The sequence below is a fragment of the Impatiens glandulifera genome, chromosome 5, assembly GCF_907164915.1.
Source record: "Impatiens glandulifera chromosome 5, dImpGla2.1, whole genome shotgun sequence".
Taxonomy (NCBI): Eukaryota; Viridiplantae; Streptophyta; class Magnoliopsida; order Ericales; family Balsaminaceae; genus Impatiens; species Impatiens glandulifera.
The window spans coordinates 14,187,258-14,305,651 of NC_061866.1; the positions used below are offsets into that span (position 1 = coordinate 14,187,258).

A 118,394-nucleotide genomic window follows, 5' to 3' on the forward strand; every position below is an offset into this window, starting at 1 on the left:
AATACCATGTTTTGCCCTTGGTTCCAACTTTCCTTCATTAACATGATAGTAAGATGTGCACCCAAAGACTTTCAAATGAGAATAATCAACGACGTTACCAGACCATACCTCGTAAGGGATTCAGCAATCAATCCCAGTGTGTGGTGCACGATTTATCAGATAGCAAGTCGTTAAGACAACCTCGCTCCAATACTTTCTAGCCAATCCCGCATTAGAGAGCATACTTCTAACTCTCTCTAACAGTGTTTGATTGACTCTTTCTACTACACCATTCTCCTGTGGTGTACCTCGGACAGTGTGATGTCTTGCAATCCCCATATCCCTACAGAACTCATTAAACTCAGATGAACAGAATTCAAGTCCATTATCTGTTCGCAGCTTCTTAACCTTCTTTCCAGTTTGATTCTCCACCAGTGCCTTCCAATGTTTGAAGGTCTTAAATACCTCGCTCTTATGTCTTAGAAGATACAATCAGGTCATCCTTGAGTAATCATCTATGAATGTTACAAAATAGCTATAACCTCCTATACATTCAACTTGAGCAAGACCCCAACAATCAGAGTGGATATAATCTAGTGTGCCCTTAGTTTTGTGAACTCCCTTACTGAACTTACGGCGATGCTTTTTCCCGAAAATGAAGTGTTCACACAACTCAAGGTTGGTAACCTTGTGGCCATATAGAAGATCTCGTTTGGATAGAATTTGCATCCCCCTCTCCCCCATATGTCCAAGTCGCATATGCCACAACTTGGTTACATCAGGGTGTCGATTCACAGATTTGGATGCGACCGCAGAGGAACCTGTCAGCGTCTTACCTTGTAGTATATACAAGGTATTCTGTTTAATATCTTTTAGTATTATTTTTGAACCTTTACTGATTCACAATGTTCCTTCTTCACCGCTAAACTTGAAACCTTTAGCATCTAAAATGCCTAAAGATATTAAGTTCTTCTTCAGTTGAGGAACATGCCGAACGCCAGTTAGGGTCCGTATCTTACCATCATCAGTCATAATTTTGATAGTCCCAATACCCACCGTTTTACATATGGCATCATTTCCCATGACAACGTTTCCACCATCATAATCTTCATAGGTATCGAACCATTCTTTGTTCGGACTCATATGATATGAACACCCTGAATCCAACACCCACGTATCAATAAGGTGTAGAGAAGCGTTAGCTACAAGGGCAATGTCCTCCTCTAAGTCGGTGTCTCTGTCTTTATATGCTATCGCAGCCGTAGAATATTTGCCCATTTTCTTAGGACAATTATTCTTTCAATGACCAGGTTCTTTACGATAATTGCTGATGTCTTTAGCATTAGGGCCCTTAGCTTTGTATTTCTGATCCTTCTTCTTTCTAAACCCTTTGTAGTTGACTGTGCTGGCAATCAACCCAGATGCTTGACTGTCTACAATTTCACCGCTCGCCTTATGACGCAGATCTCTAGTATGAAGTGCTGACCGAACTTCCTCTAGAGTTACAGAGTCTTTACCCACAACGAACGATTGAACAAAATTTTCAAACGAGTTGGGTAAAGATACCAACAGAATTAATGCAGCATCTTCATCTTCGATCTTAACATCTATATTTCTCAATTCAAGTAATATAGTGTTTAACTTATCAAGATGTTCACGAAGAGACTTACCTTCAAGCATACGAAGACTGAACAGACGTTGCTTCAATAACAACTTGTTAGTTAGTGACTTTGTCATGTACAAAGCCTCTAACTTCGACCACAGACCGATTGCGGTATCTTCGTTTAATACCTCAGTAATCACTTCATCATCTAGACAGAGTAAAATCGTTGAGTGTGCCTTCTCTTCCAAGACCTCAAGCTCAACAGTGATTTTACCAAAGGTAGACTCCTTTGCAGGACCTGTAACTATCTTCGCCTTTTCCTTCGACAATGGTACCCAGACGCCTTGTTGTTTAAGCAAGGCTCGCATTTTGATCTTCCATAGACCAAAACTGTTTCGCCCTGTGAATTTTTCGATTTTCAGATTCATTGAAGACATTCTCTCGCTAGAAAACAAATAGTGATAATCTAATCGGATCTAACCCGCTCTGATACCAATTGTTGTGCGGAATGCAAGAAATTGATGAACAATGAAATGTGAAAAATAGATGAAGAGAGATATTTTATTGTCAAAGATAAAGATCAAACAGATTACAGCAAAAAAAATAAACTACGACTATAAAAATGCTGAAAACAAGAAACGTAAATACTAACTTAATTTTGCATAAATGTAGAATTAAATGTGATATTAATTCCTATACTAAAGGTAGATCGTTACACTAGCTATCTTGAAGAAGTTAGAGATTGATATTGTAGATGATCAAACTTGGCAAAAATACCCAAGAGGGGTGCACTATTATATGTGCATGCCTCCGTTTGCTTAAAATTACTTCTCTTGTCTCTAAATTGGTCGTGTGCGTCGGGCCCTCCTACGAGGGCTCCTACCAAAACATTAGGGTTAGGATTCCGACTTCCAAACCACTTATCATAGCCTTGAATACATCCAATGAAACCCTGATCCGGTTCTACGGATGAGCCCCTATGGTGCACCCTCATGGGATACTTGGAACCGTACCCTACCAAATAACTCATACCCTTAGGGTTGGATCCTAGGATGTAATCAACTTGGGATTTGGCAAATGAAAGCAGTTTCCTATGTCCAACGACACCGGTTGGGCAATGGATTGTCTGGTTGGATTGTTGGAGGTAGTCGGAGTAGACTGTTAGAAGAAACGCGGCCGTTGAGACGTACTGCATGTTATTCCATGGACGGATGTAGAGTAATCCTCCTGGGGTGCGTCGCACGTTGGTTGAGTTGTTCTTGTGGAGACACGAACATATGTAATGCTCTCCTTTTAATTTGTATTGCTCGAGAATTTGCTCCTCTTGTTTAGAAAACCGACCTTGGTTTAGCAACTGCATGCATGCATTAAAGGGTGTGTTATGTTAGAGATGTTCAAAATGATTCTTTTTTTTTATTAAATGAATATTAGGTTTACCATTGATGCAATAATCTGGATGCCGGCATACTTAACATCCCAGCTGAATTCAGTTATATCCCAAGTGATGCCACCGAAAGGAAGAGCATTATGAATGACATAATTTAGGTATTGTTCCTTGTGGGTAGCCTTGTAGAGCCATAAAGCAGACCAAAGCAACTCATCTTTGTACCCACTAAAAGAAGTGTAATACCCTTTGGCTGATCCAATGCTCTCATCGTATCTCCCTCGAAATTTATCAGCGAATTCAAACAGCTGCAATTTATGCATGTCAAGCCTTCATTCATAAATTTATTGGTGAATAGGATTCATCAATTACGTACCTGTTGTGCATGGTGCAAGAGAAGGTGAGAGTAATGTGGGTTTGTTTGTTGGAACACAATGGATGCTGCAGCCATTGCTGCTGCGGTCTCCCCAGCCACGTCTGAACCGGGGTGGTCCTGGTCAATCTTGTAGGCTCGCCTTGATGTGGTCATGTCTTCTGGTCTTTGCCAACAATAGTGATCCGTGTCCCCATCTCCCACCTAAAAATATTAATTATGGTTTGAGTATGAGTAACGATGGAAAGTGAGAATTTAGTGTTATGAATTGTGTGAAATAATGTGTCAACACGTGATTAGACTTTAATATAATAGAAAAGAGAAATTTCATTTTCCAAGTTTGCACATCATTCTCGACACCTTTAATGACACCAAATTTCATCTCTATCGTCATTTACTTACTGAGTATATAAAGTTGAAAAATAAGTGTTTTTACCTGAGCCCATAAAACATTGGGATGAGTGTGGGCTTTGATGAAATAGTCAGTCCCCCACTTAATAGAATCCAACATGTGACCATACTCTCCGGCGCCGGCGATCTGATTTCCATACTCAATTACCCCCCAAGAAAGCATTGTAATGGTAAAAGCCATCGGCAGACCAAATTTAACGTTGTCTCCGGCATCATAGTACCCTCCGACCAAGTCAACCTAAGACAAAACAAAAATATTAATAAATGATAAAATGATTAATTAATTATGCATGGTTGTGACTTGGGAGGTGCATGACTGTCCCACCCCTTGTTCTAAACCGTCGGTGAGGGCTGAGTGGTGGCGCCAGGTGACCCTCTGGTTGTACGGAAGGTGACCGGATCATTGGGCCTCAAAGTAGAGAAGACTCTTTCTAAGGGCATTTCCATAGTCGTCCAAGGCTTCACATGGAATTATAAGTACTAGAATTGAAATCAAGAAAATTGTGGTCATAGGAAAATGTTGTCGGAGCTCCGATGTTGGGATTTTGTTAATCACCATGTTAATAATAATAATAATAATTAGTTTTGTGGAATGTGTTGGGCAAAGGGCAGGAAATAAATAGGATTGTAAATTTGGAACAAAATATTGGAATAGGTCAGGGGAAGATTAGAAGTTGTTTGGTATGAGTTATTTGAATACCTTTTAATTTATCAAACAAATTATTAAATTAATTTTTTTATTATTATTTTTAGTTGTAGAACATAAATTTATACTTCTTCTATGAATGCCTTAGGGACTTGTCTATTTTAAAATTCAATTCAAATACGACACAACGCATGAAGGAAGCCATCGGTTGACTTAGTGTTACTAATTTTCTTTTCATAATAAATAATAATATAATCAAGTTGGTTTAACAAGAACCAAGAAATAACATTCAGGGTATTTATGTAATTTAGATTTACTATTTTAAAATACCAGAAATATATGTAATTTAGACTTACTATTTTAAAATACCAAAAACAAGTTTTGCTCTATTATAAGAACTGTTCTTTAGAATTAAATGTCACAATTTTATTTTCATTAAAAATATCTTAAATTGAAGAGAATGTCAGAATTATGGAAGAACCATACTAATTTCTTAAATAAGAAAATACAAATAAAAAAAATATTTTAAAATACTAAAATAGGTATTAAGATAATTATTTTGGTTAACATCTCAATTATTTTATATTGAACTATTTAAACGAAGAGAAATCATAAACTTGTTTAGTGTATTATTTATAAAACCCTTGTTGTTTGATAAAAATTATGAAAAAAATAGTTTTTAAAATTTTAAGACAGATTTACCTTTGAATTGAGAGGATATGATAAATGTGAGAGAATTATAGATTAGACTTTAGAGAGAGAAAAGATAAGGTGGTTGAGAGAAAGGAGTTAGTTTTGATATTTAAATGGATAAAATTTATAATTAATAATTAATTTATTAATAAGATATTTAAATTTTGAGATAAAATTTGAATTTTATCAAAAATAACCAAACATCAAACAAGCCCTAATAAAATAAAGTTCTTTCAATATAAATAATTATGTTGTCTTCTAAGACATGAAATGTTCAGTACTAACCTAGTCAAAGTTATGAGAATGGCAATATATATGAATATTATATTTCCAAGTTATGAATAGTCAAAAGTTATGAGAATGACAATTCAATCAATTCTCACTGCAGACGGCTCAAGAATTATGATATACGTTAGTAATAATTTAAAAAAACTAGAAAAGAAAAAAAAAACTTTTTTTAATTAAAATAATATAATAATAAACATTTCAAGAACTGAAGAATTTTTTTATTAATTCTTGTTATATAAAAGAACTTATTAATTAACCCAACCTTCTTCTTTATTTTTATTTTTCTCCAGTCAACTTTTCATCTGTATCAAAAATTCATTTTGTGCATAATTAACTAGTTTTGGAAGACTTTGCTATTTTGCTTCAAATTCTATTTTAAAGAACAACACACTTTCATATTTCCATATTTTATTGTTAAATATCATTTTGCTCAAAAAATAAATCTAGGCTTCCTTTCTTTTTTAATTTTCTTAAATGTTTTGTGAAAAAATTATAACTCTTTATTCATGTATTATTCTTGAGTTTTTTTCAATATATATATATATATATTATAATTTTGGTTTTAGAGCTAGTGTGACACATTTTGATATCTTAAATTGATTTTTTTTTTCTACTTTATTTAGTAGGATAGAAGGTGTGTTTTCTAAGTGGATAATTTTTTTTATTTATAATTTGTTCCAAGTGGATAATTGTTAATTTAAAATACAAAATATTATTTTGAATCTATTAATAAATAGTATTGTCTTTAATTGCGAGTTTCTCAAATAATTTCTAAACTTTATTTTTATTTTTTATTTTTATTATTAATGTATAAAATTAGAATGATATCCCAAAACTATTATTTTTATTTTTATTTAAAAAGTTTAAATTAAGAATCATTGGTTGGGTAGTGGGTTTTTAAATTATTATTATTTAAAAAATGTTTATTAATTGTGATTTTAAGAAATTGTATTTTTTTAATTAAAATTATTTAGAAGGTATTAATATGTAATAATAAATTTAAAAAATATATAAATAAAATGCATTTAGTATTTTTAATAAATGATTGAGTATTTTTTATAAAAAATTAATTCTCATTAATTTAAAAAAATGAGTTAATATAAAATATTAATTTACAAATAATACAAAATAATATCTTAAAAAAATTAAAACAATGAATAATGAGAATTTTGATATTAAATGAAAAATGATGATAAACAAAAAAATATTGACAAAAAAGTTACATGAAATGAATGATGGTTTATTTGTTGCATGAGAGAATATTAATATTTTCAATTCACCGAATTATTTCCTTTGTGTTCTCTATTATTTTTCATATTAAATAACATGATAAATTTATAAAAAAATATAATTTAATTGAACAAAATTCAACAATTTTGAAATTTTTGACTGTGACTCAAAATATAAATTTATTTGAGTTCCAAAACGGTGAGTGAAAAAATAGAGCAAGCCGAACAAACTAATAATGCAGTGTAAGAAAAAATTCTACAAAATATTTTGAGCGGTAATGAAATTTGTCATTGCCTATGAGTTGGTAAGCAACACAAGAAATTGTTATGACATGTGATAACTCATCATCTACATATATCATCTACCTATATTGTTCAAATCTCGCAACTTCATCTCATTTGTTGTTAAGAAAGAGATGTACACATATTCGATAAAGCATCACCAAGACAATTGATTAGTATGAGTAGAAACGATCCAAAAAAAACTGAGTATTATTCGGACAATAAAAATCCGAGTCAAAGAATTTAAGCCGACTATTGAACCGAAAAAATAAACATTAACACAAATCTAAGTATAAAAATGAAAACAATACACATTCGGTTGCTAAAAAAGATGCCAATAACAACTTTTAAATTTATTTAGAAGATATTTAGATATAAAAAAAACTTTATTTTTCATAATCTATGTGTGTATATTGATTAATACACTTCATTGTTTGATTATATTTGAAACTCAACCCAACAAACTCTAATTTAGATGCTTTGAACTACATAATTTATTATACTATGGGTAAACACAAAAATTTTACCTACCTAATTTATAAATTTAAAAATAATTATTTTAATTATTTTTAAATAAATAAAATCAAAGTAAATAAAACTAATATCAAAACATAATTAAATAATTAATTGAATTAATTATTATGATAATTAAACCTTAATTAATTGAAGATAATGGTCAGGAAAAATAAATAAAATAATTTAGGATAAATGTTATACTCATTTTATCTCAAATTAATTTTAGAAAGATCAAATGGAATTAAAATAAATAATTTAGGATAAATATTGTATTCATTTTTATCTCAAAGAAATTATTTATTAAACCAAAAAAAAATAAAAAAAATTGGCAAAATATGTGTCATATTTATTAAAAATATTTTGTATATTTTTAATATTAAAAATAAAGCCAAAAGAGTAAAAAAAAAATCAATTTCAATCAAATCTTTAAGTTTTAAATCGCTTGTGATCCTGTGTGGCTGAAATTCAGAAGAATCGCAGCAAGAACCACAACCTTGAGATAGGATCCAACGCCCATGAATGCACCACGTCGCCCGCTGCAACAGAGGGAGACGCGCTCGCGAAGCAGCGAACCACTAAACGACTGCTTCAATGTCGTCTCCTCCAACGCGGACAGAACGCCCATGAGTTAACGGAATGTGAACGAAACTCTCAGCGACCACGCGTGTGCCCCAAAACATCGTCGTTTTGGCCCTCCTTCGACGCTTAAACGTAGAAGCTCAAAAAAAACATTGTTTCGTTCTGTGTATTGGTCTTCCTCGCGACTACGAAGTAAGAACAACAACCATCTTTGATCATTCAAAGATGAAATTTTGTCATTTCTGCACATTTTGATTTTGTTTAAAAGGTAAAATTAATGATCACCCTACTCCGGTGATCATTTCCCTTACATATAGGCATATCATTGACACTTATACCGGCAATTGGTCGGAGAACGGTCAAAAGACCATCAATGGTATTTTGACTTAATAGAAGCCACTTGCTTCACAAACCGACCTCGAAAGGCTATAAATACCCTTCCTTGAGCAATCCGAAGGCAAGAGATTCACTCTCGAGTAGTGTTCATATTTTGGTTTCAATCAACCATATGAAGCATAATGAAGCTATTAAAAAGATCATTACGCTTCATCAAAACCCAAAAATCAAAAACCCGTTTTTGTTATGAAACTATTTTGATTGAATGGGACATCACCTCGGTTGAATGACACATCGAGATGATTTTTATAATGTTCCTAAAAACTTTGTGAAGCTTCCCATGCCATTGGATCAAAGAATTAGGCCTCAAACAAACTGTAAAACTTATAATTTTGATGTTCTTGAGGACTGGGAAACCTAACCCTAATTTAGCTAGGACCGAGGGAAACTAACCTCAGGTTAACCCACGATCGTGAATCCTCGGCATCCAGGACCGAGGAAAAGTTAGCTAGGACCTAGGGCTGAGTTTTCTTCACACTCAAGATCGAGAATTCTCACACCCAACCAAGAATCTCAAACCTCGACCGAGGGCTTCAATACCCCAACCGAGGACTTCAACTCCCCGACCGAGGGACATCCACATCTGACCACAAATTTTAGCACCCTGACCGAGAGTCCCTAGACCCCGACCGAGGGAGTTCCGCCCTAGGATCGAGGGTTTTTAGCCCCGATCGGTAAAATCGCACCTAGGACTAAGGACACAGTCGCAGGGTCTATTTAGTTTTATTTTAAAATTTTAAAATTATTTCGTAATTTTGGGATACAAAATCATTTTCTAAAAATCTCAAACAATAGAAAACGATTTCAAAATATTTATAAAATATTTTCACAAAAAATATTTTGATAAGGGCTCATTTAACATTTATTTTTAAACTTCAATGCCTTTAAAACTAAATGTTCTTTAGGTACATATCTCCATAGTCAATGTCACTAGCTACATGTATCAATATTTAAATATTGTTTTTACAATTTTAAATACATGAAAATTTGCGCATGACTAAGACCGGAAGAATAATTAGTTAAAATAAAATGTTATATAACCAATTTTCAAAAATCAAGATTTTATAAACTATAGACTATTTTTTACCGGGTACTGAGGACATAGTTTAAAAGTAATTTCTCGAGTATCACCAAACTAAGAACTAAAAAAAATTTAAGTTAAAATACGTTTCTACACATATATATTTTTATTGATTTTAAGTAAAAAATAATTGACGACTATTTATTAAATAAATAATTTTTAATTTAAAATACAAATTTTTATCCATTAAATTTTAATTTAATTATTCTAATATAAAAAGAATAATATTTTATTTTATCAATTAAATTTCTTTTTCTTTATTATTTTTTCTATAAATAATATTTTATTTTTGTCACATCAATTAGAAATTTAAATTAATATTTGTAAAATCTGGCTATAGTACAATAGGTTTGAAAAAATATATTAAAAATGAAAAGGAGAGTGAAGGAAAATATTCTAGGGTTAGGAAAATTCAAGCATTGGAGTCCAAAATTGATTTGTGGGGGAGAGTGAAGGAATAGAAATCGAGAAAGAAAAAAAGCAATAAAATAATAAAGAAAAAGCTTCAAAGGATTAAGAACTCTCTCTCTCTCTCTCTCTCTTACAGAAAAAATGGCGAAAAGAAACAAAAAATGAAATTGAGACAGAGAAAGTTTTCTTCTTCTTCTCCATGTCGTAAAGAAGAAGAAACCTTCGAAAGATTTAACATCTTCTGTCATACTATCTCATCTCTCTAAAACTCTCTCAAGTCATCATGACCAGAGTTAGACCAACCGCACTGGTCAAGGCATCGGAAAAGCCGCCGGCGCCGGCGATACCTATGGTGCAGGGAGGTGATGAAATTAATGGATCTGATGCAGGAGGTATCAGTAAAGATATTCGATTTCGGGGAGTTAGAAAGAGACCATGGGGGAGATTTGCAGCGGAGATCAGAGATCCTTGGAAAAAAACTAGGGTTTGGCTCGGCACCTTCGATTCAGCGGAAGATGCTGCTCGTGCTTATGATACTGCAGCTAGAAATCTCCGTGGTGCGAAAGCCAAGACTAATTTCCCTTTCCCACCTTACTCTGGATTTCATCTTCAAAACCCTAACGATCTGATAATGGAGAATCGTCTCTATCCTCTTCCTCCTCCTCATCATCATCCTCATCATCCTCATCAGCGTCAGATTATTATTGCTCAGAGGCCAGCGTCGAGTAGTATGAGCAGCACCGTCGAGTCTTTCAGTGGCCCTAAGCAGCAGAGGCTTACTGTTGCGCCGGTGCCGTCTTCCTCCCGTAGGTATCATCGGTCGCCGCCAATCTTGCCTGACGATTGCCGTAGTGATTGTGATTCGTCATCCTCTGTTGTTGACGATGGAGATAAGGATATTGCTTGTTCGAGTTTTAGGAAATCATTGCCTTTTGATCTTAACTTGCCTCCACCGGTGGATGATGATAATCTTTGCATTACAGCTCTCCGACTCTGATTGATTGATTGGTTATGAAAATGGTATTCAAATCTTCCTCCTTTTTGTTCTAATGATGATGAGATGTTCTAATTGCTTGAATGTTTCTTGCAAATTTCATATACCTTTGATATAATCTCTTTAATTGTTAGGAGACTGAAACTTTCCATTCCATTGCATTTGTAAGTCTGTTGTTCTTGTTGAAGATCTAGATAGAAATGTATAACCAGAGGAGGAGGATTCAGCTAGAATCCATTCAGAGATTTGCCTTAATCATCTTCCATTCATGATGATGGCCAAGAAACTTATGCTTGCTTTTTATGAATTCATGTAATGTCATCTTAGGAGGAACATCTTTTATTTATTTGCATCAGAGCTTGTTTCATGTAGTTTATAACCCAATTTTGTTTTTATAAAAAATATACCTTTAATTGAAGAAAATATGAATATTTTGAATTAGACTATTTAATACTTTAAAATGTTATGTTATGGTTCGATTTCCACCTAGAACCAATTGGAGGTTAATAATGCATATTTGAATGAGAATGTATGGTGGTATATTTGGGTGTGAATTTAAAAGATTGTATGGTGGGTGATATATATGGGTGCAAATTTAATAGAATGATATTCGAATTGAAATGACAACTATTTGGTTCTGAATTTGAAAATGATAAGCAGTATATGTGGTTCCGAAATTAAACATGATAACTAGTATATGTGGTAAGTAGCATATGTTGTTCTTAATTTGAAAATGAAAGAATTATATGTGAGAATTACATGTGAATGTGTGTTTGAGACCTATAGTGATTTAAATTTTAATTGACAAACATCTAATCTCTCCATCTTTATTCCTTAAAAACGGTGTTATCTTTTTTTATAATGAAATATAAACCTATGTTACCTGTAAAATAATTAAAACATAGATCAGGTAATAGTTCATTTAAGACCACCAATGTTTCATGTCTTAGTCTCGGGAATTTTGAACATCATTGGGGGATTTTCATGTATGATGAATTGGTGAAGTATAGTTTGAATCTCGAATAGAAACGTAAACAATCTAGATAATAAGTGGTGTATATTGAAGCCTTTGGTTAGGCTCGTGAACCATCTAGATAATAAGTGGTGTATATTGAAGCCTTCGGTTAGGCTCGATGATTCATAGTTGGTGCTGAGTGAGCGTTTTGAAATGTCTTGTGAAGGGATTATATGCTTTTGACTCAAACAATTAGAAGAACTGAGAATTGTAAATTTGAGATTATGATCGATTTTTATTACGATAATCGGAATGTTTTGCATTGTTGATTATCAGAAATGTTTAGTATTTTTGTTATGTTAAGCAGAAATTATGATGGACAAAAATGAGAAAAAATAAGAGGAAGAATGTGAGATTATAAAGAAAAATATCTTTATCTCTTTTTTCTTTTTTTTTTCTTTTTTTTTTTTTCAGTTTTGTCATGAAAGAAGAAGAGAAAGATAGTGAATAAGGAATAAAAATGAGTGATGATATGAATGAAGAAGATAATGAAATTATTATAATATTATTTTTTTATTTAAATTTAATTAATTGATAAATTTGTATTAAAAAAAACATTCACTCCGCCACCTTTTTGATGGTACATTTATATGAATTTTTAATAATTAATACGATTTAGTTGTACAACTAATTAGAGCTTATTTTTTATTTAAAATTTTAAAAATTATATTAAAACCAATAATATAATGGTTTTAGGAGAAGTTGATATTGCGTGGCATGTTTGATCAAGAGATCTTGCATCGCGGGTCCTTTTATTTATTTTATTTTATATTGCTTTTGTCTTTTCGGTTTTTTTGATTTTTTGGTTCAATTCATCAGATTAACAATGACTAGACAAAACATAACTAATCTCCTTAATCATAGACATACATGCACCAATGACTACATTCATAATTATCTCATGACTCAAAATCAACATCTTCTAATGTAATCCACATCAAGTTCTCTAATGAGATCCTCCTTTCACTACATTCTCCTCACCCGAAATCACGACCAAAACGTCGATGAGGCAATGAAAATAACAGACGACACCAATAGATAACCATTCTCTTCATCCGAAATCAGGGCGGAAGCATCGACGAAGAAAGGAGAATAACTTAAAAACAACTATAGAAGAGGAAGAAATAGTTGATCACCTCTCAAGATGGACTTATGTTTTCAATTTTAGGTCAAACCAGATCTGAGTTATTAAAAAAGAGGTTTTATGCAATTAAACAAAACTGGCTGAATTCACATGAAAAATAGAAAAAAACTGACTTAAAACTCTAGATAGTATGAATATTAGTCAATGATTTATGACTAATTTTTTTAATTTAATTCATTATTTATTTATTTGTCAAATTTTAAAAAAAAAATATCAAAATTTATCTTCATCTCCTCATTTTATTTTTTATTTTAAGGTCATCCAACTCATTCTTGAATCCTTATCTACATGTTTTGTTTAAGGCATGTTGATAATTTGGATAACCCTAAAATAAAATACTTTTAATTTGATTGATTGTTTAATTATTTATTTAAGAAATAAGAAAAACTATTGACCTTATCCGACAGTCGTCACTCGTCAGTCAGCTAGCCGCCACGTGGCGTCTTATGATTTGAGCACCACACGTATCTGTTTCGGCGCACCCATAGTCCAGCTGTTCCATGTTAGCCACTTCCTTACAAAATTTTGATTATTTGAAATTCTCTTTTTATATTATTATCATTAAAAATTATTCATTTTATCAATTAAAATATCAATATTTTACTTTTATAAATTAAATATTTTAAACACTTACTTATTTTTATTAAATAAAACCTCAAATAACTATTTGAGATGAAACAAACATATATTAGCTGTTGAACTATATAATCATTTTATTTTATTTTTTCACTTTTGAGGATAGAGAATGAGTTTTTTTTTACTAAAGAATGTCTTTTCAATAAATCTTTTATTTATTTTAAATTTAATTAATTATTTTTTTAAATTAATTAGTGTATTGCATATAATAAGTAGTTATTTGGTTTTTTTTATTGATATTTTAAATTTCTTTTTGATAGAAGTATCTTATTTGAGTTTTTAAAAAGTTTAATTATTATAATATTATTTTTTATTTAAATTTTAATGAAATAAATTAAGGGTATTTTAAAATTATATTGAGTGATTTTGTAGTTGAAAAAAATATAAGTTTTGTATAAAAGCTTAAAAAAATCAAACTAGATTAAAAGGTGTATGATAACATTGTTAAGACATTTGTACCAGTTTTCCTATTTTGTATTCCTAAAAATAATATAAAATAATAATATTTTTATTTTATAGAATCAAAATATAAATTATTCTACATCAGCTTCCTTCTCCTTATCCATATATAGAGATGGCAATAGGTACTCGTATACGCGATACCCGTGGGTACCCGATGATCGGGTTCGGAGTCAGGGTTGGGGATGGGGAGTAAAAAATGTTACCCGATCGGGTTCAGGGATGGGTAGTGTTGGAAACCCAAACCCGATACCCGAATATTAATATATATATATATATATATTGTTAAAATTTAAATAATTTTTCAAATTCCACCTCTTAACTATAATTATTTTAACCATCATTACAATACAATAAATATAATATTTATTTTCTCTTACCCAAAACCATGAGTCACGCCAATATCATTCTAATAATTATTTCTCTCTCATTAGTCATGAATTTTAATCTTCATTTTTTTATTTTTTTCAACTTTACTTCAACTTTTATCTTTAACATTCTCTCTAATTTTGTTCTTCAACTTCTATCTTCAACATTCTCTCTAGTTTTGTGTTCAACTTCTATCTTCAACATTCTTTCTAGTTTTTGTTTAACATCTACAACATAACTATGCAAGTAAGTAATATTTTCATTTGAGTTTTTCAAATTTCGATATTATTAGTTTAATGTTATTTATTATTTAATACAGTTGTGTTTTGTTCTTTAACTTTTATAATCCTATACTTATTTATTAACTTAATCTTTTATCTCTATTTTGTAATTTCTTCTTCCGTTTTAGCAGCAACAAATGTGACATTTCTATAACTTCTACAAGACTCGCTTCAAGAAGAATGTGTTTTTTTGGATATATCATTTAAATATTCATTAAAACAACCAACTTTTCAACCACCTCAACCACTTAATTACTTATTCATATATATTTAAATATTAATTAAAACAAACAACTTCTCAACCACTTCAACCACTTAATTTATTTATAACCCTTAAATATTTATTCATAACTTCTCAACCACCTTAAGAACCTAAAATATATATAAGAACACATTCCCATAAGGAAATGGCTACTTTCACCTTAAAAGAAAATTCTAATTTGTACCAAAAGTTTTCAAGGTGTGTGTTGGATTAATTTTTGTATTTATTTTAATTGTTCAAACTTTATTTTTTTACATGATTTGGTGGTAAAAATGAAACAATTGTACAACACAAATTATATGCCTTCATATCAATTGTAGAAACATTTGATTTTTAATGTCACTAATATATATTTTTTTTTATACTTTACAGGTAAATTCACACATAAAGACTATTAACAATGACGAGTTTTCTAAATGATTTTTTAAATGAAAGCGATGATGAAGATATAATTGAAATTCTAGCCTTGAGTCGTGAAAGGAAAAAGCAAAACACGCATGGTGAAAGTTCAAGGAAATCACGAAGATATATTGATCGGGACACACTAGAAGGGCATAATCGCTTATTCAAAGATTATTTTGCAACTCTACCGGTTTATTCATCTCAAATGTTTCGTAGGAGATTTCGAATGAGTCGTGAACTATTTATGAGGATTCAATCTAGAGTGGAAGCACACGAGCCTTACTTTCAACAAAAAAGAAATTATGCTGGCAAATTAGGTTTATCATCACTTCAGAAAATTACTGCAGCATTGCGAATGTTGTCTTATGGGGTAACAGCAGATTTCATGGATGAGTACATACGTATTGGAGAAACCACAGCTATAAAAAGTCTAAGGTATTTTGTTCAATCAGTCATTGATATTTTTGGTCTTGTCTATCTACGAAAACCAAACTCAGAGGATATTACGAGATTACTTAAAATTGGTGAAGTTCGTGGCTTTCCAGGAATGTTGGGTAGCATAGATTGTATACATTGGAGGTGGAAAAATTGTCTAACCGCATGGAAAGGAGGTGGCTTTCTCTTAGCTTCTTTTTTTGCTTTCTTTTGTCCCATGGGCCTCTCCAAATTAATATAATCAACACTAGTATTCTCTTCATCATTCAAATTAGTTGTGTCACTTGAAGATGTTTTTCTTTTTGTTGGTCCTTGACGCATGTATTCTATCAACTTAGCATTAAATCTCAATTTATTCCAGCAGTTTTCTAATCGAAACAGAGTTTTCTGAATCTCATGGTAGATCTTATTGGCATCCTCAAGTTGAAAAATAAATCTCAAACTTAGTTCATCAATTTGCATTATATAAACTAACCAAGATAAAGTTAAATAGAAAATAATATACCACGTCTATGCCTGTATCACCAGATTTAATAGCCGCAAAACTTGTTTACAACTTGCTGGATTGTGCTCCATCTATTTGTGAGAGATTTATCTATTCGTTGCCCATACTTATTCTTTTTTATGACTTTCTTGTAATATGCTCCTACCTTGCTCCAGTATTGACTATTGGTTTGATCCGTTCCATGAATTGGATCAATACTTGTGTTAAGCCAAGCAGAAACCAATAGAAGGTCCTCTTCTAGAGAGAAGTTCTTACTTCGAGCCTTTTTGTATTGATCTTGAGTTTGCAGCTCATTGAACTCATAATTTGACATAAACTGATCATAATCACCACCACTAGTTTGAGATTGAAATGTTTCATTATACACTTTATTATCTACTCCTCCCGCCATTCGTATAATTGGAGAAATATCCATGATAGAAATGGGAGAAAATAGATTATTGATCTAAGAAAAATGGGAGAGAAGGAAAAATAGCAACAAAAGAAAAAAAAATGGCGGAGAAAAACAATGACGGAATTGTTAGAAATGAATAGAGAAATGGCGGGATGGTTAACCATGAAAGAGAAATTATATTATTTTATTATTTAGGGATGCTACAGTAATCCCTAAATATAAAGATTCACTGTTCATCATCCTTAAAAAATTATAAGGATAGATAATTTGATAAAGCATTTTTTTTACAACTTTTATATTATTTATCTTCATAATATAGGGGTCACAATTTGAAACTGACCCGCTGAAACCGAGCCAAACTGAATCGATTGGTATGGTTTTTCCCCGCTTGGACTGGGGATCGGGGCAGATTGGAGAAAACCCAAAATATGTTGACCGGGGTTCGGGGTGGGGATGGTATTTACATGCAACGAACCGACCCCCGAACCGATAAAATATAATTATATTTATTTAATAAAAATATATTAATTAATGAAATCATTAATTAATGTCATCATTATTTTTCTCTTTTTCATTGAAAACCTTTTATCTTCCTTCCCTCTACGGATATCTCTAATTATCTTTTACTTTTTACCTCTCATCTTCCTCAATCCTCATTACCATCTCTCTTTAGGATTTATTTTAATTTTAGTTACATCTTCTTTCTTCTACATACATGATTCTCTTGAATCTGGAAGGTGTTTTCAGTTTGAAAGTTAGTTGAACTCTTTGTTAATATTATTTAATAATATGACATCACATCTTTTTTGTATGGTGTTTTCTATATTCGTCTTTGTCTTTCACAATCTTTGTTACATCTTCTCCGACTTGACGACGATATTTTCGATTTCAGGTCAGTTTAGTTATTTTATTTCTATTATAAACAATTAGTTTAGATCGCTATTATTTAATTTGTATAATAATTGTGTCCGATAATTTTCTTTTGCTATTATATTCATGTATAATATTTTTATGATGTTATTGATCGAGAAAATTGTTTTGTTTTTGTTATTTATTAATATTCTTTTTTATGAATGTAGAATATAATGTTATTAGTGCCAATTGAACATGGTACTAACCTACTAGGTCCTTTTGAATGTAGTAAGAGATAATGAAAATGAGAAGAAGAAGAAGTTAAATTTCTTTATTGAATATGTATAATTAAATATTTAATAGTACTTCCATTTTATTTATTAATATATTTTTTTTTATTTATACAGAATGTGATCCTAATCATTGAAGATGAAGAATGGAGATTTAATTCATTAGAGTTTATGTTATATTTTGAAACATTATTATTATTGGAAGTTTATTTGTTTTGGTATTTAATATTTTAAAATTATTATTATTGAATGTTGTTTTTGTTTGGTATTTAATATTTTGATAATTTATAACTCTAAATATATGAATTATTATATTTTATTTTATTATTTATATTTTAAATTTAAATTGTTATTCGGTTTCGGTGCACCGCGGGGAAACCCCGTCCCCGATCGGGGCGGGGATGGTTTATATTTAAAAATCAAGTTGGGAATCGGGGCGGGGATCGGGGCGGGTGGATAAATTCGGGGCGAGGATGGTATTGTCATTCACCAAACCGAACCGTCCTATTGCCATCCTTATCATAATAGAGATAAAACACATTTTAAGAATTCTGCTACCAATGCCCTTACCATACTGGTCGCATAAAACAACGACATTAAAATGTAAATAAGTACATGAGTGCGTAAAAAGAATCAAACTTAAATTTGATAAATTCCAGCTAGCTATTAAGTTAAACTCATTTTTGATAACATTGTCAAAATTGACTACTCTTTTTCAATGTATCATGAATAGATAGATTACTAATAATTGGGGTGTATTATTTCAATATTCGCCCTTTAAAATAATATGAAACTTGTTAATGAAGATCTAATGTTTATAAAATATTTTAACTAATTAATATTTCCAGCACACGTATACCCCCTCTTCCCTCGCCAAAATCCAATCAATCTTCGCCACGTTGCTTCACCGAAACATACGACGCGCTTTATAGAGCGTGGAATCAATCTCTTTCAAACCAGAAGAGATTCTTAAGTCCGCCATGGAAGGAAGGTAGACAACTCAGCCTATATTTCTCTCTCTATATATCATTTTCCATTTGTTATAATCATCCATTCATATCATCATCATCATCATCATCATCATCATCATGGCGGATGCGCCGTTGATGAACCGGAAGAAATCACTTGATCGGAGCGTATCTCACGTCCACGACGAGCTTCATTACTTCCGTTCATGGCTACGGTTAATGTGCGTCGATCAATCTACAATGGCCACAGCTTGCCTTTCATGGACCGTATTCGTCATTTTCGCAATCGCTGTTCCTTGTATCTCGCATTTCGTCCTCGCATGTTCTAATTGTGATAATAAACATAATCGTCCTTATAATTCCGTTGTCCAATTGTCTCTTAGCGGTATTGCCGCACTTTCCTTTGTCTGTTTGTCGTATTTCGTTAGAAAATACGGTCTTAGGAGGTTCCTGTTCTTCGATAAACTCTATAACGAGAGCGAGACCGTTCGAAGTGGATACACCATAGAGCTCCATGTAAGATATATCTCATTCATTCCATAATCTAATTATTATAATATCTTGATCCTTGGTTTTGAAATGCAGAGGTCATTCAAGATACTGTTTGTATTTGTTCTCCCCTGTTTCACTGCGGAGAGTGCGTACAAGATATGGTGGTACGCATCAGGTGCGAGCGGGATACCGTTTCTGGGAAATGTAATTGTAAGCGATACTGTGGCGTGCGTCGTGGAGTTATGTTCGTGGCTTTATCGGACGGTGGTGTTCTTCTTGGTTTGCATCCTGTTTCGTTTGGTGTGTTACCTTCAGATCCTTCGACTGCAGGATTTTGCCCAGGTGTTTCAGATGGATTCGGATGTGGAGTCTGTGCTGCGAGAACATCTCCGCATTAGACGGCATCTGAAGATCATCAGCCACAGGTATCGGGCGTTTATAGTTTGGGCTTTGGTCATCGTCACCGCCAGTCAGTTTGCTTCTCTACTTTTGACCACACGATCGGTATACGATGTCAACATCTATAAAGCTGGTGAACTCGCTGTAAGCCATCTTCATATCTTGATATGGGTTAATGTTGGTTATTTAAAAAGATGTTTGATGTTGGTTAATTTGTTACAGTTATGTTCTATCAGCCTTTTAGCAGGGCTGATGATCTTACTCAGAAGTGCTACAAGAATCACCCACAAAGCGCAGTCGGTGACTTGTTTGGCAGCCAAATGGCACGTGTGTTCGACTATAGATTCATTCGACAATGCAGAATCCGACACTCCACCAATAGGTAATGCTGGTTCTAATAATCACCCACTTTCAGAAGAATCGTCATCAGAAGGTGACGAGGAAATTGGAGATGAGGAAGATGACCTCGACAATACAAAGTTGCTCCCGTCGTATGCACGCAGCACAATCTCCTTCCAGAAGCGGCACGCATTAGGTATGCATGTGTCCGTTTAGCATTTCAAAAATCATGTTAGATCCGCTTATTAGATATGATGCTAAAATTATTGGCTTGCATGCTATAAGTTGATGATTGATTTTGGTGATAATACAGTGACGTATTTCGAGAACAACAGAGCAGGAATATCACTATACGGGTTTGTGCTGGACCGAGGATCTCTTCACACCATCTTTGGGGTTGAATTATCGCTCGTTCTTTGGTTGCTTGGGAAAACCATTGCTAGTGTTTGAGCTTTTTAAGAGGCATGATTCTACTCGGGCATTCAACATTCTTCATTTATTTGTTTGTACACATCATAAGAGAATATGGAGATCAAAGAGAGATACTTTTTCCTTCATTTCATTCGTTTCTTGTAAAAAGTGATAGGTTGAAGTTGAACATTGGTATTTACAGTCATGTTTTTGTGTTAAAAGTATATAATATAATTATATTATTACCAAATGAACTAATGAAGTAATACAAATCAGTCCAAAAACTAATCTCATGATTGACAAAAATCTTATAGGTTCAGAAATCATTTGCATACATATAGGAAGAACAACAAAGAAGCAATCAACCAACTATTTATTTACCTGGATGGCTTTGGTGGGTTCTTGGGAAAGTGAAGCTTGATTAAATAAGGAAGTTCCGCTAGCTCGATCTGATCCTTACCCAACATAACGCTCTTCAATTTTTCATCACAGTTTACTATATTTTTGTTGTTAGAATCCTGCAGCAGCATTAGAAAGGAATATGATACATTTCCCGAAGTAGATTAAAGCAAACAAAATAAACAGAATGGAGAGAAAAATAGAACCTGAAGATTGTTGGTCTTGATATATGACCAAACACCCATGAAGCAGCCCAAGTGAGAAATCTGGGATTTACCCAACAAATCTCTTAGTGTTGAAGGAATATTCACAATGTCAATCAAACTCGCAAGCTTCTTTGGGTTGTCTGTGATTGTCTGCTTTAAACGCTGTGGTAACATCTCTCTGTTTAGCTTTTCTAAAGAAGAAAACATCAAAATTATTTGTTGAAACGAAATCCACCAAGAAATGGGAAACCAACATCTATGAACCAACAATTTGTTAAGAATAAACCATTATGGCCTAATGCTCGATAAAAGATGAGAATTCTGAAAACTCGTAACCTTCTGTAATGACCCAATTATATTAAGGGTACATGGTAAAATTGATAGGTACAAAAGTAGAATAACTCAGGACAAGTGTTTAACTAATAGAAAATTCTAGAAGCTGGCTGGATTGAGGATATATAATCCACCCAATTCCTATTAGAAGATTATGTTGTATTGGTGTATACCTATCTATTTCTCCCTAAGGAATCAAATTCTATGCCTCTCATTCAATCTCTTCATAAACATTTTGCTGATTCTGAGTAATATTCAGATATCGTCAAGCTTGTGTCTCAATCTCAAGCCTCCAATAGTTGATAAATGATCAGATACGAATACGATAGATTTAGTGTAAATCCGTTGTGTCCCACATCATGTATCGGGGCACATTTGATCTTAGTTCTTTAGTTGTGTTTTATTACGATTTTATCATTGTTGTATGTAGACTATATAGCCTTAGACTAGTTTCATTACCGGTATTCTTTTCTATCTCCTTTTATCTATCTATTTCGATCCCTTATCTTATTTTATCTTATCTTATCCATCAATCCTGCCTTATCTTATTTCTTCTCTAGTTAAGTTTACATGTTACATTCTTAACTGGACACAACAAAATCACATGAAAAAACGAAGTGGGAATTGGTTATATAGGTCTAGAATAACAGGAAACCACATAATCATTCCATAGAGATCCAAAATCAAAGTAAAATCGAATGAATCCATTGCAGCAACAGGCGAGAAGGCCGAATCAGTCACATAATCGATATTATATCCTAACAATCGAACATTATGCATCATATGGCGTTACATAATCAGTAGAAAAACCTGTAGATTCGGCGGAACAAGAGCAGTAATTTGGAGAAGCTTTACGGCTGGTGAGCTTCCTTAACACAGAGAGGCAGTTCTGGAAATCTCGTGAAGATTTCTCACAAATCAAATAGTGTTGAGAACTCTTAGAACAAAGATAACAAAAACTGTAAGTGTTAGAATGACGAACAATAGGGTTTGATATACAAATATTAAATAGAGCCCTGAGCTATTTATATCATATAAAAATGACTATCTAACTTATTAAAATAAATACTATAAAATTATATTTACAAAATTAAAATAAATAATTAATAATCTAGATATAAATTTGAATAAACCATTTATAGAAATAAATAGTCGTTACTTATTGTCTATTGTTTCTTATACGCAACTTGGTTAACCTGGACTTGAACTTGTAGCTTGGCTTTGAAAGTAAATCATTGGACATTGGGTCCAACCAATTGTAAGGGCTTGTTGGGTCCAACCAATTGTAAGGGCTTGTTGGGTCCAACTTATTTAAATAATCTGGAAAGGGAGAAAAATGATTATTGGTAATGATTTGTAATAATTTTGATGAAATGATGATGTTTTTTGGTAAAAAGATTTAAAGGGTATTGATATATATAAATAAAATAAATAATTATAATTTAAAATAGAGGGTATTTTAGTATTTTGGTTAATGACTTGATTGATTTGAAGGATGAGAGGGAGAGTGAAATGACAATTGATTTGGTTGGGTTATTTTGAAAACCCAAATACGAACAAGGCCTAAGGTTTTAACAACCCATCATACGTCTTAATGATAATTAATCATCGTTGTCCATCAGTCTCAAACACAGATATTGACACCCCACTATCTTTTTTTTATGTGGAAAACCAATTTTATTTGGGACACATGTGAATTGTACTAAGGGGCTGGTCTCGATGTCGTTTGGCGATTGTTGAGTCAACATTTTGTGCTTGAGTTTACTGAGCCCTGTATAGGTCGGTTGAGTCTTTTCTCCTAGAGGTATGCTGACAATTTGTAAAGGGTCACTTCAAAGATAAACTCATTTGAATTTTGAACGTTGAATGTTGAAGTAGAGTAGTGAACGAACAAAATAAACGGTGTCAGAAAAAACTTTACTAAATATTAAAAGTGATAGTTAAAATTATCATAGCTGAGGATTGATAAATAATGTTAAAAAAATGTCATATCAAATGATAATTGATTATATATATATGATTGAATAGAGAAAAAATTATATAAATCATATAAGGGCTTTAATCCCCTCTTTTAGCTTAGCGACAATAAGAGGTGGATACTCATCCTAAGATCATGGGTTCGAGTCCGTCAAGCGACAAGTTTTATGCCGGGTTAAATGGTTAAATGTGTTTGCGGGCTACATACTTAATCCATTGTCTCATTTTAATCCCCTCTTCTAGCCTAGCGACAATAAGATGTTGATATTCTAACCCTAAGGTCATTGGTTTGAGCTTGTCAGACGACAAATTTTGTGCCTGATTAAACGGTTAAGTGTGTTTGTAGGCTACATTTTTAATCTGTTGTCCCATTTTTTTTATATAAGGGCTTTATTGAAAAGATAAATCAAAATCTGATTATTTTGTCTCATTTGTTGCTAAGAAAATGATGAACACGTATTCGAGAAAATTTAACAACACAATCGAAATGTAATGTATGAACAACAAATAACCCACCAACAGTTGAAATATTATTCGGATTAAAAAATTTAAAACAAGAAATCCGATCCAACTATACATGATGTCAAACTAAAGAAATATCCATAATGGTTGTCATCATCAGTATCACCATTATTATGTCCAGATGCATCTTTTCATGTTGTTATAGGAGGCTAGTAGTGACAATAGCACATTATTGGAGTTTTCACCCTTGTGTGGTCACTTATAATTATACTTAAAATTTTGTAATGAAACAAATATGAATAGACAGGTCTTTCATTTGGGCCCTCTGTGGGCCTTATCCAAATCTGCATCCCCATCTGAACCCGATGAGACTCTTTTTCTTTGTCACCATGAGACCTCGCCTTATTTGGTAGTGGCGGGGGTGGAACCTATGAACATTAGTGAAGCGGCTGGATGCATAAGGGAAGTGCACGTTTATGGAAGATCGGTGCCGCAACTGACATAAAATTTCCCCTTGTGTTTAAGTATGTCACCGTGCAGAACTTCTGCTTGCTCAGATATTCTTTCTTGGAACTGAGGTTTATTACTCAGTCATTTGCTTTCCTATAGTCAAGCTAAGGCTCTTACTAGATCTCTCTCCATTCATGGTGTTCCCTCTCAGGTCTTTTCGTACTTGTGAACTTGAAGACAGAAGCTTGATTGATTTGGATTCGAATAGAAAGTGACTCCAGATATTCATGAGGAACTGAGGTTTATTACTTTTTAAGTAAGTACGTAAGCGCTTCTTTCTCCAAAACCTCTCTTGTTGATTTTATTCTTGGCTTCGTTTGACTTTCAACTATGCACATGGCATTCGATGCAGCGGATTCGAGAGCAGATTAATGATAAATAGAGATTTATATAGAGATTTATCTTGTGACTCGGCACTAAGGGAAGGGCCGGGCCCGGAGAAAACTGCCTATCTATCCATTGCTTACTATTAGGAATAAATATATAATACTCTCTCTAAGTCAATAAACAAATAAACCCACTTGGCAGCAAATAAACAAACCACTTTGACACTTTAGTAAATCTCCACTACATCCACTTGCATGATTTACACCTCTTGCATGCCCTCCACCTAGAACCCCAGCTCCTTAGGCCCCATTACCATTTTTCATTAAGAATTAAGAAAATTCAATTCTCTCTATTAGCAAGGTTTAGCAACCTTGAGGAAAAGCAAGTATCTAGCATATAAGGAAGGATAGTCAACTATAACAAAGATCATTTTTTTTAACCAATTTCGAAATTAAGGCAAGGTCTTTTCTAAACTCACTTTTATAACCCAAATACAACCCAAATACAGTTATATACCATGATTTATAAAATATATACCGTCTTTATGAAACTCAAACCCTTATAAGTTATGCATATATAGTGGCCTTTTATGGATGAACATGAATTGACGAAAAAAGGGAGGAGGCTGGCCAAGGTGAGCTCTAGTCAGCTGAATTCAAAATATTGGCTGATTATTATGGGACCAGAGTTTCTAGCATGAACTCTAGTTACTGCTGCCCAAACTGAAAGATGGTCCAAACAGGTCAAGGGTGTTTTTAGGGATGAACTCCTAATTCTGCCTAACCAAATACGGCTCAAACAGATTCTTTGCCTTCAAGATCAACTCTGAATGGTTTAGGATCAAAATACGGCTTAAGATGTGACTGTACAGACCCCATGAAATCACTTTTTCAAACATGTCATTGATATTTATAAACTGATTATTTTCTCTTTAAATGATGAACAATTTTTATGCATATGCATCTCTTTTAAAAACAAAGTATTCCAACATGTTTTAAATACTTAATTGCTTGCTGAGTCACTATGTTTGTATGGTATAAGTACACAACCTTAACTTTTATGTACTGGAAGGATTGAGTCTTAGAGGGGAGCAAGCTGATGGAAATGAGTGTGGGAGGAGGGACCAAGACTGATGGGATTAACTCGTCTTTTTGTATAATCACTTAGCTTATATTTTTGGGTCTTACTTGATGTCTAATGATAATACTTGTATAGAATCATCACAGTTGTGATGGAGTATAGCTTATTTTGTTATAGTTTCTTTTGGAGGTATTGAGAAGCATGTATATATATGAATTATATGTTAAACATAATAGATGAGTAGAGATGTTTCAACCATCATAATCAAAATCTGTTGGAATTAAACTAACTAGGAAGATCCATGTGCGATGCACACGGATAAAAATATAATGTTACAACGTTCCACGTTCATCAAATTTGGTGTTGAATTAAAAATATAAAGTGTTATTAGCCTAGTTGGTTAAAGAGTTATATTTTTTTTTGTTAGGTTGCGAGTTCAAAACATACCTATAATATTTTTAATTTTATTTTTAACTGTTTTATGTTTATGGGCGGGTCAACCCAGAATCCGACACAAATATCCATTACTCTCACATATGTATCCAAATTAACCACAACTCTCGACCCGACAATCTGGACACTTTCAAAATTAAACATCATTATATATATATATATATATATATATATATATATATATATATATATATATATTTCATTAATTAAATGGAAATAAGAATTTGGACAAATTTAATTCAAATGAAATTCATACAAAATTCAAATATGAATTAAGATGAAATTTAATCTAAATAAAATAATACCAAATTCAAATGTGAATTAATAGTGAAATTTAATCCAAATGAAATTCACACCAAATTTAAATGTGAATTAAAGTGAAATTTAATTGAAATAAAAGTGAATTTGTTAATTATTTAATTAACGTTAATTCATTGAATGAGATAATTAACATGATTGAATACATTCAATATTGTTCATTGTAACAATTATGAGTTTATTGCTAGTAGCAGTTGAAACTATGTGAAGATGAAAAATGAACATATAAGAAATGTCAGCAATTGGATGATAAATTAGTGGCCGTTAGATTAAAGAATTGATGAATGATTTTAGAGTTTAATTTTTAACTATATATATCTCTTCACTTTAATTTCTATCAACATATCATTTTATCATTTTATCACTTCTCACTCAGAAATTCCAAATATTCTTTCATTATCTTTGTGAGTGTTTTCGAATTCTTCACTCGACATTTTTCTGCTAAAATCCAGTGATAGTTCAGGTACGTTGGTCAAGTTCGTTATTTAGTAATTTTAGTGTAGAAACACTACTAGATTCGTTATAACTTGGGAGACAGTCATCTGGGATAAGCTCCAACACAAACGGGAGACGATGAAATCATTTTAAATGAAACATGTCTAACACATGCCTCAAATCAATATTATATTCTGATGATTTCATTTTTTTTACATTGTACTTTAATTAATTTATTTGTAACATTTTTCTTTTATATATTTTCTGTTTATTTAAAGACAGTAATACTAACAAAATCGTCATCAATCAAATGTTTTCTCACAAAGTTGTGTAAATATATAATTGCTACAATTATACATGTTTGAAATTTTATAGAAATTCTACAATAATTCTCAAAAAATCCGTCATTTTTTTCATACTAACAAATGAAAGTTCGATTGTAATCCTTAAGTATGAGTGTAGATTCAATGTGATTCAAATAATTTTACAAATTCTGTCTTAGACATTCTTTTTATTTTTAGAAAAGTCCAATTTATTAAGATATTCAAGTGTAGGGATGACAATAGGACGGGGAATGCATTTATCATCTCCGCCCCGTTTTACTTTTGATATTTTTTTTTACTATCATCCCTGCCATGTTTGGTTTATACTATATTCTCTAAAAAATATATAAACAAATTTTTAATACAATATATATTATAATATATTGAAATTTTATATTATTATAAATAAACTCAAAACTTTTATAAAATATAATGAATAAATATATTGGTGTTTTTATATATTTAATTGTGTTTATGATGTTCAGATAATCGGGGCAGGCTGAAGACACAAATATCATCCTGCCTCATCCCTAGTCAACTACCAGTCAAATCGGAGAAAAACCGCCTAAACATGACAATTCGATTCGATTACTCATGGACGGTTTAGAATTGTCATCCTTATTTAAGGGAACAAATCTACTAATTCACAAACAATCTCCTGTGTGTAATTTTTCCCAATTTTGAAGTGTAGACACATAGGGGACGACTTATCTCAAAGAGATCTGCATTCAAGTGTGCTCATTCCTTTTTTTTAGATTTGTCTCAAGATGCAGTAGAATATTTGCACCAACTTTTAAGATTAACAAGACATTTTTTAATCTTTATTTTAATCTTTATTTGAAAGTGAATTTTGTTGGAATTAAACTAATTTTATTAATTAAATATAAATGATATTTGGACAAATAAAATTTACACCAAATTCAAATGTGAATTAGTGATGAAATTTAATCCAAATAAAATTCAACCAAATTCAAATGTGAATTAATTGTAAAATTAATTCAAATGAAATTTACATGAAATTCAAATGTGAATTAGAGTGAAATTAATCCAAATGAAATTCACATCAAATTCAAATGTGAATTAAGATGAAATTTAATCCAAATGAAATTCACATCAAATTGATTGTGAATTAAATTTGTTAATTGTTACAATTAACAAATGATGATAATTGCTACTATAACTACAAAATACTTATTGTTGGATGAACTTGCAAGGATGATGAAAAGGCAAACAATGATAACTGTTGGATGAATGTATGATGAATTAGTGGTTGTTGATTAAAAATTGATTATGAGTTTAATTTTCAACTATAAATATCCCTTCACGTATTCCTCAAACATATTATCTTATCACTTCTCACTCTAGAATTTAAAAGTCTTTCTTTATTCTTGTGTTCTTCGAGTATCTTGACTCGATCATTTATGTGCGAAACCAAGTGATTGTGATTTAAATACTTTTATCTAGTTCGTTGTTGTAGTGGTTTTTCTGTGCTAAATCATTGCAAGTTCCGTTGTACCTTGTGAAGTAGCCACCGATGAAACTATTTTAAGGGAACTGTGATTCCACATAGGGGTGAGCATAATTTGGGTTTACCCAAACCCAACCCTAACCCAAACCCAAAATATTAATTTGGGTTTGTTAATATGGGTTGGGTTGAGTATGAGTTGGGTTGAGTTTAATTTGGGTTGGGTTAGGGTTACATTTTCTATTATTAATCCAATATAAACTAATCATCTTCCAACTTTAAGTCGAACACATTTTTGACATGTTTAACACGTTTTTCACACATTTAACACGTTTTTAATATCTCTAACACGTTTCACACTAATAACACGTTTTTCACACATTTAACACGTTTTTCACACATTTAACACGTTTTTAATATCTTTAACACGTTTCACACCAATAACACGTTTTTCACACATTTAACACGTTTTTCATACATTTAACACGTTTTTCAAACGTTTAACACGTTTTCACATTTTTGACACGTTTAATACGTTTTTGACATGTTTAACACATTTTCACAATAATAACACGTTTTTCATGTTTTTGTCACGTTTAACACGTTTTTGACATATTTAATACGTTTAACGCGTTTTTGACAAGTTTAACACGTTTTTTTTACGTTTTTAGCACGTTTAACACGTTTTTAACATAATTAACACGTTAACACGTTTTTGATAAGTTTAACACGATTTTCACGTTTTTGGCACGTTTAACACGTTTTGACATTTTAACACATTTTTGACACGTTTAACATATTTTCACACGTTTAACATGTTTTTCACGTTTTTGGCATGTTTAACACGTTTTTGACATATTTGACATATTTTTCACATGTTAACACGTTTTTCACATTTTTGGCATGTTTAACATGTTTTCCCACATTTTTGGCACATTTTTACGTTTTTGGCACGTTTAACACATTTTTGACATTATAACATGTTTTTGCACATTTAACATATTTTTGACATGTTTAATATATTTTTTACACATTAACACGGTTTTGATAAGTTTTAACACATTTTGGTCACGTTTTTGGCATGTTTAACACGTTTTTGGCACGTTTAACACATTTTTCACGTTTTGACATGTCAAACGTGTGAAAAACGTATTAAATGTGTCAAAATGTGAGAAATATGTTAAACATGTCAAAAACGTGTCAAAATATGCCAAAAATATGGAAAACGTGTCAAAACGTGTTAAACGTGCCAAAAACGTGAAAAACATGTGAAAAACGTATTAAACATGTTAAAAACGTGTTAAACGTATTAAAAATGTGAAAAATGTGAAATACATGTTAAACGTGTCAAAACGTATTAAATGTGTCAAAAACGTGAAAAACGTATCAAAATGTGTTAAATGTGTCATAATCGTGAAAATGTGTCAAAAACATTTTAAACGTGTTAAACATGTTAAAACATGAAAACAATGTCCAGTGTGTCAAAATGTGTTAAATGTGCCAAAAACATGTTAAACGTGTCAAAAACGTGTTAAACATGTGAAAAACGTATTAAACGTATTAAACGCATTAAACGTGAAAAACGTGTCAAAAACTTGTCAGAACATGTCAAAAGCGTAGAAAACGTGTTAAACGTGTCGAAACATATTAAACGTGAAAAACGTGTGAAAATTTGTTATACGTGTCAAAAATGTGAAAAACATGTTAAACGTGAAAAATGTGTCAAAATGTGTTATATGAGTCGTAATCGTGAAAAACGTGTCTAACGTATCAAAAACGTGTTAAACATGCCAAAAATATGAAAAACGTGTTCAACGTATCAAAAATGTGTTAAACATGTCAAAAACGTGTTAAACGTGTCAAAAACGTGTTAAACGTATGAAAAACGTATTAAACATGTCAAAAACGTGAAAAACGTGTTAAACATTTCAAAACGTGTCAAAAACGTGAAAAATGTGAAAAACGTGTAAAACATGTTCAAAACGTGTTAAACGAATAAAAATGTGTTAAATGAGTCAAATACATGTTAAATGAAAAAATAAAAATAAAATAATTTGGGTTACCCAACTCATATTAGTAAATAATATGGGTTGAATTATGGGTTGTGTAAATTTAATTTGGGTTGAATATGGATTAGGTAATACGGGTTGGGTTTACCCGTTTGCTCACCCCTAATTCCACATGTCTCGAAGTAAACGAGAAGATTTTTCTTCATCTCTTAAATAATCTGTTGTATCTGTTCTATTATCATTGTATTGTATTCATATATTATTTACGTATAGTAGTTACGAGATAAGATTACCAATAAATTTATTCCACGATTTCTCAACTACAAGCTTAGAAGACGGTTCATAATTTAAAACGCTCAAATTTTGAGAATATGGAGGTGTAATAATTTTACCATATAACTTCGTGATAATGGATAAGTGATGAACCCACCTCGTCTATTACTCCAAGTTATGTGTTCCAAGATTAAAGAGTTTGTGGAAGTTAATTAAGTTTTGAATCCATAATCAATTGAGGGTTTAGTTTTGAAAATCTAATAAACAAAGAAATTCATAATAAACAATTCCTCTAGATAGGTTGATCACAAAATCACACTAGAAAATGAATAACCCAAAAGAAATAAAGTTTTATTTGCAGCTTGTCGGAGAAAACCCTACAAAAGCAATTCTTTATTTGAAATCACTTCTTCTTCTACTCTCTGTAAAACAGCTAGAGTTGCTGTAATGTGAAAATCACTCTCTTTTATCTATTCTAATGCCTTAAGAAGAAAAAGATGTTACCTTTCCATGAATTGAAAACCTGGGCATGAGTCAAAAGTAGCGCAAACCATATCCATAACCGTCCCTTCTTTATCTCTCTCAACCTTCCAACTAAATCATCGGCAGATACTTGCCGGAGTAAGAAAAAAATGGAGCTTTGCAGCTCTGCTACGATACCCGCGCTCCGACCACTCAAACCCACCAATTTCTCTCCTTCGTCCTCTCTCTTTCTCTCCGGTTCTCCACTCCCACCTAAATTTACATGTTTTGGAACCAAAAGAATATGCATATCACATACGTCGTCTTCTCTTTACCGACAATTCCCTGTTCAGCTGCTACAGCCTCTGAGAACTCGAATTCGCTCTATGGCTGCTGCATCGCCAGCTTCTTACAATACCATCGAAGACAAGCTTCCAGCTAGTCTTGGGGTTACGGAGAGAGAAGAACCCAATTCCAGAGTGAGTTAAATGAAGAATTGCTTCATTAGGGCTATTTATTAACGTATTTTGATTTGAATATCTTGCCAGATGAGATTGAACGTTGAGGTACCTCCTGCTGTGTGCGAGGATTGTTACAAAAGGGTCTTAAATGAGTTCATGAAGCAAGCAAAGGTATTCTTGTTCATGCATTACTTTTGTTCTGCATAATTAAGTTGGGTCTTTATGCATTTAAGTTGCTAATTTCTGGTATGATTTTGCTGGAAAATCAATTTGAATCTTCTGATATTTGAATTTGGCTTTTGTTGTGTTTGATATTCAATATTTTCATGTTATGCTACATCATTTTGTAAGATTTTTACCCTTTTTCATTATTGGTTTGCAGATACCAGGATTTCGTCCTGGGAAGAAAGTCCCGGAAAATGTATTAATAAGTTATATAGGACAGGATAATATCCGGAAGGCCACAATTGAATCTATTTTAAAGAGAACCCTTCCACATGCCGTTTCTTCTGTATGCTTTCTATTCTTTTCATTCTTTATGTCAGTCAATTCGTATTTTCCGCGATGAATGAAACTACCTTAATATTGAATAATTTGACTTCTTTCCATGTGTGTTGAGTATACTAGCATTCAAAGTGAAACCTGCCTTCACAAACTTATGCAGTTTATTGTCGCAAAAATATCTATTTTAAATGAAAAAGCGTCTCACTTTTAAAAAACAAAAGATAAACTATCAATTTCTATACATGTGGTATTAGTCCCAAAAAACTATGGGTTTATCTCATTTTACTTGTTTGCAATGTTCAATTTTCTTGATCTGATGTTGTTGTATTGCTTAGGTAACCGGAAAGGCCTTGAAAGACTCTATTCGAATAGCTTCTAATTTCTCTGACATGGAAGAAGCCTATTTAAATCAGAATTCTCTTAGGTATATTATCATTTATCTTCTCTCTGAATTTGAACTCTCTTGTGTTTCCAGTATCTCTGTTGTGGAAATTTACTCTCTAGTTGCTTATCATTGATCAAGTTTAAGAGGGAAAATTCCAAGTTTCTTCTGTTAACCTAGAAAACATAGAGAAGCTAGTTCCTTTACATGAATTCCATACAAACTACATATTTAATTGTACTATATGTAATTGGAGTCAAAAGGAGAAAAAATGTGAGTGAGACTTACAATTAACTTTTCTTTTTAGCATAGAGTCTAGTAGGAGAGTGTCACATGGTCACAGTGATTCAAGAAGTACATAGAGTTACCCTAGCCTTGCGTGTAGAGAATTATATCTCTTGGTAAATTAACGATAACAGCCTCAGAGCCAGCTGGTCACTAGATTACTTTAGAAGTTGTTATGTGACTTGGCATAAGTTATTATGACCTGCCTATTTAGGAGGAGCAACCCACTGCTCAGTCGTTATGAAATGAATGGAGTAGTCTGTATCCTCCTCCTATCAATCTAAGTCTCATCTCCTTCTCTTGGTCTCATCTTCTCGCTATATTTCATAATATATGAGCTACTACTGTTTTTATTACAAGGGCTACCAATCCAGCATGGCTTCTGTTAGTGTATATTATATAATAATAATAAGATAATAATATATTATATAATATAATGATACATTATATACACTAACAGTTTCATTGAACAACGTCCATGTTATGTGTTCAAGACTTGATATTGACATTGTTTGTATTATTAGAAGTCGAATTCAAAACAAATCTATTAATACAAACTTTAGCATATATATTTTTTATCTTATATATAGTTGTCAGTTCAGTCTCTCTTATCTTTCTTATTGTGCTGAGAGCTGAGAAAAATGTGCTTGACTAAAGGTCTGAATGTCAGCTTGGATCTCTTAAACAAACAGACGGAGGTTTATTGCGAATGCTTATGCTACTTCATGTCTTTAGGTGAATAATCCTTTGTGATATGACTTGTGATTTAGGTATGATGTCATTGTTGATGTGGCACCAGAAGTCAAATGGATCCCTGAGGATGGTTACAAGAATTTGAATATTGTAGTTGAGATAGACAGTGACATAGAAGCTGACAAAGCTGCAGAGAGAGAGTTAAGGCGGCGCTATAAATCTCTAGGTGTTCTAAGAATTGTAATTGACAGGGGCCTACAGGTAAATACATAGAAGTTTCTGTTATCAGATTTGTGCCAAATATCTCTCTCCTTCATTCTGCAGATAGATTTTAGATCTCACTGGAGTTCCTCCTTTAGATAGTAATTACAATATTTTTTTGTTTTTCTTTTCTATCCATGATATTAGTTGTATTCATTTGAGCTTCTAAATGTAACTGAAGTTTCGTTGGGACTCACGCTTTCGTAGCAGTCAAGTGTACACATTTCTCTGACCAGTATGCTCGATTCAAATGTGATGGTTTTGCAGATTGGTGATGTTGCTATCCTCAATATATCAGCAACAACAAGTGGTGAAGATGAATCAAAGATTGAAACTATTCCAGCTGCAGAAACTAAAGGTTTGTTCCTCTACAGTCTAAGCTGATGCTTTTGTGCTTCCATATCAGGAATGTGCTGCCATTATCATCTGATTTTCATGCTTTTAAAATGAGACTAAACATGTTGAACAAAATTATCCACATATTGTGGGAGGGAGGGAATAATAATAAATATTGTTATCCTCTTTTTAGTTCATTTAAGACTACGGAAAGAATTTGTAAACAATCTACTGAACACATCATTGCTAAATACAAATCCCTAAATGGCTGCTTGCTGGTACCAGAATAATTTGATACGTTTAGACATTAAGATATGTTCTTTTTCCATACTTTCTTCTTTTGAAGAAAATTGTTGCGATATTTGACAATATAATATAGATTAGAATATATTTTGCTATAATACTATTATGATATGATTGATTATAATTATAGTTGATTAAGATATTATTACCTTATGTTAGAGGTATTATAAGTAGATGATGTGTGTTGTAACTGAACAAAATTCTCAATAACACAACTTCCTCGTTTCTGTACATGGTATTACAATTTGAGTCTTTCACAGCCTCCACATTAGTCGGCATAGTTATCGGCGGGAGGGCCTCAACGGTCGAGTTAGTTTGCTTCTCATCTCATTGATTTTTTTCTCGATAAAAGAAAATGTCGACCTTTCATTAAATAAAGAAAATAAATCAATGGTATGAACACATGAAATAAAAGCTATTACTAGTTACATTTCTTAAAGAAAGAGAAGAAAATTGCTAAAAACACATTATAGTGCAATGGAGCTAGCCAATTATTATTGTTGAAGTGTCGATGTCCCATTCCATGCAAAGTAACAAATTCTAAATGGAGTTAGCAACTTTGTTCCAGATTCCACTTTGAGTAATAGCACATTCTTGAATCTCCTTTCAATTCTGTTTCTTGCATTTATGGTTGGAACAAAAACTTTATTCGTTTCTTTCATTCCAGATTTAGTAAACACAAGCTTCATTTGCAGGTTTCAATCTTGACACAGAGGATGGAGATAAACTTATTCCTGGATTTCTGGACTCAATAATCGGTATCAAGCAGGCTGAAAGTAGGACTTTCCCCCTCATTTTCCCTGAATCATGGGAAGAAGATAATCTCCGAGGTGTTTGTGCTCAATTCACGGTTTGTTTCTTTCATTCTTGAGAAGTCGTTAGTATTTTGAATATTATTGTTAGCACAAGATAATCCCTAAGTAATAAGTTGATGTATCTGCAAATGACAATTCTCTAAGCAATTTACCCATTATTCAAGTCTTACTGCTGTCAATAAATGACTATTTATTGGACATTTTAACATTAGAACATAAATATAGATGCATATTGTAGACTGGTCGAGCTGGTTCTTGGAAATCTAAACTTTGAGTGAGGGAGTGTTTGATGAAACAGGGAATTAAGTGTGGAATGTTAATACTGAATTTGAAGTATAAAAATAGTTAATAGTGTAAAAAATAAATGTTAGAATAAATTAAATAAAAGATATTTATTTTAATTATTTGATATTTAAGTTTATTTAATAAAACGTGGAACTAATCTCGAGAAAATACTTAAAAGACTATTTTATTTGTATAAAAACGTAATTTGATTAATTTACAGATGTTAAAAATGTCTTTTGTATGCTACTATTATATTACCGAGTCAATTCATTCATAGTTTATTGAATTAATTCAGATTTGTAAATTAATTTAGCTTAGTTTGAGCTAAATTTAATTAATAAAATGATTTTAGGTAATAATTATTAAATACATTTAATTTAATTAAGTACTTAATTATTTAGATTAAGTGATAGGCTGTTAACAATAATATTACACACTTCAGGAGACAATATAACCAAAATAGGGAGATTCATACTATTATCTTTATCCGCATCATTTTCCCCAGGTTGAGTGCAAGGAACTCTTTTACAGAGAACTACCAACTTTGGATGATTCAATTGCAGATAAACTTCTTCGTGGATGCACAACCCTTGGGCAGGTAGGAATTATAAATATAGACTTTTTCTTCAAACTACCATATTATTTCGATCTTAATATATGAAGAACATTTCATGACATGATGATATGCAGGTCAAGGAAGCGATACTACAAAAATGCCTTGAAGTTGAGCAAACTGCCAAGGAACAAATAACAGACAATGCCATTCTTGACCAGCTTTGCAAGGTGACATTTCTTGATTTTTTTTTGGCTTCCAATTCTTCTAGGATTAGATGAATTTAACATATATAGTTGGATGCTATATTTTTATAACTGCATAGCATTTCCAAAATAATTATTTTTTTTGCTGTCACTTGGGGATTAACAACTAGAGTAGTAACCTTAGCTAACAACGAATTTCATATAACCCTAGACTTGGATGAGCTCATCTAGAAACACCATTACACCTAGATTTCTCATCCATATTTGGATATGTGAATTCAGACGGGATCACGTTTGGAAACAATGTGTATCTAAATTTAGTCTGGCCTAGATCCAGATACGCCTAAAAAAAGCTTTGGCAATTGAATTGCTCTTCCGAATGGAGGCGGTGTGTGATTGGGCTAGGTGAGTGATAAAAAAATGAAGAGATCTACAAACTTACCCAAACTATCCAAGATTCATTATATTCTGACATTTCGATCATCAGCATGAGTCGTAGGAAGATGAAGCGATTTTCAGTGTATCTAATTAGTTACTATTTGTAATAGTTTCTGAAAGTTTTGTAACTGGATGATTTTCTAAGTGATTTTCATTCAATAAATATACAAGTTCAACATTTACAAGTATGTGCAGCAAGAATACAAAATAGTGGTGGTTTCCAGTGGTAACTAAAACCCCACTAGTAGGGCCATTATTGTGAGGACTGTTAAATTCTGGGTCCAAATAAATTGTAATGGACAGACAAAATGTATTCTTCTATGTTTCACGGCTAACTCTATTTTTTTGTCCAATATTACCGTTTTTAGAACACACAGTTTAACACTAAAGCCATTGTTATTGTCTTCCAGATGATTGAGGTGGAAGTACCTCAGTCTTTGTTTGAGGAACAAGGGAGGCAGTTTTATGGAGCTAAGCTACTTGAGATTCAGGTAGGTGAAAGGCGAAATTGTCTCTCTTTTCTTTTACTTAAAGTGTGTTTTTAAAAGTGGTTGAATACTGAACTTAAGTGCTGAATTAGTTAAGTGTGGAAAAAGAATGCTAGCTAACCCAAATGATAACATTTGAATTTTAAGTGTTTGATATGTAAGTTGATTTGATATAATGAGGATCTAATGTAAGGAAAGTACTTGCAAATTATTTTACAGTTATAGTGACATAAATTGAATAAATTTTAGGTGTTGAAGTTGTCTTGTATAAACTTCTCATATATTACAAGTCATTCATAACTTATCCAATTAAGCCAAATTTCTTAGTTTAATTTTTTTGAGCCTAATTTGAGCCAAATGAACACAATTAAGTAATTTTATATAATAGTTATCATCAAATAAATATAATTAATTATTTAAAACTAATGATAAGCTTTGTTAAACAAATACGAACTTTTTATATGTAATGTGTTTTCCCAGTATCATAATCAACCTAATATTGAGAACCATTGATTCTTTTGTGGCAGGCAAACGTGAAATTGACTGAAGATCAGTTGGCATCTCTATCAAGTCCAAGGGCGGTAAAAGAGTATTTGGATAACCAAGAGGTTAACATAAAAAATGTAATAAAGCAAAATCTTGCCGTTGGAGATATCTTCAAGCGTGAGAATTTGCAGGTAATGATGTTGGGTTATTAGAGTTCTCTCTTGCCTTGTTTGGTTATGCATAACTGAGAAAAGCTGGCATAAATCACCATCATTTATATCTAAATTTGAGATTTCACGTTCATGAATTCTTTTCAGTTTTCCACGGATGAACTAGTGAAGGAGGTGGAAAATTCCATAGAGGAATTCAAACGCCACAAGCAAGACTATGATGAAGATCGCGTAAAGGACCAGGTTCATTGATGTCATTTTTTTCTTCTGTAAATCAATTTTTTAATTCCACACAATCACAGAATCCACAAATCTATGTGATAGACTGAAGGGAAGACGTTTGTTTCGATACAGCTCTCAAACAAAATCCTAGCGTTAGTAAAAAAACATTAGACCAACAACAAGCCTAGTCCAAATCTCTCATAGCTCATTTTTCAATGGATAATATCCAAAGACCTCACAATCATTTCCCAAACAGAAAACGAACAGGTATTTCAATCCTCCTAAATTGAGTCAAGTTCAAATCATAAAAGCTGACTCTAAAAATCATCTCATTTCATCACCAACATCTAAGAACCAAGACACCCGAGCACTCATTGTTCTTGTAACTTCTACGATCCACACAACAAGATGGATTCCCTTGACTAAGTTGACTTTGTTATTCGTATCGAAACTAGTCAATCTCGCCTTCTTTTTATCATAGTTAATGGAACAACGTAATCTATGCACTTTTTTTCTAGAGATTTACCAATCTTGGTATTTTTCTATGGTTCACTTTCTATGAAACTAGTCTTTTTCACCTTTCTTTCGTTAACCTCATCTTCACCACAGTTAAACTCCCCAAAGCTGACCAGTTTACGCTTCTTTCCCACTCCATATGCAACACATTGGCACCATATGAATACACATAATTTTTGATTTTGTATCTGGAGCCAGACAAGAAACAACAAATAAATTTAAGAATCCAAGTTAGTTTAGTTTCCAAACATAATCTCATCCAAATTCCTTTTTATGATCTAGAACTTATGCATCCAAGTGTTTCCAAAGGTGGCCATTATGTTCCTCCTCATTCTCCTCGTCCAAATCTCTCCCAGCTGCTTCAGCGTTGGCCTCATGGTCCAATTGATGACAATTCTTCTTTTTCAGAATTCATTTTGACCAAGTCAAGAAATAAGAAATAAAACCTAACAATTGCGTAATTGAATTTCCTTGAGCTATAGTAGCGTTGATTGTTCTATAAACATTATATCATTGTTTTGGTTATGTTTTTTAGGTCCAAGAAATACTTGAAGGTTCAAAGGTGCTGGAGTGGTTGAGAGAACATGCAGATATCCAGTATAAGACAAGATAGTGGGAAGAAGCTTTGATCACTGCCATTGTCAAACAATGGAGCTAAAATGGAGAAATGACAGAAGCTTATAACATAATAGTTGGATTCTTGAGTTTTATCAGCAACCATGAAATGAGGGAAGCTGCGGATTTTGAATTGGGCAGCAAAGGTTGGTTTTTTCAGGATTTTCTATCTTCATTCTGTTTTACTTGGAACCGAGATTTGTTAGAACAGGAATGCGTTTAAGCTTTTATTAGAATTAGCCTCCAACTGATCCCAGCTTATTTATGGACCATGTTCAAATACAATTTTATGCATTTCTCCTCTGGTCAATTTCAATTTTCATAAAGCCTTTACTTTACTGCAAACTTCACAAGGAAATTCATATTCATGGTCTTAAAGAGTCCCCTCGGGATTGATAAGCTACTCTCTAGACTCATCTACTATCGCTTGTCTTGGTTTCACGTCATTAAAATCTGATAGACTCTCACGCATATCAATTTTCCTCGTACTTTTTAGTATATATGGACGATATTATTCTCACCACCAATTCTATATTACTTTTTGAATGAAATCATACATCAATTCAATAAACTATTTATTCTCAAGGATTTAGGTCAATTACACTACTTGACATTAAAGCCACTCACACCGAAGATGACTTATTTATTTCTCAATCCAAGTATGTGGATGATATTCTCACTCACGTTAATATGCTTTAAGTAAAGTTATTACACCGCCCATCTCTGTTGGCTCCTCTTTTTACTAAACATGCAAAGTTATTGTACCGCTCATCTCTGTTGGCTCCTCTTTCACTAAACATGATGACGATCATTTGCCTGATCCATTTCTCTGTCGGAGAATGTGGGGGATCTATAATATCTCACTCACACTCGGTCCGAGTTAGCCTTTGATGCTAACCTACTTTCTCAATTCATGCAAACTTTCACCTAATCTAATTGGGAAACAATTAAATGGATTTTTCAATATTTTGGTCATACTCCTTCATGAGATCTCTCTTCGTCCAATTTTTGAACCAACTCTTGTGCATACTTTGATGCTGACTATGCACGAGTCATGGTGATTCGTCGCTCAACAATTTGATGTATTTTTCTAAGTGACAATAAATGTTGGAACTCTAAAAAAATAACAAGGAGTTGTTGTACATATATGATCTTTGTTGGAGATTGTCTGAAACGTCCCTACTCATATAATATAACTACTACTCAAACAGATATATCTATTAATATTGATATCACTAACGGAAGCCATACAATATAGGTCCTGTTCAAAAGATAATTCATTCCAACTTTTATTTGCATGCTGTATTCCCCATTTTCCAAACAAACATTGTTGAATGTTCGTCCAACTTTATACTAATCTTTGAAAAATATTGCTCAATTGGGTCGTTCTCTGTTTAAGGGAAATGATGTCCTTCTATATAACTAGACACTACCTCTTTTTTAGCTTGATACCTCCTTATCTTTAGTTCATTCAAAGATGGATTTTCATCATTCTGGTCTGTTGAGCATTTCAATGTTCTCAAATCTTTTTACATGTGAAACATAGAATTGAAATCAGTTTAAACATGAAAAGAAAATGAAACCATAGTTTCCAAAAGCACATAATTAAAGAAGTTCAGTTGCAATCCTCCACATGTAAGTGTTACTAGGATTGCACTCAAAGTTCTTATCACCCCCAAAGCCATACTTGGTCTGGTAACCTGGATAGTCGCTTAAATTAAATCTTACTTCGCGAACCAAACTAAGACCTTCATCTGATGCCAATTGATTAACATACCAATCCCTATGAAATCCAGTTGTCTTGTGGGAAATGTGAATTTCTCCATCCATCTTTATCATCCTTTTTGCATTCGATAAGAAATTCCTTACCAGTTCCCTATGTTTCCTGATAACAGACCACCACCAACAACAGATTAAACTCATAATCACAAGTTGAATATATATAGATAGAGGTTATTGAATATTGTACTTTAACATGATATTGCGTGGTTCATTGTTGTTTTTGAACCCGAAATAAGGGAAGTTGTAGATGATGCGATCAAATTTGATGAACCTCAGGCTTGGATGGTTAGACATGGTGGTAGCGTCCACACCATGTATGACTCTTGCTCCACTCCTTTCCAACTTGTGGATATTTGCAATGGAATTTCTATAGTTACAGCGCAAGAACTCAAAAGAATTAAGAGAAGTGGCGATTTTTAGAAGCAGAGGAACCAAAAGCGGTAGCTAAGGAAGCAGAGAAAGAGAAATCTCCTTCCCCAACTAGCAGTATTCTTTGTTGATTGTTGTAATGCTTCAACCAAATAGTCTGATGATGATGACTCTCATCCTTCCAAATAGATGAAAGAATTTGCCCCATTTCACCAATACATATGTCTCTGCATGTTCAGGAAATAAAGTTTAGAGATTCAAATTCATTTCTGAGATTACCCAAACCTTAGAATACAAAACAAACATTATTATTTGGATTGTTGCATTTTTCTATGAGATTGAATTAATATATCATCTTTTAAACCTTTCATCACATATAATAACTGACTATTGTAGTATTGTTACTTATTAGATTTCCTCCTCAGAATATTATTGTCTGTTGTTGCATGTTCAGGAAATGAAATATAAAAAAAAAGTGATCAATGTTAGTTTAAACCCATTAATGCTCTTGTATAATAGATTTAATTATTGCAACAAAATTTGTTCAATGATATGTATAGAGAATGAAACCTGTGATTGACGACGAGAGTTAAACCGATTTTAGCATCAAACACTCAACATTATTTCTCAAGTAGATAGAGAAATGAATGTTTTGGAAAATTTATAATAGTTAGAGGAGCTAGATCAAGAGATTGTATCAAATGGGGAGGAAAATAAAAGAAGACTTGAAGAAGACTAGGAATAGGAAATAAATAATAGTTTAAAAGAACTAGATGAGAAAGTTAAAGTGAGGAATCAATGCTTTTGAGATAAAAGATCAATGTACCTAAATCCACTTGTATAAAAGAAAACTCAAGTATTGAATTTTTAATTAAATAAAATATTATACAAACTTCTTTTTCTAAATGATATATCTATATTTAAATATCATTTCTAATTAGAAATAATTTTATTTATAATATTTATTTATCATGAATAATTTATAACATTCATTAATAAATTCAAAATTCATTCTCGTTTTAACTTGAAATTGATTATTTGATTGTGTGTGACCAGTTAGGTCCAAGAGTATTTAACCGATTATGCTTTATAAAGTTAATTGTTACAAAATTTGACAAAGTGTTAACCTATCAAATACAATTTACCTATGAATCAAATTTTCAATATAATTTTTTTTAATTAAATATAACTTAGTTTGACAATCCACAAAGTCACGGCCTCCTCTTCTAAGAAATTTAAAAATATTAAAAAATAACTATTAGAATATATCATTACCCCATACAGAATCGACCCAAAGATTCGAATTCCCCTTACAATAATTTTGACCGGTGCGATTATATACCAACATTAATGTGTCGAATCCCCATCGCAGTTCATTTTGAAGTTAACCATTTAATCATAAATAATCAAACTCTTAGTAAACTGCACCAAAAAAATCTTATTTGAAAAAAAAAACATATACGAAAGAATTGACCCTAAGGAGAACCATGCCAAAATAAAGCATTAATGATTGTTAAGTGAGTATTATTATTGCCCCTTCCTTTTGTTAGCTTTAAATAAAAATAAGACCTTGACAGAAAAAAAATTATTTAGGTCTATTGGTTCTTACTCGGAGAATTATAATTTATTTGGTGGAATTTTTTAAATGGGAGTTAAAGTAAATACTCTCCCAAGTGAAAAACATCATAAAATTTAAAATAGTTGTTATTTTTTTTAATGTTTTTTATAAATGTTCAATTTTATTAGAAGGAAAGATGGGAATTCTTTATAGCAAAAAGAATATTGTAATAACGGGAGGTTATTTTGAACATATATTCTATTAATGTAACATAATTTTATGATTTTTATTTTTTATTTTTTTGAAAAAAATGTCAACTTTGATTCAAAAGAGATGCGTTCAAATGTTATAAAAGAGAGAAAAAAAATAAGAAAATAAGAAAACAACGTAAGAATCTTAAATGTCAATAAGATTAAAAATTTTACATCTCGTACATGTCCCTTTTTTTCGGATTGAAACGAACACGTGTAACATAAATCCTTTGAGAAGTTCGCATCCATAACTTTTCCCTTCGAAAACTCTTATATTTATTTCTTTCCAGATTTTCAACCCCGAGCATGCCTAAAAAAGAATAAGAATTTTCCGAAGAGAATGAAGATTTTTTATGTTGTAGGTTTAGTAAAGTAAATAGTGTCATAAAAAAAGTAAGTGAAATATGTGTATTGGGTCTTCTCGTCGTTCCTATATTAATTCCCATGAAAAAAATGACTTTCTTAAATAGTTTTGACAAACCTTTCATAGCCACCGTGAAAAGGATGGGTGATAAATGATCTCCTTGTATAAGCTCTCTCGAGCTCTTGAAAAACTCAGACACCATACCGTTGATAAGAATTGAGAACTTAGGTTCAATAATAAAAGTTTTGATCCACCTCCTCCATTTCACTCCAAAACACAACTTCTTAAGAAGAAAAAATAGAAAATCCCAACTGACGTGATCAAAAGTTTTTTCGATATCAAGTTTACAAAGACATCTCATCCATTTTCTTCTAATAATAGAGTCAATGCACTCATTTGCAATGAGAGAAGTGTCGGCGATTGTCTATTTTGTACGAACGACATCTGGTTAGGAGAAATGAATTATGACAAAAGAACTTTGAGCATATTAGTTAAAGTTTTCGCAAATATTTTATAAAAGTTTGTCACAAGGCTAATATGTCTGAAGTGTTTGAGTTACTTAGCCCCTTGAATCTTTCTAACAAAGACAATAAAACTAAAATTTCAACATTTCTTAAAGGAAGTTGTAGCATGAAAGTGCTTGAACGAGCTCAAATAGTCCTCCTTAATGAAAGCGATTGTGTATGCATCCAAATCAGGTGTTTTGTCTCCATCACAACTTGTAATAGTTTCCCAAATTTCCTTAGTAAAATCTTGCTCGATAGAGGACTTTTGTTGCTCGCTAATATTATTATAGTCGTTCCTCCTAAAATTGATCTCTCGTAAACAGACTCTATGAGAAGCCTCTCATAGAAAGAGAGAATATAATCACGAATGGAGTTTTTCTCGATGATCTCAATCTCGTTCACCTTAAGGATAAATATTTGATTATATTTTATTCGATAGTTTGTAAATTTGTGGAAGAATCTGTTATTAGAATCCACCTATTTAAGCCATTTATACCGTGATTTTTGTTTTGCATTATCTTTTTCTCATTTATAAAAAAAGTCGAATTTTTCCATGAGGGTGTATCTACTAGTGGTTTCAGCTTTAGTCACATCTCGTTCTTCATCCAATTTGTCAATGATATCAATATCTCGGGAAACATTAGTAATGTTAGAACGAAGGGAGACAAAGTTGACTTGCCTCCATTTTTTAATGAAAAAAATGAGATTTTTAAGTTTAAAAAATGATAAATGATGGTCTCCCCACAACCGGTGAGTGATCCACCCACTACTTCCCCACATCCGACACAAAATTAAGATCCGAGAGAAGAGTGTTTTTGAATATGAAATGTGGTTTAAGTTGGGAGGTTTGACCGCAGTTTAAAAAAAAGCGGTTTGTAGTCGGAAAAATGTCTTGTTCTAACATATTAGCTTGTTGGGTGGTAAAGATTCTCTCATTCGGAGTTGTAAAGAAATCTATCGATGCAAGACATATTTTCATTGTTGCTATCACTTTTCCTTGTAAACTTGGCACCCTCGAGAATAGGGTCAATGAGAAACGAGTCGTCAATGAACATGTTGAACAAGTCCATCTCCGTTGTGAAACTACTTGAGTTTTTTTCTTTCGCTTGGCGTCCTAACCAGGTTGAAATTGCCACAAAAACACTAAGGTATGGACCATTGATTTTCTAAATCATATAACTCCTAGATAAAAGTAGGCTTCTTATTATAGTCGACCGGGGTCATAAACACCACTACATGCCCATATGTTCCATTTGGCGACGCACTTGAACTTAATGAATATTGAAAATTCCTCAAAAATAGTTTTTTTTCCGCATGAAAGAGATTTGTGTTCCAAAGAACAGGGATTTTGCCCGAATATCCATTAGCATTTAAATTCACCCATTAAAATTTTTTCTTATAGTTAAACCGGTAAGAAGGTTTTCCTCGAAATTCGAGACTATTGTTTTTTGAAGAGCAATAATATTGCAATTACAAGAGCTAATGAATGAAAAAGCAAAACTTCATTCTCTAGAGTTATTCAAACTCCTCACATTCCATGAGATTATCTTTTTGACATAAATAACATTGGGTTGATTGAGTTTCCGAATCACAATTCCAGGTGATGCTTGGGTGGTAACAATCGTGTTAGTTGTCTCTACAAGGATCGCGATTTCTCTATCGTAATCCGAGTTACAAATTAATTCCTTACACATTTGTTTTAGGGTATTTGATGCATTCGATCTGCTATCTACGACTTCAATGTGAACATATTTGTGAAATTCATCATAATATCAAATTTCCCTTCAGATTAGTCGTTAGTGCTTTTTTGAGAATTGTTAATATCAAGTGGTGTCACCTGCACTTAACTAGTTACTTTTGGGGGATTCAATACTGAAGGGTAGTGTGGTGAAAAAAGGGGGAAATGTAGTTGGGTGGTTTTTAAATTTGATATATGGAGGAATAGTTTGTAATAGGAGGTTCAAGAGGTGAGTTTGCGTGAATGGAAAAAAAGTGAGAAAAATGGTGTGGTATAAATGATGGGTGAAGATATGATTGTGGTAGGAGGGGTTGGGTGAGAATAGGGTTAGTGGTGGCCGATGGGGGCTAATACGCCGATGAGTTTGGGTTACGATGTATGTTAGATGACATATTATGCTTGCGTCTTCTCGTGTAAGATATTATGGGAATGTTATATCAGTTGGAATTTAGATCGAAAAGAGATTGAGCCATATAAATAGGTATGATTATATCAGGAGAAGGCAGATTGAGTTTTATATTATATTTGCTTTAGTTGATCATTTATCATTATTAAATTGAAATGAGTTGGAAGTTGTCTTCAATTATGTATAATTGTTGGATCTTATTGGTTATATTTTAAATTTTATAAATTTATTATATTTCATAATATTCTAATTAAATTCTCATTTGTTTATCAGATTTTAGGGATGTTGTTTTTTATTATTTGTAATTTTTATTTAAATTAAATGAAAATTAATTTTTATTTAAATTAAATGAAAATTAACTATCATTATAAAGAAAAAAATATGACTAATTTTGAAATGTTCATAATTTATACCAAATTATTTTATACAACACAAAGTCATTATACTAAAAATGCGAAACTTAATCCATATCCCTATAAATTTCTGGTGATTTATAAAGTTGGAAAAAATCGGTGAACATTTAACAACCAAAGTATGTCATTAAAGAATATTCACAATGTCATTATTATGATAATGTCGGAGATTAGATCCGAAAAACTTGTCGTGTGGAGATCTTATTACTCTTTTTGATAATTTTCAAATCAATTAATTATTCCACTGTATTCAATTTATACTTAACTTTTTTTCATGTTATGCTTTAAACGTTGGGCTTAAATGATATTTTATTAAATGAATCATTTATAAAAAATTATTCAACACAACGGTGTAAGTCAAAATGAAATTATGAAATACTCTTAAAATCATTTTTGAAATATGTGTTTCAAACGTCGGTCTATTGAATAAAATATATGCTAGCATAATTGATCTTACTTTATTCATAAATAAAATAAAATGTGAGGGACGGTAGTGCCAAAGAAAGTAGGACATAGTTTACTAATTACATGAGATAAAATCTTTACTTTAAGATATGCTATCTTTTATGATAAATAATTTATTATAAGAGATAGTGAGAGTATATTAGAATTTAATAAAGTTTAGTGTACTCAAAATTGATGAAGCATGACACTCATGAACCTCAACCATGTCTGCATAAGAATCTTGAGGATTCAACTTTCAAATACATGTTCCTTGTAGAGTCATAGGAGAGACCCCAAATACATAATCTTGCTTTGTCAATCCACAATAGTCATAGAAGATAAGGCAATCATAAAAGATTTCAAAATCGGGGTAATGTTTGAAGGTAATAAGATTAATCAAAAGTTTGAAGAAATCGAAATATTATGTCATTTCTTTTTCTTTCGAGCTTCCCATTCAATGTCGGAGGAATGATAATATTATCTTCAACAATCTCACCTTTCCTAAATATTCCCGTTCCATGTTGGAAGTTCTTGTTGTCTGACACCTGAATCGGCATTGCAATACTTGTCCCCCATGGAGTTACTCACTTCAGAAAACTTGAGAAAGATTAGTGCATGGTGCAAATACGAGGCTTATCTGAAACTGGGACGGATCTGTTGTCCCAGGACATGTCCCAATGACTGTCCCTTTCTTCAAAAAAATAATTTAAAATTATATAGAGAATAAAAGAGAAGATTTTAAACTGTTTTCAAGAAAGGGACAGACATTGGAACTGCCCCTATGACAACAGATCCGCCCTCTGAAATTCATTCATCACAACGTCTTCCTAGGTCCAATCGGGTTGTATGCCTCTCAGGGCCGGTCTTGAAAATATATTTAAGGGACTTATGCAACTTTTATTTATTTTAATTTTTTTAATATTTAAAAAAATGATATAGAAATTATAATGGATTAATATAAAATTATAAAAAATAACCTAATTTAGTTTTTTTTAATATTTTAAAAAATGATATAGAGATTATAGATTTAGTGTTCAAATCTTAAAAAAATGTATTTTAATTTTTTTTTTTTTAAAAAAAACCTCTAAAGTGGGGCCATACAAATGCATTGAGCCGGCCCTAATGCCTCTCCCTCCATCATTCCATCATGATCATTTTATCATTCACCAAACATCACACTTTCTGATGCAAACTGGAGGAAATGTTTTGGCTTTAATATTGCAGCTATGACCTAATTTCTAGGATCAAGTTGTAAAATTGTACGTAAAAGTCAACTTCAAGGGCACACCGCAACATTGACAAAGATTTGCAGATTGCCCAATATCTTGTTGAAACAATCTGTACCTGAAATATATATATATATATCTTGGAGATCACCTAGCTAGCTAGCTAGCTATTTTGGCTAATTTCACAAGGCAGCAGCAGCTAAGTTGTTGAACAAGCATTCCAATCATGGATGATCATTTGAACATATTATTCATCACTGTGATATAAAAGTTATAGCTTATATAAAATCTCATTTGAATAAAATATATCTAAACCAGCAGAAATATCATAACACAAATATATATTAAAATGTGATTAAAGTATTTAGTAAACTTCCCTAAGGTCCCCATAACAACATCATCAAAGTACATTCTAAAAACCAAGCAGTATCAAACCAAGAAAAAGATAGAAAACTTGAAAAATAGTACTACAGCAAACAAATAATTAAACACCAACTGCACTGCATGCCTTGTTCATTGGTTATTGTTATTGTTCCTTCTAATTTCCTCTCGTTGTTGGTTTTCTCTTCCTCCAAATGGTTGTCGTGTGTTACTGTTAATACTAGTATCATTAACGTCTATGTGATCCCAGGATCCTTGTCGTCCTTGATTAATGTTGTTGTTAATACTATCATTAATTAAATGACGATCCCAGGATCCTTGTCCTAATTGATTAATGTCTTCTTCTCTTTCTCTGCCTTGTTCTCTTTCTCCTCGTCTTCCTCCTCCTCCTCGGCTTCCTCTTCCTCGCCATTCTCTTCCTTCTCCTCGTCTTCCTCCTCCTCGTTCTCGTCCTCCTCCCCATTTTCTTTCTCTTTCTCTTTCTCTTTCTCTCCTTCCTCGTTCACTCACCAGGTGGTGATCCCATGAACCTTGTCTTTCTCTTTGTCTTCCTTCTCCCCATTTTCTTTCTCTTTCTCTTTCTCTCCTTCCTCGTTCACTCACCAGGTGGTGGTCCCATGAACCTTGTCTTTCTCTTTCTCTTTCTCTTCCTCCTCCCCATTTTCTTTCTCTTTCTCTTTCTCTTTCCCTCCTTCCTCGTTCACTCACCAGGTGGTGGTCCCATGAACCTTGTCTTTCTCTTTCTCTTCCTCCTCCCCATTTTCTTTCTCTTTCTATTTCTCTTTCTCTCCTTCCTCGTTCACTCACCAGGTGATGGTCCCATGAACCTTGTCCTCTGCTTCTATTTAGTTCATCCATGGTATTCCTCACTTCTCCTTCTCCATTGTTACTCTCATCAAGTGTTCTTTTCCTTTCTCCTTTCCCGTTGTAACTACTACTTCCACTAGACATGGTGTTCCCCAAGAGAAGCTTTCCTCGCCTTTTGTCATTCTCAAAACGCAAACTCGCTTCCTCGTTGATATTTTCATGAAGACGTGGTCGTTTTCCTCTTCCATGATTGTTGCTTCTATTCATCACCTCTTCCAATTGGTTTTGACTTTGAGCATCTTCCTCGTTTATATCTTCATTTTCTCCTCCAATAGTTCTAGGGTCAATCTCCCCTTCTTCCAACGAATAGGTATCCTACATGAAAAAAATTAGTGATTAAAAACATAACAAAAATTGCATTTAATAACTATTATTGGAAACATATAGAATTCATTAATTCTATATGTAACACTACTTAACAAATTGAAAATTCATGTTATTATAAGTTTATTATATAGCAGAACAATTGAAAAAACAAAATTTGGTGATCTATATCAATACCTTTTCATCGTCAACGTTGCTTCTTACTGGCGATTCTTCTTGTTCGTCTAGTAAGGAATCGACCAGTACCTTGTATCCGTTATCTTCTATGAATGTCCAATATTTTTGTCCACCATAAATCTGTAAAGAATTCCATTGTTATCATTTAGCTACATGAAAAAAAGAGTGAATGGAAACTGAAAAAGAAAATAAGTCTAATTTGATGACCATTAATCTGAATTTAAATATATTAGATTGGGTTCAAAAACATTAAACTTAGTCCTAAAACAGGAGAATGTACATGTAACAACATAATGGTAAAGAAATAATTATTCAATTTGTACAAAACTATATATACTATGAATATCATGAAGAAGATCATTTTGTTTTCATGTCATATGAGAAGCGTATTTAAACAAACTAGTCGTTTATGCTCTACCACAGGGTATCAGGATATTTTCAAATTCGGACCTGGTCCTGGTCCTGGTCCTGGTCCTGGTCCTAGATGGGAAGGCCTTGATCTTGATCACACAATTTGGTTCTCTAGAAATGGTTTTTGCTTCTTGATGGTTTTGATGTTTATTTTTGTTGTATTATATCTTGTTATTAACTCATAATATTAATTCATAACTTATTCTAGAGAAGTACTGTTTTTGTCTCATATATTATTTCATCACAAATATGCCACCGTCACATGTACTTGTGAATTGATGAAATTTGTTGTGTAACTTAAAACAAAAGGGAAAAGGAAAGTAGTTTGGTGAATAAACTATACAACTTAAGGGTAAAACATTCAAGGCTATTCTCTTTTAAGATGCTAGGGTTTGAAATCTTGGAAATGAATACTAGAGTCTATTGGTGGACAAAGAAAGATATAAAAGAATGACAAGTTATATACCAATCTAGTAATATATATACAACTTGCAACTTTACAAGAAACTTGAAAAATTTTAAGAGCACTCACAGATAAGAGTTCATTCACTCTTTTGCGAACTTGGGTCCTTGTGAACCCATACGGCTCCATTTGATCCATGGCAGCATCCATCCGAGACCCACGCGATCCACGCGGCGGCTGCAAAATCCAAGAAAACAATTAGCAAAAGAAAATGACAATAAAATGAAATTCGCATATAGAGAAACTCAAAGACAGTCGGATTCAAACCATTGTTGAGCACAATCTCTCGTTATCTCTCTCGCTATATCGAATTCCTACTTTCTCTTCGCGGTGGCCGAGGATAATTTAGGTCACAGGAAACGAGTAGACATTTGCATTTATATATGTCCTTAGGGCCTTCTCCGGTTCGGGTTTTTTTCTCTAAAAATTCAAAATATAATCAAACATTATTTCATTCACTTTATAATTCACTTTATAATTGATTATATCATTCAATTTATTAACTAAAATACCTTTTAATTTCTCAAAATCAACCCCAATCATTTTTATTTTTTTTATGATTTATAAACTTAAACCGAACCCGCTTTAGGAATCACTAAAAATGATATCAACAATTTATATATTACAAAATATACTTAATGAACATTTTTGTATATACATCACTCCATTAACCATTTTAGAAAAAGGAAAAAATCATTCATTTATTGAAATATTAGTCATCACACCAATCTGTCACATAAACCTAGACAGCCACCCTACATCCTTAATATCAACATTCTTTCCCAGCTCCTCAATCTGTGGAAAGGGCTATCATAATGAAGACCATGTGTGTATTTTTGCCAATCTTTAATTGCATATGATGATCTTATCCTTTTAAAATTCTCTTAAAGTGTAGAGATAATGGAATAATAAATGTCTATTTGGCAGTAAAAATGTTATGAAAATTATTGGCCAAGTCAAAAGGAGGAATTTTATTTGGGGAAATACATGAAACTGGAAAAAGTGATCAATGTGAAGCATGGTTATTAAGCCAAATAAAGATGGGTATTGGAATTGATAAATTTCAATATTAGAAATTTAATAAAGTTATCCTCATAAAACACTGGTCAATTCTATGAAACAAAATTCTTTATAGGTCAAGTGGATTTATACAAACATCAATATGATTTAAATATAAAATATGTAAATTGAATTGTCCTTTAATAATTACAAATATCTTAAAAGTAAGATTTCATAGTTTGCTTGGGGGAAACAAATGAAAAACAACTATTCTAAATTTGTTACTATTGCGAAATTTTGCAATGAAACAAGTCACGAATGATAAATGGAGTTGGATCTCAAATAAAGATAATTACCTCTCCACCTCAAAAGCATGAGATTTGACCATAACGAAAGAGAGAATATGGTGTGAGTTAAATTAAGAAATTGAGAAGATATATAAATAATAAAATAAATAAATAATCACTTTTTATACAAGAGTTAAACATGAGGAGTTAAATTAATGTTATTACTTGATAATTAACATTTATATATATATATATACTTCGAACTCGTTAATGTTGGATTTTATATTAGGCTTGCTGGTTGATAATCATTTTTGTTTATGTTTTTATTATTACTCTTAAATGATTAATCTTGTTGTGTTTTGAACCGGGTATATATGCTAAGAATGTGAAGAGTCATGTTTTAATGACTATATTTATAACATATTGTATAAACCTTAAAAAAACACTTTTATATGAGAAAAAAATAGAAAACAAAGTGTTATAAGTAAATAATATTTAATGCTGACCTCTTTAGTTTATATGAAATCAAAATTCTCAAAAGTCTTTGATGATATTATAGTTTTTAATAAGTTTTTTAATTAATTAAAGAGAAACTAAAAGTTTTTAAGAGATTAGTGATTAATTTTGATTGTTTATTCTTTAATATTGATGATATTATAGTTTTTGATATGAGGACAGTGGGAAGGAATAAGAGAGTGAATCTATATATGATTGACTCGAAAAAAAATATATATATATATGTAAGGAGAGAGTAGAGAGAAAATTTTTATTATTTTTTAGCCAATTATATTATCCCGTCATTCTCTCGTTCATTCTCTCTTTTAAATTCTATTCTCCAATTATTTTTCTTTTAATATATTCTCTCTAAAAAAAAGGGTACATACTATGAGTTTGTTACGTAACAAGACAAAATAGTTTGAGTAAAATCATTCGGTGGTGATGATATTAGCAAGTTGATCATCAATCTATATGTATTTGATAACGAGAGATTCTAGACAAATCGAGTGACAGTGAGGGATTTAGGATTCTCTCATGGTCCCATCGACTTTTCATTCGGTAATTATTTTCTCGACCTTTAACATTCAACATCGACTTTTACAAGCGATGATTATTTTATCGACTTTTACAATCGATAATTATTTTATCGACTTTTATAGTCGTCAATTATTTTTTCAACTTTAATACATCAAATTTTATAGTTGATATTTATTTTCTAGACTTTAAATTTGGCATCGACTTTAAAAGTTTGCATCAATTTTAACAAACGACGTCGAGTTTTATAGTCGGTAATTATTTTATCGACTTTTATAGTTGATAATGATTTTCACATTAAATTTGTGATCAAATTTTGTAGTCGGACCCATGTAGTTGTGGGATGATGAGAAATCATAAAGTTTTAAAGTTGGTACCTATATACAGGGGCGGACGAAGAGATAATTTTTTGGAGGGCTAAATTAATTATACTTGTACTAATTTTTTTTTGATTAAATAAATGTACTCACTAATTACAACTTTACAATGATAATATAAATCGAGAAAAATATTTTTATAAACACAATTACAAAGTTATTCTTGTCGATGACTCGGTACAAAAAAAAAACAATTGTATTCTACGAGACTCCATTTGTTGAAATATTGCAATAATAATAATAATTAATGTGTTTTTTTGTTATTCAAGAGTATCTTGGATTGTCCAAGTCTCTTGGTCTTATCTCTAGTAAATGAGACTCTTAATGTCTTTTAGTTTAATGTCTATTATATTTTACTTTATATAAGTTTTGTAATCATGTTCTTATTTCAACAAGTTCAATAGACATAATTTCATTTCAAGTTTGTTTCATTCTCTGAAGTCTTTATTCACTTTCTAATAAGTTTCTTCACGATTTGATCATTGAAGTCCTATTTGTGATTTTGTTACATGGTATTAAAGGTTTGGTTACATTGGTGTAGAAGGTATCGATGTTATTCGATATGGAAAGTGGTGATCGTGTAGCTGGACTTGGTTTTGAGTTGTTCAACCAGTCAAACTACCAGATATAGAAAACTTGTATGGAATCATACATGATCGGGGAAGACTTGTAGGATATCGTCGTAGACGATGATGTAGCTCTTAAGGATGTCGCTAAAAATGCGAAAGTATCGAAGAAGTAGAAGAAATTCAACGCGAAGGCATAATTTGCGTTGAAGAGGTCAATCTCCCATAATCTGTTTGATCATATCATCAATTGTAGATATGCTCGTGAGATCTGGGAAACGCTTGATTGTCTTTTCAATAAGAAGAATGAGGCTCGTCTCCAGATGCTTGAAAATGAATTGGCAACTACGAAGAAAAACAGATCTGTCTCGGAGTTCTTTCTTAAAGTAAAGAGCATATGCTCATAAATTTCTTTATTGAACCCATATGAGAAAATTTTAGAGGCTCGAACAAAGAAGCATATTGTTCGAGGACTTCGACCCGAGTATATACAACATTCATCACCTCGATTCAAGGTTGGGCTCAACAACCTTCACTCAAGGAGTTTGAAAATCTCTTGTCATCTCAAGAGTCGTTGGCCGCACAAATGGCTGGAACGAGTATAAAGGAGGAGTCGAACAGTGCGTTGTTCGTGAAGAAATCGAGCTGGAAAAAGGGAAAGTCGAAGAAAGAAGAAACATGTCAGGATTCTTCCAATATCCCTAAAAGCCCCTTAGGTGTTTTAGGTGCGGTAAGACTGGACACTTCAATAAAAATTGTCGAGTAAATTTGGATGGAAATTTCGCTAGTTCAAATATCGGAGAAAAGTCTAACTATCGTGTTGAGGAGGACTTGAAAAAGGTTTTTCATTTCGATGTGATGACTTCGAAGGAAAAGCAAACCGAGTCGTCTCATGGTAAACATGAGATCGATCAAATAAAAGAAGACTTGAAGAAGACTAGGAATAGGAAATAAATAATAGTTTAAAAGAGCTAGATGAGAAAGTTAAAGTGAGGAATCAATGCTTTTGAGATAAAAGATCAATGTACCTAAATCCACTTGTATAAAAGAAAACTCAAATATTGAATTTTTAATTAAATAAAATATTATACAAACTTCTTTTTCTAAATGATATATCTATATTTAAATATCATTTTTAATTTGAAATAATTTCATTTATAATATTTATTTATCAAGAATAATTTATAACATTCATTAATAAATTCAAAATTCATTCTCGTTTTAACTTGAAATTGATTATTTGATTGTGTGTGACCAATTAGGTCCAAGAGTATTTAACCAATTATAATTAACAAATTATTTATAATTTAGTCACGAAAATATTTATAACAAAACACTTGTGACTTCTTATGCTTCATAAAGTTAATTGTTACAAAATTTGACAAAGTGTTGAACCTATCAAATACGATTTACCTATGAATCGAATTTTCAATACAATTTTTTTTAATTAAATATAACTTAGTTTGACAACCCACAAAGTCACGGCCTCCCCTTCCAAGAAATTTAAAAATATTAAAAAATAGCTATTAGAATATATCATTACCCCATACAGAATCGACCCAAAGATTCGAATTCCCCTTACAATAATTTTGACCGGGTGCGATTATACCATCGTTAATGTGCCGAATCCCCTTCGCAGTTCATTTTGAACTTAGTCATTTAATCATAAATAATCAAACTCTTAGTAAGCTGTGTTAGTTTCTTTAGTCTAAATCTTTAATCCTTAAGTCTATAATCTGTATACTCTATGTCGATAAATCGAGATAAACTGTAATTGCGGAAACGTACCTGGATCTTGAATGCAGAACGGTTCATTAAGCCGTTCTTCGTTATTCTCTTCTTCTTGATCTTCTCTTGATCTTGAATCTGGACCTGAATCTGAATGTGGATCTTCTTGTTCTGGATCTGGACCTGGATCGGAATGTCAGATGTGGGTGGGGTTTAAGTCTTCCAACCCTATATCGATAGCCTTCTTCTTTAGTGTTCTTGAGAGATGAACATAAACCTTATTGTTCGATGAGAGAAACAAATCGGTAGGCTATCTATATGGGTTGGGGACCTAGCCCTAATATACCCATTTATTATTCGGCCCATCAACGAAATAATGAATGGTATTTCTGCTTCTACACAAATATGTCCCCATACTTATTATAGATGTCTAAATAAGCCCATAACCTTTATACTTTAATAGATCACTTTATTTGGGCTTTAATCTTTATTATGATAACAACTAATATACAATTATTAAATAATATATGTACCCAAATATTGGAAATAATTCCAACAATCTCCCACTTGGGTCATATAATATTTCCTTCAATTGTATATTATAACCTTAAGAGCTCAAAATATTGTTATCATTACAAATACATCTATATCAATCTTGTCCATCAATTATAACAACATATGATTAAAGCGGTTTTTGTTACATTAATTCGTAACTAAACCCTCAATAGTCACATATGTCAATACAATCAAATGACATAGATTAAACATGGGTGTGTAGTGTGGATTAACATGTAGTGTGATCTTTAACATGTCTAATACCAACTGGTCCTTCTTTATTCCTTATAGAGATCAATCTGAATAACTTTAAAATCTTGATTTTCTTTAAAAACTAAATCTTTAATTTCTTTAGAAACTAATTCTTTAATGTGCACATAAATTCCAAATTGTATCTATACAAGCATCACAATACAAACTCCCACTAAAACTGTATATCATCTAAATATGTAATATCCATATGAACAATATGTTCATGAAAGACCTCGGATAACAAATATTTAGAGAACGGATCCGTAATTTTAGAGTTTGTCCAAATATGCTTAATAGATAAATAAACATTCTGAATTCTTTATTTTCCAAATAGTTCGACTTAGTCAAACTCATATTACTATTAAAGTAAAAGAACTGCAAATTATTGTCACGTAATAACTTTAGTGGTCTTTCTATATCATCCATAATTTGCAACCTCGTGACAAAATTTTGCAGTCAAATTCTTTAATTGAATGTCACAAAACACCTAATAAATTCTGCCATCATGTCGAAATAATTCGAGTGTCTACTTAACACTCTTCCAAAAATTAATTCTTTAAACTAAAATGATGTGGCACGAATTTTCGACTGTTTTAGTATCCAACAAAATTCGAATCAATATACCAAATGATCTCTATCCGATTCGATTTCACTATATGAGTATGTAATGTTTTGTTCTTAAAATATCACATTAGTTGTTTGGTTGCTTTCTTAATGATCCAAACCAGGATCCTTCAAGTATTTGTCCAACATCATAAATATTCTTAATTTCTTGATTCATATAATCTAGAGAATACATTAGACTCTTGTTTAAGGAGTCTTATGTATATATTTATTTTCAAGGCTAATCTTGAATTACTTATGAGACTAAATTTGTCTCTAGATCTTTTAGAATATCCAATAATTAACATCTGATAAATTCTTTAGTATAGTTTATTTTCTTTAGACCTATAAGGCCTGACCTTAACTGGACAACCCCAAAAGAATTTACTAGTTGTTTTAGTTGAATCTTTATTCCATATATAAGTTGTAATTCTTAACTCTTCCTTCCAAATGAATCAATTACATGAAGATATTCCATAAATGTTTGTTTCCAAATAAAAAAGTATCTAAAGTAGTTCTTTATTTCTTCATCTTTAATATGAATTGTCAATGCCCACGCCGATGTTTCTTTCACCATCAATTGACTTTTGACAATTAACTCAACCGTACATCAACACATTTACTTTAGTAATACTGAAGTTACCATCAAATGTGTATGAGTACTGAAGTTAAATTACTCTTAGAACAAACAAAACAAACTATAATATGTATTCTTTTATGCACAACTTTCTTTAGTAATTTTCTTATAAGTGCAATATCTGCAATTCTTACAACTTCATTTCTTTATTATGTATTAAGATATTTGCTAAGTGAACACTATTTATGTTATTTTTGTTTCAATCTTTTATTTTTCTTACACACAATTGATGTGAGTTCATATAGAGACTATGTCTCCCTTTAGACAACTACAATTCACATCAATTAACTTAAGTGTAAATAAGAAAATCCAAATTAGATGCATGAGAATACATTATTGTAACTCTGACTTTAATGCATTACTTTTGAAACAAAATAAAACATATATTATTTATGAAATCTTTATTCTAATAATACCCTTAGCAATTTTAACCATTTTAGATATAATTCTTAAAAATAAAACAAATTCTAAATATGTCTTAAAAATTATATCATATAAAATGAACTTAAGATGTTGACAAAAAAATAATCTGTATAAGCAGAAGTGTTAACTTGATTAGATAACAAAACAAATGAACAACCATACTCACAAAATTTTAATAATCACATAAATTCAAAATAATGGTACGTCTCATCATAAGATACCAAACGCAATATTAATATTTAGTCTTTGGACATTAAATATTAACTTGCAAACGGTACTCTTTTGTAGTAATCAAATATTAACAATAAGTCCTGTCAAATAATTGGTTATCTTTGGATATTTCAATTATTCACATGGCCCACCGAATAATTGTTACATATTTATTACCACATGTGCATAATGTTATTCTGACCAATTATTTATCTTCCTTTGGGCCGATTAAATAACCGCATGAAATACATACACACTACCTTCTTAATTTATAAAACATATTAACCTTCACAAGAGAGCCTACTTTGGTAGGATGTTGCTTCAATTAATTGATTTAATAAATTAATAAATTATGTACATACTTTAAGTGTGTAACTCGACCAATTATTAAACTTTCTTTTGTCCGATTAATAATCGCATAGTTACAAACACAACCGTCTTAATCTTATAAAACAAATATGTTCTATAAATTAATAATTTGTACATTATTTAAATTTGCAATCCGACCAATTATTAATCTTCCTTTGGGCCGATTAACAACCGCATAATTACAAATTTAAGTGGGCCTGAAATTATACCAAATTTTGAATGTGTTATTAATACCGAAAATCTGAATATTGTTTTATGTATCAAAATTGCATAAATTCCATATGTGTTACACAAAACAAATAATTATGATTTTACTAATCACTCAATTATTTCTTAATATCAATCAACACAATATATACATAAAGACCGAAATATGTATATATATTCGAATGTGTAATATAACATGATTGATTATTCATCCAAATATAATAATAATAATAAACAATTAAATAATCAATTACACAGATTACCCAAAATTCTAAATTTATCAATTATTAGGTTAATTGATTTCCTTAATTCTTGATAAACAACTTAATTCTTGATAAATAAGTTATTGATATTTATTTATTCTTTAATTATAAATTATTATTATTAATAAAATAATAATCTCTTTATTCTTGTTTTTTCTTAATTTATGAATATATTTATATAAATTGACTTTTTCTTAATTTCTGAATATATTCCATACATTAATTAATTAAGTCTGTATTCATCCGTTTTTATACTAATTCATTAAATATATTAGAAACATAATGTAATCAATATTTATAAAATATTATAAACATGATAACTATTTTTCTTTACTTAATTCTCAAATCATAACCTATATTATAGGTATATATTAAAATTCCAGAATTTCATTCTATATTTTATTTATTCTTAATTGTATATAAATGTATTAATACAAAAACAATTATTTAAGGAATAAATATTACTTCAATCTTTAACTAATTAAAATATTATTATTATTATTTTAATTCCTTAAATTAATTATAATAATTAATTATTATTCCAAAACTGAATTCCTTAATTCCTTACATACTTATATAATTAGAATAATAATAAATTATTATTCTAAAATTCAAATTTCCTTAATTAATTCGTACTCAATATATATATATATATATATATATATATATATATATATATATATATATATATATATATATATATATATATATATATATATATATATATATATATATATATATAACCGAAATATATATAATATATTTATTAATATCTCTTTAATTATCTAATTAATAATAAATAGATATTAATTTGATCAATTCTTTAAAAAAAAAATCAACTTAAATTCAGGTTATTAATTTGAATTATTATTTTCAAATTAATAATTAAATCTTTTCCATCTTCTTTATTCTTTATGATTCTAAAACCGTTTAGATGTCTAGAGTCTTTAATTCTTTACTATAACATATACATCAAAATAATTTATTATTTATAATTCAGTAAATAAAAACATATTAGATCAAGAACATTTATAAATGTCTATTCATATTCTTTAATTAATAACAATTATATAACCTCAAATCAAATATATATATATATATATATATATATTTTTATACATAATATTTAGTCTTATTTGACCCTAACTGTAAGTGAGAAACAAAAATAAAACAAAATTAAAACTGTTCAACTTCCTTATCCTTAAAATGAACATTCAATTCAATTTATTCAATTTCCTTATTTGTTTATTCAATGTGAATATACAGAAAATTTAATTGTTATTCATAATCTTGTTAACCAAATTTAACAATCTATCTTTATCCTTATTAAATCTCAATAAATCGACATAGAGAGGCTCTGATACCACTTGTTAGTTTCTTAAGTCTAAATCTTTAATCCTTAAGTCTATAATCTGTATACTCTATGTCGATAAATCGAGATAAACTGTAATTGCGGAAACGTACCTAGATCTTGAATGCAGAACGGTTCATTAAGTCGTTCTTCGTTATTCTCTTCTTCTTGATCTTCTCTTGATCTTGAATCTGGACCTGAATCTGAATGTGGATCTTCTTGTTCTGGATCTGGACCTGGATCGGAATGTCAGATGTGGGTGGGGTTTAAGTCTTCCAACCCTATATCGATAGCCTTCTTCTTTAGTGTTCTTGAGAGATGAACATAAACCTTATTGTTCGATGAGAGAAACAAATCGGTAGGCTATCTATATGGGTTGGGGACCTAGCCCTAATATACCCATTTATTATTCGGCCCATGAACGAAATAATGAATGGTATTTCTGCTTCTACACAAATATGTCCACATACTTATTATAGATGTCTAAATAAGCCCATAACCTTTATACTTTAATAGATCACTTTATTTGGGCTTTAATCTTTATTATGATAACAACTAATATATAATTATTAAATAATATATGTACCCAAATATTGGAAATAATTCCAACAAGCTGCACCAAAAAAAATCTTATTTGAAAAAAAAAACATGTACGAAAGAATTGACCCTAAGGAGAACCATGCCAAAATAAAGCATTAATGAATGTTAAGTGAGTATTATTATTGCCCCTTCCTTTTGTTAGCTTTAAATAAAAAAAGACCTTGACTAAAAAAAAAATATTTAGGTCTATTGATTTCGTACTCGGAGAATTATAATTTATTTGGTGGAATTTTTTAAATGGGAGTTAAAGTAAATACTCTCTCAAGTGGAAAACATCATAAAATTTAAAATAGTTGTTATTTTTTTTTTAATATTTTTTATAAATGTTCAATTTTATTAGAAAGAAAGATGTGAATTCTTTATAGCAAAAAGAATATTGTAATAACGGGAGGTTATTTTGAACATATATTCTATTAATGTAACATAATTTTATGATTTTTATTTTTTATTTTTTATTTTTTTTGAAAAAAATGTCTACTTTGATTCAAAAGAGATGGGTTCAAATGTTATAAAAGAGAAAAAAAATAAGAAAATAAGAAAATAACACGTAAGAATCTTAAATGTCAATAAGATTAAAAATTTTACATCTCGTACATGTCCCTCTTTTTCGAATTGAAACGAACGCGTGTAACATAAATCATTTGAGAAGTTCGCATCCATAATTTTTTCCTTCAAAAACTCTTATATTTATTTCTTTCCAGATTTTCAACCTCGAGCATGCCTAAAAAAGAATAAGAATCTTCCGAAGAGAATGAAGATTTTATATTGTAGGTTTAGTAAAGTAAATAGTGTCATCAACAAAAAAAGTAAGTGAGATGTGTGTATTGGGTCTTCTCGTTGTTCCTATATTAATTCCCATGAAAAAAATGACTTTCTTAAATAGTTTTTGACAAACCTTTCATATCCACCTTGAAAAGGATGGGTGATAAATGATATCCTTGTATAAGCTCTCTCGAGCTCTTGAAAAACTCAGACACCGTACCGTTGATAAGAATTGAGAACTTAGGTTCAATAATACAAGTTTTGATCCACCTCCTCCATTTCACTCCAAAACACAACTTCTTAAGAAGAGAAAAGAGAAAATCCCAACTGACGTGATCAAAAGTTTTTTCGATATCAAGTTTACAAAGACATCTCATCCCCTTTCTTCTAATAATAGAGTCAATGCACTCATTTGCAATGAGAGAAGTGTCGGCGATTTGTCTATTTTGTACGAACGACATCTGGTTAGGAGAAATGAGTTATGACAAAAGAACTTTGAGCATATTAGCTAAAGTTTTCGCAAATATTTTATAAAAGTTTGTCACAAGGCTAATATGTTTGAAGTGTTTGAGTTACTTAGCCCCTTGAATCTTTCTAACAAAGACAATAAAACTAAAATTTCAACATTTCTTAAAAGAAGTTGTAGCATGAAAGTGCTTGAACGAGCTCAAATAGTCTTCCTTAATGAAAGCGATTGTGTATGCATCCAAATCAGGTGCTTTGTCTCCATCACAACTTGTAATAGTTTCCTAAATTTCCTTAGTGAAATCTTGCTCGATAGAGGACTTTTGTTGCTCGCTAATATTGTTAAAGTCGTTCCTCCTAAAATTGATCTCTCGTAAACAGACTCTATGAGAAGCCTCTCATAGAAAGAGAGAATATAATCACGAATGGAGTTTGATAATCTCGTTCACCTTAAGGATAAATATTTGATTATATTTTCTTCGATAGTTTGTAAATTTGTGGGAAAATCTGTATTAGAATCCACCTATTTAAGCCATTTATACCGTGATTTTTGTTTTGCATTATCTTTTTCTCATTTATAAAAAAGACAAATTTTTCCATGAGGGTGTATTTACTAGTGGTTTCAGCTTCAGTCATATATCGTTCTTCATCCAATTTGTCAATGATATCAATATCTTGTGAAACATTAGTAATGTTAGAACGAAGGGAGACAAAGTTGACTTGCCTCCATTTTTTAATGAAAAATTGAGATTTTTAAGTTTAAAAAGTGATAAATGATGGTCTCCCCACAACCGGTGAGTGATCCACCCACTACTTCCCCACATCCGACACAAAATTATAATCCGAGAGAAGAGTGTTTTCGAATCTGAAATGTGGTTTAAGTTGGGAGGTTTGACCACAATTAAAAAAAAAGTGGTTTTTGGTTGGAAAAACGTCTTGTTCTAACATATTGGCTTGTTGGGTGGTAAAGATTCTCTCATTTGGAGATGTAAAGAAATCTATCGATGCAAAACATACTTTCATTATTGCTATCACTTCTCCTTGTAAGCTTGGCACCCTCGTGAATATGATAAATGAGAAACGAGTCGTCAATGAACATGTTGAACAAGTCCATCTCCGTTGTGAAACTACTTGAGTTTTTTTCTTTCGCTTGGCGCCCTAACCAGGTTGAAATTGCCACAAAAAAACTAAGGTATGAACCATTGATTTTCTAAATCATATAGCTCCTAGATAAAAGTAGGTTTCTTATTATAGTCGATCGGGCCATAAACACCACCATATGCCCATATGTTCCATTTGGTGACGCACTTGAACTTAATGGATAATTGAAAATTCCTCAAAAATAGTTTTTTTCCGCATGAAAGAGATTTGTGTTCCAAAGAACAAGGATTTTGCCCGAATATCCATTAGCGTTTAAATTCACTCATTTAAATTTTTTCTTATAGTTAAACCGGTAAGAAGGTTTTCCTCGAAATTCGAGACTATTGTTTTTTAAAGAGCAATAATATTGCAATTACAAGAGCTAATGAATGAGAAAACAAAACTTCATTCTCTAGAGTTATTCAAACCCCTCACATTCCATGAGATTATCTTGTTTGACATAAATAACATTGGGTTGATTGAGTTTCCGAATCACAATTCCAGGTGATGCTTGGGTGGTAACAATCGTGTTAGTTGTCTCTACAAGGATCGCGATTTCTCTATCGTAATCCGAGTTACAAATTCATTCCTTACACATTTGTTTTAGGGTATTTGATGCATTCGATCTGTTATCTACGACTTCAATGTGAACATATTTGTGAAATTCATCATAATATCAAATTCCCCTTCAGATTAGTCGTTAGTGCTTTTTTGAGAATTGTTAATATCAGGTCGTGTCGCCTGCACTTAACTAGTTGCTTTTGGGTGATTCAATACTGAAGGATAGTGTGGTGAAAAAAGGGGGAAATGTAGTTCGGTGGTTTTTAAGTTTGATATATGGAGGAATAGTTTGTGATAGGAGGTTCAAGAGGTGAGTTTGCGTGAATGGAAAAAAAGTGAGAAAAATGGTGTGGTATAAACGATGGGTGAAGATATGATTGTGGTAGGAGGGGTTGGGTGAGGATAGGGTTAGTGGTGGCCGATGGGGGCTAACACGCCGATAAGTTTGGGTTACGATATACGTTAGATGACATATTATGCTTACGTCTTCTCGTGTGAGATATTACGGGAATGTTATATCAGTTGAAATTTAGGTCGAAAAGAGATTGAGCCATATAAATAGGTATGATTATAACTGGAGAAGGCAGATTAATTTTTATATTATATTTGGTTTAGTTGATCATTTATCATTATTAAATTGAAATGAGTTGGAAGTTGTCTTCAATTATGTATAATTGTTGGATCTTATTGGTTATATTTTAAATTTTATAAATTTGTTATATTTCATAATATTCTAATTAAATTCTCATTTGATTATCAGATTTTAGGGATGTTGTTTTTTATTATGTGTAATTTTTATTTAAATTAAATGAAAATTAACTATCATTAGAAAGAAAAAAATATGACTAATTTTAAAATGTTCATAATTTATACCAAATTATTTTATACAACACAAAGTCATTATACTAAAAATGCGAGACTTCGTCCATATTCCTATAAATTTCTAGTGAATTATCAGGTTGGAAAAAATCGGAGAACATTTAACAACCAAAGTATGACGTTAAAGATTATTCACAATATCATTATTATGATAATTTCGGAGATTAGATCCGAAAATTTATCGTGGGGAGATCTTATTACTTTTTTTTGATAATTTTCAAATCAATTAATTATTCCACTGTATTCAATTTATACTTAACTTTTTTTCATGTTATGTTTTAAACGTTTGGCTTAAACGATATTTTATTAAATGAATCATTTAAGAAAAAATTATTCAACACAACGGTGTAAGTCAAAATGAAATTATGAAATACTCTTAAAATCATTTTTGAAATATGTGTTTCAAACGTCGGTCTATTGAATAAAATATATGCTAGCATAATTGATCTTACTTTATACATAAATAAAATGTGAGGGACGGTAGTGCCAAAGAAAGTAGGACATAGTTTACTAATTACATGAGATAAAATCTTTACTTTAAGATATGCTATCTTTTATAATAAATAATTTATTATAAGAGATAGTGAGAGTAATAATATAAAAAATCGTGAAAAAAATATTACGATAAAATTTGTATGGCGGGTCAACCCACAATCCGACCCTAGTATCCATTTACTCTCACATATATCCAAATTAACCACAACTCTCGACCCTGCAATCCGGACACTTTAAAAATTAAGCATCATTATATATATATAGATTAGTTAGTTAAAAAGTTGAACTTATATTGTTAAAATGTCACGCGTTTATCAAATTTTGGGTTGAATTTAAAATATAAAGTGTTATTAGCCTAGTTGGTTAAAAGGTTGTACTTGTTTTGTTAGGTTGTAAGTTCGAACCATACCTATAGCATTTTTAATTTTATTTTTAAACGTTTTAAGTTTATGGGCGGGTCAACCCACAATCCGACCCAAGTATCCATTTACTCTCACATATAACCAAATTAACCACAGCTCTCGACCCGGCAATCCGGACACTTTAAAATTTAAGCATCATTATATATATATATAGATTAGTTAGTTAAAAAGTTGAACTTATATTGTTAAAATGTCAGGCGTTTATCAAATTTTAGGTTGAATTTAAAATATAAAGTGTTATTAGCCTAGTTGGTTAAAGGGTTGTACTTGTTTTGTTAGGTTACAAGTTCAAAACCATACCTATAGTATTTTTAATTTTATTTTTAACCGTTTTAAGTTTATGGGCGGGTCAACCCACAATCCGACCCAAGTATCCATTTACTCTCACATATATCTAAATTAACCACAACTCTCGACCCGGAAATCCGGACACTTTAAAAATTAAGCATCATTATATATATATATAGATTAGTTAGTTAAAAAGTTGAACTTATATTGTTAAAATGTCACGCGTTTATCAAATTTTGGGTTGAATTTAAAATATAAAGTGTTATTAGCCTAGTTGGTTAAAAGGTTGTACTTGTTTTGTTAGGTTGCAAGTTCGAATCATACCTATAACATTTTTAATTTTATTTTTAAACGTTTTAAGTTTATGGGCGGGTCAACCCACAATCCGACCCAAGTATCCATTTACTCTCACATATATCCAAATTAACCACAGCTCTCGACACGGCAATCCGGACACTTTAAAATTAAGCATCATTATATATATATAGATTAGTTAGTTAAAAAGTTGAACTTATATTGTTAAAATGTCACGCGTTTATCAACTTTTGGGTTAAATTTAAAATATAAAGTGTTATTAGCCTAGTTGGTTAAAAGGTTGTACTTGTTTTGTTAGGTTGCAAGTTCGAACCATACCTATAGCATTTTTAATTTTATTTTTAATCATTTTAAGTTTATGGGCGGGTCAACCCACAATCCGATCCAAGTATCCATTTACTCTCACATATATCCAAATTAACCACAGCTCTCGACCCGGCAATCCGGACACTTTAAAAATTAAGCATCATTATATATATATAGATTAGTTCGTTAAAAAGTTGAACTTATATTGTTAAAATGTCAGGCGTTTATCAAATTTTAGGTTGAATTTAAAATATAAAGTGTTATTAGCCTAGTTAGTTAAAAGGTTGTACTTGTTTTGTTAGGTTGCAAGTTCGAACCATACCTATAACATTTTTAATTTTATTTTTAAACGTTTTAAGTTTATAGGCGGGTCAACCCACAATCCGACCCAAATATCCATTTACTCTCACATATATCCAAATTAAACACAGCTCTCGACCCGACAATCTGGACACTTTAAAAATTAAGCATCATTATATATATATAGATTAGGTAGTTAAAAAGCTGAACTTATATTGTTAAAATGTCACGCGTTTATCAAATTTTGGGTTGAATTTAAAATATATAGTGTTATTAGCCTAGTTGGTTAAAAGGTTGTACTTGTTTTGTTAGGTTGCAAGTTCGAACCATACTTATAGCATTTTTAATTTTAATTTTATTTTTAATTGTTTTAAGTTTATGGGCGGGTCAACCCAAAATCCGATCCAAGTATCCATTTACTCTCACATATATCCAAATTAACCACAGCTCTCGACCCGGGAATCCGAACACTTTAAAAATTAAGCATCATTATATATATATATAGATAACCCAGTTTAGTTTTTTTTAATATTTTAAAAAATGATATAGAGATTATAGATTTAGTGTTTAAATCTTAGAAAAATGTATTTTAATTTTTTTTTTTAAAAACCTCTAAAGTGGGGCCATACAAATGCATTGAGCCGGCCCTAATGCCTCTCCCTCCATCATTCCATCATGATCATTTTATTATTCACCAAACATCACACTTTCTGATGCAAACTGGAGGAAATGTTTTGGCTTTAATATTGCAGCTATGACCTAATTTCTAGGATCAAGTTGTAAAATTGTACGTAAAAGTCAACTTCAAGGGCACACCGCAACATTGACAAAGATTTGCAGATTGCCCAATATCTTGTTGAAACTATCAAAACCCCTTAAAGCAAAAGAATCGTCGATATTTTACATCCGTTTGGACTTGTTTGGGATTAAGGTTAGGGTTTAGTGATACTTTTTATGACCTGTTAATAGTAGTTAAAACCATAATATAATTGATTGGGTACGTTGCTTAGTGCTTGTTATACAATTTAGGGTACGTACAAACAATCTGTACCTGAAATATATATATATATATCTTGGAGATCACCTAGCTAGCTAGCTAGCTATTTTGGCTAATTTCACAAGGCAGCAGCAGCTAAGTTGTTGAACAAGCATTCCAATCATGGATGATCATTTGAACATATTATTCATCACTGTGATATAAAAGTTATAGCTTATATAAAATCTCATTTGAATAAAATATATCTAAACCAGCAGAAATATCATAACACAAATATATATTAAAATGTGATTAAAGTATTTAGTAAACTTCCCTAAGGTCCCCATAACAACATCATCAAAGTACATTCTAAAAACCAAGCAGTATCAAACCAAGAAAAAGATAGAAAACTTGAAAAATAGTACTACAGCAAACAAATAATTAAACACCAACTGCACTGCATGCCTTGTTCATTGGTTATTGTTATTGTTCCTTCTAATTTCCTCTCGTTGTTGGTTTTCTCTTCCTCCAAATGGTTGTCGTGTGTTACTGTTAATACTAGTATCATTAACGTCTATGTGATCCCAGGATCCTTGTCGTCCTTGATTAATGTTGTTGTTAATACTATCATTAATTAAATGACGATCTCAGGATCCTTGTCCTAATTGATTAATGTCTTCTTCTCTTTCTCTGCCTTGTTCTCTTTCTCCTCGTCTTCCTCCTCCTCCGCTTCCTCTTCCTCGCCATTCTCTTCCTTCTCCTCGTCTTCCTCCTCCTCGTTCTCTTTCTCTTTCTCTTTCTCTTCCTCTTCCTCCTCCCCATTTTCTTTCTCTTTCTCTTTCTCTTTCCCTCCTTCCTCGTTCACTCACCAGGTGGTGGTCCCATGAACCTTGTCTTTCTCTTTGTCTTCCTTCTCCCCATTTTCTTTCTCTTTCTCTCCTTCCTCGTTCACTCACCAGGTGGTGGTCCCATGAACCTTGTCTTTCTCTTCCTCTTCCTCTTCCTCCTCCCCATTCTCCTCTTCCTCCTCCCCATTTTCTTTCTCTTTCTCTTTCTCTCCTTCCTCGTTCACTCACCAGGTGGTGGTCCCATGAACCTTGTCTTTCTCTTCCTCTTCCTCCTCCCCATTCTCCTCTTCCTCCTCCCCATTTTCTTTCTCTTTCTCTTTCTCTTTCCCTCCTTCCTCGTTCACTCACCAGGTGGTGGTCCCATGAACCTTGTCTTTCTCTTTCTCTTCCTCCTCCCCATTTTCTTTCTCTTTCTATTTCTCTTTCTCTCCTTCCTCGTTCACTCACCAGGTGATGGTCCCATGAACCTTGTCCTCTGCTTCTATTTAGTTCATCCATGGTATTCCTCACTTCTCCTTCTCCATTGTTACTCTCATCAAGTGTTCTTTTCCTTTCTCCTTTCCCGTTGTAACTACTACTTCCACTAGACATGGTGTTCCCCAAGAGAAGCTTTCCTCGCCTTTTGTCATTCTCAAAACGCAAACTCGCTTCCTCGTTGATATTTTCATGAAGACGTGGTCGTTTTCCTCTTCCATGATTGTTGCTTCTATTCATCACCTCTTCCAATTGGTTTTGACTTTGAGCATCTTCCTCGTTTATATCTTCATTTTCTCCTCCAATAGTTCTAGGGTCAATCTCCCCTTCTTCCAACGAATAGGTATCCTACATGAAAAAAATTAGTGATTAAAAACATAACAAAAATTGCATTTAATAACTATTATTGGAAACATATAGAATTCATTAATTCTATATGTAACACTACTTAACAAATTGAAAATTCATGTTATTATAAGTTTATTATATAGCAGAACAATTGAAAAAACAAAATTTGGTGATCTATATCAATACCTTTTCATCGTCAACGTTGCTTCTTACTGGCGATTCTTCTTGTTCGTCTAGTAAGGAATCGACCAGTACCTTGTATCCGTTATCTTCTATGAATGTCCAATATTTTTGTCCACCATAAATCTGTAAAGAATTCCATTGTTATCATTTAGCTACATGAAAAAAAGAGTGAATGGAAACTGAAAAAGAAAATAAGTCTAATTTGATGACCATTAATCTGAATTTAAATATATTAGATTGGATTGGGTTCAAAAACATTAAACTTAGTCCTAAAACAGGAGAATGTACATGTAACAACATAATGGTAAAGAAATAATTATTCAATTTGTACAAAACTATATATACTATGAATATCATGAAGAAGATCATTTTGTTTTCATGTCATATGAGAAGCGTATTTAAACAAACTAGTCGTTTATGCTCTACCACAGGGTATCAGGATATTTTCAAATTCGGACCTGGTCCTGGTCCTGGTCCTGGTCCTAGATGGGAAGGCCTTGATCTTGATCACACAATTTGGTTCTCTAGAAATGGTTTTTGCTTCTTGATGGTTTTGATGTTTATTTTTGTTGTATTATATCTTGTTATTAACTCATAATATTAATTCATAACTTATTCTAGAGAAGTACTGTTTTTGTCTCATATATTATTTCATCACAAATATGCCACCGTCACATGTACTTGTGAATTGATGAAATTTGTTGTGTAACTTAAAACAAAAGGGAAAAGGAAAGTAGTTTGGTGAATAAACTATACAACTTAAGGGTAAAACATTCAAGGCTATTCTCTTTTAAGATGCTAGGGTTTGAAATCTTGGAAATGAACACTAGAATCTATTGGTGGACAAAGAAAGGTATAAAAGAATGACAAGTTATATATCAATCTAGTAATATATATACAACTTGCAACTTTATAAGAAACTTGAAAAATTTAAGAGCACTCACAGATAAGAGTTCATTCACTCTTTTGCGAACTTGGGTCCTTGTGAACCCATACGGCTCCATTTGATCCATGGCAGCATCCATCCGAGACCCACGCGATCCATGCGGCGGCTGCAAAATCCAAGAAAACAATTAGCAAAAGAAAATGACAATAAAATGAAATTCGCATATAGAGAAACTCAAAAACAGTCGGATTCGAACCATTGTTGAGCACAATCTCTCGTTATCTCTCTCGCTATATCGAATTCCTACTTTCTCTTCGCGGTGGCCGAGGATAATTTAGGTCACAGGAAACGAGTAGACATTTGCATTTATATATGTCCTTAGAGCCTTCTCCGGTTCGGGTTTTTTTCTCTAAAAATTCAAAATATAATCAAACATTATTTCATTCACTTTATAATTCACTTTATAATTGATTATATCATTCAATTTATTAACTAAAATACCCTTTTAATTTCTCAATATCAACCCCAATCATTTTTAATTTTTTTTATGATTTATAAACTTAAACCGAACCCGCTTTAGGAATCACTAAAAATGATATCAATAATTTCTATTACAAAATATACTTAATGAACATTTTTGTATATACATCACTCCATTAATAGCCATTTTAGAAAAAGGAAAAAATCATTCATTTATTGAAATATTAGTCATCACACCAATCTGTCACATAAACCTAGACAGCCACCCTACATCCTTAATATCAACATTCTTTCCCAGCTCCTCAATCTGTGGAAAGGGCTATCATAATGAAGACCATGTGTGTATTTTTGCCAATCTTTAATTGCATATGATAATCTTATCCTTTTAAAATTCTCTTAAAGTGTAGAGATAATGGAATAATAAATGTCTCTTTGGCAGTAAAAATGTTATGAAAATTATTGGCCAAGTCAAAAGGAGGAATTTTATTTGGGGAAATACATGAAACTGGAAAAAGTGATCAATGTGAAGCATGGTTATTAAGCCAAATAAAGATGGGTATTGGAATTGATAAATTTCAATTTTAGGAATTTAATAAAGTTATCCTCATAAAACACTGGTCAATTCTATGAAACAAAATTCTTTATAGGTCAAGTGGATTTATACAAACATCAATATGATTTAAATATAAAATATGTAAATTGAATTGTCCTTTAATAATTACAAATATCTTACAAGTAAGATTTCATAGTTTGCTTGGGGGAATCAAATGAAAAACAACTATTCTAAATTTGTTACTATTGCAAAATTTTGCAATGAAACAAGTCACGAATGATAAATGGAGTTGGATCTCAAATCAAGATAAGTACCTCTCAACCTCAAAAGCATGAGATTTGACCATAACGAAAGAGAGGATATGGTGTGAGTTAAATTAAGAAATTGAGAAGATATATAAATAATAAAATAAATAAATAATCACTTTTTATACCAGAGTTAAACTTGAGGAGTTAAATTAATGTTAATTAACATTTATATATATATACTTCGAACTCTTAATGTTGGATTTTATATTAGGCTTGTTTGTCGATAGTTATTTTTTGTTTATGTTTTTATTATTACTCTCAAATGATTAATCTCGTTGTCTTTTGAACCGGGTAAATAGGCTAAGAATGTGAAGAGTCATATTTTAATGACTATATTTATATCATATTGTATAAACCTTAAAAAATACTTTTATATGTAAGAAAAAAATAGAAAACAAAGTGTTATAAGTAAATAATATTGAATGCTGACCTCTTTAGTTTATATGAAATCAAAATTCTCAAAAGTCTTTGATGATATTATAGTTTTTAATAAGTTTTTTAATCAATTAAAGAGAAACTAAAAGTTTTTGAGAGATTAGTGATTAATCTTGATTTTCTATTCTTTAACATTGATAATATTATAGTTTTTGATATGAGGATAGTGGGAAGGAATAAGAGAGTGAATCTATATATGATTGACTAGAAAAAATATATATATATAAGGAGAGAGAAGAGAGAAAATTTGTATTATTTTTTAGCCAATTATATTGTCCTGTCATTCACTCATTCATTTTCTCTTTTAAATTCTCTTTTTCAATTATTTTTTTTTTAAATATATTCTCTCAAAAGAAAAAGGGTTCATACTATGAGTTTGTTACGTAACAAGACAAAATAGTTTGAGTAAAATCATTAGGTAGTGATGATATTAGAAAGTTGATCATCAATCTATATGTATTTGATGACGAGGGATTTAGGATTCTCTCATGGTTTCATCGACTTTTCATTCGGTAATTATTTTCTCGACCTTTAACATTCAACATCGACTTTTACATGCGATTATTTTATCGACTTTTACAATCGATAATTATTTTATCGACTTATATAGTCGTCAATTATTTTTTCAACTTTAATACATTGAATTTTATAGTTGATATTTATTTTCTAGACTTTAAATTCGGCATCGACTTTAAAAGTTTGCATCAATTTTAACCGACGACGTTGAGTTTTATAGTCGATAATTATTTTATCGACTTTTATAGTTGATAATGATTTTCCACATTAAAGTTGTGATCAAATTTTGTAGTCGGACACATGTAGTTATGGGATGATGAGAAATCATAAAGTTTTTAAGTTGGGTACCCATATATAGGGGCAGACGAAGAAATAATTTTTTGGAGGGCTAAATTAATTATACTTGTACTAATTTTTTCTCCGATTAAATAAATGTACTTACTAATTACAACTTTACAATGATAATATAAATCAAGAAAAATACTTTTATAAACACAATTACAAAGTTATTCTTGTCGATGACTCGGTACAAAAGACAATTGTATTCTACGAGACTCCATTTGTTGAAATATTGCAATAATAATAATAATTGTGTTTTTTTGTTATTCAAGAATATCTTGGATTGTCCAAGTCTCTTGGTCTTATCTCTAGTAAATGAGACTCTTAATGTCTCTTAATTTAATGTCTAAGTTATATTTTACTTTATATAAGTTTTGTAATCGTGTTCTTATTTCAACAAGTTCAATAGACATAATTTCATTTCAAGTTTGTTTTATTTTATGAAGTCTTTATTCACTTTCTAATAAGTTTCTTCACGATTTGATCATCGAAGTCCTATTTGTGATTTCGTTACATGGTATTAGAGGTTTGGTTACATTGGTAAAGAAGGTATCAGTGTTATTCGATATGGAAAGTGGTGGTCGTGTAGCTGGACTTGGTTTGGAGTTGTTAAACCAATCAAACTACCGGATATGGAAAACTTGAATAGAATCATACCTGATCGGAAAAGACTTGTAGGACATCGTCGTAGACGATGATGTAGCTCTTAAGGATGTCGCTAAAAATGCGGAAGCATCGAAGAAGTGGAAGAAATTCATCGCGAAAGCATAATTTGCGTTGAAGAGGTCAATCTCCCATAATCTGTTTGAGCATATCATCGACTGTAGATATGCTCGTGAGATTTGGGAAACGCTTGATTGTCTTTTCAATAAGAAGAATGAGGCTCGTCTCCGGATGCTTGAAAATGAGTTGGCAACTACGAAGAAAATCAGATCTGTCTCGGAGTTCTTTCTTAAGGTAAAGAACATATGCTCATAAATTTCTTTATTGAACCCATATGAGAAAATCTCATGGGCTCGAAAAAAGAGGCATATTGTTCGAGAGCTTCGACCCGAGTATACAACATTCATCACCTCGATTCAAGGTTGGGCTCAACAACCTTCACTCAAGGAGTTTGAAAATCTCTTGTCATCTCAAGAGTCGTTGGCCGCACAAATGACTGGAACGAGTATAAAAGAGGAGTCGAATAGTGCGTTGTTCATGAAGAAATCGAGCTGGAAAAAGGGAAAGTCGAAGAAAGAAGAAACATGTCAGGATTCTTCCAATATTCCTAAAAGCCCCTTAAGTGTTTAGGTGCGGTAAGATTGGACACTTCAATAAAAATTGTCGAGTAAATTTGGATGGAAATTTCGCTAGTTCAAATATCGAAAAAAAGTCTAACTATCGTGTTGAGGAGGACTTGGAAAAGGCTTTTCATGTTGATGTGATGACTTCGAAGGAAAAGCAAACTGAGTCGTCTCATGGTAAACATGAGATCAATCAAAGATGGATCATTGATTTAGGGTGCAGACATCACGTTACTGAAGATGATTCTATGTTCTCATTGAGTTCATAATGGGGGCGGTGGTATTGTCACGGTAGATAACTCGGTTCACGAAGTTAAAAAGGAATTACCGGTTGTCATTGATAGCGACAAAGGAGAATCTATTACTCTAAAGAATGTCTACCACGTTCCAGGAATCCAGAATAATCTCTTCTCGGTAGCAAATATTGTAGACGCTGGAAATCTTGTGTTGTTCGGTCCACATGATGTGAAGTTTTAAGGAACGTGAAAGAAATCAAGGCGGATGTAGTTAACACTAGAACTCAGGTAAATGATCTCTTTGTCCTTTCAGCATCAAATTCGTACATCAAAAAGGTGAACGACAAAAGCACATCCTTTCTATGGCATGCAAGGCTTGGCATGTCAATATGACTAAACTCAGTGTTATGTCTCGAAAGAAACTTGTCGAAGGTCTACCTGAAGAGCTGAGAATTGAGGAGGACAATGTGTGTGAAGGATATCAATATGGGAAGGCTCATCGACTTTCATTCGACAACTCTATATCGAGAAATAAGGATCCTTTGAATCGAGTTCATAGTGACTTGATGTGACCAACCTGAATTGCCTCATACTCGGGAAGTAAATAGATGTTGCTGTTTGTGGATGATTTTCCCAGGTTCACTTGAGTGTACTTCGTGAAAGAGAAGTCCGAAGTGTTCTCTAAATTTCTCGAGTTCAAGGAGACGGTAAAAGGAGAACAAGAAAGAAAAATTAGAGTATTGCGGACAAAAAATGGTGGAGAATTTAGTATAAAATAAAATTATATAAATGAATTTTTTAATATAATATATATTGTAATATATTGAAATTTTATATTATTATAAAGAAATAAGCTTACAACTTTTTCTAAAATATAATTAATAAATAAATATATTGGTGAATTTATATATTTAATTGTGTTTATAGTGTTCGAGCTAGAATCGATGTGAGATTGGGGTGGGGTGGGTTGGGCGGGGTACACAAATACCATCCTCACCCATTCCCGTTCGATTTCGGAGAAAAAACGCTCACGAGACAATTTAGTTTGGTTACTACAGAGCGATTTTAAATTGTCATCCTTATAATATTACTAGAGTTGAAAAAAAGTTAAAGATTTAATATGAGGAGTGATGAGAGAGAGATAAAAAAGTTAAACATAAAGAGTAATAAAGAGATAAATAAATTTTGTTGAAAATATTAAAAATAAAATTAGAGTGGAGTGTAGATAAGAACAAAATAAATAATGTATTTATGTTTGTATTGATGTGACATTTAAAATGTCACATTAAATTTATAAAAAAACATTTTATTTTTAATATTAATATAGTCGAGGATCGGATTTATGTTTCACGCACTCTTCATCCCCAATTATGTACCCAAGTGGGTACCTTTTCTTCTCCCCATGTTTGACCCCAAACCCAGTTTAAAATACTTGAACCTGATTATCGGATATACAGGTACACATTGTCCTTCTCATCTTTACGTGGTTGCATTCAATGAGGTAAAGTGGTGTCGTTTTGTCTCATGGGTTTGAATTCAAATGTGTCGGCGTTCCCGTGCGATGGCATGCCTGTGTGGATCGCTTACGCGCCCGACTGCCTCCTCTGCAGATGGCGCCCCAATGGCGGTATGTGGTTGTTGGTCGCTGCCTGCGATGGCCACTACTATCGTCGATTACTTTTACACGACTATATATATATATATACACAATGTTATTATTGGTATTTTACCTCAACTCATGTTTTATTTATTTATTTATTTTTATAATACCTCAATTTGAATTTTATTCAAAGCTTAACAATTGATTGATACAAGGTAGATTTAAAATTAATTATTATTAATTAGATACAATAAACTATTATAAAAATAATTTCGATGTTCGAGGTTCTAAATTATTATAAATTAGGGTTAAAAATTGAATATTTATCAGGTTCGATCCTAACTTGTTCGGAGACCTTATAAACCCCAATCTGTAAAGGTTTACAAAGTATCGCGACTAAAAGTGGATTATCCGATGTAGTATTCAAATCAAATAAAAATAAAAAGGAAAAGAGACCTTTTGATAGCTATTTTAAAAACATATTTATTGTCACCTTCTTTAACAATAATCTCAATTGTATTTAACATTTGTCCGTCCCTACGGATGTGGAGTCAATGGTCGATTACATGCTAAACAAACTCTCATAATAATGTAATATAGAGATACTTTATAAAGTATTGATAAAAATTTCTAAAAAAAATGTCAGCAAGAAGTCAACACTTATCATTTAAAATAAATTTGCAATTTTATAAGTTAAAAAATTAAAAATAACTACTCATTTCAAATAAACAAAGATTTGATATCATCATCTTTTCTGAGATTGTGCAAACAAACCGAAAAATCGATAACTTATCGATTTTATTTTACCGATTTATGGGTTAATCGGTTCTAATAGGTTAATCCATTTTTTACCGGTTAAACGGTTCAATTTTTTATTTAAATATTTTTATCGGCTTAACCGGTAATATATTAGTTATTTTTTTAAAAGGTTAGATATATTTAATAATTTTATATATATATATATATTAATTATTTTTAAAATTAAAATTATATTGTATAGAATTATTTTTAAAATAAATTATAAAAATAATTTAAATAATTTTATTAAAATATTATAAAATTGTTATTATAATATTATAATAATGTGAAATTATACCTAATAATTTAATTTATAATTATAATAAAAATATAATAAAAGAGAAAAGATTTTGGAGGAAATTTTGGAGAGCTAATTGGTTGAAAAAATAACAATTTTTCTCTTATTTCTCTCTTTTCTAATCCTTTATCATTTTTTCGTAGTGACACGTCACTCACTCTCTTATCGCTTATCATAATAAAATTATACTTAATTTAAAAAATTAAATTACTCTCAATACTACCAACCAACCGATTAACTACAAACCGACCAAATTCAATTCATTTTTCTTTTTTCTCACCACCCTTTATTGGTGACAGGCCATTCCCTTCATTCCCTCCCTTATCACTTGTTATAATAAAATTATACTTAATTTAAAAAATTAAATTACTCTCAATACCACCAACTGATTAATTACAAACCGACCAAATTCAATTCATTTCTCTCTTTTCTCATCCTTTATCATTTTTTCCGTAGTGACACGTCATTCTCTCCTTTATCACAAAAAAAAATATACTTAATTTAAAAAATTAAATTACTCTCAACGACCAACTGATTAACCGCAAACTGACTGAAATCAATAGAACTAAAACCGATTTAAAAAATAAAGTGAAAAACTAGAGTGAATGTCTTCTTTTCCAAGGTAATTTATGTTTTGGTCATAAATTTATAGTCAAAAAAGTTTGAACGACTCGGCACTCTTTGCTTTCAATTTTCTCACTTCTCACAGTCACTGTCCCCACCACCATTTTCTTTCCTCTCTCTCTCTCTCTGCAGTCTCACTCCCCCCGATTTGTCACTTTGCTTCCTTCATTTCCCCATCTTCTAATTTTGAATTCCTGATTGTTTTAGATAGATAGATAGATCTGAGCAGGGGCAGACATCCAAAACCCTAACCCAAAGTAAGTGTTCTCTGACATTAACAACCTTTTCCTGCACTTTTCTTCTCCCATTCCTCGAATTCCTTATAGTTTGCAATGCGAGGATTGTTTACGTTTTTCTCAACTCTTTTTCAATCACCCATATCGTTACTTCGTTATGTTTCAATTCATATATATCTTCAGTGTAGGTTATCATTGGAAACAAACAATATTTATTAGACATTGAATGATGACCCATATCGTTAGATTGTATTTCTTTGCCTTTTGTTTTGTTCTAAGGTCATTTTTTGTTTGCAGTTCAACCTTTTATGAGATTAATGGGTTCATTTGATGATGTTCCTTGTTGATTTTCGTTTAGGTTATAGATATATAGATAGATTGTCTGAATGGCTGAAGTGGCTAATCAAAATCCCCTGCTTGGTGAAACTACATGTGGCTCTCTACTGCAACAATTGCAGGCAAGTAACAATTTTTCGATTTTGTTTCATTTGATAAGTTCTTACACTTCTTTTGTTGACCCACATTATATCTTGAAGTAAAACTTATTTTGTTTATAGAAAAGGAAAAAACATGAAAGGGTACACCATAAGTTTGAATTTTTGCAGAAAATCTGGGATGATGTCGGTGAGAACGATGATGAGAGGGACCAGATGCTTCTAGAGATAGAACAAGAGTGTTTGGATGTATACAAGAGGAAGGTAGATCAGGCTGCAAAGTCAAGGGCTGAGCTTCTTAGGACTTTAGCAGATGCTCAAGTTGAACTCACCGGTCTTTTGTCTGCTCTTGGAGACAAAACCTTTGCTGAGATTGTAAGTTTCCATTTTGAACTAAATAAATTTCTACTATGTTGCGAATAAATAGAGTTAGGCTGTCAGATGGTCTTTCTTCAGTAATAGTTTCTTCATTTTTTCAGCCCGACAGAGATTCAGGAACAATTAAAGAACAACTTTCCTCTATAGCGCCTACTCTGGAAAAGCTATGGAAACAGAAGGACGAGAGAATAACAGAGTTTTTCAAAGTTCAATCACAGATACAAAAGATTCGTGGAGAAATTACTGGGACTAACGGACACCTGGGAGATCCTTCAGTTGATGAGTCGGACCTTTCGATCAAAAAGTTAGACGATTTCCAATCTCAACTGCAAGAACTGCAAAAGGAGAAGGTAAAATCTTTCATATGAGGCGGTGTTTGATAACACATCATATCACCTACTCTAAAATGATTACGTGCTTATTTCAAGTAAGTTAATTTTAACTGTTATTTAAAATCATTTTATTGTTTAGATTCAGCTCAAATTAAACTAAAAACAAGATTAAAAATCTTGCTTAATCGGGTTATATAAATTACATAACTCAATAATAGATTAAGAGTATATAAAAGACAAATGTAATCCACATAAGTTAATGAATTACACCCCAATAAGGATAAAATAGTATGTAATGACTTTGTAAATATTAGTTCCACATTTATCAAATCAATTTACATGTACTTAAAATTTAGATATTTTTCATTTTCTTTATTCTAACATTTATTTTCCAAACACTTTATTCATTTGCACTTAAAATTTAGCATTCAATATGTAACACATAATTTAAATGAAGATAATTTGTCCAGTTTTATTATCAGGTACAAAAATTGATCACTTCATTGTTTCTTCTTTGTTATTTTTCAGAGTGACAGGTTGCAAAAGGTTCTTGAGTTTGTAAGTTTAGTCCATGATCTTTGTGCAGTCCTTGGAATGGATTTCTTCAGTACTGTCACCGAAGTTCATCCAAGCTTAAATGACTCGACCGGTATGCAATCAAAGAGCATCAGTAATGACACTCTGTCTATGCTGGCTAAGACAGTCTTAGCACTAAAAGAAGAGAAGCAGCAGAGGTTGCATAAGGTGCAGTTAAAGCTCATCAATTTGCTAACATGCATTGTCTTTGTTTGATGAAGGGTTATTTGGATTATCCTTATGTTATTTTTTATAACATTTAAATACTAAATACAAAAGATATATAGTCATTTAACACACATAATCAACTTTTACATTGAACAAGTTTTTTTTTCTAAAATAAAATCAGATTATTTTAAAAGGAAAAAAATTCTACATTAAAAAAGCTCAATATTGATTATTTTTTTTCCTGTCTAACTTTTCTTACCTCAAGAATCTTCTTTGTGCCATTCTATATCTTCTATCAGCTTCAAGAATTTGCAATTCAACTAGTTGATCTTTGGAATTTGATGGATACTTCTGATGAAGAGCGACATTTCTTTGATCACATCACTTGCAACATATCCGCATCAGTAGAGGAAGTAACTATTCCCGGGGCTCTTGCACTAGATCTTATAGAGCAGGTAATCAGTTTATTTTCTTTTGGGAGACCTGTTTTGCTTGTTCACTGTGTTACTGAAATGTATTGATATTCTCTTGCCAAGGCTGAAGTGGAGGTAGAGAGACTCGATCTGTTAAAAGCTAGTAAGATGAGGGAAATTGCTTTTAAGAAACAAGGAGAACTGGAAGAAATATATGCTCGTGTTCATGTTGAGATTGATCCCGAAGCTGCTAGAGAAAAGATCATTTCCCTCATAGAGTCAGGGAATTTTGAGCCTTCCGAATTGCTTGCAGACATGGATAATCAAATAGGGAAAGCAAAGGAAGAGGCTGTTAGTAGGAAGGACATACTTGATAAAGTGGAGAAATGGATGTCTGCTTGTGAAGAAGAGAGTTGGCTTGAAGATTACAATAGGGTAAGTGACTTTATTTCTCTTCTATTCAAAAACCTTTTTTTCTTTAAAAAAAATGTCATTTCATTCTAAAGATTTTGATACAAAATGGAAAAAGTCAGAAAAGATGGACAAAGTTTCACATGACTCAATCACTGTCAAAATTTATGGAGGAGATGCAAGACATCCCACTCTTGGATCCATTGTTAATTCTCGCAAGATCTGATGTTGTTTTCTTACAAGTAATCCACCAAAACGATAATAGGGATATTGAACCAATCCTAATATAAAATCATTATGAGAACAAACAACCTCAACAAATGTTCTTTTGGCAATTCAAAAGATACTTCACTCATCTGCATTATCCCTTTCTTTTCTTTGTATTTGTAGAATTTTTCTTATTTGGGAATTTCAACTAACCCACCATCTAACCTACCATCACATAATTCAAATCATTAACCAAAATATTTAAATATGCTCCATTTTCTAAATTTCTATATTTATACCTGTCTTTTTACTTCAATACCCCGTTCTTTTATAAGTTACACTAAATGAGATTAAATAACCACTTCATTATCATTCTAATAGTAACGCATTTGAAACAGGATGACAACAGGTATAATGCAGGAAGAGGTGCACATCTCAACCTCAAGAGGGCAGAGAAAGCCCGGCTTCTGGTTAACAAAATTCCAGGTATATGCAGTGTCCAAATATTTCCTCTTCATGTCATTTTATGGCTTCACATTTAAAAGAGCATAACAACTTGCAAAAAACTTGTTCCGTTTTCTAGTTGTCTCATTTGAACTAACTGACATTGGGTTTTGTGTTTGATTCTGCGCTTCCAACTTCATTTTTTTATAGCTCTTGTGGACATATTAATTGCCAAAACTCGAGCGTGGGAAGAAGATAGCGGTTTGCAATTTACCTATGACGGTGTTCCTTTGCTTGCAATGCTAGATGAATATGCTCTGCTCAGGCAAGACAGAGAAGAAGAGAAACGAAAGTTAAGGGTAAGTTGAGTTTCAAGTTTCAACAGGAACAAAAACCAATTTACAGTGTAGAACACACTTTCCTCTAATGACATTCTAATAAAACATGACAGGATCAGAAAAAGTTCCATGAGCAGATCAACACAGAGACCGAATCTGTTTTTGGTGCAAAGCCAAGTCCAGCTCGACCATTGGGTAGTAAGAAGGTGGTTGGCCCTCGGACAAATGGAACTCCTAGACGACTATCATTAAATGTCCATCAAAATGGTTCAAGGTCCATTAACAAGGACGCGAAGAGGGATAACATCAGACCTGCGGCGCCTGTAAACTATGTTGCCATATCGAAAGATGATTCTGCTGTTTCACACGTTTCTGGGACTACCGAGGCTCTCTTGGCATCTCCCTGATAACTGAATGAATGAATGTCTGAGCAATTCTCTATGGCTTAGAGTCTTAGACTGTCCGAGTGATAATTTTTAGTTGTAAATCTTTCGCCACTGAAGAGGGTACTCATGGTTTGAACCTCGAGTGATGACTGCATTGTATTGTTGTTAATTTTGCTAGTTGAAAATGAGAGATTGTCAATCCTACTTAGCATATATGGATTCTGGTAGGTAAGATGTTAAAACTAAAATTTCGACCGATTTTGTGATGAAATGTATTTTAAAATCCACTATCTTAAATAGAATTGAAAGTTAAATTTTAAATCAAAATAAAATTGCACAAATATAAGTTTCTTAGCCAAACAGTAAACTAACACAAAGATAACTTTTTTTTAATAAAATTTAAATTATGCTACTACAATTAAAAAAAATAATAATTTAAATAAAATCTTGATTTAATTCTTAAAATTTCATAATTTTTTTTATTTTATTCTAAACTCTTAACTCAGTTAAACTTATAATTTTAAATTTATAATCTTAAGATTTTACGAGTATACACGTCTATAAATAATTTTAATTTTATATAAATAAAGTTAATCTATATTTACAAATTAAAAAAATATATTACTTATTCAAATAAATTAACTTATGTAATTAATTTTATAATTATATTTCTTTAGTATCAAAGTGTGATTTGTTTATTATTTACCAAAAAAATTGTTATATATATAAATAAATAAAACAATATATTACTAATATTTTTTAAATAAATTTAACAATTTTAAGAAAACTCTTCATTGTATGAAATTATAAATACTTATTATGTGAACTCTCAATTTAAATTTATTGTACCAAATAAATTTTGTCACTAACTATATAAAAAAGAATTGAAAAATATTATAAATGAAAAAATAAATTTTATCTAAATAAAAGACCAAATTGACATTCAAATAATAATAATAATAATAATAATAATGTATTTCCATAAAGCAAACAACCATTTCCATTTTTTCTCCTAGTTACATCCAAGAACTCTAATAAATAAGAAGGTAAAGGTTTGTCTATTTAAGCAAAAAATAAAATAAAAGGGACAGTCTATTTATAAAAACATAAGGTAAATCATCAAACACAAATGGCTATGCAAATGATAGAGATGCAACTATATGAAAGAATTGTAACTGCTCTATAAGCTCCTTGGCATTGATCGTGGCTCGACGCTCAACCCTTTGAAATAGCTCTTCGCTAAGGTCATCCCCGATATGAGCATCAACGAGCACTCCACTTACCGACCTACAATTGTTGACAAAGGCTCGCCCCACCTCAACATCATCGTCTGGGCAATTAACCACCAACGGACTACCTCCTTTGAAAAGTTGAATATTGTTAATAGAGAATGAACCGTCTTTCTCCACTACCTCTTTAAAGTCTTGTATACTTGAGGCATAAATCGGAATGTTAAAGTCATCGCGTTTTTCGCTGCTAATTAGACCCTGTAATGTATTTTTTGCACAAATGAGATATTTATTAGACAATATATAAGTATAATAATAATTTCAATTCTCATGCCATTATAGTAATTGAGTGCAAAAGGTGAAAGAAAAAGAAAACTATGAATATCTAGGTTATCCAAGTCAATAATAGAGGTGTTCAAGTCTCTCAACTAGGCTTTGAAGGGCCAATATAGGGGAAATCATGAAAATGGGGCCATGTTTCATTTATTAAGATGACCCATGTTATAAATTTTATTTTATTTTTTTATGTTTGGAATATAGAAGGATCGAGAATTGTGTGAGAATCAAATTATGTTTAAATTTAAGTGAGAATCAAACTTGTGACATTTGATCTATTAAAAGGTATTTTTTTTCCATTAATTTGAGTTACCTTAGTGAGTTAGTGAGTTATTTTAAGACAAAATTATTATGGGACCATATATCTATCATGATCCTAAACTTTTATTTGTATATAAAATTACCAAAACTATATAATCACATCCAAACAATTTGAAAAGAAACAAAGGATATAATGAATGATTTGGTACAACTCATTATTATGATTACATACCTCTTGGACAAGATCATCCCAAGCATCCTGAAAGTGAGTCCCAAAGAGTAGGCCAGCCCCACCTTGGTCTGTGGGATCCGCAGATGTCCTCCCAAGACATACCAAGAACATGGACCCACCACTCTTCATCTCCATTGATCTTGCCCTTAGAAATGAGGCCAAACCAGTTTGGAACTGTTTCTTGTAAGCATTGGTTATCATCTCATCTGCACCATGGATGAAAATCTTTCCTCTGTTATAAGCAGATGATCTCTTGTCAATCACTGTCTCCGGAACCTATATGTTTATGTATCCATCAATAAGAATTAATACTCAAATATTATTGATCCAAATTTTTTTTAAATTTTTTTTTGGAATTATATGACACCCGAACCGTCATGGTTCCCGCTTAAACTTAAAGCGTTTCCATATGGAATCGAAACCGTGACATTTTGTCTCTTAAGTCGACTCTTACCATTGATCTATATGACATGCACCCGACCGTCATGATTCCCAATTAAACTTAAAGCGTTTTCAGATGAAATCGGAACCGTGACTTTTGTCTCTTAAACCAACTTTTACCATTGATCTAAATAGTTAGATTAACAAGTACTACTTGTGTTCCCTGCCTATCCTTTTCAAACATATAAACAATTGACAAGACAAAATCATGGGTTTGCAATGTGGCACACGTAGGATAAAAGAAAAAGGGCAAAAGGGTTTATTATTATGATTATTATAATGTTGGAATTGTGTGTAGGACTTATTGGGTAAGACAACATAAGTGAAAGTCATCAATTGATTTTATGGTTTTAGATTTGGGGTAACTTTGTTGTCACCTTTGCAGGCTGCAACAACAACAAAACAATACAAGAATAATGTCTGTTTAAGAGATCAGCTACCATATGATGGAACAGTCCCAATTTGGCTTACTTTTTATCTTCATTTATGCCCTCCCAAAAATATGATATTTTCTTAGTTTTTATTTTTGGAAATCAACTTTTCAAAGTTTATAATATAATGTTGATGCCCATTTTTTTCCATAGATTTACATTACTACACACTCTTACACCGGTTATACTTTATTCAACATCTCGTCTTACCGACAAATTGAATATTTCGAATATTGATTAAATTTGATTTTATTGGAATAATATTCAATCCTATTATCCACAAACTTATAAACATTCAACATATTTCTACAAACTTAACAATATATATATATTAAAATGGAAATACTAAAATAGAAAGTTAAAAATTAAAATTTTAAATAGTTATAGATTTCTAAACTATAAAATAAAATAAAAATATATAAAAGAATTATGAAAGATTTCATACATAGAATTAAGATTTGATAAAGAAAATATTACATACCTTATTTCATCAATCATCTTTTAGTAAAGTTTAGATTTCATAATAGTCAATATTATTTCCTTTATTTAATATCAATGAGAAAATGAGACAGAAAAAGTGGCTGATTGAGGAAGACTCAAATTTTGTAAGAATTAATTATAAGTTTACCCAAAATATTTTGTATATATATAAAGTGATTACGAAAATAAACTAGCTAGCTAGGTTTATTTTGTTTGTTTGTTTGATATTATTATTTAGTCTGGGTAGATTTTTTGAGAAATCTTTAGTCGGGTAGAGTTCAAAATTCTAGTTCCGCCAATTTTAGGTCTAGAAATTAAAATAGTAAAAAATGAATATATATATAGAATGAGCTAACCTGAGAGAGCCAATGCAAAGAAAATGCTGAGTAGAAAATGTTAACAAATCTGGTTGGGAAGAGCCTCCTATAGAAGGAGCCCGGAACACCGGCGGCAAAGTAAGGTCGGCGGTGGCCGGAGGGTGCAAGACATAGTTCCTCCCTGTTGATGTTGTGGCTGATATTGTAGTTCATGATCATAGGAGGAAGAAGTTGAAAAAGAGTGTTGAAATCATTCGAGGGAAGGTCTGAGAAGAAAGCAGAGAATTCAGGCAGTTTATTGTAACCCGATTCATCGTATCTTTTGATCATGTGTTTCACAATCACATCCACCATATTTATTGTGTTGCTACCGGAGGAACAGCCCAAGTCTGCCACCACAAATGGGAATTCCGGCGACTCCAGTTTCACCCTATCTAGGGTTTCCTCTAGAAGGTGTAGCATGGATCTTGCATGGATTGCCTATCATCAAACAAACAAAACTTTATAAGGGCATGTTATGTTTGATGTTTATGTTTACCATATTTATTTGTCGTGTCTTGTATATATGGTTATGGGTTCAAATCTCGAAAAAAATTACAGAAAATGTATACCTGGGCCTTAGAGTTGTTGGCATAACTAGCCTCTCCTTTACCACCTTTCATGCTGAATGTATTTTCAAGGTTCAAAGTGGACACATCAACATTATTATAATTGTCTCCCATTGGTTTCTCTCTCAAGTTTAAGATGAGAATGTGGTGATTCTGACTACCAGGAATATGATGAATTGAAACTGCCAGGCTTGGTTTATATAGAGAGAGGAAAAAATAAATAAATATGTAATATAGAAACAAATTAAGTTCATATATTAATAGGAGAAATGATAGAACCAAAAAATTATTGACAATAAATGAGACAAGAATGATGTGTCAATTTTAGAAAAATTAAAAATCTGATAAATTTTATTTTCAATTAAATTTTAATTCACTCAAAAAAAACACAATATATACTTAAATACTTAAATAATATTTATAAATTAAAAAATACATATCTATACCTTACCAAAATGTCGGTATACTTGTATCATATCGAGATTCTCATTATATCCAGATTTCAATATACCGAGATATCGGTATAATATTACAATCATTTTTTCTATATCAAAACTTTCATTAATGATTGTTTGATCATACTAATGAAAATTAAAGCATAAATATTTATAATTTTGTTAGTCATTATTTATTTTTTTATAATATTATATGTATTTTTTATAATTTATAAATATTATTTCGGTATATATCGATCTACCGTAATTTTGAATTAACATCAAATTTATTTGGAAAAATAAATAAATCAATTAAATTTAAAGAAACAAATATATCTTAAAAATTAAGCCTCAAATATGTTTGATGTAAAAGATTATTAAAAAATGGTTCATTTATTATTTACAATTTGATATTTTTAAAATTTTAAAATTAATGTCTAAATCTAATTTCTGAAATGAAATTAAAAATTTAAAAATCTCATACATCTATTTTACAATAATTTTGATATCGATATCATATTTTACATAAGAGTGGGAAAAATTGCCGATATTACAAGTATATCGAAAATACTGTACCGCAATATACTAAAAATATTGATTTTTAAGATTTACCGAAAAAATGTAAAGTATGATACCGATAGTAAAATTATTAGTACTGTAAAGGTATGAGATTTTTAAAATTTTGGTATATTGAGATATACCGAAATATCGAAATAGTATTTATAAGTTAAAATATATATAATTTATATATATATATATATATAATATTTATAAGGAAATAATTAAATAAATTTGATATTAATTTAATTATAAAAATATAATTTTTAAATAATATCAAAATATAATTATACCGAAATATTATTCAATATATGTAAGACTTTATCGATGAGATTGATTTTTTTTAAGTTAATATGTTTTTTAAGTATCAAAGGTATAATACCGATATCGTACCAAAATTAAGGTATACCGAAATCAAGGTAAGGTAAATGTATGAATTTTTTGTATACCAAAATTAAGGTATATCGAAATCAAGGTATACCGAAATCAAGGTAAGGTAAATGTATGCATTTTTTGCATACCGAAATTTTCGGTAAAGTATAAGGCATGAATAAAACATTAAGGTATACCGTACCGACTTACTCCTAATCTTACATTTTTTTATACTAAAAAAATCAATATTTTCGATATTTTACGGTACGGTATTTTTTATATAGAGATAATATCGATAATTTTCGCACCCCTATACAAGGTATTAAATTCTTCATTTCTTTTTATTGTTTTTTTATCCAGTATTTATAATATTAACATTTAATTGTTTATTTAATCTTTTATAAATTTAATTATCTTTTAATATCAATATAGATTACTTATTGTTTTTTAGAAAATAAACTTATTTTATAAATTTTTTATTTAAAATTTATATAATTGAAAATTTTATTTATTTTTAAAATGAAAGTTAAAATTTATTTTATAATTAATAGTATAAAAATAATATTTTTATTAATTATAATTATTATCTCTTCTATTGAATACTCATTAGTTTAATAATTTTAAAAAATATTTTATTTTTCATATTTTAAACTAATTATGAAATAATACTAATTTTTTATATATTATTATTAATTTAATATAATGAGTTAATTATATTATTATTTATTTTATATAATATTAATAATATTTAAACTAATTAAAATAAACTTTCAATATTTAAAATATTGATAAAGTTAATTAAAAATAATATTAAGAAATAATTAACAAAGATAAAAATAAATTAAAAGAATCAAAATATTATTTTATTCTTATCCTGAAATTTTATACTATTTGTCAAACAAAAAATTAAAAATTTATATAATTATATCATGTTTTATATACTTCTAACCAATCAATAATAATATATATAATTTATACTTTTTTTTATACTTGAATTATAAATTATACCTTATAAAGATGTAACTCACACCAAACTCAGTATTAATGTGACTTAATATAATAAGAAAAACATTTAAGAGGCATGAACTTAATATGAGAACAAAATTTTAAAATAATTTGGAGACAAAATGAAAATATATATATAATTTATCTTAAAACATAAGCATCTAGTTATTTATTAAAATTTGAATGAAATAGAATCTATTTATTTATTAAAATTTGATCAAATGAACTTTTATTTTGAGATCAATATATAAAACAAACTTCTATCTTCAACTTGTATATAGATTTTGTAAAAGGAACCAAAATTATTATTATTGAAACCACAAATAAATCTCAAATATTCTCCACAATCAATAAATAAAATAAGAACAAAAAATTGAACCTCTTTAACTTTTATTTAACCCAATAAAAAATAATGAACATTTGAACAATAATTCAGCTATGAATTATTCACTTATTGTTCTTTGATGAACAATGAATTATGTATCAATATGATTCTTCTTCTTCCTCTTTATAATCTATCTTTTGTGCTACTTTTTGTGAATCATGCTTCTTCATATGATGAATATCCGTGCAAACAACTATACGTGAATCGGCGTAGTGAAAACGAGCTTTATGAATTGTGTATCCCATGAAAGTCGGCAGTGGCGTTCCCCAATACATCATTAAGTTCACATAGGGTACGCCCACGGTTCTTAGAATAATTTCTACAAATGGCTGCAAAAAGTATTTTCAATATCCATCATCAGTTTACGACTGCAATAGGATCATGATGCAAAATCTTAAGATGCGCTAAAAATGTAAGAAGTAAAAAAAGGAAACCTTAAGCATTGGAATGTGCAAGGAGCCAATACTGCTCGATTTCAAAGACATGGTGAAATCGTTCATATTTATACTTCCAGTTAAGGTGTCCCTTGAGATTGATGGGTAACCCGAAACTGTAAATAGCTGCAACAATCAATAACAGAAAACAAGTCAATACTAATGATTTGAATCGTCCATCCCCATGATGAATCGATTCATCAATCAAATCATGAAGAACTAAAATACCCTTACCCTTAGGGGCTTGTTCTACTTGAGTTATTTGAGTTTAATCTCAAATAACCAATTCTCTAATACCAATCATATCATTCAAATTATAAACCAAAATACCCTTTAAAAAGCAAAGGTAATTTGATAAAACAGCCTCAAATAACCAGTTATCTGAATTGGAATGTGTAACAGGTAATTTATATATTGTAATCATTTAACCAAAATAATCCACTATTTAGCAAACAAGGAATTATTTCAATGTATAATATTTCTTTCCAAAGAAATATATACCAAACAACCGAATTTTCAATACTCTACAAATAACAAGGTTATTTTGATATATCCTACTAGTTATCCAAAATTCTAAATAACCTAGATAACACATGATCGAACAAGGCCCAAATAACCTCAAATAATCCATCAAACAAGGTTCTTTTTCAAAAATAAATGCAATTACCTCATAAAAAAATCTACATCAAACAAGCTCCATCCATAATTCAGGTGAAATTTTGATGCTAAAAATCGATACTAATGAAATTTTTCTATATATTCATCAGAGGAGCAGAGCAATCTTACTGAGATAATACAGGCCACTGGTACTGCTTCCCCATGGCCATCCAATACATTAACCGCAATCTCTACATTGATCATAGCATCAACGCTTTGCTCTGAAATGGTTAAGACGGGTGGTGAAGATACAGAAATGTTCAGAATCATGTCAGCATTCGGGTACTTTCTATACAGCTGAGGAACGAGAAATTTCCAATGAGCCGTATTTAAGAAGCTTTGGTTTTGCACAATCATATTCATAACACCTGCCTGCCCAACCGAACCGGGAAACATATCATCAGTTACACACGAACATAAAGTAGCAACAAATACAATAACTTACGTTGAAATAAACCAACGATGCTGAATTAAGAACTCTTTCGTGTATAGATATTCCAGCCATCTTAGCCGGACCCCCACAAGAAACTATTGATTGAATGTTTCTACTGTTATTTCCAAAAGATGAAATTCCATCAATTGGCATCACCAACCCGTTAATCTCTACCCCAACTGAATAACCATCTAGAACCGGATCATTGACAGAGGTAATGTTCCAACTTGCAATATTGTCTAAGTCAATTGCTCTTGGAATTGTTTGAAGCAAGGAATCGAGTTCTATAATTACACCTCCTATTTGCTCAACCACTGCAACTTCTATGGCTGATCGGATTTTACTTTCGAGAGCCGACACTATACTGAATAATAAACAGTTCATCTTTAGTTATTATAAGAGTAAAACAGCAAATCGTTAGCACGAAAAGTACATACCTTTGGTATAGCCAAGATGCTCCACCATCCATCTGTATAAAGATATCCTTAACAACACAGCCACAGTCAAGGAGAGACAGCTTAAGATTGCCTTGTTCGTTCTTCAGACCTAATGCCAGGCCTACTTCCATATTCTCAACCTTTCACATAAGCAACAATCATATAGACAGACAAACAAACAAACAAACAATCAATGGGAATGAACAGATAATCTAATCTAATCTAATCTAATCTAATCAAATCAAATCAAATCAAATCAAATCAAGATGGTATGATCAACCTGGACGGAGGCAGTTCCATTATCAGTGATAACTATGACAGAAACATATCTGTATCCCCAATCCATGGTAAGAGATGCCCTAGCCCCAGAAACAATCAAAACAAGACCAGTATCCCCAGGTTGAACACTTGAAGAAGAGACATTAACCTCATAGAGACTGATGTTGGAAAGAGTGAAATAAACAGTACCAATAAGAGGTATTTTGACGGCAGTCTCGATCTGGGGAAGTTCAAAGGGAATCAATGCGGAAACCCCCTTCTTAATGGCCAAATCTTTACCGAAATCGATCCCCTTTTTGAACAAATCGACGGAAATAAAGCTTGCGTCGTCGACAGGGGTTGATTGAGCATGGGTTGTAGAATGCAGAACGACGGATAAGAGGGGGAGGAGGAAGATGATGATGGGAAAAGAGAAGGTGGGCGCCATCAAAATTGCTGAGGACAAGAAGCCCAGAAGAGAGATGGAGAGAATTGGAGCATGGAGAGTTGAGAAGCAGAATAAAGATGGGAATTTGGCGTGAAAATGAAAGGAGGAGGAGAAATGAACATGATAGCTGTTGTAGACTTTTTTGAAGAGGAAGCGTGGAGAAACTTTGAAGGGGAAGCATGGAGGAAGATGATTTCTTGCGGAAACTCTGAAGAAGTATGAAGGAGAAGCCCGAATTTTACCCTTCCATTAGGGTTTCAGATGATCAACAAGATCAAAACTGTAGGTAAACCTTCAAACTTTCTCCATCAATGGTAAAAAAACACTCCCTTCTGTTGTTAGCAAATTCAAACTCTTTTCCTACCCCCAAAAAAAATTGATTTTTCATAAATAAGAGCTGATTTTATTTTAAAGTTGTGTTTATTTTTGTTATGATTAATAAATAAATCTGTATTTCATAAATAATTAAATTATCCACCAATAAATAACTTACGAATTAATTAGTTAAATATAACTAAATTTAACATTCATTCAATAATTATAATGTGCAATGCATATCATTTATAATATTATAATGTTTGAGATCCGTTCATAAAAAATCAATAGAGTATGTCGGAGAATTAATCGTCTTCACGGGAATTTACATGCTCGATAATTTATAAAGTATAATTTTTTTTATTTTTCTTGTTATGTAATACTTTATTGTTGTGTTTAATGATTTTTTTTTTTTGTTATTTTTAATATACATTAGACTTTTTTTCAAAAAATATATATATATATATAATTTGTTAATCGATTTCAAAAAAAAAATTTAACCGCCATTTTGTTTGTGTGAATAATTTAATAAGAAATATCATACTAATTTTGAAATAAATTCTTTTTTTTTAAGTAACATGGAGCGATTAAAAAAGTGCATTAAGCAACTTCATGTTATTCATAATACATTTACATCTCGCCTTAAACCACATTTAGAATAAGCGAAAGTCATTTATTTTCGGTCTCTATATTTAATATTACATTTCATATATTAAAAAACTTATTAAAAGACCTTTTAATAAATAAAAAAACAATGATAAATATGATTATTTTTGAAAAAATGATCGACACACATGAATCATGTGTTCAATTCATGTGTTCAAACTCTAAAGAGATAATAACTTATAAGTTTTAAACTACATATTCTTTATTGAGTGTAAGAATTAGACTTTATTATGGCTTCTCATTATACTTTTGTTACTTTCTTAGTGTGATTTTATTGAAAAAGTGAGAGAAGTTTTACTCTAAATTGGAATGATGTTTGGAATCTAAATCAATTTAATCTCTTTTAATTTAATTTAAAATGAGGAGGTGTTTGAAAACTTAGGTTATTATATTTAATGTTTTTTCTTTGAATTGTGTTTATTATATGGTAAATTGAACCGTCACATTTTAATTTTTTAGTCGGTCTTTTTCCGGTAAATTATATGTAATGTTTTCGAAAGATAATAATATTTGGGTAAGCTTCACTTAATCTAGAAGAAGGTATGGACACCTCCTTCTATCTTTATTTATTTATGTAGATGTTTTCAATTTGACAATTCTCTTAAGATAAGTTTTTGTCATCTAATTAATCTGAATTAAAAAGTTTATGGACATAGGAAAATTTAATTGTATTTATTTTACCTTAATATCTATAAAAGTTTATGACCCTTATTAAGTATCCATTTCTTTTGATATTACCACCTAAAACTAAGATACTAGGAGTAAAGAACAATATGGTGCTTATTAATAATAAATTAATATTAATAAGAATTATTTGGCTTCAAATAGCAGCTGCAATAATTTTAAAAAGAATAGATTACATTCTTCAAAACCTGTCATTTGGTTTAACTTGAATAGTCTCTAAAATAAAAAATAAAAAGAATGTTTAATGGAGTATATATGTTATAAATTGACATTAAAGATTCAGAATATAAAATAATTCTCTATAAATAAAATGCCAAAAAAAGTCATAATCCAGCTAATGACACACTTATTCTCCATCTATTTCTCAAGAAATACAAGTATAAACTATAAGCCTTTGAACCATCACATTCTACAACTTAATAGTTATATTTAAGCTAATGCTGGATTGATAGGAAAGAAATAAAAACTAGATAAATTAAATAATAGACTTGTGGTAAAAATAACATTATTAATAATATTGATTTGTGAAGTACCAAATGGTTGTTTCTTTTTGTGAAATCTGAAGTACCAAATGGTTGTTTCTACCAGTATTGAATATTGATAAAGAAAATGGCAAGAATTGTGAGTACATATTTTGGAACAAAAATAGTAATTTTAATAAATGAAGAAAAAACAATGTAACAAATACTTTTTCTTTTAAAAAGGGGAGTTTGAGATTAAACATAAACATTTTTTTTAATTAAAGAGCATGACACCCCATAGTCATTGCCTTTGTTTCAACTCATTGTTTTCAGATGAAATCGAAACCGTGACATTGGTCTCTTAAGCCGACTCTTAAGAAATCAAAACACTTTGATTGTGTTGTGGTATTATTTTTTGGTATGTTATAATTTGTTTTAACAAATTAATATGTAGTGAAGGTCGAAAATTTTGTTTCATCCATTGTTTTTTTGAGGGCATTCTCCAACTTATATATCATTTTTCTTTCTAAGATTTTCACTTAAGATTTGAAGATTTTATCAAAAGAAGATAAACAATATGTGAGAGTGAAGTTAAAGTTACATCAAAAAAAATTATGTAAAGATATGAGAAAGGTTATTGATTTTTATATAAAATAACTGGATAAAATAGGTTTTGTAATTTGGTAGAGAATTGGAATTCTTAAATTTGTGGATGAATGTTTGGTTTTATTGTTCTATCTTCTATCCATTTTATTTTATATAAAAGGATGGTTTCAAATGAATTATGGCATGTGTTGAATTTGTAGTTTGTAAACTAACATTATTTTATCCTATTCATTTTAAGATGTTTGATTATAACTAAATTTAAAATAAAAAAATTGACCGGGCAAGGCTATAAACATGATCATTAGTATTTTAATCAGTTCTATAAACTCTCTTTCAATTTACTAAGGGAGAGGAGAAAAATAGACTATTTTATCATGCTCAAAGATTACAAGAGAGAATTATTCATATTTTTGTTTAGAACAAACAACAAACCATCTGAGGGTGGTTGTAATATGTGGGGAGATAAACAAAAAATTATTAAAGTTGCAAAGAGAATGGGGGAAGAGGGGATAAATAACAATACACAAATGAATTGAAACTTATCTGATGAAAAATAGAAATACAAAATGCATATGGTTTGAGTAGTAGTAGTAGTAATCGCATTTCATTCTTCGTTAAGAATCGGGACTATGAGTGGTTTCATTTGTGCCAGATAAACAATTGCCCACCTGCACCAACCAACCAAGGAATGTTCAAATAAATAGCAAACCAAAATGAAAGTGAATCAATCAACTTGTATAATGTAAAAAATCTAATGCACAAACACCCGAGACTCAAGTTATTGAGTGAAGACTTCTTAGGTGAGTGTTGCTAGATCTTCTTACACCCGAGACTCAAGTTATTGAGTGAAGACTTCTTAGGTGAGTGTTGCTAGATCTTCTTTGAGTTTTTTGTGTTGTAATCTCCGATACTACTTCAATTCTTAGTTGAGAAAGCCATTGCCTTGGCAAGTGGATGTAGGCATTTTAGCCAAAACCAGTCTAAATTCTTGGTGATCGATCATCTTTCTTCTATTCTCTGTTTTTGGTTCGCGGGTGCATCTTGGTTTGGATTGTGGCATTCGTGTGCAAGGGAATTGTATTCCCAACACGCGGTAAACAAAGACTAAAACTATTGTAGATGTTACAAACTTAAATTTGAGGGAGAGTGTGGAATATATGCTAATTGCCATAGTTTAACTATATTATATCTTAATGATTATGTCCTAGTTAGTGTTTCTTTAATTAGTCTTTTGAGATTTCCTAATTAGTCCTTTTATGTATCTAAGGCAGGCATATTTTCATCATATGGTAAACATCCTAGTAATACAACAAAATCTTCCTCTTCACTCACTAAATTTCTACAAAACAAATTCTGGGTTAAGATGAGATTGGTTCTTTTTGACAATGAATGCCAAGGATGCTTATTTAGGGTTTAGGGTTTAGGGAATTTCTTAATTAATTAATGTAAACCTAATGATATAAAGAGCAGTAGATTGCAGCAATGTTTTCCAATTTGAAAACTTTGATGTTTCATAGCAGCCCTATTGTCACGTTCATGCATCTTATTTAAATGAAAGTTGAAGAAGAAGAAGAGATGACACTTACATCATCCAACAGCATACCGTTGCAGTTATAATGAGTGTTAAACATAACCTGCAATTAACAAGAAGAAATGTAAATGAATGGTAGGGGTGTTATTATATATAAAGAGAAGAGAAGAAAGTTACAAATTGGTTGAGGGTCCTTTATTGAAGCAGATTCTAGCGAAAAGAGATGCTATGATTCCAATTACGATGAAAATTAGGGTTGTTACTAGAAAACCCATATCTCCCCCCCGAAGGATAATCGAGAATTCAGATTACTGGATCAGATATGGTCTTCAGCCGGCCAAAGTCCTCCGCTGATCCGTCCGTTCAGGCTTCTGAATTGACGATCGATCGATCGGATTCCAACTGTGATTCATTTTCATGATGATCGATCGATCGAGATCTCGATCACTGTAGCGGATGAGCAGAAGTTGAGATTAGAGCCCCATGGGAAAAGGCCCAATATTTCTACCATAACAATGTTTGTTTGGGCTTTCATTTAAGTAAGTAAATACCCTATTTTCAATTTACATTTTCTCTTTTTTTTCTATTCTTTTTAGAATTAACTTTTTATTTTAATTTCATGAAATAAGTTTTCTTACAAAAAAAAAAAAAAAAAATTATTTTTAAAGAGTTAGAATTTGGTATATTAATAGTATTATGTCATGATTTAATAGGACTTGAAATTTAACAGTAGATCAAATTTTATTTTTCAAATTTATAATTATTTAATTAATGGTAGATCTTTATAGTTACTCTTTTCATTAATCTTGTCTTGAAAATTAAAAAAAAAAAAATATATGTGCATATGATATATGATGTTACAAATAAATAAAATTAAATATACGAAGAACAAAATCACTTATTTACCTTAAAACAGTTTTATCATCTCCTTCTTGTGTTGGAATTAATCAGATGAATGTCTCCCAAGGTATAACTCTTGTGTTGGAGTTGATCAGATGAATGTCTCCCAAGGTATAACTCTTGTGTTGGAGTTGATCAGATGAATGTCTCTCAAGGTATAATGAATCTTGTAGTGATTCAGCACCAGAATCACTAAACAACGAATTTGATCAACGTACATGAACTATCACTGGGATCAAATCAGAATTGTATGAAACCACAATTAAAATGATTAATGGAAGTTTTTTTTGAAAAAATTAAGAAGTAGCTAGTTTCTTGTATTGTTGAAAATAAAAACCAATAAAATTCATTTAGGGTGATTTCCTGGTTAGTCCTTGAGTCTAGAAATAAAAAAGAACTAGAATAAAAATCCACTAAAGAAATAAACGAAAAATAAATAATAAAAACATAATATTTCCAGATATCTAAATTTTAAAACAAGTATTTCATTTTGAAAAATGGAGTGAATTTTCGGAAGAATCTTGTAATGATCAAAAGAGAGTGGTAAAACAAGACAGAAAAAAGAAATTAGAAAGTTAGAAGATATTCAATTTTTTAGTGAAGGATAAAAACTATAAAATTCTGCAATTGTTATTGTCTCTTCAACAATGTGTGATCAATTGAGAAGTTATATAAAGATAAATTAGCCAGTAATTTCTTTAATCGGCTAAAATCATTTAATGCAATGAATTGCATTTTCATCAATTACATTTGTAAGGTTTCAACATATGCACTTATATGCATTTAATTGAATATTTCTCATTTGCATATTGATATTAATACCTCATTTAATTGACTCATTCAATTTATATTTAATCCAAATATATTAATTTGTTTTTATGCAATAAAATGCATTTTGTAAATAAATTAAGCCTCACTTGGATTAATAAAAAATTTAATAGCAAATAAAATTGTCTTTTTTTTATTTTGTATGATAAAATGTTTTAAACTTTACAACTTTAATTAAGTTATTTAATTTAAACAACAAGACTATTATAATATTATATTATATATGATTTCTCAATATATCATAAAAATGCTACATTTTTGTTATTTTCCAATATTAACAAATCCTTACCGGATCAAATTGTAGAACTGCATATCTATTAAAAGACTAAAATTATAATTCTCTAACACTTAATAAACTTAAATCTAATTATAGATTTTCAGAATTTTTGTGTGGGTGTTTTATAGTACTATGTTCAAGCATGCAAAAAAAAAAAGCAGAAAAAGACTATTTACTAATCTTATTCATCTAAATGATAAAAAAATACTCATTAAAGAAATATGTTGTTGAGTCTCACGAATCAAAAGAAATATAATATATATGAATTAGTTATAGGAAACATATTTGTTTCTAAAAAAGTTGTATTTTTTTATTTTGAAAAAAATATACAAAATTAATTTTATTTTCTTGACTTGAATAACAATAAAATTCTTTATCAAGAAGGTTGTTATGAAATAATATCTGTATTATTAGAGGATACTAATTAATTATGTCATGATTAGAGATTATTTATAAGCTCCTGATATATAGTTGAAGGATCTTACAATTAGCTAGCTAGAGTAATAGAATAGAATAAAAGCAGTACTAGCTAATAATGTTGTTAAATGATTTGAGAGAAACAGCTTCTCTCTATCACATACAAGTTAGCTTTACAATTATCTGGTTTTGAATCTGATAGTAATAATAATAAACTAATGAATTAGATTAGCTAGCTAGGTGAAGTGGGGTGGGGTGAGACTAACCAGTTCATGGGCGGGCATCCATGCATGCAGATGAGAAGAAGGAGCCAGCCATTTACTTATATATAATGCATTAACCCCTCCAGCCGCCTGTGTTATACTTGTTAAAGTAAGGATTAGATCCAGAAGAAACACCCGGAGGAGGAGGATCATCAAAGCTAACATTGCAAGAGTTTAGAATTTCTTCATAAGGAAGAGGTGGTGGTGGAGTAGGAGTGAAACTATTACTGGTATGGTAAAAGGGATGATACTGACCAGGTCTGGTTGGAAAGGCACTTGGATGCGGAGGAGGAAACTGGGGCATCGAGTATCTCATGATCATCTCGAAACGTGAGTTGGCATTTTGTTGCATCATATCATAAGAATTCAAATGATTGAAATCATGCAGGTATGAAGAAGAAGGAGGAAAAGGAAGAGGGGGAGGAGGAGGAGGAGGAAGAGGAAAAGGAAGAGGAGGAGGAGGTGGAAGAAAAGGAGGAGAAGGAGGAGGAAGAGGTTCAAATTCAGGAACAGTCCCTGCCAAGTAACTGCTGCTGCTGCTGCCGCCACTGCTGTTTAGTTGCCCGACATATAAGAACTTATCAGAATTCATTTTCAAGGTTGAACCTTCCCCCATATGTCCATACAAATTGTCCATTAAGCTGCATGATGACTCCTCTTTATAACTATCCTTCTTCACTCCTAATGGTTTTGATGAATAATGCAGGTTCTGATCATCTTTAAGCATTTCATCTACATCCATTGATTCTACAATTTCTCCTTCAATCATTTCTCTTATGTGTCTCATCTCTTCATCTGAGAATGGATCAACATATTGATTTTCCCTCTTCCTCTTTCCTAACAATTGATTCACAGGTTGTACCCCAACACTTCCTTCATATCTCATATTCTTCTTTTTCTTCGAATTTCCAATACACTGCCCTTCATTAGTTTTGCGTTGGATTTGATCTACGTGCCCATGCTGTTCAGCTATCTTCCTATGTGTAGCTGTCCAATCCTGGCGACTCCAAAGATACAATGGTGGCGGAATGTGGTTCCAGTCTTCCAATTGGTTGTCATTTACATCCATAGATCCAGGTAAATAAAAGGACTGGGTAGATTAAAGCAAAAACTCATTTCCATTTGGCAGATTGTTTTTGCTAGCAACCAGATTAACAATTATGGAAAGTAAGAATCAAACCAACTTACCTTTCCAGCAAGAAACTTGACATCCTCCCAAACCAAGTCATAAGGAGTACATTTTCTGTCCAACCTGGACCCATTATTGGGCATAGAAAAAAATCACAAATTACTAAAGCAAGGAAGGAAAAAGAAAATAATAGTTGAGATCTAGATTCAGCACTAATAACATGAGCTAAACTGACTTATAAAGACATTGGTCCATGAGATGAAAAGGCGATTAAGGTTACCTTTCTGTCTCTTGTGGAACAATAAGAATAAGAAGCTTAGGTCTAAACTCAAGAGCCTTATTAATGAACTTGTTTGCCAGAGCTGCATTGACTCCAAAAGGTGGATTCAACCCCATGATCTGTATATATAGTGAGTATAGAAAGAAAAATAAAACCAATAAGAAGCAAAGAACAAACTTTTTCAGGTTTTGTGTTTTTTTTTTGTTTGTAAAGACACTTCTTCGCTTGTAAGACACAAATAGCAAGTTGTGGTTTTTCTGTGTTGGGTTTTCCCCATAAATTGGTAATAAAAGAAAATTTTGTCACTTTCCAAAAAAAAAGAGAAGAAAAGAAAAACAATGTCTTACCAACTTAGATCCTTCTAGCAATTCTTTTGGACGGACACCCATCCAATCTCTCTTCTCAAAGTTAAAATCATTCTGCCCATAAGCAATGAAAAAACAAATAACCAAATGCAATCCATATGGTAGATCCAAGTTAATTTCAGAAAAAAGAAACACAGATGTGCAGTAGTTGATTTTTTAAGACTTTCAGTAAGTCTCCAGTCTCCACTATTCTTCAGATGCCAAAAAACAATGAAACTTTTAAGTCCATTTTATTGCAATATGACATAAGCGAGAGTCGTTTAAGCCTAACAACAAAATCAATACAAAAACACAAATGTTCACCGTGTCACAAAACACAAATGCTAAAATATTAAAAAATTACTATTATATTCTTATATATTAATATTTTTTTACCCAAAACAACCTCATGGATTTCAATAACCTACATCAAACAAGATTATCTGAAAATAACCATTTAGTTATTAAATAACCCTAGATCAAACAAGTAGAGAGAGAGGGGGAGATTATCACCTTAGCTTGTATTAAATCATAATTTTTGTAGAAGCACTTTTTTCCAGTTTCATCCATTTTGCTCTTCATAAAACAGCTAAATTCATTGGCACCACAGCAGAAATCTACAATCTGTAGAAGAAACCCAGTAGGAAATCAGATAACCCAAATGCAGATATACATGATTCACAGTGAAAATGTGAACAATAGTGCTTCAAATAAATCATTCAACCAGAGAAATAAATAGATTTATCACAATGATATCACTAATTCAAACTGAATTTTAGACACTAAAATGACAAGTTGTCTTTCACGTGACATGATGCATCAAAATAGTCAACCTTCCAGTTTTCCAAATTCTGGCAAGGCATAGCTGAAATGCTTGAGAATTAAGATCTACAAGGATCTCTTACCATATCACCTTCTTGTACATAGCAATGAACAATATTAACAATCTGCAGATGAGAAATACAGTAGTCATGTTAGCTAGATTTAGATGAGACAGACAACAAAGAAAATGAAGACACAGCTTGAAATATAAAAACCTAAAGATTTTCAAATAGAAAGGCGTTGCAAGAGATAACACATTTCAGCAATCACGCATCAATTTTTACCCAAGTTGTTTTCCGAAAATGTAATAATTCACCCAAGTAAAAACCCTATTCATGTGAAAGATTATCTTTTTCTAGCTAGTTGGTTTTGTAATGAAAATCATAGGATTTTGTGACAACATATGCAAACTGGAACAATGTAGGGTAATTTGCAAATTGTTGAAGGAAATGAAACATGTATGGGTTCAATTGCCTACTTAACCAAATTTAAGTAATCCCATTTCTCAAATGTTGTTACATGTTAAAACTTACATCAGCTGACTAGCAGAAGCATAGTTGACTCACCTCTTTCAGTTTCTCTGCCTTGGTAAAATGACGTCCATAAGAAGTATATCGCATACCATAAAGAAATGGAGAAAGGTACACTCTTAGCTTGGTCTGTACCAAAATATATTGAATCAGTGATATCAATGCCAATAGAAGATATATAGAAAATGACATAATGAGCCTATTTGGCAGTGGGAGTCAGGCAGATTCTTAAAATTTGAATTAAAACACACATGTCAAATCTATACAATAACCAATTCTTTAATCTGGATTAAAACATTCACAGGCATCAATACCAAATACGCTCAATGACAATCATACGGTGCTTCAGAGCTTAATGCACTCTTCCGAGAAGATTACAGTTGTTGAAAAGATATATAAAAGGCAAGGACAAGGTCAATGCTGTTACAATGAACAGAAGAACGTGCTCTAAATAAATTTTACTGTCAAAGAAAAGTATAAATGCAAAATAATAAGTTAAGAGGACAAAACAAATGTTTTACTGCATGGAGTCCATGAAATACACAGACTACCTAAAGGCAGAACAACAGGTAGGCTTAAGTTTAACCACTCGTCAAGATGAACATTCAACAACTACTTTAAAGAGAAGATTAATGAAATACATGAATGGAGAGGAAACTAAAGGGCCATTAGGAAGGAAGATACTCTCATGATAATAGTTTAACAATAATTTTAGAAATAGACCTTCCATTTCTCAATCTGATGCAGAAGTTGAGGCTCACAAACAGCTTTCGCATCTTTAACGTCCCAGCCACCATTTATCTTATGTAAAGCTTCGCGAATAGCCTGTATATACTCAGTTACCAAGTCCAAGAGTAAGTAAAAGACCTTCCCCATGAACAAGCATCAGAGTAATTCCAATGCTGAAAAAATTAGAGTATTTACATTAAAAGTATACCTCAATGGATCCCTCCACTTTACCCAGTGTAATATACTTATCAATATAATTCTTTGATGAGTTTGCATGTGTTATAGGCAGCTTGCTGTTCTCTATGATGTCTTTCATTGTTATCATAGAAGAAGCTTCTGTGACTAAGTCTAGTATTCTGCATCTCACCATAGACAAATAATTAATATGCACCCAAACCTATCTACAACTATTGACAAGATATCATAAAATTATTTGCTCATTATCCATGAAAATGATGAAAGAAATGTTCAATATATACCTCCTTTGAGAATCAGCATCAAGAGATAACTCGTAGTCATCGCTCCTTACCTTTGTATGAAGCTCATTTGACATGGTATTTTTACCTTTGCGATCTGGCATTTCCTCCTTCCCGATTCTAACACCCTTATAACTCTTGGTATACAATGCATGCAGTTGATCTCCCAAAGAAAGCCCATGGCCATTCCTAGAGGCTATATTCACTGTAGGCGAAGTAGTGATCTTCTGAGGAATTTTAGATGAATTAACAACTTTCTTTCCATTTGAAATAGCTAATGATCTCCCAGTTTGCTTGTGAACTTTTGCCAAACTACTAGTACTATCCTTTGAAACAATTCTATCTATCCTCCAGAGTTTCTCTGATGCATATTTTTTCTTATTTTGCCATGCACCTGGAATTTTTAAGTGATTTCTCATTGGAGTTCCAAGTACTTCATCAATTTCATGATCTCTAACAAAGAAAATAAGAGACAGAGCATAATCACACTTCAGCGACTATGTGGCAGCTTGTTGACAAACATATAAGTTAATGTAATACCACTTACAAGCAATATATCAAAATTCGTTTTGGAATAAGATTGTCCCATGCCCTCGGCATCAATCCTCCCTGACTCTCAAAAGTGATCTCCCTAGTGGAACATGGAGATGGAATCCAAACACTGTGATGACTAATGCAATTGCACAATATTGAAAGCACACAATGCAGAAGTAAAGGAGGGAAACCTGGGCATGCATGTTCTATGATAGGATTTGGGGCAACGTCTGCACACAGCAAATTGCAAATCAAAGTCATTCTTGTCCTCTCCCTGTTTGCAGATATGACACTTGTGAATAGGACAGGTGAATGATTTCCCAGAAGCAATCTTCTTCTCAAGCTTTTCTGCTTCATCTGCATTAAAATGATGGAGAAGCTGTGCAACACAACGTGGGTGGTAGAAATAACCACAGGTGGCTGAAATGCATGGAAATACCTGAGAGTAAACAGGAGAAGTACAATATATAGATCAAATATTCAAGAAATTTAATAAAGATGAATTTAGCAAAAACAACTGGGAAGGAAACAAAGGATTATAACTTCACAAATATTTGTTACCTCTGCACCAGCTGATTTAGCAGATGAGCCTAACTTGCCACAAACAAAGCACTGATGCTGTTTGTGTTGACAATTTCCACATAAAAAAATTGGCATTGCCTACAAAAGAAGAACGAGATCTATGACAATGAAACTCTAATGGGGAGAGCACATCAACAATTAGTTGTTATCAAGTTTACATGGGACGTACTTTTATGCGATCCGTAGAATATCCAAGAGTCACACATGCAGATTCTGAGCCATCATTTTCAGTAGCATGAAATGACCTCAAGCACCTTCCATCACAACTATAAAATAAATCATTTTTAGTCTAGTTTCAGTAAGCAAATTGACTTCCAGAACATGTACAGTCAATGCCAATTACATGTCTAAGTACAACAGCCAAGACACAGTAAATATATTTGCTCTTTTAGCCTGTAAGGCTGTAAACAAGCAATCTTAATAATGATCAAATGGTAGGGTCTGAAGCTAAACCAATTCTATTGGAAGTAGACACAGTTTATGCATCTTTTCATGCAGAGCTAAAAAAAAATTACTGGGATATTTGTAAAAGACCTCCTCTGAGACTGGAGTTATTTGCAATGAGCTCTTTTTTGAGGTTTTAAAAGTTGTAAAGACTTCATTTCCTTTCTTTTCTAGGTGAAGTAAATAATAGAAACAGTTAATTTTATAGGACATTAAATCATAACTACATTTATTCCCTTGGTCCATAAATCATTTACAGATTAATGTCCAATTTAACCCTAAAATATAATTATATCTACCCTCAAAATTATAGGTAAGTTTAAATTTACTCTCAAAGTAATTATATTTACCATCTTAATAATCCGATAGTTTAAATTTACTTTTAAAATAAAATAGTTTCAAAAATGTTAGGAATTTTGTTATTGTTGCTTTGGTTTCTAGTCGATTTATTCTGGTTCAATGAATAACTTATGGTAGTTAATTCGGTGTGCATGGAACATGTGAGGTTTATGGCGATCATCAGATTGAGAGGGCTTTCATAAGGCCCATAACAATTAAAAAAAAATTAATAATGAAATTATATTATTAGAAAACAATTATATTATATTTAAGTAAAATAAACCGAAAAGAATAATAATATGATATTTATTTCATAATAATAAATTTAAATATATGAAAATAGTTAATGTGTTTTTCATAATTTAAATAATGTGTTAATTAATTAAATAAATCAAAATTGTAGTTAAAATATATTATAAAGAAAAGTGTAAAAAATGGAAGAAAAGTTAGTGAATTTATTGTACAAGCAAGCTTGTAACTGGGTGGATCAGGTACAACTTAGTACCTTCAAAAGTTATAATTAAATACCTAAAATATTATTGTATAAAATTATAAAGACCAAACAATAATATTACTTTACTGTAGAGATACCATGTATTATTCCCAGTATACCACTTAGTACAACCATAGACAGATATATATATATAAGCATAACAAAAATAATATCATTTTTTTTTATAAAGAATTAGTTCTATAATATATAACTCAGCAAACAAAAGTTATAAAAATAATATATACTAGATTGTTTAATTAGATAATTTAAATTAATTGATGGTTAAAAGAATTTGGAAGTAGTTCAAGTCTTTCATGTTAATTTGAAGGTCTTTATGCACAATGACTAGGTAAACTAAAAAAACTAACAAAAAAAATACATCAAAACTATATATAAAATAAAATAAAAATAACAAAAAATAAATAAAAACTATAAAAAAAAATTAAAATAAATAACATGTAATATATTTTTACCCCATAGAAAGTCAGATCACATTCAAACAAAAAAAAAAGTCAGATCACATTTATTAAGTGTAGAAAAATTTTGGAGGCAACAATTGTGGTCTTACATTTTTACCTGTAGTACTATCATCTTAAGACATATTTTATATTATATTACCAAATCATGCTACTAAAAAATAGCATAATTTATTATTTTTTTTAGTTTTCACCCTATTAGTATATAGTGTTTTCATAAGTAAAATAAATGAAGTAAATTTTTTTCTATTTCGAGTTACTTCATCTTATCCAAAAAGAACTTTTGATGATTGACATTTATACACTTTATTTTTTGTATAATGGCCAATTACTAAAAAAAACAAGTTATAAATTTTCATTAAGAGAAAGGAGCTGACTTTAGAATAATAGAAATGATTCCTAACTGATTAAGTAATTGAGTAAGGTCTTTTAACTCATTTCATTGGTTAAGTTTAAATGTATCTTGTCACATTTTGTTTTAAGAAATGCTTATGAGAAATCAGAATCCAAACTCATATATAGTTACGTAACATAATTATAACTATAACACATAGGAACTCACTGAGGTAGCCCAAGTGGCAAGTGACAAGAGTGGTATCTATCGATTCCCACTTAGAACATATAGGTGCCTTACTCATATAAAGAAGCTCTATTCCTACCATAACAGAAATTACCAAATAAAGTTAGATCTCTAATAACCCCTTTTCTTACATGATCCATTTGCATAACTATAAGCTGAAGTAACAAGACTCTGTACTGACATTCACCAGGATGAACTAGAAATAGTATTACCAAATATTAAGAAGAATGAGCTCTACTGAATGCTTCTAAACTTACAAGGATAAGACCCAACAACATCAGTCCCCATTTAGAAACACTTTTTAAATTTGTTTTAAATCTGGATCCAGGTAAAGAAACATAAATAATTTTTTGAACTTGTTTCTGACTAAGTTTACTTTTCACATTCTTTTTTATCTGGATTGAGAAATATCAATAAAAAGTGTTTCCAAATGGGTTCAAATGAGGCCCAAAAATAAATAAGGCAATATAATCACATGATGAAATAACAATAAAACAATTATAGTAGATATATATATCATGGAATAGTCTAAAAGGCAAGGAAAGACATACCACAAAAGTTCACCTCCATTGTCACAAATGGAACAGACAGTATCAAACAAGGCATCATCGTCATCAGACCCTTCTTCTTCATCATTTTCTTCTATATGATCATCAACAATGAATTCAGGCCTTGCCATGGTCCGAAAGTCCTGATCAACCAAATCCAATTTCTTGATCAGAGCAAAAAAGGAACAAAATCTTCTTACAGAAGCTAGCAAGTGCTAGAATCTATAATTCTTTTAGTAAGGGGGATGGAAAATGACCTTCTTTAGAGGCTTCTCCTCAAGAAACTTAATCAGAAACTGTTCAAAACACAAATATACAAGATAGTTAATACAAAAATATTCCAAGATTTGTAAAATAGATAAAGAGGCATTGTTGTGCAACTAAACAGAGATAGAAAATTGTGCTTAGATTTACAATACTATACCCACTCTAATACAAAAAAGAAAAGAAAGATATCTATGTTGCATGCAACAAATGATACTTTTTACGAATCTTAAGAAATACCCAACAAATAGTCGAACCATGCAAGCTCTCTAACGTGGCTACAATTATAGAGAAGAATAGAACTACAAACCGCAGATTTGGATAAAGTTTTGTCTCTTCTAACAGCTTCACCAATTAGAGCTATGTGATCTACCAAATCATTCTCTGATGGCCTTGGATCATAGGAGCTGCACATTCACCCCCAACATTGAGTTTATTCACATAATATAGATAATAAAGTATCACATTGATTCATATAACAAACCTGAATACCCTAGATAACTGCCCCCAAAGGGCTTTCCTGGATAATTCAGGATCATTCTTCATCAAGCATAAGCAGTGAACAGTAATCAAGATAGTCCTGATTATCCTCTCATAAGACTTTCTAGGCTTTTGAAGCAAGATCCAACGATTTCCCTTTGAGAGAACTGATATCTCTGGTATTCCATCAGATATATTGAACTTCCACTCTAGGACCTGCTTATAAATTGTTTGAAGCCCATCATCACCAGACCCGTGCAAGAATATAAGTTTACGCTGTCCATCAAGCCTCTCCATGTCATTCCATCTAACTGGTAATTCCGAAAATGAAATGGAGTATTTCAACTGATCAACAAAATCATAGTTGGAAACAGCATGCATAATCTCTGTTTCATCATCTGAATATTCAACCATCCTTCCAAATTCCAATGGCAATGCTATATTGCTATTACACCTTCAAAAGACGCAGTAAGGGTTAAGAAATCTCACTAGAGCTGTTCTGAAAACCAAGAGAGTAACCGTACAAAAGGGTAATGTAAACCCAGACTTCCAAATGTGCAAATGTGCAATCTGGGTATAAAACAGAAGTAGAAATCGTTTAAGTATAATGTAAAACATGAATGCATACCTCCAAACCCTAATAAGAATAATCGCTGAAGATGGCTGATTACAGTAGTACTTTACTCTGGTATTCTCTTTTGCAGAGAAAGAACAAATTTCGAAATGGGAGATAATGAAGGTAACAAACTGATCATCACAATACAGTTTACGGGAGAATTCCTTTCCCTGAGGAATACAAAGTGAAATCGAAAGAGGGTTTCATGAAATCAAACAAATTTGAGAAAAATTTTCAAACAGCACACGGCTAAGTTTGGTATGAGTTATGGCAGAGTGTATTGATGGAGTTTTACTTCTAAAGCTTACTAAAATTATATACTAGGCCCCACCTATGACAACAAAACTTATCATTCTTTCTCATATTAATGATAATTTTTAAGAAAAAATCAAATTGGAAACTTGGGTTTAGTCAAAAATATACAAATTTGTTAAAACCACACTAGTTTGAGACATAAAATATGTCTTTTATAAATAGTTTATAATTTTAAAACGCTTTAAATTTGAGTGGATGTACTTCAAACGACAAGGTTGAATTGAGTATGCTAGCACCTTACAATTATAAAGTAAAAATAATTTAAACCTAATAATAATTTACACTTATCTCAATTTGAAATTGAATAACACTTACAAAGTTATATGGGATGTTTCCGTAGATGATAATTAATAGTAGAGATGACAATGGGTACCCGTATACCCGATATCTGTAGGTATCCGATGATCGGGATCGGGTATTTAAAATCGGGTTCGGGTCGGGAAGTAATAAATGTTACCCGATTGGGTTCGGGGTCGGAGATGGATAGTGTTGGAAACTCAAACCCGATATCCGAATATTAATATATATATATATATATTGTTAAAATTTAAATAACTTTTTAAATTCTACCTCTTAACCATCATTATCTTAACCATAGTCACAATACAATAAATATTGTATTTATTTTCTCTTTACCTAAAACCATAAGTAAATCAATATCATTCTAATAATTGTTTCTCTCTAATTAGTCACTTTTAATCTTCATTTTTTATTTTTTTCAACTTTTATCTTCAACATTCTCTAGTTTTGTTCTTCAACTTCTATTTTCAACATTCTTTCTAATTTTTGTTCAGCATCTACAACATAACTATGCAAGTAAGTAATGTTTTCATTTGAGTTTTTCAAATTTCGATATTATTAGTTTAATGTTATTTATTATTTAATAAAGTTATGCTTATTCTTTTAACTTTTATAATATTATACTTGTTTATTAACTTAATCTTCGATCTCTATTTTGTAATTTCTTCTTCCTTTTTAGCAGCAACAAAGACGAAATTTCTGTAACTTTTACAAGACTTGCTTCAAGAAGAATGTATTTTTTTTTGTGAGAAAATTGTCTTGCTGATGAATATTTGGAAGTTTATGTTTAATTAAGTATATATTGTTGTGTCTATTTTAAGTTTATTTATTTATATTTTGTAGTACGAATGAATTTATATTATGTAGTATGAATATATTGTTGTTTAAGTATCTAATATTTATTAATATTTTTTGGTCAATTATATTTTGTAATAATATATTAATTAAGATATTAGATTTAATTTATAATAATTTAAAATTACTTTAGTCTAAATATGTTAATTAAAAAAATATTTTTTTAATATTTTTTTAATATTTTGTATATTTTAAAATAATAAATATAATTCCACACTTTAATCGGGTAATGAGATATCTGTCGGGTATCGAGTACCCTAAATCAGGGATGTGGATTTAAATAGAGATATCCGTCGGGTTCGGGGTCAGGTATTAAAATTAAAATCGGGTTCGGGGATAAGTACTTCACTACCAGACGGGTATGGTACCCATTGTTATCCCTAATTAATAGACATGTTAAAAAAATGACTTATTGAATAGATATCCCTACTATTTTATAAATAACTATTTGAGTAAAAAAATTCTAAAACAATTAACAACCCAACCAAAATGGGTATTTATGAATTATTCATAATGTTATTTGTGTGGTTCTATCTCTAGGTAGTCTCTTCTCTAGCTTGATCCAACGGTGTTGAAACATGATCATCCATTTTACTGGCCAATGAATGACTGCCATGACAGTCAGTGACGTCGTCCTTTTTGTTTTCTAATGAAAAATTCAAATGACATTATCGTAAACGTGAAAGTGGTAGAGCATTGTCGTTTTCCCAAACAAGAATTCTGTCATTTTCAGAGCAGCAGCGCCCAGGTCGACTAGTCATTCAGATTTGATTTTTCTTTTTCTTCATTTCTCACTAACACCTTGTTTGATTTTGGGATTTTCGATAATAAAAAATATATGAGTACCACTTCAATCATTTAAATACATTTCATCCACCAATATCTCATAAATATGTTTTGAAAATTGGGACTTATTACTATTTTAACTATCATTTTGAAAATTGGATTGAAGTTTAAAAAAAATTCTAAAGAGAAAAAAAATAATGATTGATGATAATTTTAAAAAAGTAATGATTATTTTTTATTAAAAGACTAAGGGCTTGTTTGAGGAAAGAATTTTTTGGATTTTATCCAAAAAAAAAACCTTATTTGATAAAAAAGTAGAAAAAAATTAGTTTTTAAAATTGGAAGACTAATTTACCTTTTGACTTTAGAGGATATGATGTAGGTAAAAAAATGATAATTTAGAGAGAGAGAGAGTATAAAATTAGAATATAATTTTGGTATTTAAATGATAAAATTATTTGATTTAATGGTTGATAAGATGTTTATGTTTTTAGATAAAAAGTGGATTTTATCCTAAAAACCTTTCATCAAACGAGGCCTTAAAGGTATTGATATATATATAAATAAATAAATAAATTAAAATAAATGGTATTTTAGTATTTTGGTTAATGAAATAAGAGATATGATTGTTGAAAAATAATTGATTAAAATATTGATTTTGTTTGCAATATTTTAAAAACTCAAACCGAACAAGGTCATTATACGCAATTGTGTCTTGATCATTAGTTGGTGATAACTTCATTTAGACAGATGTTGCATGGTTGTCATCAGCTCGTGTCGTGGGATGTTTGATTAAGTCCCATAACGAATGAAACCTCATTGTTATAACATTCTCAAGCTTGGATCCATCATAGTTACTTCTATTTTTATTTACTTGTTTTTTACTTTTTCAACTCTTCATCAATAAATTCAATGAACAATCTTTCACTAATATTTTGAATCATAAATAAAGAGCATTCCTAAAGACAACTCACTATTCACATTGGGAAATTTGATGAAATGGCCCCCATAACAGGGGAAATTCCAAAAAGGGCCCGCGCCTACTAATGTTGGCAAAAAGGGCCATTTTGCCCTGCGAAATATCAGAAATACCCTCGGGCGCCAGATTTTACGTTCATTGACGCGAATTACCAATCACGCGATTTAATCTAAATCGCGTGAGTTCATCAACGCGATTTAGATGAAACGCGTGATTGGTAATTCGCGTTTTTCAATGTACGTGAATTACCATCCACGCGTTTCATCTAAATCGCGTTGATGAACTCACGCGTTTTTAGATGAAACGCGTGCATGGTAAATCGCGTCTTTAGTCTTATATATAATTTTTCTGCCCTAATTTAAAACAAAACCACCCCGATTCTCCCTCCCACTCCGACTGCGGCCGACTTCCAAACCTACATCCATCAAGATCATCGTTCCTCAACATCAGCGTTCCTCAACATCATCGTTCCTCAACATCATCGTTCCTCAACATCATCGGGATCCTTCCAACATCATCGTTCTTCAAAATCATCAGGTCAGTTTAGGGCTTAAGGTTTAGACTTAGGTTTTGATGTATATTTACCGTTTATATTCATGGATATGGATGTATTTAGATTTAGGGTTTGGTTTTGATGTATATTATGTCGTTTCCTATATATATTGATGTATTTAGGTTTAGGGTTAGGTTTTGATGTATATTATACCGTTTATATTCATGGATATTGGTGTATTTAGGGTTAAAGGTTTGGTTTTGATGTATATTATGCCGTTTCCTATGTATATCGAAGTATTTGGGTTTAGGGTTAGGTTTTGATGTATATTATACCGTTTATATTCATGGATATTGGTGTATTTAGGGTTAAAGGTTTGGTTTTGATGTATATTATGCTGTTTCCTATGTATATCGAAGTATTTGGGTTTAGGGTTATGTTTCGATGTATATTCTGCCATTTATATGGATGTATTTAGGTTTAGGGTTTGGTTTTGATGTATATTATGCCGTTTATAATGGATATTGATGTATTTAGGTTTAGGGTTAGGTTTCGATGTATATTTTGCCATTTATATTGATAGATATTATAGTATTTATGTTTAGGGTTAGGTTTCGATGTATATTCTGCCATTTATATTCATGGATATTGTTGTATTTAGAGTTTAAGGTTTGGTTTTGATGTATATTATGCCGTTTCATATATACTGATTGATTGTTGGTTTTCCTATATATACTGATTGATTGTTGATTTTCAATTACATGAATATTGTATGGTTAGCTATTGATGTATATTCTGTTGTTTATAATGATGGATATTATAGTATTTAGATCAGGAGCTGCCGTTGTGGTTTTCTCAGTTCGTTCAACAAAATGGTATGTAATAAAATGGTTGTTAATAAAATGGTTTTCACAGTTCGTTCAACTCCTTTTTTTTTTATAATATGCAGGCAACAAACACTGTTATGACCTTATGTCCCAATCAATTATCACCTGAAAATAATGTATGTTCTATTCTCTCTACTATGTCCATATTAACTAGTTTTGTATGTAATAACCATTATATTATTGTTTTACACAGTTGTTGATAGTTGAATTTGCTCGCACTTTTGGTGCAAGGGTGTCTCCGAAGTGGAGAGAAGATGTAACCCATGTTATTGCTTACACTGATCCCAATGGTGCATGCGGCCGAACTCAAAAAGTATTGAAGACAATTCTGAACGGGAAATGGGTCCTTACTATTGATTGTGAGTCTCTGTTAACACGATTATTTTCATACATATGTCTGTTAAATTAATTTAAAAATTGTTTTGTTTAGGGATAAAATCATCATTGAAAATCCAAAACTGTGTTGATGAGGAACCTTATGAGGTTAAACATGATAATCATGGAGCCCAAGGTGGTCCTAGAAAAGGCAGACTTCTGTTGTTGAATAATGTGAGTTTGGTCTTAATCCTCCTATCTGTACTTTTCTTATTTTGCATGATAACTGAAATTATCTTCTTTGTTTGTTTTTCAGCGTTCGAAACTGTTCGACGGTTACATTTTTATATTTATAGGGAATTTCAACACACTTTACAAACAGGATCTCATTGAGTTAATAGTTGCTGGAGGTGGTAGTATTAAAGAATCGGATAATCCAGATTATCCATTTGCTGAGCCAAGGGATGCGAAAACTATAATAGTATATTTCGAGATATACAGCGGGTGTCGACCAATTGAAAAGGATTTTGATGTTCTTCCCGACAATTGGCTTTATGAGACAGCGGCTGCTATGTCATGGATATTGGATGAACATGTTGTTCCTCATACAAAGTTGCTTCAATCTGTTACTGCTTGTGATTTGCAGCATTTGCTTACTTAATTTGGAGTTGTTTAGACTTATTGTTCTTCTATTTATCGGTTATTTATGATATTTATGATATTTATGGTTTATAACAATACTTAATTTGAATATTTATGATTTATGGTGGTTTATATTACTGAATATTTGGTTTATTACTTTTGTTAACAATATCATAACTTATCTTCATAACTCACGCGTATTGTGTATAATCAAACAACAAGGAACAATGTTGTTATTCGCCACATAACTCAAACAACAAGGAACAAGGAACAATGTTATTATTCACGCATATTCGCCACATAACTCAAACAACAAGGAACAAGGAACAATGTTGTTATTCGCCACATAACTCAAACAACAAGGAACAAGGAACAAGGAACAATGTTGTTATTCACGCATATTCGCCACATAACTCAAACAACAAGGAACAAGGAACAATGTTGTTATTCACGCGTTTCATCTAAAACGCGTGAATAAACTCACGCATTTTAGATGAAATGCATTCACGCGTTTCATCTAAAATGCGTGAGTTTATTCACGCGTTTTAGATGAAACACGTGAATAACAATTCTCGTCTTTCATCGTATATAACATTTTTGTGCCCTAATTTATAACAAAACCACGAATCACTAATTTCCCCTTCTCTCTTCTCTCGCTTTCGCCACTCCGACTCGACCCTCCCCTGAAGAACTCGACCACGAGCAGCAGCAGCGGACGACTACGACGACACCACGATACCCTGAAGAACTCGACCACGAGCAGCAGTAGCTTACCCACTACTCTTCGTTCTCAAAATGGGTATGTTTATTTTAGGGTTTTTAGTGATTATGAACACTAGGTTAGTTAAATTATAGTTTAGCTAGGTTGTATTCGAATGAATGGGAATCAATACTATGTTGTTATTCTAGTATTAAGGTTTAGGGTTGTATTCGAATGAATGGGAATCAATACTATCTTGTTATTCTAGTATTAAGGTTTAGGGTTTGCATGCTGGCATAGTGTAGCTGATTTCACTCAATACTATCTTGTTATTCTAGTATTGAGGTAGAGTTTACTGGTATGTTTCGTGGAGATACAATATTCCAAGAATTAACCACAAGTTTGCTTCAATGGACCTATTGGATAGGGAGCTCTTATCCCATTAGATTCATTGAAGCAAATTTATGGTAAAAAGTTGCGGCATTGGATTTCTTGAAACTCTACGAGCAAACTCTCCTCGGTTATGGTAATGTTGTTGAACTTTTTTCAATTCTTGTGATGTTGTTGAACTGTTTTCAATTCTTGTGATGTTGTTGAACTGTTTTCAATTGCAGCTCAAGTACCTGTACTTCTTTACTTTGATGGAGAGTGGAAAACTACGGATGATCTTACTCATTTTTCTGCAAAGTCAAACAGCGGTATGATTGTTCCCCAAAATTCTACTTATGCCCAATTAGTTGATCAAATTTATTCTGCTACCGATGTTGACAAATCTAGATATGATTTATTGCTTCAAGCCAAGTATAATGCTCCTGGCATGATTGCCAAATTTTCTTATATAACTGATATAAAAAAAGATGTGGATGTGGAGTTCTTTTTACATGAAGCAGTTTCAGTCCACAACCGCACTCCATTGTGTGTATCCTTAGTAGAGAAGTCACTACCAACTCAAGAAAGTGTAGCGATTCCAGAAATTGATGACCCCGACGTCTTCCCGATGCAGCGTGAGGTTTTCTTTGAAAATGACATTGAAGATGAACATTTGCATCTGAATGTGGGGGATGATGCTGATGATGATTGGGTTCCTATTACCCAACCTAGTAGTTCTGATTGGGTTCCTAGTACCAATCCAAATCCAAGCGGTTCTTGGGTTCCTAGTACACAACAAAACAATGTTGTTCGTACTCAACCAAGCTGCAGTGAATGGGTTGCTAGTAACATACCAAGTAGTGAAAATCCTATACATGAGGCAGTAAGTACCGGAATCGGATTGGAAGTCAGTTCTTTGTTTGAGAATAAAAAAGAACTTCAGCTGAGGTTATATAAATATGCCATGACTAATCATTTTGAATTCAAAGTGGTGAAGTCAAAAAAAGAACTTTGAGTTGTGAAATGTTTGGATAAGAATTGCAAGTGGAGACTGCGTGCTGTCAGAGTAAATTCCTCGGAAATGTTTGAGATTCGTAAATTCGTAAAAGATCATACCTGTTCAATTGTGACGAGGCAAGAGAATCAAAGGCCAGCACCAGCATGGGTGTTTGGGGAATGCATGAAGAGCAAGTACATGGACCATCACCATGACCACATGCCCAAGAAAATAATGGAAGACATACAGACTACTTATGGAATAAAGTTGTCTTATAATAAGGCTTGGCGGTCTAGAGAAAAGGCTCTAATGGCGGTGCGAGGAACTGTAGAAGATTCTTACGGTAAATTGCCATCATACCTGTACATGTTGGAGAAGAACAATCCGGGTACCATAACAGACATCCAGACGGATGAGCACGGTCATTTCAGGTATATGTTCATGTCCTTAGGCTGCTCAATTAGGGGTTTCAAAAATTGTTGTCGTCCAGTATTGTGCGTCGATGCCAGTTTTCTTAAGCACAAAGTTGAAGGTCAGCTATTGGTGGTGATAGCATTAGATGCGAATGAACAACTCTATCCTGTTGCATTCGGCGTTGTTGATTCTGAAAACAACAACTCCTGGACTTATTTCATGCAAAAACTTAGAGATGCAATTGGATTGGTTGATGATCTCGTGTTTGTATCTGATAGACACCCAAGCATCGCCCATGCCTTGTGTGCTGTTTTTCCAGAAGCTGACCACGGTGCGTGCACATATCACATCAAGATGAATATTATGGCCAAATTCAAAACCGATCACTGCCACGCCGAGTTTGGTTTGGCTTCTCAAGCATACACAATCTTGAAGTTTAATTAGTATTTTGACAAGATCAATGCTAAGGACCCTCGTATTGCTATGTATTTGGCAGATATTGGGTTTGAGAGATGGAGTCGTGCATTTTTTCCGGGTAAACGATACAATCAAATGACAAGCAATTACGCTGAGAGCTTCAATAGTCAAAGTAGGGAAGCTAGAAAGTATCCCATATCAATCTTAGCTGATTATTTAAGATTCACATTACAAGATTGGTTTAACAGTCGAAGAGAAAAAGCTTCCAATCACAATGAACGTTTATCTTCTTATTATGAAAAGTTCTTACGTGATCAAGCTGAGAAGGCCAGATTATATAACGTTCATCCACTTAACCGATTCGAGTTTTATGTCCATGACGGTGAATCTGATTATAAAGTTG

General features: G+C 31.4%; 12 protein-coding genes and 2 pseudogenes across 12 annotated transcripts; 5 read left to right on the forward strand and 9 right to left on the reverse strand.

Annotated features, from left to right (window-relative positions):
- Nucleotides 1–2,303: 2,303 nt before the first annotated feature.
- LOC124939043 lies at nucleotides 2,304–4,309 on the reverse strand (annotated as a pseudogene).
- A 5,681-nt stretch (nucleotides 4,310–9,990) lies between these two features.
- LOC124940681 (ethylene-responsive transcription factor 3-like) lies at nucleotides 9,991–11,217 on the forward strand. Its single transcript, XM_047481213.1, has one exon. It carries the CDS (start codon nucleotides 10,155–10,157, stop codon nucleotides 10,866–10,868), a length of 714 nt encoding a protein of 237 aa, XP_047337169.1. The 5' UTR covers nucleotides 9,991–10,154; the 3' UTR covers nucleotides 10,869–11,217.
- A 4,214-nt stretch (nucleotides 11,218–15,431) lies between these two features.
- Nucleotides 15,432–16,109, forward strand: LOC124939044. The gene has a single exon (XM_047479560.1). It carries the CDS (start codon nucleotides 15,432–15,434, stop codon nucleotides 16,107–16,109), a length of 678 nt encoding a protein of 225 aa, XP_047335516.1.
- A 289-nt stretch (nucleotides 16,110–16,398) lies between these two features.
- Nucleotides 16,399–16,764, reverse strand: LOC124939045 (glutathione S-transferase T3-like). Its single transcript, XM_047479561.1, has one exon. The coding sequence runs from the start codon at nucleotides 16,762–16,764 to the stop codon at nucleotides 16,399–16,401; it is 366 nt and encodes a 121-aa protein (XP_047335517.1).
- Nucleotides 16,765–18,926: 2,162 nt separating this feature from the next.
- On the forward strand, nucleotides 18,927–20,698 carry LOC124940423. The gene is made up of 4 exons (XM_047480940.1): nucleotides 18,927–19,393; nucleotides 19,463–19,912; nucleotides 19,991–20,303; nucleotides 20,421–20,698. The coding sequence occupies exons 1-4, from the start codon at nucleotides 18,998–19,000 to the stop codon at nucleotides 20,555–20,557; spliced, it is 1,296 nt and encodes a 431-aa protein (XP_047336896.1). The 5' UTR covers nucleotides 18,927–18,997; the 3' UTR covers nucleotides 20,558–20,698.
- Nucleotides 20,699–20,811: 113 nt separating this feature from the next.
- LOC124940424 (upstream activation factor subunit UAF30) lies at nucleotides 20,812–22,427 on the reverse strand. The gene is made up of 3 exons (XM_047480941.1): nucleotides 22,267–22,427; nucleotides 21,124–21,314; nucleotides 20,812–21,036 (listed from the first exon to the last, which is right to left on the reverse strand). Exons 2-3 carry the CDS (start codon nucleotides 21,295–21,297, stop codon nucleotides 20,896–20,898), a joined length of 315 nt encoding a protein of 104 aa, XP_047336897.1. The 5' UTR covers nucleotides 21,298–21,314; nucleotides 22,267–22,427; the 3' UTR covers nucleotides 20,812–20,895.
- A 9,169-nt stretch (nucleotides 22,428–31,596) lies between these two features.
- LOC124938120 (trigger factor-like protein TIG, Chloroplastic) lies at nucleotides 31,597–39,905 on the forward strand. Its single transcript, XM_047478497.1, has 13 exons — nucleotides 31,597–32,029; nucleotides 32,099–32,182; nucleotides 32,394–32,522; nucleotides 32,851–32,939; nucleotides 33,953–34,136; nucleotides 34,404–34,494; nucleotides 35,471–35,625; nucleotides 36,381–36,473; nucleotides 36,566–36,658; nucleotides 37,483–37,563; nucleotides 38,088–38,237; nucleotides 38,364–38,459; nucleotides 39,490–39,905. The coding sequence occupies exons 1-13, from the start codon at nucleotides 31,721–31,723 to the stop codon at nucleotides 39,565–39,567; spliced, it is 1,632 nt and encodes a 543-aa protein (XP_047334453.1). The 5' UTR covers nucleotides 31,597–31,720; the 3' UTR covers nucleotides 39,568–39,905.
- Nucleotides 39,906–41,060: 1,155 nt separating this feature from the next.
- On the reverse strand, nucleotides 41,061–41,928 carry LOC124939046 (annotated as a pseudogene).
- Nucleotides 41,929–49,330: 7,402 nt separating this feature from the next.
- LOC124939047 (high mobility group nucleosome-binding domain-containing protein 5-like) lies at nucleotides 49,331–72,023 on the reverse strand. Its single transcript, XM_047479562.1, has 8 exons — nucleotides 72,009–72,023; nucleotides 71,415–71,522; nucleotides 70,474–70,593; nucleotides 69,913–70,287; nucleotides 51,319–51,426; nucleotides 50,376–50,495; nucleotides 49,815–50,189; nucleotides 49,331–49,504 (listed from the first exon to the last, which is right to left on the reverse strand). Exons 1-8 carry the CDS (start codon nucleotides 72,021–72,023, stop codon nucleotides 49,331–49,333), a joined length of 1,395 nt encoding a protein of 464 aa, XP_047335518.1.
- Nucleotides 72,024–78,924: 6,901 nt separating this feature from the next.
- On the forward strand, nucleotides 78,925–83,363 carry LOC124938532 (65-kDa microtubule-associated protein 1-like). The gene is made up of 10 exons (XM_047478985.1): nucleotides 78,925–79,086; nucleotides 79,424–79,523; nucleotides 79,671–79,874; nucleotides 79,979–80,227; nucleotides 80,738–80,953; nucleotides 81,253–81,408; nucleotides 81,490–81,801; nucleotides 82,383–82,470; nucleotides 82,639–82,787; nucleotides 82,880–83,363. The coding sequence occupies exons 2-10, from the start codon at nucleotides 79,452–79,454 to the stop codon at nucleotides 83,171–83,173; spliced, it is 1,740 nt and encodes a 579-aa protein (XP_047334941.1). The 5' UTR covers nucleotides 78,925–79,086; nucleotides 79,424–79,451; the 3' UTR covers nucleotides 83,174–83,363.
- A 713-nt stretch (nucleotides 83,364–84,076) lies between these two features.
- On the reverse strand, nucleotides 84,077–87,601 carry LOC124940650 (indole-3-acetate O-methyltransferase 1-like). The gene is made up of 4 exons (XM_047481183.1): nucleotides 87,491–87,601; nucleotides 86,919–87,359; nucleotides 85,211–85,486; nucleotides 84,077–84,639 (listed from the first exon to the last, which is right to left on the reverse strand). Exons 1-4 carry the CDS (start codon nucleotides 87,599–87,601, stop codon nucleotides 84,286–84,288), a joined length of 1,182 nt encoding a protein of 393 aa, XP_047337139.1. The 3' UTR covers nucleotides 84,077–84,285.
- A 2,623-nt stretch (nucleotides 87,602–90,224) lies between these two features.
- Nucleotides 90,225–93,184, reverse strand: LOC124940025 (putative BPI/LBP family protein At1g04970). Its single transcript, XM_047480503.1, has 6 exons — nucleotides 92,483–93,184; nucleotides 92,203–92,342; nucleotides 91,778–92,129; nucleotides 91,462–91,704; nucleotides 90,676–90,801; nucleotides 90,225–90,570 (listed from the first exon to the last, which is right to left on the reverse strand). Exons 1-6 carry the CDS (start codon nucleotides 92,906–92,908, stop codon nucleotides 90,340–90,342), a joined length of 1,518 nt encoding a protein of 505 aa, XP_047336459.1. The 5' UTR covers nucleotides 92,909–93,184; the 3' UTR covers nucleotides 90,225–90,339.
- A 2,808-nt stretch (nucleotides 93,185–95,992) lies between these two features.
- On the reverse strand, nucleotides 95,993–97,574 carry LOC124939872 (V-type proton ATPase subunit e1-like). The gene is made up of 3 exons (XM_047480328.1): nucleotides 97,349–97,574; nucleotides 97,227–97,274; nucleotides 95,993–96,308 (listed from the first exon to the last, which is right to left on the reverse strand). Exons 1-3 carry the CDS (start codon nucleotides 97,444–97,446, stop codon nucleotides 96,245–96,247), a joined length of 210 nt encoding a protein of 69 aa, XP_047336284.1. The 5' UTR covers nucleotides 97,447–97,574; the 3' UTR covers nucleotides 95,993–96,244.
- A 2,355-nt stretch (nucleotides 97,575–99,929) lies between these two features.
- LOC124939048 (protein ENHANCED DOWNY MILDEW 2-like) lies at nucleotides 99,930–109,765 on the reverse strand. Its single transcript, XM_047479563.1, has 19 exons — nucleotides 109,535–109,765; nucleotides 108,911–109,360; nucleotides 108,737–108,833; nucleotides 108,420–108,458; nucleotides 108,166–108,326; nucleotides 105,452–105,548; nucleotides 105,262–105,360; nucleotides 104,892–105,139; nucleotides 104,714–104,797; nucleotides 104,170–104,619; nucleotides 103,899–104,046; nucleotides 103,685–103,786; nucleotides 102,998–103,090; nucleotides 102,515–102,556; nucleotides 102,123–102,233; nucleotides 101,613–101,684; nucleotides 101,266–101,384; nucleotides 101,045–101,108; nucleotides 99,930–100,946 (listed from the first exon to the last, which is right to left on the reverse strand). Exons 2-19 carry the CDS (start codon nucleotides 109,318–109,320, stop codon nucleotides 99,930–99,932), a joined length of 3,453 nt encoding a protein of 1,150 aa, XP_047335519.1. The 5' UTR covers nucleotides 109,321–109,360; nucleotides 109,535–109,765.
- Between the last annotated feature and the right edge of the window lie 8,629 nt (nucleotides 109,766–118,394).

Excerpts from the sequence above, each read along its gene's own strand:
- LOC124940681 (XM_047481213.1), top strand. The coding sequence starts at position 10,155 with ATGACCAGAGTTAGACCAACCGCACTGGTCAAGGCATCGGAAAAGCCG.
- LOC124939044 (XM_047479560.1), top strand. The coding sequence starts at position 15,432 with ATGACGAGTTTTCTAAATGATTTTTTAAATGAAAGCGATGATGAAGAT.
- LOC124939045 (XM_047479561.1), bottom strand. The coding sequence starts at position 16,764 with ATGGCGGGAGGAGTAGATAATAAAGTGTATAATGAAACATTTCAATCT.
- LOC124940423 (XM_047480940.1), top strand. The coding sequence starts at position 18,998 with ATGGCGGATGCGCCGTTGATGAACCGGAAGAAATCACTTGATCGGAGC. Across the intron at positions 19,913-19,990 it reads ATAAAGCTGGTGAACTCGCT|TTATGTTCTATCAGCCTTTT; the intron begins GTAAGCCATCTT and ends AATTTGTTACAG. Across the intron at positions 20,304-20,420 it reads CCAGAAGCGGCACGCATTAG|TGACGTATTTCGAGAACAAC; the intron begins GTATGCATGTGT and ends GTGATAATACAG.
- LOC124940424 (XM_047480941.1), bottom strand. The coding sequence starts at position 21,297 with ATGTTACCACAGCGTTTAAAGCAGACAATCACAGACAACCCAAAGAAG. Across the intron at positions 21,037-21,123 it reads TCAAGACCAACAATCTTCAG|GATTCTAACAACAAAAATAT; the intron begins GTTCTATTTTTC and ends ATGCTGCTGCAG.
- LOC124938120 (XM_047478497.1), top strand. The coding sequence starts at position 31,721 with ATGGAGCTTTGCAGCTCTGCTACGATACCCGCGCTCCGACCACTCAAA. Across the intron at positions 34,137-34,403 it reads TAATTGACAGGGGCCTACAG|ATTGGTGATGTTGCTATCCT; the intron begins GTAAATACATAG and ends ATGGTTTTGCAG. Across the intron at positions 36,659-37,482 it reads TTCTTGACCAGCTTTGCAAG|ATGATTGAGGTGGAAGTACC; the intron begins GTGACATTTCTT and ends ATTGTCTTCCAG.
- LOC124939047 (XM_047479562.1), bottom strand. Across the intron at positions 51,427-69,912 it reads GTTCATGGGACCATCACCTG|CCGCCGCGTGGATCGCGTGG; the intron begins GTGAGTGAACGA and ends TGGATTTTGCAG. Across the intron at positions 50,190-50,375 it reads GCAACGTTGACGATGAAAAG|GATACCTATTCGTTGGAAGA; the intron begins GTATTGATATAG and ends TTTTTCATGTAG.
- LOC124938532 (XM_047478985.1), top strand. The coding sequence starts at position 79,452 with ATGGCTGAAGTGGCTAATCAAAATCCCCTGCTTGGTGAAACTACATGT. Across the intron at positions 81,409-81,489 it reads CACTAGATCTTATAGAGCAG|GCTGAAGTGGAGGTAGAGAG; the intron begins GTAATCAGTTTA and ends TCTCTTGCCAAG. Across the intron at positions 82,471-82,638 it reads TCTGGTTAACAAAATTCCAG|CTCTTGTGGACATATTAATT; the intron begins GTATATGCAGTG and ends ATTTTTTTATAG.
- LOC124940650 (XM_047481183.1), bottom strand. The coding sequence starts at position 87,601 with ATGGGAGACAATTATAATAATGTTGATGTGTCCACTTTGAACCTTGAA. Across the intron at positions 87,360-87,490 it reads CCAACAACTCTAAGGCCCAG|GCAATCCATGCAAGATCCAT; the intron begins GTATACATTTTC and ends GTTTGATGATAG. Across the intron at positions 84,640-85,210 it reads GGGATGATCTTGTCCAAGAG|GGTCTAATTAGCAGCGAAAA; the intron begins GTATGTAATCAT and ends AATACATTACAG.
- LOC124940025 (XM_047480503.1), bottom strand. The coding sequence starts at position 92,908 with ATGGCGCCCACCTTCTCTTTTCCCATCATCATCTTCCTCCTCCCCCTC. Across the intron at positions 92,343-92,482 it reads ATGGAACTGCCTCCGTCCAG|GTTGAGAATATGGAAGTAGG; the intron begins GTTGATCATACC and ends CTTATGTGAAAG. Across the intron at positions 91,705-91,777 it reads CATCGTTGGTTTATTTCAAC|GCAGGTGTTATGAATATGAT; the intron begins GTAAGTTATTGT and ends TCGGTTGGGCAG.
- LOC124939872 (XM_047480328.1), bottom strand. The coding sequence starts at position 97,446 with ATGGGTTTTCTAGTAACAACCCTAATTTTCATCGTAATTGGAATCATA. Across the intron at positions 97,275-97,348 it reads AAAGGACCCTCAACCAATTT|GTTATGTTTAACACTCATTA; the intron begins GTAACTTTCTTC and ends TGTTAATTGCAG. Across the intron at positions 96,309-97,226 it reads ACGGTATGCTGTTGGATGAT|GTGGGCAATTGTTTATCTGG; the intron begins GTAAGTGTCATC and ends TGGTTGGTGCAG.
- LOC124939048 (XM_047479563.1), bottom strand. The coding sequence starts at position 109,320 with ATGGTTGAATATTCAGATGATGAAACAGAGATTATGCATGCTGTTTCC. Across the intron at positions 108,459-108,736 it reads AAACTTTATCCAAATCTGCG|TTTCTGATTAAGTTTCTTGA; the intron begins GTTTGTAGTTCT and ends TGTTTTGAACAG. Across the intron at positions 108,327-108,419 it reads AGGAGAAGCCTCTAAAGAAG|AAATTGGATTTGGTTGATCA; the intron begins GTCATTTTCCAT and ends GCTCTGATCAAG.